At 45.7% G+C, this 112500-nt stretch overlaps 1 protein-coding gene across 3 annotated transcripts; it reads left to right on the top strand.

The window, feature by feature from the left end:
* The first annotated feature begins 25759 nt into the window (after positions 1-25759).
* On the top strand, positions 25760-80636 carry epha7 (eph receptor A7). Of its 3 annotated transcripts, none has more exons than XM_062550892.1 (17): positions 25760-25913; positions 27449-27513; positions 28524-29193; positions 41251-41406; positions 46816-47151; positions 67212-67336; positions 68405-68573; positions 69080-69188; positions 70167-70222; positions 72093-72206; positions 72653-72838; positions 72965-73026; positions 73167-73376; positions 73701-73850; positions 75542-75735; positions 76523-76678; positions 77021-80636. In XM_062550892.1, exons 1-17 carry the CDS (start codon positions 25820-25822, stop codon positions 77133-77135), a joined length of 2967 nt encoding a protein of 988 aa, XP_062406876.1. In that variant the 5' UTR covers positions 25760-25819; the 3' UTR covers positions 77136-80636. The 3 variants fall into 3 exon arrangements, with proteins under 3 accessions (XP_062406876.1, XP_062406874.1, XP_062406875.1); XM_062550890.1 differs by having other exon boundaries at positions 73635-73850; XM_062550891.1 differs by having other exon boundaries at positions 72081-72206.
* The last annotated feature ends 31864 nt before the right edge of the window (positions 80637-112500 follow it).

Genomic DNA, 112500 nt, shown 5'->3' with positions numbered 1-112500 from the left:
TGATCTGACCACGCTGTCTGCACGCAGGCTGAGGAGGCCCCGTCCCTGGGCTCTGTTTACGTTGGGGAGTGTGCGGAGGGATCTCCGTGCCACAGTGCATCAGAGTCTCAGGACGTTTCATGGGACTGGACACTCCGCTGATGCGCCCATCCTGTCATGAGGAGCCGCGCTGGACTCACGTGCAATGTGATCTGGGTGACCCATGTACAGCAGCACCGCTCTCCTCTCATGACCCACCAGGGTAACAGGTTCACACAGAGGTCCACACTTTTCTTTTTCTCCTCTCTGTCTCTCTCTCTCTGTCTCTCTTTCTCCCTATCTACGTATCTATCTATCTATCTATCTACTGTATCTATCTATCTATCTATCTATTCATTTACATTTATTTGCTTTTATCGAAAGCAACTTACAGCAAGAGTATAGCATTCAATAATATCTATCTATCTATCTATCTCTCTATCTATCTATTTTCATATCTCTCCATCTCATTTTCAGTATCTTCCCCTAATGTGCGATGTGATTGAAGTGTAGATTAATTCTGATTTGGTTAGCGCTCATTACTGGTGAGGATTCATCAGATTCTCTGGGCCGCTCCACTTAGCACATTCACTGAAGTGCAACAGCTGGCATTCATACTAATTCCAAACAGTCTAGATTATGGCATTCAGCCTAATTAGGCCTGTTTCAAGTGTCACTAGTCCTCCATATCTACATTTTTCCTTCATTCATACATATGAGACAATGAACCCAGAGATAGGCAAGTAGGACATCCAGGACTAAAAAAAAGAGTTGCAGACAGACTTGAAAGTTCTGCTGTCTGTGTCTTTACTCCTTAGGGCATGTTCAAAGACATACAGACCATTTTCGTAAGAGCGACTTCAACAAAAACAACAAACAACTTCAGAAGATGTGTTTCAGATCTTTCATATGTAAGTCTCACATGATTTTAGTACATTACATAAATTACACCAGACATAAAAGACAGAAGAGTCAGGGGTGTCAAAAGAAGTGTGTAATGCTTTGTTTTCAAACAAACAAGCATGAAAAGGATTGGCTTGGAGGTGGTAATGGAGCCAGCCTAGCTTGCCTTTATCACGTGTGCTTGTTTCACACAAGAGAACAAACACAATTTACAAAACAACCACACGAGGAGCAACCCCACTGCCTGAGCCACGACACAGCACACAATCCTCCTCAATTGGCCATCACTCCCCAGTCCCCACGCACAAAGAGTCTTGGAAAGAAAAATGTTTACATTCTTCTCTCCAGATGGAGCTCTACATTGCAGCAGGAAGAAGAGCTCTTCTCCTTATAAAAGGCTGCTAGTGTGCATATGTGAAAATGTGTGTAGGTGTAGGTGTGTGGGGGCGTGGGGGGGGTTGAAAATCAACAACTGGGAGGCATTTTCTAACAAGCCAGGTAATCTGAAACAGTAGCGTGCAAAAAACAGGAGGGAAAAAAAAGCGGAATGTTAAAAAATAGAGGAGAAATCAATGCCGTGGTTCCACCTGATTATGGAGTGAAGCAGACCATCAACGCAGCCCAGAGTCTCTCTCTGTCAGCTCGGCTGCCACATTAATCATCTGGGGCTTTGCCAAGCCAAATATGAGAAAACAAATGCCATCAAATGAGAGTATTTGAGCCAGCTGAGCGCCGTTTCCCTCTCCGTGAGTATGGGAGACATGCTAAGGCTGGATTACACGCCATGTGTAAGGTTAGATCGGCCTCTGGAGCCTCAAGCCTCCTAATTTGCTTAATGCTTGTGGTTTCCTGGGATGTTATTAATCAATATAAGTTATAATGAGACATGATGCCTGTTGAGATTTTACACTGGGGCTCTGGCCGCAAAGCCAGAAGAATAGTTTGTATTGTGTTACACAGGGATAAAGCCTGTATCCCAATGCAACCACTCCTTTTGTAGCTTTTTTTTGTAGGTTTCCCAAATTTGGACTACTTTCAGAGACTATATTTATTTTCAGACCTGGCTGACTCACTGTTTATGCAAGCGCATCAATAAACGGGGATGTACTTATGTATTGATCGTTGTTAGCAGTCGGCACTGGCTCGCTTGTTATTCACAGTGTGCAAACAGCCCTCTGCATACAGAAGAGCTGCGTTAGTGTTTACTTGATGATGTCTGTGAAAACACCCTGAAGTATGGCACCTGGGGTTCAAGGAGATTTGGTTACATTTGGAGCTGATGTGACGCTTTGTCCAGGCCTTTGTTTTGAAGGGTACATGTGCACTCCGACAGGGAGGGAGGCAGGACCTCAGATATCTCCGAGAGGTTCAAAGGGAGAGAGCCTTTAATGTCAGCATCACAGCTGTGTTTACCCAAATGCCATTGAAGGAGGACCAGTGATGTGTGTGATGGGGTGGTGGTGGTGGTGGTGTGGGGGGGTTGCATGGCGACAGCGACAAGATGATGTAATGATTCTAGGTGATGACCTCAGTAGATGAATGTTTTATTTTGGTCTCTGTGTGTGGGGGGCAGTACTTCAGAAGTGAGTGTGTTTTTATTGGACAGAATGGGCTGTTTTTAAACAAATTATGTGAGATGTGAGCAATAGCAATACACCATGCAAAAGCGTCTGGATCTTTTCAAACTCCTTCTATTTTCAGCATGGACTTTTACAGCTTGAAATGTGTTGTTCCTAAAGTCAGAAATCCCCTAAAGCCCATCTGAACAATTTACTAAACAATTATTTTTCTTTTCACAGTTAGCTGTTGTGAGGACCTAATAATACCGATGTAGTGTTCTCTTCAGGAACTCTTAGCGCAGTTAAAGATCGCACTGGGAGAGATAGAAGCGGATAATGACATATTCCATCAAATATTTAATACGCGTATGAATGTCTGAGGGGATTTCATCTCGGGGGACACAAGGGGCCTGTTTTCAGCGTCATGACAGTGGCCTTGTTGGAGTCAGAGCAGCACAGCGCAGCACAGCGCAGCACAATGGGACTCGACGGGGAAAAGCTGAAGAGCAAACTCTGGAGGGTCGGGAGGATTCAATATCCCGAAGAATGCGTGGGAATGTGGAGCGCCAGCCAGGGAAAGAGAGCCCCGGTCCCACAACACACTGGTGCGCCGTCGCAAAAGGAAAAGGCAGTTAACCCATGAACCAGTCAGCAAGAGAAATCACCTCTTCCAGTAATATCCACTCCGCTTCGCTGTATATGTCTGAAACGTGTGCGAAATTTGTGCAGATAGCTGCAGAATTGCCGCGCCAACAACAGCAACTCGTGCCAAAACACATACGGAAATGTTTTTATAGCTAGCACCATTAATGCAACTAATCTAAATAGTAGCTAATGAATCATTATCAGCATGGTTATACAGCCCATTGGCCTATCTGATGAAGATGTGGAGGAGATAAATCGTTTCCTTCTCGATGTACTGTTATCAGTTGAGTCATAAACATGTAAATATAGCACATTGGCGAAATGGGCAGTGAAAATCCAGCCCACACCAGCAGTTCCTTCCAGCTCGGTATCAACCCAGGCACTGCTAATGAAGCCCAAAAGCAGACAAATGCTTAATCTGGGCTATCTTCTGCCCATTCCAGTGTGGAGGGTGTCTGTCCGTGTGCTAAACTGGCCTTGCTCCAGCTTCCCCAAACCTCCCTGTGATACTGATAAGAGGTATTATCCCTCCCCCTCCTTCAACAAAGCCACCCTGCCCCCTCCACCCCCCTGCCCCCTCCGGCCAGCCCTCCACCCTCCACCCTGCCCCTGCCCCTGCCCCTGGCCGTCTATTAATCGCTCACGGTTCCACCGGAGCAGACTTTCATCCTCCTAGTCGCCCAAAACACACAATCTCACACACATGCATGCACACACATCTACACACACACAGACACACGCAGGACCACACACACATACACACACACACAGGCACACACACACATACACGCACGCACACACACACACACACACACACACACACACACACACACACACACACACACACACACACACACACACACACACACACACACACACACACACACACACACACACACACACACACACACACACACACACACACACACACACACACACACACACAGAAGCCCTTTCCCATCCTTAACACTAATCTCACTCTCACTTGAGCACCCTCCCCCACCTGGCCAGCCACTGTGTCAGGGCTTTACACTCTTTCCTGGTGACAGCCTTCTCCAAATGGCTCCTTGATAGCCAGACATCTTTGTGGCCAAAAGCGTCCCCCACACACGTCGCACAGCGCTCTTCCTCTATGTTTGGCCGTCGGGCCGCAGTCATCTGTCTCTCTCTGATTTCTCTAATGGTGCGACTCCAGAGCGTCCTCTCAGGAGAAGCGCTCGGTGCCGTCGAGGGCCAGCCGTGTATTTTTAGATGCTCCAGAATAGCAGCCCATGAGTGGGGATAGTCCCCAGCTCACACATGCACGTCACGTCAGTCACATCAGGCCAATTTGTGGCTTCCAAGAGTAATCAAATCAACAGTAAAGGTAAAAAGATATTTACAGTAAAAAGAGGTACGGAAAACACTGTATGAGATGCAGTATCAGTGCAGTGTAATGTGTGTGTAGCTCATACTGACAACACACTCTTCATGACTGGATGTTATGCAAACGCTTCCCTGTTTGTGTAAATCTATAGTTTTGTATTATCTTCACTCTGTAAGTCCTTACCTTATAGCTACAATGACCAATTACTATGCCTACAACTACAATAATAAACAACAATTCATTGTTTAATACAATAATACATTATACATTTTTAAATGAAAGGGGTTGACTAATTTCAATTATACATTATATTAAAAAACAAACAAACAAAAAAAAACATACGGCACACATTTTATCTCTTGAAGTGAACTGAATTCAATTTTAAACGGAATCAAGTAATGACACTCCTAACAAAGACGTCAACAGTTGACAGGCAGACAAAGCCAAGAGGAGAAGAAAAGCCTGAGAGAGCAAACAGCAGCTCTGACCCAGTGGCACCACTGACCATGCTCTGAGGTCAGCGGCTGACCTGTCCTGATATTGCTATCTAATCAGCACACACAGCGCAAACAGATTTGGCAAAGCGGGCAAATAATCAGTAGTCTCATTGTCCAGTGCTCCCAGTCAGAGCCCCTGTCTGATATTCCTGGCTCCATTTGGGACGGCATATTTCTCTGTGGTTCCACTGAGCATTCTCTCTCTCTCTCTCTCTCTCTCTCTCTCTCTCTCTCTCTGTATGGCGTGCACTGGGGAATGCTGCACCCTTACAGGGTGGAATGCTACCTTCATGGCATGTCTAGAAGTAGAAAGGGCAAGAAGTCAGACACACCAGGGGGCTTCCAAGAATAATTTGGAGGGAAGGTTACATTTCACTTAAGAGACTTGGAAAGGAGAGGGGCTCAGAATGCACAGGGTCTAACAATCAATTTAATGGACCTGGATTTGTAGCTATTAACAAACACTAAAACTTAAACAGCAGCGCTTAAATCAATCAACAAAATACACCGAAATGTTGCCATTTGGGACTTGTCATCAAATAGAGCTATCGCAAGACTATAGCTCACAATTTCCTCCAGGATTAATGTATCTATCTCTATATTTATTTCCTGTGATTACAATGACCATGCCACATGTCTGGGAACAGAATTTGAGGAAACTATGAAGGAGCTGCATATAAACTCTGTGTTGGGCGGTGTCCCTGTCTATGGTCAAGACTGAGACACAATCCATCAGTTTGTCTCTTTAAAGTCTAGCTTTTCTCAGAGCGTTCTCTTCGGTAGGAACCTGTCCCTCCAGCCTATCAAGTTGAACATTAATTGTCTGACTGGGGAAGATTGCCTATCGGGCAGAAATCAAACACTCAGGACACTCCCTTCACAGACAACACAAAATAGGCCTTTATCTGCAGCCTTTCTCCCCTCTGAACGACTGAGGCAGCTATACCTCCACCAGAGAGGATGAGTAGACATTGCAGCATGGTGTACAAGAGGTCATGAAATATATTTAACTGAATCTGTCATGCAGTGAGGAGTAGTATATCCGTAGAAATCTCCAGTGACAGCAGCCTCTAATGAACATTTCAGCAAATACTGCTGCCATGGATTTATTTAACAAAGAGTCCCACTCTGACATGACCAATTTTCCGAGGAAAAAAAGGTTTAATTTGCACCCAAATCTATCTCATAATGAGCACCTAACTAGATAATTACAGTTAATCGTGCTCTCGTTGCAAGGGGACAAATCGGTTTAACAACATCCCTCACAGTGACGGAGAACCTTTGGAACAACCTCTGTGCTGAATGAGCCATGCTAATTGGCCGCGGCAGGCTGGGAGAGGGGACAGTTGTGCCACTGGGCCACGGCCCCCCACCCCCGCACGCGCGGCACTGACCTCACTTGTCACTGGGCTGATAGTGTGTCCGGAGTTGGTTTCGTGACTGACCCTGGAGGTAATCGGCTTTGCCGTGCTTTGCACATAATTGATGTGGACAGAAAGATGACAGTTGGTTTGCAGAGGCAGTCTGTGTCTGCTTTGGGGCGCATGAATCCACACATGGGGTAAAGAAACAAGCGGATTGACGGATCGTTTTCCGTCTCTGTTGAGCAGCACCCCGTGACGTGGTATTTCGCCCCTGCTGCATGACTTCACGCGTGATACCAACCACAGAATGCTAATTCATCATCACCACCCATCACAGAGTAATCAGCATTTGGCAATTAGCTTCAAAACTCATGTCAACATGTAGTTCCTCCTCTTTATATCAGAATGATGCATTCTTCCCTTTAATTTGCTTGTTTTGTTGTGTCAAACTCCATATTCTCGTGAATTCTGTGCAACTGTGACAGAATTGTTTTTGTCAAGGTGTTGCCGAGAGATATCCTGGAAGTACCCAGAAACTTACCACAGCGCAAGAAAAGTGAGGGATTTGTATTGATTGGAAAAGAACTGTGCGGCAGAAATAACAGAGAAAACATTTATAGGACAGGCAGGAAAGCGTCCTCGTGAGCAAATCAATCTCACCCACACTGGGAGCCCATGTGAAGCAGTCAGGACCAATTCCACTCCCCACTCTTCCACATCACTGCCGTCCTGTTTACCGCCACTGCTAATTGGCTGACCAATGGCAAGAGAAATTAGCCTGGACCTTTTCCCCCATTATTTGTGAGAAAATATAATTTGCCACTCTCTCTGTAAACGGCCCCCTCACACTCTCAGCAGTTTTCCAGGATCTGTCTATTTTTCATTCCATTCCATTTTTTTTTTTAATCTTTTTAAAAACTGTGTTGTGTTGTCTTGTTTAAAAAGGACGGTATGTGGATATTTCAGAGGAAACATATCATGCTCCGTCCCACAGAAGGTCATGCGGAGACACGTCAGCCTCTCAAGGGCGATGATGCAGATGGGAGAAGTGACTGGCACGGCTCGGCGGATTTGGTGTCGGGGGCTGCATGCGGGCGCCAGGGCCAGGACATATGCTTTATAGATCTGAAATGGCTGCTCAGTGGGAACGAGTCGGAGGTTGCCTCTGCAGGTCCTGCGGGAGCAGCGAGCAGTGGGAGGGACAGCAGAAATGGCTGCACGGGAGATCAAGAGTATCTGGTGTGAAACATGAACGTGCCTCCTAGAGTAAACTGAGATTTTCATGTTTCCTGCAGGTCTGGATGACACATACACACACACACACATGCACACACACACACACACACACAAACACACACGTTCCCCCCTCCCAGCTACGCTCAATCACAGAAGGACAGGAGGAAAGGAAAGTGGAAAAATTCCCCTCTCTGTGAACACCGTCAAAGCTGTCAAAGTAGACAGAGAGCCAAGACAAAAGACTGTTTGGAGGTGCTTCCGTCATTGCCACAGCAACAGATTTGAACCATCTGACATCCCTCCTGTGCTGTGAATTCCATCTTTTACATACAGTAGCCTATTAACGTGTGTCTGGAAGTAGTGTCTGTAGTATTACAGCAGACAAAGAGAACATTCCAAATCATTCAACGCCTAGGCAAGCATAACTTACATATTAGTGTATGACCTAAGTTACATAATCGTCAAGTCCACGTTTGAGCTGTATCTATACCTGTCTATCTATAGAACTATCTATTTGAGACGGCCCCAGTTACCACCAATAGCTTCTAGAGTAAGCAATGCTCATCTTCAGAAACAGTCTTCTAATGCCATTCTTAATATACAACTCGCCTCTAATGCTTCTACAGCAAAAAAATATTTGGAGATGACTCTCCATACCCCAAACACACACACAAAAAACCCAGAACACACACACACACAAACACACACACACACACACACACACACACACACACACACACACACACACACACACACACACACGTCAGTGTATGAGCTGTACTTTACCTCTGTTGGCCTCTTCTCTCCTCCTCCTCCTCCTCCTGCTCCTGGTGGCGTGTCAGGGTGTGCGGGGCGTGCAGTGCAGTGCAGTGGTGACCCTCTGTGGTGTCACTGGCTCTGGGGGACTGGAGCGCTGCCAGGGGTGTCTCTCTCTGACAGGCCCAACAGATGCCCCGCACTAACAAACAGCACAGTGTGCTGCAGCCTCCCGCCTAGCGCTGGCCTCCGTCAGCCTCCACCGCAGGAAGCCCTCAAACCTGCAGCTGGAGCTGCGCCTCCCTCCCTCCCTCCACCCGCACACACGCACGCCTAGCACAGCAGCAGCAGCAGCAGCACGGCGGAGGAGACGGTGACGGAGAGGGAGAGGGGCAGCCACCACGCGCACACGCACACACGCACACACGCTGCAGCGGACGCACGCAAACACAGGGCCAGCTCACGCACATACAAGCAGTCCTTCATGTGCACACGCGCACGCGCACGCAAGCGCATACTCGTACACACACACACACACGCAGAGACAGGATCCTTATTCACACCAGGGTCTGGCCTCCAAGTGAAACATTCATAGAGTAGATTATTGATACATTTTGAAAAAAAAAGAAAGGCAATTCTTAACCATTATAAAATCACAGGTACCATTATGTATAGAAAATAATCACTTTCACATGTAATGTTAAATATGCTATGCTAAGCTATGCTATGCTATGTTATGTTATGGGTCTATACTTTATGCATTTCATTATTTTTTGGAATATAATTCAATTTGAAGCAGTTATTTACTTATTTAACTAAGCACATGTTTATGTTTTAGAAATACAAATACATAAACTATAACCATAAATAAATTGACAGAGTAAATAAATAAATAATGTGAATACAAATTTAAATGATGTGTGAATGTACTTCCTAATGTAGATTCAATTAAAATGTGCACCAATAAACAGGCATTCAAATAGTGTGTGCACACACCAGTTTGAAGATGCTTAATCTTTTCTCAGACTTGAGCACACACTTACAATTCAATGCAACTCCCTAAACATTCTCCCACCCCCACCACACACACACACAAATGAAATTGCATGTGAAAAATTGCATAAATTGATCACCTGATTGCAGATATGAAGAATAAGTTGTTTTGAGGGCTGAGTTCGGCCAAAGTGCACAGTCGTGCCATGGGCTTGAGAATAAGACACAAACACACATTTAATTAATCTAGCATGAATATTTCAAAGTAACATCCCTTTAAAGCAAGATGATTATTTAGTATCTGGCATTCTGGATAAATTATGAAGCGAAACAGGCGCTGCTTGCATGCATTTTAATTACTCTTCTACTGCGGGGGAAATAAAAATGACTTTTCATCTGCTGCCAAGTGGTCTACCACCTACAGTAGCTGTACAAGTCGACTGAAATGACGAGTGCTTCTTCAACTCGGCAATGAATTGCAGATTGACGCTGGGAATGCAAAATGCCTCCTGGCAGCTACTGGTTTACCCTGAGAGTGATTATCTGTGGTTTGACGCATTATGCTACATTTTAATGGAGGTTCCCTTAGTAAACAGCGCATGGACCCTCAGATCACCCTTGTGTCTGCCTTGTGTACATGGTGCCGATGGGACTCGTGTGGTTGGGATTTTCGGTATGTTCAAAGACGGATAATTACAGATGGCCCACATTCCCTGTTTTTCCTGTCCTGGGGAAGATATTATGCTGCAGACTTCGGAGCTGGCACTTTATATTACTGGTGAATGGCATTAAGCTTGGAGACAACATCATCTATCCATCTACCACATTTGTGCACTGGAAATGTACCAGGCATCCTGGTCATAGAGGCAAATATTTGGCGAAGTGAACTGTCTGTCACATTTAGATCCTGAGATAAGGCTGTACAGTAGGATACACATCCATGTGAGTGAAATCAAACTCAGCTTTGATGACATTTGGAATATCACAACCACCCCAAATGCCTCCTGAAGTCTGGCCTTGAAGTGTTGCAGTCTAACGAGTTTGGTGAGAAGTGTAGGGCACTTGTGAAGTTGAGGGGAGTGGGACACACAGTACAGAGGAGACTTGTCAGTGTTTGTTTTTGACACACTTCTAGTCAAATTCAACGAGTTGTCTCCACACTGTGAACTCTTTGGACACCGTGCCAAAGGCACATCTGGAGCCACTACACGAGGACTGGCGTCTGCATCACAGCCTCTAGGAGAGGAAGTTAAGCTGGCCACGCGCACTTGCTTGGGCGGAAACAAACATGTTTGGAATGCTCATTTTTTTATTGTTCCCTGGAATACTAAATGTTTTTGATTATGCCCTTGTCCTCTTTCTATTAAACATATTTCCATTAGTATTTGCTTTCAAACAGAACGGTGCACTATTTAAGGATCCTAAGGATGGCAACTGTAACACTAATATTGTGTTGTGTACTGGTATTAAACACATCCATGGCTCAACATGTCAAATCAGCTGAAGACTTATTCAGTTGTGAAACAAGTATTAAAAGTATTTCCATGAGTAAATTAGTATGTCAGTGGAGTGATAACATTTTCTTGGTCTTCTTTTCTTCATAAGCTCCTTTTAATTTCTTGTCTTTTTCACAATAAGCTATTTCATGTCATCCCCCACGCCCAGAGGGCCTTTAAGCTTTTGCTTAAACATGCCCCATACAATGTCAGTGATTTGCAGGACAATTGCCCTAGCAGACAAGTGAAAAGGTCAGGCTGGGACTACTTGTCTTGTCCGCTGGTCTTAAGCTGCAGCACAAGCCCTCCAAACTCTTTGAGAGCATTGCCTCTATCAGCAGTCCTCTGCCAACAGCTGCTTCTAAAGCTGCCCGGTTCATTCGGTCATGCCTCGTTAAATTGAGCTGTACAAATGTCCAGGTGTCTGTCATTTGTTGGGCTTTCACTCTTCTGCGGTGATTTTTGCCTTTTTGCTTTAGTTTCGCAGTGATTCGTTGACTGATCCACAAATGATTTTAGCACAGTTCGTGGAATTTGTGGAATTTCCTGCAATCATTTTGGCAAATAATGTTCTCAACCCTTCTGAATTCATGCTGAAAGAATTGAGCAAGCTAATGTATCATCTCCTGCAGGCATAAATATAGTTCCTCGGTCCCTTGGGGGTTGACCATACGTTTGACTATCCACTGGTCGTGCCCACTCTCAGTCTCCGTCTCCTCTCCAGTGCAGCTGCAGGAGTGACCCTTACAGGAACATGTCCCTACAGTATTGATTTGCTGCGCTAGCTTGTGTGTGATGCTGCCACAAACTTTCTGACAGGGTTCTCCGGTGTGTTATCTCTGGCTTCTGAGGGAGTCTGCCGCAGCGCTCGGCGGGGGCTATTTCGGCTCCGCACGTCCTGAGTGGAGAGAGCCTGGGTGGGGGGACGACCTGCGGGGCTACAGATGAGATTACAGATACGCTCGTTCAGAAGTTGCAGAACTTTTAGAAGCACACATAGTCCCCCCTTTGAGGCGCTAGCGTCCTGCTGTCTCTCTCTTCGCGGTTCTTTCTCTCCCCTCCGCACTGATGTATTGTATGGCAGGCAGGCTGGAAAGAGTTCTGCAGTGATTTGGCTGTCCAGCCGGCCCTGGAAAGTCACGGCGAGGCCTTGACCAGCAGCTGAGGCGCGCGGGGCGGGCGGAGAATGCTAAAAGCTGCAGTGGACTCAGGAAGCAGGAGTCAGCAGCGCTCCGTGACAATCGCTGGCCTCGGGCTTGACGTGCTGTCTGCTCGGGTGACACAGCGGCTCTCCAGCCCTTCCTGCTCCAGACAGGGCAGATCCAGCCCCTGACAGCCGGGGTCTGTGGAGAGAGCCCTGATCCAGGCGCCAGGCTGACCCCGCTGCCCTTGTGCATGTTGTTTACCTTGAGAAGCTGGCACGTCGACAAAAAAAAAAAAAAAAAAAAAGCCCAGGTCTGCCCTCCCCAGTGGACGAGGAGACAGAAAATCTGGAATTGACAACACCGGGGTTCAAAACACTTCAGCGGATCCTCCACAACCCTGTGGGGCTGCCAAAATCCTCCTGGCTCTGTCCTGCCCAGCCGACCGCGGGGTCAAGGAAGACATGTTCACAAGACTAAATGAGCACTCACACAGCCTGGCTCAGAGTACTGGAGAGTAATCACGGCATTTTGAAATGTTTAATGAGGAGGAGGCCATGCGCAATAACATGCACATTGACCCATCTGTCTATCTATCTACAGTATCTATCTATCTATCTATCTATCTATCTGTCTGTCTATCTATCTATCTATCTATCTATCTATCTATCTATCTATCTATCTATCTATCTATCTATCTGTCTGTCTGTCTGTCTGTCTGTCTGTCTGTCTGACTGTCTGTCTGTCTGCCCGTACAAGAATAAAAAGAATATAAATCTTCTTGCATATTAAATACTATATTATAGCATTATATAGTATAGAATATGCAAAGATGCATCTATATGGCACACTGTAGGTATGACCCTGCTAGTTGGACATTCTAGCCCATTCACAGTGGTGAAATACCATGTTACAGTTACCTTCAGAAAAGCTGTGTTCTTCTTGAGTGTTATTCCGTGGGTAATTAATGCAGAATTATTCAATGGAAGCATAATTATGCAAAGTCTCTTAAATGACAGCCAAATCTTCTCCTTTGCATTCATTGTTTTGCAAATGTTGGTAATGATTCCTTTATCTGGCACTTGTTCAGCAGCACCTGTCTAGTATAATGAAAATGAACTTTGACATGGGATTTTGACAGTTGCCAACAATGTAATCATAGATGCTTTTCAGCACTGGGTAATAGCAGTGAATATGCAACTTCTCCGTGTGCACATTTTTACATTCTGTTTCAATCCAAACCACCATGCATAGGAATGGGACTTTTTACACATTACTGTAATTAAAGCATAATGTATTGCTGTGCCTAGGCGACAATAAAGTTTGACAGCTAAAGAACATGAAACTGTGAACATATCTTTTCAAGTGTGCCTACATCCACATACTGCTTTTTAATTGCCCCTGAAAACTGATCTACCAGGACAGCACTTAGTACACATAGTTGGTCATATAAGATAATGATCATGTAAGAAATGGGGTCTAATGTTTCCTCATATATCTGTGTTATAAAGTCAAAAAGCTCAATTGGTCATGATTCCGATGCCATTTAATTAAGATGACTCAGCTTCACGACTCTATATGAATTGTTTTGTTTCTAAACTCTACAAAGGACTTGATGATTAAAGAAAAATATTATTTTGCAATAAAGACTGAAATAATGTTTCCGTTTTATTTTTTCACTTTTTAATGACTGAATTTGAAACACCCAGGTCTGAGCACACCACAGTTCACGAGTGAAATGATCTAACTAAAAGAGGGAAATCTGATCATCCCACAGGGCAAAACTGTAGCGTAAGTGAAGTACCATCACCTATGGTCTAAACCAGAGCTCCCAGGGGCTCTAAGTCAATAACCTATTACATGGATTAAAATAAGCCTCCCTTTACCTCTCTGTTCAGCGCTGGCCAACAAATAGTTTCTGATTTTTATTCATTGGCTTCTATCTGCAGGAGATAGTTGGTAAAGAATGTGTCAGACTCTATCTACCATCAGACATAGAGTCTGCCCTGAATAAGAGGCTCTTGTCTTTCCATATAACACTGAGGTTCCTTGCTAACAGAAAGGGTAACAAAAAAAAACCCTATCCTATTTTGCAGGTCATCTTAAGCAGTTAGGAGAGGAAAGGAAAGAAAGACAATAAGTGTCAGAAAATCCCTGCTCCATCAAAGGCTGTGGTGTGACAAATACTTTGCCGTTATGAGCTGCCTTTTTAAAGCATGGCTTTCATCTGTGACCAATCCCTGGAGTTACATCAGAGATGCCCTTTAGATTGTGTCTTACCTTCACTGGGAGTCCTCCAGTATTGGCCATTTAACACAGTTCAACTGAGTCAGCATGAGGCAACACAGGTGGCATGTCTCTGGTCCTTGCTGTTATTTGAAGATTAGCTGTGGCTCTCTTAGCTTGAGCTGTGCTGCATGGTGCAAGTCCCCACACCTAGATCACAGCCACCACAACATAAGTCCTTTTAGGCCCCTATATAACATAGAAATACCACAGGCTTTACACTTTGAGATAAAATGACATGGAGCCTACCCAGATGACAAGAGTGGATTGAGCCGGTGTGTAGGCCTAAATTGCGGCAGTCATTCACGGTGTACTATTCAACGCAAACTTTAGCTTGTAACAGAAAAGGAGCTTTAGTTTAGTTTAGCATGACAGTAAAATAAATTGACAGAAAACGACCATAAATAAATTGACAGAAAAATACCCTTTTGGCTGAATTTTCTTTATCCTTGTCTTCGTGCCGGATCTCTGTAACAAAGATAGTTATCAGTCACATGAAATAATTGCATTCTTCTTTACTGGAGACAGCTAGAACTTCGTGTCACCATGTGATTTGTTAAGCACAGGCATGCATCACAAAGTTAGACAACATAGAGTATATGTATTTTTGGTTCAAGGGACTTGGGTATCAAAAGGAGCAGGTCCACTGGCCAACACGGAATATTCTTCCATTTAAGGCTCGTAAAAGCCTCTTCATCTGGTTTGGGGAAAAGCAGTGATGGTCTTGGGACAGGGCCAGTAGTGTGTCTGAAATAGCCATCACAAGTGCTGACAGGACTTTCCTCCACGTAGAGCGGACATATGGATCAGAATTTGCATTGATTGATGAACAACGACTCTGAACACATGAACATTGTCCAAAGATACAATGTGAAACGGAATATTATCCCTGGCAGAAGGCATAAGCTGATGAATGCAGGTTCATGATAAGTTAGTCACAGAAAAGTTCAAATATTTCCCTACTTTGCCCAAGAATGTTAGCAAACCAAAAGTGCTCATTTGAATGCAAGCATGGGTGGGCCTGTACAAAGATTGCCTGTTTCATGTGGCAGCAAAATGTACTTTGACACAAAAATTGTGCGCACGACTGTGGGAACATGGAGTAAAACAGTAGGAACAGAGCAGTCTGCTGGGAGAGCAGAGGCAAACAGCCAAATGGGAGTTTCGTGGTGGGAAGATAAACGCAAAGAAATAAACAGCAGCATTCACTGGAGTTATTTCTACCTGCAAGGCAGACTGAATACAGGGTGAGTGCTCCCCCCCCCCATGCAAAACAGCTCCAGCATGGCTCAGGCCCAGAGAAGCAGGGAGCAGGTGCTGGCCTCGCTGGGGCTGAGAGCCATATGGGTCAGTGCAAATATTCGGACCCTCCAAGATATGTCTGATTGCACCCATGTATGCTCAAGTGTGCACCTCAAGTGTCTGCCACCACACCCACCCGTGCGCCCTGTTAAATCATACAAAATAACACAGGCTAGATCTCTGCTCTCCATCGATCCGTAATTGCATGTCTGCCACTGCAGCTGCTGCATGCACGCAAGTGATAAACGTGTTTGCATTTAAACGGTTCCAGTACATATGCAGGCTATAAAAAGACCTTTGCCATGAGGTATGGAAGATAATACTAGGAGCCATTCTAATCCTTATTATTCATATTATTCACAGTAGTTATGTCACAAATGAGAGCCAACAATGGATGCTGTTTTTCAAACCCAAATGGTGAGGCTGAATAAATTGCTCAAATTAGAGAAAATGAGTCCATATATTAATTCTGTGCACAACTGGAAACTCATTGAAATGTGAGGGAAAGTATCATTTCTGCCAGCTGTCTCCAATAAAAAAGAATGCAATCATCTCATGTGACTGCTAATTATCTTGTGCATTATTTTTTGTATTGGTTCTCCAGTATTGGTCATGGCTTGTGGTCATGGTTACCTACCACATAGGAAACCAACACGGGCTTTTAGTCACATCTCCATAGAAAAGCAGAGACGCCACCGAGGCCCAGAACACTTTCAGACAAACTACCTTCATTGGCTGTAAACTTCGCCCGAGGCAGTGTTGACACAGTGTGCAGCTTTCCATGTGATATTACTTCCAGCCTACTGAAGGAAGGAAATGATTGGAAAGGTCATCTGGGTATGGTCACTCAGCATCTCATTGACACCACTGTGCACCACGCCGCACCTTCCTCCCAGCTGAGCCATATCCACAGCATACATCCTGCATTCTCTAGCCCTCATTTTCTCTGTGTTCCTCTCTCTCCCTCTGCACACTCTACAGTTGCTCTCATCATATGCGGGGCTGCAACACAACCTAATTACACTGCCGCTAGCACAACTATTTTACTATACGTTACCCTTCACGTATAGAATGACTAATAAGTAAGTCTATAAGAGTAGACGCAAAGGTACGCTTCATTAATTGCACAGTTGCACATAGATCTGTGCGCTGTTCAATGACATTTAACAGCAGTTAGCAATCAGCCCTAATGCTGTATCAATCATGATTCATTTGGGCTCATTTGCTGTGAATAATATCCAGGGAGCTACCACTGCGTAGGACAGAAATGTATTCTCAGTGTAAGCCTCCACTGTTACTATTGTGTTACGACGGGTTTCTCAGCAGCTGCCATTCCCCCCCAGGGCAACAGACTTCACACTGCTACAGCAAGCAGCTCTGACTCCTCACACAAGTTCCTTTCAGTGCGGCTCTGTGCTGTGTGCTCGGTGCGCTTCACCTGTAATCATAGGGAATGTATACCTAAGGCAGATTAAATGATCATGACCTACTTTTTTGAGGCAAATGAAAGGAAAAGTCTGAAGTGGGAGGACTAATCACTGAGCGTTCTGAAACATTGATATTTTGAATTATGGTGTGCGTCTCAGGTTGACACGGGCTATGTGCTGGGGGTGAAGTCTACGTCTGCTATTGCCAAGACGGAGAGAAGAATAATAGAATGGAAAAGCTATCTGAGTGTGTGATTGCAAGGCGTCATGGGTAAGAGATACAAAAGCTGGACGCACCCTTTGACAGCTTGCGCTCCACTCTTTCAAGCACTGTGACAGGTGAAGAAAAGAGAGAATGTGGAAACAGATAGCTATCAGGATTTGCGAGATGAGAGACGATAACAAATCCAAATATGAGGGATGAAAAAAAATGAAACCCCAGAGGGTACTGCACATGTTTTTCCCTGTCATGAATGAATAGACTTAAACACCCAGACACAAAAGAGGAAAATAAGTATCACATTCTTTAGAGGAATCTAAATATAATGGATGCTATATGTGTTACTAAATAACATTCAACTGTAGTACATACAAATATTGGCTTTTATGTATGTCTACAGTATATAGAAGAGGATTAACTCAAGTTTATATCAAAAAGCATCTAGCAGCAGTTATCAGGTCTGAGGTTTGTGTGAAGATAAAATGCTGACATGCTATGGGAGGAAGGCACGTTTTGGGACCATTTAAGATCTTCTGGTCTTGATATCCAAATGTTAGCTTATGTTTAACATCACTTAATGTTAAAGATAGAATTTAAGATCTTCTGGTCTTGATATATGTTATCTTATGTTTGACATCACTTAGGGTGTAGTCACAGACTAAACACTCACATGTCAGGGATTTTTCCTGTTGAACATCTGAATGATTTCACATCACAATGGGATATCCTATTAAATAATGAGATGTCCAAAAAGTACCCAATATTTTTTCATGTGCCTGGATTTACTTGTCTATTCACAAAAGAAAATAGGTAAATACTGGGCTTAAATATATCCATGTGCCATCAATTTACCGACAGACACAATGGCATAAAACTATTTAAACTGGGCTTAAAAGAAGATATTCTTTGGAGGGAAATGAGATCTAATAACTGTCATTACGTGTCACTCAAATGCCACGGCTCTGACAGAAAGAACATTATCCTCTGGCCTCAGAGACTGAGCTGTCCTGTGAGCATAGACTGTGTTTGCAGGGCAAAGTTGATGAGCTGTGAAAATGACTTATTATGATTTCAGATGCTGTATCTGTGATGTCAAGGGGAACCGGATTTCAATTTAAAGGCAAAAATATAACTTAGCACCCATTTAGACACAAAATGTGCTCTTGGAATGCCTTTGTTACACTCCGGCCGACATGAAAGGGTGCTCTTGGAATGAGGAATAATTGCTAATCTTGTTTCTCAATAAAGCTGAGTTTCCTAATCCTCTGATGTGGAGCTATCTGTGGGAATTAAACGTGTTTCTTTTCCTTCGCTTTGTGTCTCAGAGTGTCAGTGTAGATTTCAGATGTTGAATCGCTCTTTTAAGAAGATGTAAAGCACAATTGTTTCTTGATTTAATTATCTGATAGCATTGTGAGAGGTGTGCCTTTCCAATTAAATTCATGCATCAGACCCTGTCTTGTCAATCTTGACCAAAACCCCTCTACTTTTTTCCCCCTCTTTTCAGCCAGATTCGGTGTCACAGGGTTCAGCCGATATACATCATTCTCTGTGTCTTCTGCTTTCCATTTCAAGCAGGCCCTGGAAAAAAGCACTTGCTGACCTCTGTCTGTCATTGAGCATTGTGTTAGACACTGTCTCTACAGCCTACATGCCATTACCGTGTAGGATAATGCAGAGCAATTGCTTGTACAGCTATGTCACCTATGTAAATGGAACTTGCTGCAGGTATAATTCCTTATCAATTATTAAATCATGCAGGATGTCGCTTGCTTTGCATCTTTTATGTTTATGCCTGAAACGCAGAAGAACACTGAGTGCAGGCTCACACACAGCCTGGAGGAACTCCAATGATCTGTTGAGTTATTCGCTCCGCACGCTGCGCACTCTTTACCTACTGTCTCCAGCCACCAGATATGAGCATACTGTTGGCTCACCCTGTCTATCAGATGATAATTGGACAAGTTTAACAATTACACATAGTTTAAATAAAGTTTATCCTTGTTTGTTATTGTCGGCTTATTTGTGTTTGCTGTGTGTTATAAAGCCTCATGTAGTGGCCACTGCAACACTGCGGCTAGTGAGCGAGCATGAGGAATGTGGACATGGTGTTGTGGCGTGCATGTGACTGGGGTTTTGTATGGCTGTCAGTGGAGAGATGCTGAGTCCTCGTGTGATAAGCAGCGACATCAGAGATAGTGCGGGCAGAGCGGAGGCGGGCGAGAGCTCGAGTGGACGGAAGAGGCCCGGCGAGGGACGGAGTGATAGACGGGGCGGGCAGCGCCAGGGGAGACGGACGGGGCACAGCTCGGCTACGGCTGGTTGGAGGGTACGGCGAGAACAGAGCGGTGGTGAGCGGCACTGCCCCGCTTCAAAGCCAAGAGCCAGTCAGCACTTTTACCTCCTCCTCTACCCCAACAAAGACTTAACTGACTCCCGAGATGAAACGGACCGGAGGAACTAGGGCATGTGTGTGCCGATCCCTTTAAAGCTTACATAATCCTCCTTTCTTTCCCTCAAGGAAAAATTAACTAAATCTGAAGTCAAAAGTCCATGAGGGGGCTTTAATGGCGGCAATGAGGAGAAACTTTGGAGGGAGGCACTGGCATCTCATTAATGTCTGAGCAGGTTAGCGCCCAGCGTTAAAGGATTTCTGCCTCTCTCTCGCTCTTGTTTTTCTGTCTTTATTTCAACATGAAAAAGATGCAACTACAAAACGAGCTGTTAGTTTTCACTCTCTCTCTCTCTCTCTCTCTCTCTCTCTCTCCTCAGTCAGTAGCTCGCCTCTTTTCTGTGGAAAAGGATGAAGTCCAAATGTGGGAAGGGAATTCTAGATGGACAATTGATGTCTTAATGATGCCAGGTTCTTCAGACAGCCACTCACTAATTATCTGACAACTCTTCAGCTGTTTCTGGGGAGGATGAAATCATTTGAAGCACTGAGACTTGCAAGATAAAGCAGTCCAGTCAGCCATGTTATTTTCCAAGTGAAAAAAAAAGATGTTCTTGAATAAACCATCAAGGCTTTTACAGAAGTAAAATAACTTTTCTCTCTTTTTGAGTATAAGCAAAAAGCTCAACCACAACATAAGAAGTTTACTGTAAAATAGGGATCTATGATGTGGCTTGTACTGTAGATCAACTCCTGACTAGGGCAGAGAGAGGCAGATTCAGATGTCAGAATAATGTGGCGTAGTCAAATTCAAGATCAATTTAGCCCTCACTGGGATTCCACTCAAAACATTGAGCAATGCAATCTACATAGTGACACTAGCATATTGAGGTCTCTTGTTGCCTTTTCATCAGTGTTTGTTAATGGCGGGGATCCTACGAGCCAGAGGCGTCAGGGGCCTAATGGCCTGTTGTTTGCTTTTATCACCTCAGATGCTTTGGTGCATGCCATTACTGTATGTGTGTGTGTGTGTGTGAGCCCCGATGTCAACTCATTTGGGCCCAGCTTTATGCCATTAGCTTGCTGATTGAACAAAAATCGCTGAGGGTTAGTATATCACCATTAGTTGTGTTACTGTGAAATTAAAAAATCAATATGTTTCATATTCCCTATAGCCTGGGGCAAAGCAAATTCACCTTAATATTTCTTCCCAATAATGGCTGTTATGATGAAAAAAAATGTTGACATGATATAAACGTGTTGATCTATTTCCCAAAGGCTGCCCATTCTAACGGACGTGAGCGATTTAGTGGCACTGTGTGAATGGCAATAAACAGACATAAGGCTTGGCTAGTCAACTCATGCCTGAAATGAGAGAGGAGACCAAACTCGGCTGCATACTCTAACATGATAAAGAAACACCTCTGTTGTGTAAAAAGGGAAATGCAAATTAGAATAGGTCAATAAGTCATTTTGGGAGTTGGCAAGTTGGTAGGAAAGTGAGAGCAGCTTTCCTCCAGAATGCAATTCTGTCAGGCAGAGGACGGCTCTCCCTGGGACCAGTCTTGGAAGCAGACTGCAGCACAAGCTGTGGATCAACAAATTAAATGCTGTCAGCATTTTGAAGCAGGCTGCTTGAGCAACAGTGAAATCAGTTACTCCTTTACCAGACCCCCATCAGAGTCACATGGGCTTTAGAATGAGCATGCTTTCTATGATTTTAACATGGACGTTCTTCAGACAGCATACTCGACACCCCCCAACTAAACACGCACGCACGCACGCACGCACGCACGCACGCACGCACGCACGCACGCACGCACGCACGCACGCACACACACACACACACACACACACATACACACACTCACTGTCTTGACTTGGCTGATTTATAGGGAATGGCTGAGTAATGTAACACTGTTACTGCATTTGGAACGTGAAATGGTGTTCAGGCCTGCAGCACCTGAGATGAGAGTCTTTATAGGCGCTATGGTGAACCCCATCACCCTCCTCTCTGGCAGCACAGCACAGCACAAACACACGGCAGCAGCAGAATGCTGGACTGTGAATAACCTGCTGGGGTCTTAACATGGACCCTGATCTGAAGTTAACCTCCATTTTAAAATTGGCATCGCAATGATGCATTTGCATCCAAATAAGTGAGTTCTTTTTGGTGGTATGAAAATAAAAGCTAATATTTCAAAATTAGTAATTGGGGAGTTCGTAGCTGCACAGTGCCCATTTGAAGGGCCATCGGAGGCTATTAATTTAAGTCAGTCTCAGTAATTCAGGGCTGTTATTAGTGAGCTGTTGGCTCACAGTGGGCCTATAAGAAGTCTTTGTCAGTAAATTTCCTTTTAACTGTTGCTACCCTCGACTGCATTTATCAGTAGCAGAGAAACCTCTTTTGCTTTGTTGTGGTCTGCAGTAATACTGAAAGTGACAGTCCTCAGTGTACCATTATTACAGCCAAATTTGTATTCTGACTTGGTGGTGCAATATTTACAGTGCGTAGTTCCTCTTTTTTTTGTAGAACTATGCAGAATGCACCCGTTTCCAGCTTTTGCGTCTTCAAACAAATTGGCTGTGTAACATGCCATGCCTTGAGTCTTTCAAAGTGGCACTGTAATGTTCCAAGCCAAGCAGGAAGGACTCTCTGGAGAGGCTGTCAGACGCCACAGAGATGTGCCTATGGCAAGCTCAAGCGCTCCGAACCTGGCCGCATGGGGCATATCTGTGGACTCTAACTCCATAAGCTCTGGGTCCCCCTGGAAGTCTGGACATCTTAATCTGTCACTCCTGGAGTCTATGAGTCCCGGAGGGATGATCAGAAGATGAATGTGCGGGGACTGGCTCAGTCATCAAAGCAGCCTTCCCAGGGCCCTGCGACGCGCCCAACAACTGCTCTCCAAACAGCACTTAAGAGCCCTCTTGCCATCTAATTAAAATGAGGAATGCGGGACAGAATAAAGGAAAATAAAAAAGAAATTGCTTAATGAAATACAACCACGGCTGCATTCATTTTCGTACATGTTGTACTTTTGAGAGACAACTGTAGATTTTCTGCAATACGTTGCACAAACAACACACATATTCTCTGATATGGTAAAATGATATGTAGTTTGTTTTTCTACCATTTAAAGCAACTGAAAGAAAAAGCCGCTGCCTTCTTGTGCGTTAATGCAAATGCATCCGTCACTGTGTGTATGATATTGGCTCCACTGGCGCCTTGTCTGCCTTGCTTTAGATGCCATTAGTCAGTGGTGTCTATGATTTGTAACTCTGACTGCTGTTCCTCTTGTAATTAACTTAAAAGATAAAAAACAAAATTATTCCACATGCCACTTTGACAATTAGTCAAGCTAAACAGCCTGCTGTTCTTTCTAACAGATTACCTTGCTTGGATCCATTATGCAGAAAATGAAACATTTTTTACATGGTTTTTGTAGGACAAATACCCAAAGGAAGGGCTCCCTTACCAAATTAGAGAAGTGTTTCTTGAATAATTCCTGCTCTCTGAATTGCATAATTAATAGTTTCTCTGAATGTTTTCTCACTTCAACAAAACCTGAAAATTGAAATATGGCTGATAGGTCCTTCATTCAATCAAGCCAATGATGTGTTAGAAAATCTCCCTGGTTGAAGCGACTAATTGGATAACACATTAACATTTTTATGCCTTTGCCTTTTTCTAACCTCTCACTCACGTCTTTCAGAGTAAGTCTGACTGAGGGCAAGGATATGAACCCCATAGCTATTTGGGCACTAGGGAAATGGGGTGGTATGATTACTGTGCTTTGCATTTCTTAAAAACCTCATCCAGACACACACCAACTGGGGCCACAACTGTGATTATAGCAACAAACCACTGTCAGGTGCAAATGGGTGTGATCTGCCCCACAACAAGCCCTGTGAATGTCTGTGAATTTCGCAACACTTTGTATTTCCTATGGGGCTGGCTTCCCATATTACTGCGCTATAAAAAGCATTCACATTTGCCTGCGAGCACAACCAAACCTACATCGCCGACGGCTTCTGGCTTCTCTCTGCTGGTCGCTATTAAATCTGTGGGTGGTGTTTTCCTCCGGGGCCTCACAAGCTCCAGCCCGCCCCCACCCAGCTTGGGTGCAGCCATCAGGCAGGGGCCTGCTGTTCTCAGGGTGTCCCTCCTCCATCTTAGTCGCTCCGGCTGGGCTGTTGTGGAACAGGACACTGACACGTTCACAGACTTATGGATTCCCATTCCACTTTACAGTGTTTTAGAGGTTCCTGTGAGAAAAAAAGAGAGGGATGAGAGACAAAGTTAGAGAGAGGGAGAGAGGGAGGGGGAGAGAGTGAGAGAGAGAGAGAGAGAGAGTTATGCAGTCCTGAAGGGATATAACCTACAAACAGAAATGCATGTCACTGCCTGCTGATTGTGAGGATTTTAATATGGCACAAGCGTATAAAATGTGCTCTGTGTTATAAATAGTGCAGCTTTCGCTCGTTTTCTCAGTTGTTAAGTAGAACAAGGCATGTATGTATTTGTAACGTCTCCCTTACAAGTGGTTAAAGTCAGCAGTTAGCCTATACATCATCACTCTAGTGCACATATACAGTCAAACGTTTCTAGGACAAAGCTAAACAGCTGTGACGTAAAACTAGTTTTCCGTGTAAACGTAGCTACTGGAACTATCAGTCTTGGGGATATCATTTAGATATCTCAGTCACCATGTGTACAGTACAGGATGTGTGTGATAGGGACACGGTCTGTGCCACAGCGCTTCATTATTCTCTGTGAATTACTAGAAGTGGCATGCATTTCATTTCAAACTGAAAGATTATTTAGCAGCCTTCCTCTGAACCGAGAGTGTGCTGCAGGCTGTACCCATTAGATCAGCAACTAGTCATTTAGCGCACCTGGTACTAGTGCTGATTGACACTACAACTCAAGTGAACAAATGCACTTTAATATGTGTTTAATTACAAATGGGTCATAATGCAACAATAGAGTATCGAGGGGAAAGTGAATTGCCAACCATTAGCATAATAAACAGGAAAAAGGAAAACATTAGGTAAATAAACCTTGAAGTGAGTCCTTGTCTGCTTGGCACCAGTTGTGATGTACATTGTTTATTTTTTTATCAATATTTGTGCACCATAATTGCATCTGTTTTACTTGCTCTAGGAGATCAATTAGTGACCTGCAACAAGTGCAATATATGAGGAGGTAATGACTTTCCTTTCATGCTTTAATTTATCAGCGATTTGCCAAGTCATCTGAGCGAAAATTAACGTAGGCCTTTTTAATTGTGTTTTGTGTTTGTCTTGATACTTTAATGCTGCTTTAAAACCCCAGCAGTTCATTCTATGGCGTGAGTCTCTCAGGCATCAACAAGACGTAATGAATCAACTCATCAGCCCAGACTCAGTGGGGCTCTGTCTATCCTAAGGTGACCTTGGACATACAGCACTTGCTGTCTGAGGAGAGTAAGCAGGCTATTAGAAACTTTCTGCATCTCATTGTGGATAATAGGTGTACTAACCAACATACAAGAAAAAAATGACACATAAATGCCGTTGACTTGTGTTACCAATTGCTATTGACTGAACAGACCTATCTGCCAAAGGTTAAAAAGCATACATAAGAACTTTTCAACCTATAGAGCCACCCGACTTCATCCTGAAAACACATATTTCTAAACACATTCATCGAGAAAAATATTACAAACCTTTGCATGTTATATTTCTCTGATGTCAAAAACACAATCGGTGTAACAAACACTCCTTTAAGGTGCTTCATTTGGAGAAATGATTCATGCATGAGACATAATGGCAGCCTAAGATGTGTGATTCAAAAAGACGGCAATATTAGATTCTACATACATCACCTATCACTGGTTCAAAATGATATAGCTTTGCCACAGGGGGGTTACCCAGCACAGTAAAGTCATATTTAAGGCACACTTTCCTCTCAGCTGGCCTCTTCATTTGAAACCCCGCCCCTGAAAGAATCTCATTGGTCGAAGGCACAGCGTCTCTAGCGTACCTGACGTGGACTTTCCCCTTGTCTGTTTTGTTGACTGGCACCAGAGAGCCCAGTCCCCGCCTACAGCTGCCGCTGCTATTTGACTGAGGAACGATTATTTTGTTCACACAGAGCTGGTGGAGCGTCGTCAATGGGAAGAGAACGCGGCGGTGGAAAAGCGCATTATATCTTTTAACTTCCAGTGGCACGATGGTTTCGACTTCAGTTCTGTGTTTGTGGACTATATTTTGCCTTCATTTATGTTGTTATGTGAACACTGGAATAGCACAGAATTCGAGAGAAGGTAAGAGTTAAAGTTTCCTGCTCTTGCATCCTATGTTCGCATCCCGAAAAAGAATCAGTTGTGCCGAGCAGTGAAGCTCCAACTACGATCGCATTTGCCGTTGACAGAGGCACCTAATATAAAAATGAGCTAATTTAAACAATAATTTTACAATTATAGTATGAAAATAACATATTACATTATGGAGAGAGACATTAAGGTTTTGGGGGATTTCTCGACGCGCACTTGACTGCTTATGAATCCTGTCTGTTTTTATCATAGCCATTATGGATTCGCTCAAAATTAATCTTACAGGACCGGGACGACTTGTAAATCCATTGTTCAACTTTTCCTGTGAAGAACAGCGTTTAGGCTTGTCGTTCGATTAAGTAATCTCGTATATTAGATATTTTGTAATCAGACATAAAAGAGAAGTAGCCTGCCCTACGCTTGAAGATTGTCCTTCACTAGTTGTCATGACGGTCCTAGGGTCCTAAAATACATCGGGAAATGTTCATCAAAATGTAGCCTGAGCTCTTCTTTGCCCCAACCACAGCCTATAGATGTCACGGTTTCTAAAAGAAACTCAGTTTAGTTTGAAGTCGACACAACTAAAGGCGACGGGCGTATAGCTGCATGTAGGCTAGTAGACATAACTTCAAATGACAGTCCCCAAAATTATCAAACTTTGTTGATGGAGTGACAATTGTTAAATGCACCAAAATGCACACAGCCAATTTGGCCAATTCGATGAACCCAGCTTAGGCCATTACAACTGCTATCATGATCAACCAAAAATCAAAACACTAAACAGCCCGATAACAATGAACGTGCGCTGCATATGCCGATACCCGATTTACTGAAGCCTTTTAGGTTAGTGATTTTTGTACACTAGGCTAGAGTCGAGAGCGGCGTCATGGAATGATATTTGCTAGCATGAGTTGTGACAAACTCTCATAATTTCTAATATAGTAGCTACCGATGAATAATTTCGGTATGAGCATATTTCACTGCGTAAAGGTTGAAGCATTTTTACCATGGGGTGTTCTGAGACGGCACGAAATTGCCCATGCCTGCATTTAGTTATCGCAACGCGTTCTGCAGTGTTGTTTATGACATTCATCTTGAATGAACAGGGTGAAAGATTTTGCGTTAGGCTATAAAGGGGGATGTCTAGATAACTCAAACCACGATTTCGGACACCCATGATACAATGAAATTAAGGTGAAACAGAAGGTGAAGCACGACATTGGCCTTTACGCACGACAAGACTGAGCCATATTTGCAACGTTAAGAGTGATTTGACCTTCCATAATTAACTCATATGATACAACAAGCTACGGTGAGCTAAGTTTTTATTTGAGAACAGGTGCCAACTGCCAACGCACGGGACACGGCATGATGTGGACTGTAGATTAAATGCTGACACGCTTACGTGTTTCAGTTTTTAGGATATATTGAGCCATATTTTGTTCCCCTCTACCTATTTCACATGGACATTGTGTTAACTCTTAACCAAAATATTTAATGGTATTCACCTTCATTCTCACCGGCAGTGATCCTACTGGATTCTAAGGCGCAACAAACAGAACTGGAATGGATTTCCTCTCCGTCGAGTGGGGTAAGTGAACTGCCTCTGAAAGTTCATCCGCTACCATGCAGGCCCTCGCTGTTGCTCACTTCTCTTCTTATTTTGCTATTATTACGGGCAGCGTGCAAGGACACGGCATATTTATGGAGGTTACAATTGCATGACAAACCTGAGGTCGTGGTGGGAACCTTATGACTCATTCCACAACAACTCATTTATCCGGAAGGCAAAGGAATGAAAATAAGTTGGTCTCAGTAGGCTACCCAACGTAGCATAAAACGTTACGAGAAAATGTGAATGGGCCACTGCCTTCTGAAATTAAACATCACCAACCAAGAGACATTTTAATCCCTGTGCTGTGACTTTAATGCAGTTGCAATGATATGGTACACTGTATAGCTCGACGACTTAGGCTATATATCAACCTTACTTTTTTCATTCCTAAAATCGCAATACCATACAGTATTCCATACCAAAAATACCATATTATAACAAATAGCCCTCTACTATTTAGCGTTTTCGTCAGAGCCCATTTTCCGAAGATCAGCCTGATCATAAGCCCCTCTTGGTGAACTTAGTGACTTTAATTTAAATAGGTATATTTAATTGATCTTAATACACACTATATGTACCCTCTAATAAACTCTAGATTTATGCTCTGGATTTCTTTCTTTCTTTCTTTCTTTCTTTCTTTCTTTCTTTCTTTCTTTCCCTCCCATAGTTCTAAGGTAGTTTACAATTGATTTATTCAATACTTCATGCATTTGAAGTTGCCATGATTATTCCCCAGTGATCAACATATAGAGGAGAGGAGAAGAGAAGTCTTACGGAAGCCCTCCCAGCACTCTCTAGTCCACACTGATATGCCAGTGTAATTACTCATGCATGTGTTGGGATTCTGTTGCTTGCCTCCTCCACCTCTTTGTTTATTAACCCTACATCCACATCCACTGCTTTCCAGACACCATGCAGTCAGGTTGTAGGTGACAAAGGCCCATTCTCTATTGTGTTGATTGCAATGCTTGTTTTTGTCGTTCCAGTGGGAGGAGATCAGTGGGTTGGATGAAAACTACACGCCCATACGTACTTACCAAGTGTGCCAGGTCATGGAGCCAAATCAGAATAACTGGCTTCGGACTAACTGGATAGAGAAAGGGGATGCTCAGAGGATTTTTGTAGAACTGAAGTTCACCTTGAGGGATTGTAATAGCCTACCAGGTGTGGTGGGGACTTGCAAGGAGACATTCAACTTGTACTATCAGGAAACTGACACAGAGGTTGGGAGGAACATACGTGAGAGTCACTATGTGAAAATCGACACTATCGCCGCAGATGAAAGCTTCACCCAGGGGGACCTCGGTGAAAGGAAGATGAAGCTGAATACTGAAGTGCGTATAATTGGCCCCCTGACTCGACGAGGGTTTTACCTGGCCTTTCAGGACGTGGGGGCCTGCATCGCCCTGGTCTCAGTCAAAGTGTACTACAAAAAGTGTTGGTCCATCATTGAGAATTTGGCGACTTTTCCGGACACGGTGACTGGATCGGAGTTCTCGTCCCTGGTCGAGGTGGAGGGTATGTGTGTGAGTGATGCAGAGGAGGAGACCGACAACTCTCCCAAAATGCACTGCAGTGCAGAAGGAGAGTGGCTGGTGCCCATTGGGAAATGTATATGCAAAGCGGGATTTCACCAGAAGGGCGACGCATGTGAACGTGAGTACTGTTATATTCATCTTTATTCAAACCTCACCAGACTTTTTAAAAGACATACTGAGTAGCGTGTTAGGAGGACATGGTATAGAAGGGCACGCAACCTTTAAATGTGTCTACCAAAAGTGCATTGAAAATAGCACAGCACTAAATTATGTATTTTTATTCATAAAGTATGTATGTATGTTGATGTACAGTCTTAGATTTGTCATGCGATGCCCCAAGCAATTTGCTTCAGCAATTAACTTCAAAATATAATTTATTTTTTTATGATCCTTGCTGTTACTATTTTCTGTGGAAATACAACGTGAAAAAACAACAACTGGGTTGTTCAATAAGTTAACTGAGAAGTCTGAAAAAAAAAAAAAAATCCTCAGCATAATAATTGAAAGCCATTTTAATTGTTTGATTTGCTGTCTTTTAATTTATAGCTGAAGCCGTGTTGACACAGGGATTAAATGATAACTTGCACTTCAGTTTAGCTCGATGTTCTTCACCGAGAGTCCTCTCCCCTCCTTCTGGCGTTGGGCCAAGGCAATCACTTGCAAAATACACAGGTCTGGAGGAAGTCCAGCCAATCTCTCAGTATCCCTTTGCCCCTCCGAAACGACCCTGACACAGAGAGAAAACAAATAGCCACCATACTGTGGCATTTAGGCCCGGGGATATTTATGAAGGGTTCTAACAGGAAACGCAATTAAAGTCGCTGTGGATACATGCTCGCTGGTGTTTTTGCCATACAAAAAAGGTGGCCAGGTCTTCCGTAGCAAGTACGGCTAAGGCCCAGAAGGGTGCTGCTAGCTGTATAGAATTTCAATCGCCGGCCTAAGACACTGACACATTATAGCAGTCATAGTAGACTGAGAAATCGCGACGTGTTCATGGAGTGAAAATGTGTGTTGTTGTCCTCATATATTTTTTTAGAGGGGGGTAAAAGTAGAAGCCGTTCCCCACACGGCCACTCACAGTCATTTTGCAGTACATCACTCAGTATAATTTCCAGTGATGTATTGCTGTTATGCCATACACAGTACTGTGTCATTTAGTTTCCATGTGAAGGATGGCTCAAGGATCTCATTATGTTGTCCAAAAGTGAAGCTGCGCTATTGTGCTGGTAGAATGGGTTGTTCACCAAAAGGTGGTAAAAGTCTTTCAGAGTTGTTCAGCTGGATTAGAATACTTCTCTGTAGTGTTGTTTGTGTAGTCATAAAGCCTAAAATAGTTTCAGTATTTCTGAACACCGTGTATCTATCACATCAGTAGATATATTTAGTCGAACGTCACTAAATTGGAAATGTAGAACTGACGTACTGAGTGCACTCAATGCATTTCTGATGTAATTGCGACATTCTGAATGCATTCTGTGTGATCTGCTAAATTAAACCAAAACGTTAGCCCTGCCTATAAATGGTAAGTTTATCCCATCTATCAGGTTATTGCGACTCCACAAAAATAGCCTTGGTGTGTCATCCAAGGACATTAGAACATGTCCTAGTTCCCGACCCAACATTATCCTTTTATAACTTTTGCACATTTTACCAATGGCCTGAGCATTACGAGAAGTGGTTTATCCAACTAATGTGAAATTTATCCAGCAGCTAGCTTTTAGCCCCTCTCAGCGGATAGATGTTTTGGATGCTAAATGGTCTGGTCAGTGTTTCCCACAAGAACTGCCATCCTTCCTCCGGTATTTTATTGCTGCGCTGTGAAGTGAACAGACGCCCGCAGCAGACAGTGTCCATTTAATATGGGCGACAGGCCTGTCCTTGTGAGTGACCAGAATGTGTTGTGTGCAGTAGCGTCCTCCTGCAGGACACCTCCTGCCCTCTCTGACATGGTTGGCAGTCCTTCCCTCGCACCTCCTCATTGTTCCTCTTCTGTACACCCCCCCCCCCCCCTAACACACACACACACACACACACACACACACACTCCATCACTCCCCCACCCAGCAGCACACCATGGTGTAAAATGCCAGGCATGAAATATTAAGTGCTGAGTGAAAGAAATACATAAGCGAGTTGGGCTGTCACTCTCGTCATGTGAAGAGAGCGGCGGGTGGAGGCGGGCCCGTGCCGCTCTGCCGAGGCCTCCTCCAATAAGGGCCTGCTCATTCATCACCATCCACACACACAGGGACAGCGCAGCTCTCAGTCCCGGGGGCTTGCTCCGATTCCCCGCTCGGTGTCTTTTTTAAACTCTCATTTGGTGCTAGGTGGCTGGAGTCAGTGTCTGGAGTCAGCCGGGCTCCATTCCCCCCCAAGTGGAAGAGTTAAGAGTGGAGAGCTCTGAAAAAGGCCATTTGATGTGTCTTGCAGCATTCGCAAAGTTTATTTTCACAGAGCTGAGTGGTGTAAAAATAGTGCCCATTCATTCTCAGGTCACCAGTGGCCACTCACAGGCATAAAGCCACTGTGTCGGACGAGGGCGAAAAAGAGCCCTTGTGGACAGACATTGGTTCCTTTGTCAGCCCAACATTTTCGACTATCACAGGAATGCGTTCGGCGCAATTTTAGCTCGCCTTATAACCGATTGGTGACCCAGCTCACTTGTGTGTGTGAGAGGCCTGAAACATCTCAGCTATGCTGGTCCGGCTTCTCAACAGGCAACAGGCTAACAAGTGCATTAATTTGAGGATATAGCATCCTGCAGACACTAAACACCATCCATCTACCCAGGTGTCAAGGAGTCAGACAGAAGTTAGTCAGATTGTGATTGATGACAGGGACTGCAGGAGAGGGGGGCCTGTGGAGGTTAGCCCACAATAAAGCCAAGGTGGCTGGAAGCAGCAGGCAGCCAAGACCAGCTCCAGGCACAGGCAAGGCCACACTTTGCATTTCAAATGAAGCCAAGAGTCAGGGGTCCCTCATAGCCACTGACACAGGATTGATTGATAAGGTGTGAATTTGGGGTTTCAAACAGTCGTCCATTACAACTGTAAGTAGACTTAATTATGCAAATATGGAGAAGGCAGGCCATTCCCCATGGGGACTCAACTGGACTCCCAAATCAGTCAAGATTGAAATAATTTGTTGATGGATGATGAGGGTTTTGTCCCTGTCTTGTCAAAGTTCAGTGAATGGCTGCATTCTTTGAGGATCCAGGGACTTTCCCTTGGTTTTGTTTGAGCTGGCAGGTAGCATTGTGATGGGCACAGATGCGCCTTTGTGTCTTCTCTCCCCAAAGCAAATAGAATTGACAGACTGCACAGGCCTGATTATGGATCGCTTAAAAATGAAAGTTGCTATAGATTGTCCTTGTCATTGCACCTCAGAAAGGAGAACGATTGAAATCTCAGTGGACATTTTTTATCTTCAGAATATGTTATTTTATTTTACATTGCAAGTGCTGTGATGTAGCCTATGTGTTCCTCTTGATGTCTGACAAGAATAGACATGACATTCTCACACCAATATGCACACAGAGCACAATGCAGAAGCACCAAGGATCCAATTTAATTACTGAGGAATATGTGCTTGTTTTCTCCTTGAGGAGCAAGTGACTGGAATGAAACAAAAGCATTTCATGCTACAGAGCCTCACTAAGCATTTTTTAAGCCCCCCACCCCCCGCCTATGTGTGTGTGTGAAGGAGAGAGAGTGAGTGTGTGTGAGTGTGTGAGAGAGAGAGAGTCGAGGGCAGTGTGTGTGTGTGTGTGTGTTGCCTCTTAGCTCTGGATGTAAGAGGGGGTAAAAAGTGTGAGGTTATGTAATAAGATATTGATTTTCCTCTTAAAGGAAGATTGAAGTGCAGAGCCACCCTTTTCGCCGAGTCTCGGAGGAGAGCGACTGACAACAGAGGCCTCCCAGCGCGCGCGGGGCTCCTGAGCTAAGGTGTTAAGACCCCCGGCCCAGTCACATATCACTTTCCCCCAGACGCCGGAGGGAAGGCGCACTAAACGGTGCGGCGCCGGCCTCCTCTGACACCGTGTTCGCCTGTCCGATCACATCCCTCCCAACAGACGGGCGGCAAGCAATTACAAAAAAAGACATCTGTGCCAAGGTTTAGATAGCTAAGGAGAGAGAGCCCAGTAGCGTTGGAGGTATGGAACTCAGGGATCGATGGAGACGTCTGAACCTGTTAGTGCAAGTGAGAATGAGGGCTGCACAGTGGCAGTAGGGGGGGGGGCTTTGTTGTGTAGGCAAAAGGGGGCTGGAGAGGTGACTCCTCAGGCAAGCAAGGGTCAACTGCCGCGCTCATCCATCTTCCTCTGTGGCAGTGTCCTGTCAGTGGGGCTGCTCATGTTACTAAGCACAAGAGGCAGCTCTCATTGTGCGCAGCGGCTTGTTTGCAGCCATGTGTAAATGAAGTTAATATTCACTGACCTCATGCGCTGGCCATGCCGGACCTCCGTGTCACCCAGGACAAAACTGCTATTTGAGACAAAAGGAGAGAAAAATCCTTTCTTTCTTTATTTCTTTCTTTTTTTTGTTCTTCACATCAACAATTTATTTCACACTCCCTGCCCACATCTGGGTGTGCTGAGATGTTCACTCCCATTGTCCCTATTGATTAGAAATATCGCGTTTGCCGCTGATTCGGCTTGGCAGGTTGGATTGATACACATTTGAAATGATAAATGTTTTTGGAATGATTTCTCTCCCTTTTGGGATCAGCGGGGGCCGTGGCGTAATAGGACAATAATATGCCTGGTGCCGCGTGCCTAATGAATGCTGGAAGGAAGAGTGTCTGCTCCTTCAGGGCCACTTTCAGACTCCATGCGTCCACAAAACAATTAACTCTTTTATTATGCGCTCATGCGAATCCAGGTGAGTTACCTCACTTTGCCCATACGTGTAGAAGAGAAAAGAAGAATTTTTCTTGTCAATAGTAAATAGCAGTAAATATTTGTAGAGTGTCGGCGCAAAGGCTGGTATTTGTTCAGCCATTTCACGACTGAAAAAGCAGGCTCAGGCTTCAGAAAAGAAGGATCAGTGATTATCTCCCCATCATGTTGGGACTGTCGAGGACATAGCCAGATATCTAGCAAGTGTTATAGTCTTAGTTGCCAAGGAGATATCTCATTTTTGCTCTTCTCCCTGGGATGGAAGAAAAACTGTGTGTTGTAATGTATATTTACACAAGATGAACGCTTGTTACAATGAAAAGCTTGTTTATTATAGCTCTCCAAATCACAATTTAAACCATTCTGTGTCCCTTATGTTCTCCAGAGGAAGGAACTCTGCTTGAGTCAGCTAATGAGAAGCAGAGGAACCGCTCTTTCTCTCATAACAAGGGATTAAACCAGTACAAGCCTGCTGCAGACAAACACCAGCTACTTTGTACAGAGATAGTCTGGGGTTGAATTTTTTGGGTTATTAGCTAGCTACTTATTGATATAGCTGGAGAGCATGTCTGTTCCAAGCACAAGAACTGAGAATAGCGAAAGCAGTTCTTCACTTCACATAGGCTTTCTCTCTCTCTTTTCTTTGCTTTTCCCCAAATTTTGAAATGTCACAACCTCCCAGCTCCAAGACTAATAAGATTCCTCTCACCCCATGGAGGTAAGATTAGCATTCATTGAAACTGGCTTTTAGACAGGAGTGGGGAGATGTCTGCCGTCTTTGGAAGTGGACCCCACGGCTGTGGAGGTCGCGCTGAGGGGACGGCTTGTGCCTTTCCCAGCCCCACGCGGCCTGACGGATGGCCCGAGCGCGCGTCCAAGGGGAGCGGTGATGGACAGTGTCCGGCGGGGGCCCGGAGCTGGCCCTGACACCGTCCCTCTGCTCTGTCACCCCCTGCCACACCGCCGAGGGCTGAGACAGACAGACAGGCAGGCAGGCAGACGGGCAGGACAGAGAGAGAGACACACACACACACACACACACACACACACACAGAGGCAGGAGGTGGGGTGGGCGCAGCCCCGTGATAATGCTGTCCTGCTGACTGGGGCCGTTTTCACCACTGATTAGTTGCGGTCATCAGAGGCCTCTGGGCCGGGCAGACCTCTGGGCCCTGTGGCTTTCATCTGGCCGATAGCTGATCCCCCTTTCTCCTTTAATGCTTTTCATCCGAGCGTCTGAATGGGCTCCGCCACGTCGTCCGTTTAGGAGCGCCTCCTCACTTCAGGCCTCTTCTCATCTCCCCCTCGTGCCTACCAGTTCTGCGTGCACAGTGAATTAGAAGACAGACAATTAGACAAGGACATCTTCCATGTCAGGGAGAATCTGTTGGCAAAGCACTGCATTATGAATGATAGTTGTTTTTGGAAAGCGGATGTGCTGTATTTTCATCGACGAGAAGGCCAGTTGTCTTCGCAGGCATAACATTATGGACTGGAAATTGATTTAATGTTAAGCACGACCTTTGCTTTCTACTGAAGAATCTTTGTTAACAAATGATTATGATAGCTTGGGGGAAATGCTACAGATGCTGAGGGTCTATATTTCTGTAGTAGCCGTGAGTAGCGCTGTTCTCAGATCCATTCGTATTACGCATCTAAACACATTTGTAGTATAATGTGTCTCCAACCACAGCTTGGGAATGAGTTTAGCTAGCTTATTAAGTTAGTTTCAAAGCGTTGAAGTATAATTAGTGCTTGCTTTAAATCTAAGACATGAAAAATGAGGATGGAGTGCAGAGGGTCTGCCTTGGTAGTCACTGAGGGTAGGTAAGAGTGTCAGAATATAATGTGTTGGGTAGTAATTTGTGCAGTAATTGCATTGCATACATTATGGCTATTATGAACATAGTGCTACAACAGTCACATTAGCACAAAGGCAGGAGACATTTTTTTTTTACCATTTTTTCTCTTTTCAAAAAAGAGAAAGCGTGAATGGAAAAATAAAGCCTCCCAGGCTTTGTGTGTTGTGTGTGATAGTAGACATATTGTCGGTGTGGAGCCAGGTCTGCTGAAGGCTGTGTCCAGGTTTGGTGGATGTGAAGAGGGCTTCTCTGAGGCTCAGTCAGCGGGGTGACCCACTGTGTCCTTTAGCACTATGTAAGGGAATGCTAATCTGCCCTTTGTTTCGGGCAGAAATCTACTTATCTCCCCCCCTAGCACAGGTATTGCACATGAATGGCCCAGTTGTCTCCATATGCCAAGCCAGTCCTGAGTCACCCAGCTCTGTTGCCCTAATCCATCGGGCAATGTGTGAATTAGGAAGAGCGAGATCATTTGGAACCATTTAATCTGACTTTCGGCCTCTTTTTTCATGTCTTCTAATCCGTGACTTTTTCCCTCTTTTCCCCCTATGATTTTTGCACTGTGCAACACTGTATTCATTGCCCAGAGTATGGGAGGCAGCGTTGGAAAAAAGGCTCGTCTGGCGTGTAGGGCTTAGGTGTTGGAGCCCTATCCATTCCACTGTGTGCTGCCTTCCAGCGAGGTTTCAATTCACTCCTTTCCTTTGTATGGTCCGCCACCATTTCCTGGGCAGGCGCCTTGCCCTCTTAAAGTGGGGGATTAAAATGTCTAGGGATGAATAGTTGCAGAGATTTTCCTTTTATAAATGTCAGAAAAAGAATTCACAAGGATGAGTTCTTTTTTTTTTTTTTTTTCACTCGGCTGCTTTGAGATGTGTTCCCTCAAGATAAAAGTTGGAGAAGCACCTGTTGCTCTGCGTCCAAATATGGTCTCAAGATAGAGCAGAGTAGAAAGATAGTGTTTCAGAGATAATAAGCATCATGTAAACAGCCAGCCTAGTGTCACGCACTCACTTCCAGCAGGTCAAACGCTAAATAAGAAAATGCTATGACTGAATAGTAAGGCCTTTTTTTAGAATATAATTATGGATGAATTTATGGATTCAGAATTACAGTAATTCGACCGTAATGAAATGGACCTCAGATGTGATTTGCCTGAGTGAATCCAGCCAGACAACAACACGCTGAGGTGAAAACAAGCACAAGGAGGGGAAAGCCAGCTGAAATGGGGAAGACACTGAAAGGGAAAACAGGACAAGCGTCCCATTTTTACACGCCCTCCTCTCCGGCTGATATTTATAAAGACATTTCCGTATCGACTTTGTGGCGGCGGAGAATGTTTTGAAAAGGCACGACGGCATTTTGAAATAAGAAAATAAACAGTTTCCTTTATCGCGTTTGACCCGCTCCACCTGGCATTCATCAGTGGCGGGGCCCGGCGTGTCGGGCCTGTCGGCTACTCCCCCCCCCACCCAGCCTCCTTTATCACTCTAATGGGCTGCTATCTGCCGGCCGGCCGAACACTCTCTACTCTCTCTCTCTCTCTCTCCCTCTCTCTCTCCCTCTCTCTCACTCTCTCTCCGCTGTGTCTGTGGGCTGCGTGGCGAGCGCGGTGGCGGCGCATTCTTTCCAGCTCCGTGCGGCGGCGCGGGCGGATTTAACACATAATCAGGCCGGATGGCCGGGGCCTGTGGGAGGTCTGGCCATGACAGGACGCATCAGCACCATCATGGGGGACGGACTTCTGAAGGCCATCTTCTGTGGCAGGAGGGGGTATGAGTAGTGAGTGTGTGTGAACGCTGCCTCGCTTTCACTCACTCTCCCCCTCTTTGTGTGTGTGTGTGTGTGTGTGTGTGTGTGTGTGTGTGTGTTTGCTCTCACCTCCATCTTGCTTGGTGCAGGATCATTAAGCCAAGTGCCCCCATCCCCATTAGGGGCCTTTCTAAAGTGAGCTGAGGCAGATGTTGGGGAAACTCAATCTCAGGCAGCCGCTGCTCAAGTGCCCTGTGTCCGTCCACTGTGGTGGGCAGGAGATTAGGAGGGCCGCCCTGGCCATATCTAAGGGCTACTGCTGCTGCCGCCGCTGCTGCTGCTGCCGCTCGAGTGCTAGTGTGTTGCATTCTATGTTTTATTGAAAGCTAAAGCCATCGCACTTCTGTAATCGTGCCACCAGCCAGGAGGCATTGTGTGAAATGCGATCTGTCAATCAAGAGGCGAGATTATCTGGAGATGGAAAAAAAGAAATACAGTTCAAGTGCAGTGGCGTCACTTCCAGACTTTGGAAATAATTATTAAGGGCTGTGGCCACAGGAAATGATATGTCAAACTGCCACTAAATGCCACTTCGTGTTGAGGAGCTCATCCATCGCTCAAGCTATTTCTCCGCGCTCCTTGCTATGTCCCCTATCCTGTGTGTCATTCAGTAGCCAAGCATCACAAGCTCTTGGACGCAATTCAATAATGTTAAGGCCCGCGGGGCTAAAAAAGAGAGGGAGGGGAAAAAAATGTAGACTAGGATCTTAAACAAATAGACCATTTCATTCGGTACACTTCTGTGTGTCTGTGCGCAGACAGCACCTCTTTTGCGTGATCCGTGGTCTCTCCCGATGTCAATTGTGATTTAGACGTTTAGACTGGTGGAAGGCGAAAGCGTATTCCTCACTGGGCTCCAAGGCCTTTCCGGTTCTATCGGGGGCAGTGTTTAAAAATGCTGACTGTGGATTGTTTTCCCCTCTCGCTGAAAGAGAATGCCTGACCGCTGGAAGGCTCCTGTTGCCTGCTAAGGAGACCGGCGGAATGTCAGACCCTTTTCATTTTTTCCCCTACCGCCCTCCTCTCTCTCTCTCTCTCTCTCTCTTAAATCTCTGCAATGAAGTGCACTAACTAGCTGACTAATTTCTTTGTCATAAATCTGTCCGACCTTAATAGTGCTTCCTGGCAACAAGGCTGTTGGTAGACTAGCAACCAGATCTCTGTATGTAGTCAAAATAGTGTTGAGATGTCCACATGTCTTAGCCTTTGGTCTTTATTGTGACGTGAATGTTGAGAAACCTGTGTACTAATGATGAGACCATTGTCTGAGCCCCTGGGTCTCCACACAGATCATGCCTTGTTTACAAGCCTGTTAATGCAAGTCAGTACCTTGTCTGACTAATGCCCCCTTGATTGCATTGACTATAAACTGCTGACGACCATAGAAGCGCGTAATAATTGCATGAGCTATTACATCTAGGTCTCTCAGAAAAAAAGGCAGGCCATCATTAACTGCAGTCGGAGACATTAATATGTTAGCAAGACGGCGAGCGCCAAACCCAGGAACTGAGCTAGCCAAGAGCAGCCCTGCGTCTGGGAGAAGAATGCTTTGCTCTGGGAGCCATGTTTGTGTATGTCACTCACGGTGCACTCAGAAGGGGGCGGGGCCAAAAGGAGGGCGCAGACACAGTTCCCTCATGTCACAAAGACTCTTGATTATAGGCCTAATTTATTGCTCGGGTGCTTACACAAACATCTCTGCTATTCAGACACATTGATAAACACTGTCAAAGCACCACAAAAATAGTTTTGAAAAAACATACGCTTACACGCACAGACGTCGGGAGAGGCGGGTGGGGTGTGTTGACTTTTTGCAACTCCCCATGTTCTGACTGTGCCCATGCTAATCTTGGCATATTAGCGTGTGGGCAGCACGGTGCTGGTGGCGGAGGGAGCGGTCTAAGCCCGGGGCTCAGTGCAGATCAGGCTCCACACAGGAGCTCAGACACCCAGAGGCCAGCCGACTCACCAGCTTATCAGAATGTTTTACTGGCCACAAGCCTGCCCCAGAGACACGGAGCACAACCATGCAAACCATACAAGCCTGTTGTAAAAGAAACCAGTGAAAGTTGTATAGGACAATACTGGACTGCAGTACGGCTTGTGAGGTTTTGCATGTATCAATAAACGTGCCGGAGGATGCACTGTTAAAACTGCACATCGTGTTCAAATAAAGCCGGTTATCCCTCTCCTAGCGAGGTGCTATGAATTAAACATGTTTAGGTTCTTCTCCTGGGCCAGAAATCCTGTTCTCAGTTACCTCATAGGTAAAGAAATACTGGAGATAAAAATCATGTGTTTTTTTCCCCTCGCCTCCGACCCTGTGCTGAAAAAGCTCTTATTTCATGGAGGCAGTGGGCTGAGATGAATAGGCAGTGACAGGGCTTTCATGTTGTTGAAATGGGGATACCTTGTCCCATAGTCTCCTCATCTCACTCTGGAGGTGTTAAAATGTGGAGGTCCGGACTCCTCTATCCTCTCTATTTTAGACTTGTCACATACATTTGCAGGAGGATTTTGAGCCCCTGAAAGAATAATGAAACGTAGATCTGAACCGGCGCGCTCTGAGAGTGAAAATCGATACATTTTGCACAAATTACTCATGAAAAATGCATTCTCACATAACATGATAGTTTTTATAAGCCGCCATCTAAAGTTCTATGGATTGCGTGCCCATTTTTCGGGCAGAATATAAAAAGAATGTGGCCCAGTTTCTTTCTAAACTGGGATTTGCACAAACAGCTGGTCTGCGTGGATTAGCTTTCTTTAAGTGTTGAGACTAAAAGGGCTAAACCCAAAATAGATTTCTCTGTCTGTTCACTGGCACAACATAAATGGGGATTATAATTCATTCACTTTTTGAATCACTTTGCCTGGTGTGCTCTGCCTGATGTCATTTATTCCAAATCGGTTTGCAGATATAAAGTTAAATTTGATACCCCTAAATGACCTTATGTTTCTCAGATGTGGTTTACAGCTGAATGGATGTTTTTCTCTCTCTCTCTGTTATCTGCAACAGGAGATATAAATCACAGATTAAACGCAGGCACAAATGACACAATTCATCGCTGGCTCTCCCTGCTACCAGCTCAATTTGTTTCCTTTGAAGCCTGACATATGTGAATGTCATTTGTTGCTTAATTGAAGATGAGACTCCAGAATGCTCCATTCAGTTGTGTGTAACCTTGTGTCCACCGCGTGCTGCTGTGCGGTTGAGAGTGGGAATGGGAGCGCAGCTCCGCTCGTCCACCCCACACCCGCTCTCTGACCGGTGCTGCCGATGAGGGCAGTTGGCTGATATGTGATTTGGATTTGAAGTAGATTTGTTAAGTATGCATATGACGCCTGAGGGCCCAGTTGATCCAAACACCAGCTGTTCCCGTCATGTGAACACAACCAAAATGCTCCTTTTCACCCTGCCCTCTTTTTTATGTGAACTGAAGTGTGAACAAGGCTCTCTCTCTCTCTCTCCCTCCCTCCCTCTCTCTCGTTCTGTTGCTCCCCCTCATCTTTCACTCTTCCCCTCCCCTTGGCTGCCCTCTGTCCTCTCTCTCTCTCTCTCCCTCTCTCTCTCTCTCTCTCTCTCTCCCTCTCTCTCCAGCGTGCGGGCGTGGATTCTACAAGTCTTCCTCCCAGGACCTGCAGTGTTCGCGCTGCCCGGCGCACAGCTACAACGACAGGGAGGGCTCGTGGCGCTGCGACTGCGAGGACGGCTACTACCGGGCGCTGTCTGACCCGCCGTCTGTGGCCTGCACCCGTAAGTAGCCCCGCTGACCACACACCAGTCCAGGCCAGCAGCAGCAGCCGTCTGGCTTAGACACACATGCTAAGTCATGCCCCCCCAAACACACACACACACAGACACACACACACACACACACACACACACACACACACACACACACACACACACACACACACACACACTCCAACCAACCCCTTGCCCCTCCCCGTCCTTGTTCACTTTTTTGCACACACACACACACACACACACACACACACACACGCATGCACGCACACACGCACATACGCACACACACACACACACACACACACACACACACACACACACACACACACACACACACACACACACACACACACACACACACACACACACACACACGCACGCAGGCACACAGTCCAGACCCCCACTGCCCCAGCTCAAAATACTTACTCTGGTCTTTCCAAAGCTCCAAATGTGTTCTCCATGCGCGGGCTGAGCGTGAGCGTGAGCGTGAGCGGGGCTTGGCCTCCCAACATGTCTTTATGATTATGTTCATAGGCCTGCGCTGCCTTCTGCCCGCCCCTCATATGCCAGCTAATGATCAGAGCAGTAATTTGCAGTTTCCTATCCGCCAAAAAAAAAAGATGCAATTATAGGCAGGAGAAGCAACGCAGGCAGCTTCTGGAGCTGGGCCTGTCGTCGTGAGTGTGGCAATTATGGAGCAGGCGCTGATGAGTTGTTTACACAGGCCAAAGGATCCATTTTGAAGGGTGGGGTCACTTGCTCCCGAAAATCCCTGCTCCCAAACATGTTCGTTCAAGACATTCAGGCAACCCGGAGCTGTGTGTGTGAGCCTCCCCAGGAGCTATTGACTGGTCTCCCAGCTAGAGTGAGGAATGTCGGATTTCAGGACAATGAAATCGGGCGTCAAGCTGAAAGCAACACATTGTAGGCAGTGGCAAAGACGTGGCTGTTAAGGGTTTTGGGTTCGTCTCTGACAGGCTGATTTATCATGTGTACATTAGTCAAGAATTTCCTCCCTCCCTCTCTCTCTCTCTCTCTCTCTCTCTCTCTCCCTCTCTCTCTCTCTCTCTCCCTTTCTCTCTTTCTCTCTTTGTCTTTGTCTCTCTCTCCCTCTTGCTCTGTGTGTGTGTGTGTGTGTCTCACTCGCTCTGTCTGCGAGTCTTCCTGGCTCCCTGTTCATTCCGTGACTGAATCAAAGAGGAGAACACACCAAACGCAATTTCAGCTAATTGTTGCCCGGTGCTCCCACAATCTGCAAACAGTAGAAAACAAAAGGGCCACATTCACCAAGGAACCACTTGGATCATTTTGTGAATGATGGATCCATTACTTTTCCCAGCACCATGATACTGCGGTTTCAGTGACTAGGGATGAAAATACTCACTTAACTGCCCCACAATTGCGTCTCGTGTTGTCCAAGGAGAAACACCCATGCGAGAGCAACTTTTTTCTCTCTCTTTTTGCTGTGGCTTGCAAACGTTGTTGTGTGCGTTTTATTGTTTGGATAAAATTAAAGGGCAACACTTTGGCTTCCCTTAGATGTTTTAAAACTGAACAAACAAACTACTGTGTTTATAATTGTATAACCTTTAGAATACTGCTGAGATTGAAAACATCCTCTCTTGCTATTAGTCTGCTATGTTTTGCGCGTCTTAATTATATGCAAGAATTATAGTGTCAGCGCGGAAACTTTGGGATGGAGGTTTTTTTTTTTGTCATGGCCTAGTGTAATATAAAATGGAATGTAAATTAGAAGTGTGTATAGATTTATAGGCTAGCCTGATGGCACTTATGTTTTTCCGCTCTGCTTTTTTTTTGAAGGCATAGCTTAAGACAATTTGTTGATAGAGGAGCTGGTGAGAGTGCTTGTGCTGTCGGTGGCCATGTGAGATAATGAACACTCACTGGCCTGCACACCTCTCCTGGGCGCCGCGCATGATGGCCGTCGCTGACAGCTTTTGTAGTCCGCATCAATCACGCAACAGCTGGGAGCAGCTCTGCCATGAGCAGGGTTTCAAAAGGGCAGTTGGGACTCCTCCTCCACACCATCACCACACACACACACACACATACACACACTCACACACACACCCTCCTCACGCACACACCATCTCGCCACTTCAACAAGTTGACATCTCTCAAAGCCAGGATCCTGACAGCCGTTGCTAGGGGACAGAGAAAGATGGTGTGTGTGTGTGTGTGTGTGTGTGTGTGTGTGTTGGGGGGTGGGGGGGGGGTATGTGCCCTCATCCACCCCGTCTGTGTGTCCTCTCTGCACTGTCACACGACAACGCTCGTACCATCTCCACAAATCAGGGCAGAGGTTATAGGTCAGCGAGTATGTTTGCAGATTAAGGATTACTACATGACCGATGGAAATGCCATTCAAGGTAAGCCCATTCCCCTAAAGGTCTCCAATTAGCGACTTGATTTGGAGAGTGCAGCCCAGGCACGAGAAGGCCCCTCAAAGACGATAAGCGCAAGAGTCGACTTGTTAAGCTGTAGATTACAGCCGCCCTGAAACGCAATGGTGGACTAGCAATACAATCTGCAAGGTGACCTAATTAAGAGTGGCGAGCGCAGCACTCTCCATGTAGTTCAGTTGTCAGATAGCGTTCACATTGCTGCCTTGCCCATTGTGCTCACAAGTCATGCGGCAGTGACTAGGAGAAGTGGCAGACAGAGAGGGAGAGAGAGAGAGAGAGAGAAAGAGAGAGGGAGAGAGAGACAGAGAGAGAGAGGGAGAGAGAGAGAGCAGTAGCAGATTCCTTGAGGAAGTGAAGCAGGAATCCATTAAGGACATGCCGTAGTACTTAGGTTTGGGCGTGGGCAGTCAATGACACTTTTTCATTGGCAAAATCACAGGTTCACCCAGACGTCTGTAGATGGGGAATTAGCTTTACAACTGCATGCAAAAGGAGGCGCAGAAATGTGTGCAGCACACACACACACACACACACACACACACACACACACACACACACACACTCTCTTTCTCCCACAAACACACATTCACAAGACCCACAGGAACACTCTCGAACGCATTCACAAATACGGGGCCAGACACACCTCCTCTCCCAACACAGCTGGCCTGAAAGTAGACAGTGTGTGATTGAGACATCTCAGCCTGAGTGGGCCGGGAAGCTAATCCGTGAAATGAAACTTCAGTGGGAGGTGGCTGAGGTGGGGCGGGAGGAACAGGGAGAGATAAGACAGACCGAGAGAGAGAGGGAGGGAGAGAGAGAGAGAGAGGAAGAGGGAGAGAGAGAGAGAGAGAGAGAGAGAGAGAGAGAGAGAGAGAGAGAGAGAGAGAGAGAGAGAGAGAGAGAGTGAGAGAGAGAGAGAGAGGGAGATAAAGAGAGGGATATAGAGAGAGGGACAGAGAGGTGTGGGCTCTCCAGCTGCTAGCAGATACAGGCAGCCCAGGATCCACTAGAGGAGCCAGTACAGCAGGAAGCAGGGCCATGTCAGCCGATAAAGATATGGGTGGATGGAAAGAGAGAGGGAGCATGAGTGTGCGACACACACACAGAGAGAGAAAGAGAGAGAGACAGAGAGAGAGGCTAAAAATCATGCATGATTTTTCTCTCTTAGTTATTTATTCATTTATGCTATTATTTTTGAAGTGCAATCATTGTATTACGATAAAGGACATGAACATTTCACTTCAGCTCTTTCATATTTTGAGTTTATTTCTTTTTTCTTTTTTTTTATTATTATTCCAAGGCAGCACAAAGCTAAATTAATTTACGCTTCCTTATTAAATTTGTTCTAATGCTCATTATCATATGATGACAATGGCTTTTATTTTCCCTGTGACTGAGGACAGAGAGGCAGCCTTGATCTGTGCCACTCGAGATCAACATGAGAGCACTGGAGCACGAGGAGCTATAGTGCTGCTCCCTCTAATGTCACCATGGAAATATAAACAATTTACACATGGCTGTGAAGATAGATGTGTTAGGCACAAGAGAGGGTGAATGGAAGAGAATGTGTGTGTGTGTGTGTGTGTGTGTGTGTGTGTGTGTGTGTGTGTGTGTGTGTGTGTGTGTGTGTGTGTGTGTGTGTGTGTGTGCGTGAGAGAGAGAGAGAGAGAGAGAGAGAGAGAGAGAGAGAGAGAGAGAGAGAGCTTTGTAGTAGGGAGGAGGAGCTGATTAGGTCGGGGAGGTAAAGTGGGGTTTGTGGTCAGAGACGCTGCACCTTTCCTCTTCACCTGCCACAGGTGGCTCTTTCATGTGCTCTGCTCGAGTCCACTCCCGCCTCCCCGCTGAATATGGATGACCCCAGCTCCACCATTAGCCTAATGAGAGGAACAGCGCTGAGAAGCTCAAGTGCCATATTAACCATTCAGACCCCTGGGATGTTTTCTGATTTTGTTCATCTCCCATTTTAGCTTATGCATATGCATCCTCTTTTTTTAAGTAAATGTGTCACGTTTAATTGCTTAGATATTTTTACGCAGCTCAGTAGTGGAAAGAAAAGGTAAATTAAAACGACAATTTGAATCACTTTCCATTGTCTTGTTTGAAAAACGAAATGTATTTCTAACAGAACAGCCGTAAAGACTATAGTGCTTTAATGCATGTGACATTAAAAGGGTAATAAATAGGCACTCAAAAAATCATTATGAAAACATCTGGGTCATAAAAAGGAGGTCTGGGTGTTGTATTCTAATCATGGCCGTGCAGAAATCACTCCTTAATTAGATGAGCTGGTTCCTATGGCATTTGCAGGGGTGGAGGGTAGGTGTTACGAGAGAGGAGAGAGTGTCTAGGTCCTAGTGCACTCGTATGTCTGGGAAATATGTGGCGTTGTGCCTAAGCGCTCCTTTTTTTGCGATGCTGCTATTGTAGGGCGATAACTTGCTTTTAATCGGACTCGTAAATTCTTGGGTGAGTCAGAACCACGGTCTGCCCATTTCTCAAAAACGTAAACTTTTAACTGTCTTGTCTCCGCCGCTCATTACAATGGAAACTTATCATTTCACCAGCCAGACAATTATTCTTTTTTTTTTTTCTCAATGGCTTTTGAATGTGCCAGGAAGGCCTGTGATAAGTCTGTCTTTTTTCCCCCCTCTATATCTTTTTTCCACTTCCTAGCAGAACTCAAAGGGCCCAGTCACGGCCGCGAGATTCCCATGATGTTTTACGGCCTTTTCTGCGCTGACCTTGGCAGCGCTCGCGTTTGACTCCCCGGCATTCCGGAATATTCTCCCTCCGTATCTAGGTTAGGGAGTAATTGCGTGTCTGTGTTTCCGCTGCAGGCACGGCGCGGTGCGGTGCTGGCTTGTGTCCCATGGCCCTTTTTAAAGGAACCGTAGATCCAGTCGCTGAACCCCATCGGTTGTCAGTCACACAGGCGCGGCAGGTTACTTACCGCTGGTCTCATTGTCCCGCTCTCTCTCTCTGGCGACAGGGCCGCCGTCGGCGCCGCAGAACCTGGTCTACAACATCAACCAGACCACCGTCAGCCTGGAGTGGAGCCCGCCGGCCGACTCGGGCGGCCGCAACGACGTCACCTACCGGATTATCTGCCGGCGCTGCAGCTGGGAGCCGGAGGAGTGCGCGGCGTGCAGCGGGAGCGTGGGCTACTCGCCGCAGCAGGCGGGACTAACGGACACCTACGCCACCGTCAGCGAGCTGCTGGCGCACGCCAACTACACCTTCGAGGTGGAGGCCGTCAACGGCGTGTCCGAGCTCAGCCGCACCCAGAGGCTGTTCGCCGCCGTCAGCATCACCACCAGCCAAGCAGGTAGGAGGGGAGTGGGGGCGGGGCGGGGTGGGGTGGAGTGGGGTGGGGTGGGTGGAGGTTGGGTGGGTGGAGGTTGGTCGGTGCTGTGAAGAGTTTTGTAATTGGTCCTTTGAGCTGTTTTTGTTGTTTCACTCTCATGTTTCTCTTAATGATGGACTCCTTTATTTATTCGGCACAACTCTCTGATGGTGTCTGCTCTGCTGAAGCGCTGCTGAGAGAGCTGTTTTTTCTAAAGAGGCACTCATTTCCATCAGGCGCAGAGCTCGCTCTCACTGATTTCTATGTGTTCCTTGGCTTGAGGCTACGTGCTTTGAAAGCACTGCATGAATTACTTGGTGGGATAATTTGACAAATTATTTGGCAGCGCCTTTATAGCTATTCATAATTTGCAGTTGGATATTTTTTTTAATGCAGTGGCTGGCTCTCCTGTGTCCCTTGTGTAAGGAGCAAGATTGGTGCTGAAGCAACCATCTCTGAGAAATGATAGTCACCTGTCCTCAGCATCAATTCACAAACGACAGACCGACATGTCCCTGGATGGCTCCCTCAATGTGTGGGAAATATATTACAGATCCTCAAAGTCAGATATATCAAGTATGGAGCGAATAATTGTAGATGGAGTAGCCTTATCTCCCCGCCAGCAAACAGTGCGGTGAGCATTGCTCCCAGTCCCACCATGGGAGCCCATGCGTATCGCTCACTCTCCAGGGAGCTCCCCCCATAATTGAAATGTTGTATCCTTGGCAGCACTCTGCTGCAGAAGGCAAAGTAGACCTTTTCTTTTAATGAACCATTTCTATGGAGCCACTAAACAAGATCTCTCTTTCATGCTCAAGCATCCATGAAATGCGATTTGCCTTAAAGTGCATACTGACTATGATCATTAATAGAGGGTGGCCCTCTACCCACGGCCTGCGCGCCATGTCGACAGCATGCTTTATACTGTCAAATAAAGCCTTTACAGCCACGGGAGACAAACAGCGCTCTCGTGTTTGGAAATATGTGTCCATTATTGTGGCTAACTGCTGTAGCTCGGCCCCCTTAGGACACCGACGCTCGCTCGCACACTTCATCATGCTTGTAGAAAACAGGGGGAATGGCGGATATAAACATTCCCGGCTTCTCGGAATTGGTGTGTCTGTCAGTCTCTTCCTCAATCTGCCGTCGGGTCAGAGGCGGAGAGAAGGGATAATTGTAGGCAGGGAGCAGCCAGAATGTAGGATGAACTGCCGTGGATGATGTATGTTCAGTGACACGACGTATGACAGAGACACACTGGATCGTGCTAAGGGTTGCTTTGGCAAGGACGAAAGGACACATCATAGGAAGGAGACAGAGAGAAGAAGGAGGGGGGTTGGTACCACAATATGTTCTTATTGGAAATGATAATTCACTCTGCTGTTCTGGGAACAGCACCCAAAGGGAGCTTGCTGCGTCAGTTGCCGTGTTTCACTGAAGATCAGTCCACTGAGAATTGTATTTTTGACGTAAAGGTAGACACTAAGCATTAAGAACATATACAGTATGCTCATGTTTTAGCAGTGTAACATGTTATAAGACTACAGCTAACTGTGTTAACAGCAGAAAGGCCTTGTAGCAGTGTAGCATATTTTAGCAGTGTAACATGTTATAAGACTACCGCTAACTGTGTTAACAGCAGAAAGGCCTTGTAGCCTCAGAGTCCAGATTCTGGTGTGGAAGTAGTAGTCCTCATTAGTGCAAGAGCACATGTTTAAATGTATTCCCTCTAAAACACTGTGCTGCATTCATTAACCTTTTAAGGCCTGAAGAAACAGTCTGGAGGAAGCGCTAGTATGGAGAGAGCGTCAGAGATCTGTCTCCTCACCGCATGTGGGGTACAGAGGGTGTTGATGGTGTGTGTGTCGTAGGGGAGTGTAGGTGTGTGTGTGTGTGTGTGTGTGTGTGTGTGTGTGTGTGTGTGTGGGTGTGAGTGAGTGTGTGTGTGTGGCATTGGGTGGGTGGGTGTTGTCTGGGGAGGTGTGTCGGCCGTGTGCTGCATGAGTGCAGCTGGTTGTGCATCTGATGAGGAATTCACACCTCACCTAATTACACAGATGGAAGTGTCCTGGGTGAGGCGAGTAGCGGGAAAGGTGCTGAGTACTTATTGTTCCCTGAAACCTAATTACGGCTCAACTCTGGCTTAAATGAGTTTAAATGGTGATGCTTTTTACAATGGCAGGATCATCATCTCATATGTGTGTGTGTGTGTGTGTGTGTGTGTGTGTATGTGTGTGTGTTTGTCTGTGTCTTCTCTCCACGTCCATCTCCCGTGATGATTGTGAGTGTGTGTGATGGCGGCGGATATGACATGGGAAGTTTGGCGGAGTGCATTTCAATCAGCGCTCCTTTGTCACTCGCCCGACTCGACAGTGCTGCTCCGGACACCGCGCTATTGTTCGCGCTCGCGCGCCGCCCGCTTGTAAACAAGGCACTTTGTTCTTTCAAAGGGCCCGTGAGTGGGAATTTCTTATGGAGGAACTATTAATATTTATTCAAGGGCGCATTTGCTTTTTTCCCAGCCAAAATACCCTCGGTGGAGCGGAGAGAGCAGAAATAGGATTGGCCTCAGCTGCTCACGGCAGGCTCAGGCGCTCCGTGTCGGGCGGGCGGAGGCTGTTCAGGTGCAGAAACAGCACGCGGCGAGAGCCACGTAATAAAGAGGGCGGATGAGTTGCCGTGGAAATTGATTTTAATGCCAAATGCACATGTCGTGCGAAGGCTATGTACAGGCGCTGCACTCAGTCCGGGCTTTGCCGACTCAGAGCAGTATTTTTTTGGCAGAAAAAGCCCTGGTGCGGTGATCAGGGAGTTCAAGTGTGTGATTTGTAATCCACTTTGCGAAAGGCCTCATTTATATCTGAAATGCATTATGGGGAATGTATTATTTATATATATTTCAAGCTAATTTTTCTAAAACGGCAACTTGAACCTCCTTCTGCTCCTTTGCCAGCTGTGCTGTAGGCCTGGAAGGGAACGCTACCTTTCATCTGCACTGTCACACGACAGATCAAACTCAAGTTCATTCTTAACTATTTATAGCTGAATCTTCATTCATTTTCTATCGCACTTTCTGCTTAAAAGGAGAGCCGCATGGGTGAGGATATTCAGCCATAGAGGAGGAAACTAGGTGTTCCCGTGGCGGCTACCTTTTTTAGTTGATGGAAAAAAAGAGAATTAGCACGCATGAATGTAGACTAAGTATTTCACTTTGATGTGGAAAGCCTGTGTGCACCTTGCTGTGCGTGAGAAACAAATAACATTGAAAGCACCTTGCTCTCGACAGTCTGTCATAGCTGCTATTGTCTGCCCTTTTTTTCTCTCCAGTCATTTGCATTAAGGATGCACCAGGGTGGATTTTCTGGTCTGATAACAATGAAAGAAGTTTCCACTGTTATGCTCCATTGATGTGTGCTAAGCTCAGATACTAAATATATATTTTTTTTTTCACTGTAAAAGCCAACGCAATACTTCTCCAATGGCTTGTGTTCCCCTTGGTCTTAAGAGAGATTTATGGGCTGTTTTTGAAGTCGTCAAAGTCCGCCAATGCCCCACACCCTTCATTTGTCATTGGCCTGATTTACAGCTGCTCAGAGATGCAGACTAGTCAGAGCGCAGAGCATGACTGGTATGCGTAGTGAGATCAAGTTCAACATTGTTTTCCACGCTGGACAACTGGAAACTCTGAGTGTTTTTAAAGGTGTTTTGCTTAAGGATTTATGACAATAGTGTGATACATTTGAGGGACAGGGGGACTGTAGATGCCTGGTGTGATTTTCAAGTAAAAAAAAAAACCCTCCCTCTGTAGAGTGTCTCTTTGTGTGTGTGTGTGTGTGTGTGTGTGTGTGTGTGTGTGTGTGTGTGTGTGTGTGTGCGTGTGTGTGTGGTCTTACATTACTTGACTCTATTCTTCCTCTCTTTTCTCTCCCTCTCCTTTTTAAACGTCACCCAACACAGCAGCTGTAATTTGATGATAGCTGGCCCAAACAGTGATATTCCGCAGGCGCCGTCGAGCGGCGGTGGTCTCACCAGGCGCAGGCTTTCAGCACTTAACCTGTAGCTTTCTCGCAAATGCCTCCCGATTTGTCTGTCACACAATCCGTCAGCAATGAATAATTTTCATGGAAGGTGCACTTTAATTACTTTCCCATTTAAATGGCATTATCGTGCCCTATCTAGGTAATTAATCTCCCCAAGTATCCTGTTTCAGCCCTTTATTGCTGGCAGACGTGGCCCCCAAATCCCCCTGAATCTGGTGTGCTTGAGCGAGCAGCACCTCACAGTAGCTCCTGTTCCCTCTTTCCCCTTGACTCGGTCAGCGGCGCGGCGAGTGGACAGGCTGCGGAGGCCCTCGCGGAGGAAGCCGGGGGCCTTAAGGGCGTCACGCTCCCTTGTCCACGCGGCGGTCAGTACAGCGCGGCCAGCTCGGTCCGCCTCGGCGCGGGACACGGGAGTCTGGAGGCCTGTTAACGACAGATTTGTCACCCGCCAATGAATGCCGCCGGAAAATATGGCACAGTTTTTATCCTCCTTCCCGTTAATATGTCTGTTAATTCTGCTGAAAAGGATATGGGTTTCTTTGACCGTTTTATTTTATTTATTTATTTCACAGACCATCTGTGTGTGTGTGTGCGTGTGTGTGTGTGTGTGTGTCTGTATGCCTGTGTGTATCTGTGTGTATGTGTGAGAGAGACAAGGGTGTGTGTGTGTGTATGATGGAGGGCTTGCCTTTGGTGTTTGTTGTTCAGAGTGTGATTAAGTTTGTGTGTTTGTGGGACATGTTAGCATGACTCTCATTTGATACACACTTGTGAAAGCTGTAACTTTTATGATTAGGCCGCCTGTGCCTCTGCTGGGAGTCTGTCGGAGTTGAAAGACAATTGTGCCTCTGATTCGGTTTCATCTCTCAGCCTGCCGCTCTGCTCTCCTGATGAGGACAAGCACCCGCACTCAATTATTTACACGCCTGTGAAGCAGCAACCAAGTTCCCAAAGTTTTCCACGGCTAAATCCATTGTTACAGACAGCACAAAAAAATATATATAAATAAAATAAAGTGCTGAAATGGAGATGTGGTCCTTTGAGGGGAGGCTTACCTCATGTACCCAATCTCCCGTACACGCTGTAGAGCTTTGATTCTCTGAGATTTAAAGTAGAGGCTCAAATTCACCATTATGTAATCAATAACCACCCACCATTACATATTGCTGAATGTGGAAGAAGCCGTGGACCGTGTAGGCGTCCCCAAGATGTTAAGAAATATTATGCGGAATGGAAAAGAATTAATTTGAGCTCGGCGGATCATTGTCCGTGGTGTTTGAGTGACAGGCGCTAATTGGAGGAGTCTGTGTGGGTGATCCAGGTGAGAGGCATGATAAATAACAGCATGGGAACCCAGGAACAATGTGCCGGTAATGAAAATATACCTGATGGCCAGCCTGCCTTTGTCCAGTGTCCATTAGAAATGAATGAAAAAGAATGATTGTGGGGGTGATAAAGTGCTATTTTCAGCCCACTATTATATTGTTGTATTTCACCCTGCTATTTTCACATTGATTACTTCGTTTTTAAAGAGGATATTTGGTAGACAATCATTAGTCCTCCTGTGCTCTCATACAAAGGAAGGTTTTTTTTCTAAAATAATATTCGCAAACTTGTCCATTGTGGAATGTATTGTTTAGTGATATTTTTGGTTGGTGATTTGTGTTTTCAGACAGTCTGTCTCGAGAGACTATTGTAAAGCTCACATGAGCTCTGAGCTGTCTGACCATGGTATGAGCTGTCTGACCATGGTATGCAGAGCCTGCCCTCTTTTACTGCCCTTGTGTGACTGATGGCACAGTAAACCTGTCTACCAATCCGTCTGTCTCTCCTGCCCTCTTTCTTTTCTCCCACCTCTCTCTCTCTCTCTCGCTCTCTCCCCCCCTCCATCCCTTCCAGTGCATACGTTGAGTGACGGGTCCCACGCTTAAGACTGAACCTGCAGCAGATTGTCACCGCTGCACAAACGTGTTTCATTTCCTGTCAGGGGGAAAGTCACCCTGAGTAATAAGGCCCATACGCTGGAGCATGTCATAGGGAGCTGATAGTGGCGGAGACCCCATGAACACACACTGGTCAGCCATAACTCTACTCCCATGGCGCGGGTGGCAGGCTATGTGAGAGGACTGTTTTCTGCTGTGGTATGTGGGGAGATCTTGTAACCCAGTATGTTTTACTTGCTGTGACAGGTAGAAATGTAACTGCCAGGACCCGGGCAGCAGCGCCAGCAGTCTAATGTTAGAGATATTTGATATCTCGCCACAGTCTATTTCAGCTTGTCACAATATCTCCAGTGTACAATACTGTATGTCTATGCTGCTCATATACAACGGCACTCTTCTCAGATTGCTGTATTTGATGCAGCCCAGTAAAGCCATAGCTCCAAAACAGCTTAGACTAATAGACTTATTTTGCACCAAAAAAAAATTAATCCAATTTTGTTAGGAATTTGTGTGTTTTGGTTCTGAACTCGTGTTTTAGCGTCTTGTGTAATGCGCTACTTTTTTTTTTTTTTTTTTTGTCACGCGAAAGGAAATGAGGGGCATGATGGGAAAAAGTGATTCTTTTCATTCGCTCATTGTCTCATCAACATACTGTCTCCTGTGGTGAGGAGAACTAATTATGTCTTCAACCCCCCTGGTTCCCCCTCCCTCTCCTTCCTCACATCAGCACACATAGAAATAATCAGGAGTTCCAGTCACGACCGGCTGTGCCAGGGGGGGAGCACCAGAGGAACCCAGACAGAGGAAAAAAAATGGCCTCACTCGGAGCCTCAGTGGTTATTGCTAACCTCTCAACCCCTGGAAGGTGTTGCGTCAAAACGCCTTAGCCTCGGCCTCAAGTTGTCGCGTGCACCTGCTAGTTTTCCTCAGCGTCGGCCGTTCGCCTCGCGCGCTGACAGCGTCCCGGCGCTAATGCCTTTTTATCAAAGCCCGGGGAATATAGGACTGCCATCTGGTACCTTGCTTTTCATGGCACTGTGTAAAACAACAGTAAAAAGATTATGGCGTCCACAGAGGGTGTGTGAGAATTCACTTGTGAGCAGATGGAAGCCACATCTGGCCTGAGAATGTTGGTTAGGGCTGTGGAGGAGGCTGAGAGTGGAGGGAGAGGAATGGCTGTGTGCTTTGTAAAGTCCCTGGCTTCCGCATCTCCAGTTCCCTGCTGATCCATCAGGGCCTTGGTACGGTGAAGTCATTAGTGGATTGAAAGGCTTTTGTTAATTCCCAGGCCAGTTGGGCCCTTTTTCTGTGTTTGCATTGAGCTTTCAAAAGTATGTTTCTTGTGTACGTGTGTGAGATGGGACTTTCATCAGGACAAATGCAAGAGTGAAGAATTTAATTGGATGACCAACCTTGTACCTGTCTTTTAGTGCAAACAGTCTGGAGTGGGCTGTTTAAAGGATGTTTTCGTTTGTGTGATTCATTCTTTCAAAAGTCCATTCTAAAGCCTATTTTCCTCTGACAGGGACAACTCATCTGAAAGAATAACTCAAATAAGCCAAATCATTGATCTCCGCGCAATCTGTAGAGAAAATCACACTCGACAATAGCAAACACCTTCAATTCAACAATAAGAAAAACACAGACGAGAGAGAATAAAACATCACCAAATTCTTCATTTTGCAATAAATTCTTTACAGAGAAAAGGGCAACAAAACAACAGTCAAGAATGTAGCACCTGTATTTCAACAATAAGAGAAAAGCAAAGCAAAGAGAGAATAAAACATCACCAAGTTCTCTATTTTGCAATAAATTCTTTACAGAAAAAGGGCAACAAAACTTTGACCAAACATTGAAAACACCAAGTGCTATGTCTACAGTTGAGACAGTGGTTTACAGACATGTTTTCCTGTAATGACTAGATGCTGGGTTGCTCTTCACCAAATGTGTTTTGTTTTTTTTTTGCTCTGCAAGTGTCTCACAGGATATACCATATGATCCTCTTACTTACACACAATGTCAGTGTTTCATTTCCAAACATACAGTGAAATTCAAATGAAGCTTCGAAGGCTACACATCCTTCGAGAAGACGGTAATTAAATGTTTTGAGTTTGCCGTGAGTTGCCCTGCTGTCATGCTATCCTATCTTGGACAGCCGCGTGCCACAAGTGTTGTCATATTCAGTGCAGCAGCGAAGGCACCTCTTGACAAATGCTCCGCTCCTAGACTGTGGGCTGTGGTGTGGACACTCTGTCTGAAGTAAATCACGGGGCTGTGCACTGCTGCAGGCTCCTCTGCTGTCCCTCCACAACATGTGAAGTGGCAGATAGATCCTCGAGCTGTGTCGGCAGATACATCATCTGCCATTGTTTTAGAACATTTTTTACATTGGGAGATAATCTGTCTTTCCGTTTGTCAATAGCTGTTAGCTTGACAGAATGGACGCGTTGGGGATAACAGTGCAGTAATGGGGAGAAAGGGCCACTATTCTGCCTGATGGGAGTCCATGATGAATATTGACAGAGCCATCAGCACATGAGCGTGGGCAGCTCTGGCTGCATGGCTGGTAACAGGTGTCAGGGTGCAGGCCAATCAGTGGGTCTGTATCAGGTGCTACTTTTGTAACCTCTAGCTAACAGAGAGCATGTCTGTAAATTGTCTCCATGTAAATTGAATGAAAGTTCCTGTATTTCCATAATAATACGGCAACATGCTCCAATTAAGTGAAAGCCAGTAGCCCTGGATGCTCTAAGGAAGGCTGCTCAGTGACACAAAGAGAGGCGAGCGCGGCTGTCTGCCAGTGTGTATTGGCTAATTGGTAAAGGGGGGGTGAGGGAGAAACCGCAACGCCCTGAAAGCAAACGATTGTCCAGCCCTCCCACTTAGTGTTAAGCCTCTGCCCTAATGTCTCAAGGAGCAAAACACGCCAATTACTGTAGTGCTAAATCACACGGCTCCTTAGAGCCAACAACACCTGGCTAGTTCCACATGACCTGGCTCTGCACTCTGTCCATAGGCTGAGGTGGCAGATACTGTATGTGTATACTCACTGTACTGTATGCAGGAAGATGGCTAGCGCCAGCCCTGCCTCTCATCTTGGATGCGTATTGTGCCTGGCAGACATGTGAGAGTGGGCTGCGGATTTGAATGGCTGTTCCTCACTTTAATGGTGAGGATTTAAGGCGATTGAACCTACAAGACAAAGAGCAGGATGGAGGGGCTTTTGTAAATGGCTCTGTTTGATTAATGGCAATTGTGTAGGAGCCGAGCATTTTAAGAGACAACACAATTAAGAGTGCTTCAAGAAATTGACTACTGATTAGTTCCATGTGGAGGCTGTAGGTTTTATTTGACTGGGAGCATATATTTACTTAAGTGATGGACCTGCCGTCCTGCTCTTTTTCCTTCCTACACTATGCTCACATATGAGTAAAAACAGGTTTGATGAGTTAGTGGACATATAATACCTGTCTTCTTTGAATTAAAGAAAGAGAAGGAAAAACAGAGAGAAGACTTCATTTTTGTGTGCCTGGCTGAGCTCCAAACTTTAATCAGGCCCAACTTCAAAGAGTCTGCCAGGCTTTCTGTTTGGCTCTTACGTTTCAATACTTTCCATTCGCTCTGCCTCTTTCATGCTTTCAGAGGGAGAGTGATTCGTCTACTCGGCCTGGCTGAGTTTTATTGGACCATTCCTTGGGTTTGTCATTATCAGGAACTTCCAATAACCCAGCAACAAAGCCATACAAAAATGTTGCTTTGATCCTGAATTAGAAAACGTTACCCAGGTAATAGAGCAATTACAAAAAATGTGCCTTCGGTGATTACTTAATGGCGCATCGTTTGCGACCAAATCCGTATTTATTTCACACACATTTGTCTGTTCTTTCTGTAGTGCTTTGCAATCAAACACAATTAAAGTAATTGGCCTGACCTTTGGTGACAGTCTGTGTTTATGGGCTAATAGTCGTGCGCGGTACATGGGACACACAGCTGTTTCTTCCTCTGCTGCTCCTATCAGTGTGCTCTCTATGGAGACACAGGCCTGACGGATCTGATGCTCTTCTGCTGCAAATAAAGAGCAAACTTCTGAAGTGATCACACATCTCCTCATCTCTGCGCTATTTGAACCATGTCTTCCTCACTTTAATTAATTCAAATGAATGATCAATGAACCATGGAATCAGAGAAATGTGATCAGCTGTTTATTTCACCCAGTTATAATGTAGCAAGTCATCTCTGTTGTTCCCATCATTACTCAGAAATCTATCTATAAATATCTGAAAATGCTCCAGCTTAATATTTACTTTTTATGATTGGTACAAGGATATCTGTGTAAAATGAATGCATTAATATGTGAAATGCAATATTACATTGTGGATTATAGCAATCTGTAAACATGGTACATGGTTGTGAGAAGTTAATCCTTATTTAAAACTCCATATTGATGAATGAGATCAACAGAGGAATCATAAAAACCTGGAAACAGAGCGGCTGGGGCCTACAGAGAATTGTATAGCACCTGTGTCTATACTAACTGGGCCAAACTACTATGTCATTAAAGTCATTGTAGAGCAGACCTGAAAGGGCACTGTATTTAGAGCAATACACATACAGTACTTCCTCCTGCTCAGAGCTCTCTCCATATCTCCCAACCCCCATCACACGGAACAGCGTTCCGGTTGTTGTCATTTACCAAAACAACAGGAAAGCGGATTAGGCAGTCCCATGTCAGGGAGCGCGGCTAGCCTCTTGATTTGATCTGCGCCATGTTATCCTGATCACGCTTCACTTATAGGCAGATTGGGAAAAGAGACTCCTCACACCAGTCAATCAGAGCCACAGGGGACTTACATGCGGAAAGGTTGGCAGATGTGTTGTGTGTGTGCGTGTGTGTGTGTGTGTATATGTGTGTCTGAGTGTGTGTGTGTGTCTGTGTGTCTGTGAGTATGTGTGTGCGTGTGTGTGTGTGTGTGTGTGTGTGTGTGTGTGTGTGTGTATGTGTGTGTGCTTGTGTGCTTGTGTGTGTGTATGAGGGGAGTCAAAGGACACAGAGAGCCTCTCCTTTGTGTCCCCCAGTGAAAGTCTGGGTTGTGTGGAGTTTGGCCCTGGTGACCTGAGAGAGGCCATTGTTTTAGCCGCTGGCCCATCACTCAGTGCAGCTCAGGTTGCACACATTTGAAATCACCAACTGATTCCTGGGCGGGGTGGAAAAAAAGCTCCCAGCATAATCAGCCTTTTCACATGGCATTCAGCTCTCCCCAGCTCTGGGCTGGGAACGGAGGAGTCCGATGAGCCTGATGCATGGCACAGAGCTTTCAGCACACACACGTAACAATAAATCCTCATTACGGGGAGGGAAGGGGAGGGGTGGGGGGGCAAGCTGGCTGTGATCGGCAATGAAGTGTGGAAATCAGCTCGGTTGCCTTCAAGACAGAAAAGATCCCAACAAGAGCTAGAGTCTTTCATCCGGCGATAAAGAAAGCCCTTTCAGGGTGATACATTTGTGGACCTGTAAAAACAGCAGTGTTGCATTACTCATGTGAGACTGTCCCAACCTGCAGAGATGAGGCACAGAGACTTCTCGCTTAGCGTGGCGTTTTAGCGGCTCGTTGTTGCTCATGTCAGTGTAGGAAGGTGTGGAAAGTACCTTCTGCGCGAGCTCCGGCCTGGTCTCCTGCGCTGATGGTGGGTTCCATGTCCCTCTCATTTGAGTTGGAGCTGTAATGAAGACGTCAAGTCTCCGTGAGACAGATGAATGATTGGCCGGCTTACTGATGGTGACAGATGCAACAAAACAAACAAAGCGCTCAAGTGACTCAGGAGGCCTCTTGCGCAAGAGCAGCTGCCGCGGTCTGGCCTCCGCGGAGCAGCGTTACGTCTGCAGTGTCTGGGAGCAGCCTTACTCATCAGCAGGGCTGCTAGCACTTGCAACAACCTGGGGAGTGCCTCAGAGTGGATCACTCACACACACACACACACACACACACACACACACACACAGACATGAGTTTGTTATTATTATTTTAAAAAGCTCCCTCCCTCTCGTCGTGTACAGCTGTGGGGATGCCGCTCGCTCAGACGGGCACGGCTGCCTGTCACGGCGGAATGAGCCGGGCGACGCCCACTCCTCGGGCTCCTGCGTTCCCATGTAAGGTCATGATGAGCGGCGGCGGCGGGAGCCGCGGTGCCTTGGTGAGGTGTGGACGTGCGAGGGGGGTTACCTGAGCCACGGCAGAGCCAGAGGTGCCGTGAGCTGTTTTGTTTGGGGGCGATTCAGGTGTTTCTGGTCGGTCAGGCTTTATTGAGCGGCGCGAGCGTTTGGGAGTGCGGCGATGCGTGGCGCTGAGAGAGACCGCGTGGCGGTGACCTCCCGACGCCCCGCCTCACCTGCGCCACAATGGCCACTCGTTTAAAGTGGGGGGCCGTTGCCACGGGCAACGCGAAACCTGGCCGAGCCAAAAAGAAATAGCATAGGCTTTTTTTTTTTCTCTCTCTCGCGTCGTGTTTTGTTTTGGCTGCCATCTGAGCTGTTTTTCATTTTGTGTTTTGTCTGGTCTGGGCCAAAATTCAAGGGTTTGTTGAACAAGACCAGCTTCGCTCTCCTCTCTCATCTCTGTCCTGCTTTTTGATGCCAATTTCTACCACAATGGAGCATGTCCACGCTTTTGCAGATGTGCCCCCCGTCTGACAAATGATTGCATTGTGCCGGGCCAAATGAGAAATCACCAAACACACATGCAGATCACACACACATGCGCGCACACAAATAAAGGACAGCTATCTTCTAAATGCTTGCTTTTGTCCAACATTATGTTTAATGTGCCTACCGCAGCAAGGTATGCAGCCATAAGCTCTAAGCGTGAATATGTTGTCCTCATCAAAACAAAACACACAGCTGTCCAAACTGATTTGTTTGGCTCCGGGGGTTGCGCTCCTTCGAGGATGAGCAGTGATCCATTCTCCAGCTTTGATTTGCGAGTGCTGATGCATCGAGGGCTCCTCGTTTCACAGCTGAAATCAGCGCTCTCGAGCCGCTCGCGAGAGCGCCGCAAATGATAGGACAGGCTGTAGGGTCTCTGGATAGGGCTCTGCCTCCGTGGAACTTGTCCAAGTTTGTGATTAAAGAGCATATGAGGTTTGATTAATGTGATCATCTCTGTGATGACAGAGGTATTTCAGTAATAAATGGATGTTTAGGATGCCAACCCAGAGTGATCATTTGCTCCCTTGGTTTCTGTGGAGCAGTTTAGCTGTATTAATACAACATTTTAATATCCCCCAGCAGTCCTTTGCCAGACGTATGATTTATTCGCTGCTGATAAAGGAATCAGAGCCTGGGCACGGAGGCCTGCCTCTGGAGGGACACTGCGATAAGTGGCCCTGGATGCCTGAGAAATCCCCAAATAATGGTAGTGTTTGGAGCCTCTGACCTCAGCCCACCCTGGAGTTTAAAGCCTTTTTGTGAATAATCTACCATGGGTGTGTTTGTATGTACTCTATGTGAGTGTGTGCGTGCATGTGTGTGTGTTTGTGTGTGTGTGTATGTGCGTGTGTGAGAGAGAGAGAAAGAAGGAGAGAGAGAGCGAGAGAGAGAGAGACTCCAAAGGCCTAAGGATGTACTTTGACATTTAATAGAAATGAGAAGGTTCAGGTCCTCTTGGCTGGTTAGCGGCTCCTGTGAATAGCTACAGTCACACAGCGGAGGCTTCAGAGCCCTGACACCGCATCCAGACCTTCCTGTTATTAAGATAAAGTCACCGGCTAGGCAAACACACACATGTGTGCTTAGGCCCGCCTTGTATCTGGAAAGACACATCTTGTAGCAGCGCGTAGCAGAAAGGTCACTGAGACGAGCGATAAGCAAAGCCAGGCGCGGGCTAAATTGCAGCGAGCCCCCGGATTTGCATTTCTCATCTGGTTTATGTCTCCTTTAGCTCGGAGTATTCGCTGTGACATTCGACGTGTGGGGAGCTAGTTCAAAATCACCATTCTGAAATGGCTCGGAAGAAAGGGATTGGATCTGGCACCGTTCATTTTTATGACTTCATGCGTTCGCCAGCCCTTTTCCCGTATACAGACACAAATACTCATATGCAATTTGCACTGTAATATCAGTAGATCTCAGGAAATTCTGCAATTAGGTGCGTATACATGGCACCGTCTCCCCTCGAGAGAGCTAATGCTTTGATTAAGTGGGCTCGGACTGAGAACTGACTGAGCAAATCTTGGAGATTTATTTACAAATCCTCCGAGCTTTACCTCAGTTTCTGACCTTGTCATTTGTTCCAGAACGACCTCCCGGAAAAACGCGGCTGTGTTTTGTAGAATTTATATATTTCTCTTCCTCTTGTCGACTTGTGTTTATTGTCGGTGAAATTTTGATTGCTTGTAAAAGTCAACAAAAGCCCATACTTGGCAGCGCTTGAGATTTATTGTATGAGACTGAGCTTTGTCCTTCCCAGTGGGAACGGCGGAGGATTTGTGGCAGATGTAAATGAGCTGTGGGGTATGTTGTTTAAAATGATGATGTTATCACATTTAAAGAGAGCGCAGGTCTCCTGTGCGCCAGCGCTTTCCTGGAAGTAACCTTGCTCGAATAGCCAGTGTGTATACATTAAACGTATATTTACGTACATATATTTTATTGTCTCTTTTATAGCAACTCTTAAAGATACATTGAAGAAAAGGAAGACAAACAGAAACAGAAATGTAATCCGAGTTTTTGTACAGCATGCGCTTTGTTACCTGCAGTGCAGGCACAACAGAAAAGTACACAGTACAATTTCATTTACTTGTATTGATAATATACAATTATGATTCCATACATTCTGGCTAGTGCTGTGCATGCATCCCCCATGAAGACAGTTTAGAGATGGGCCTTTAGTGGGGCGGTGCTGACTCTGTGTGTTTGGATTAAATGATGGTAGGCTCCCAGCCCAACTCCCTAATTTGGATCCTGACACAAAACAGTGGAGTGGGTTTCCTGTGAGTGGAGGCCCCGCTGGTTAAACAATTACGGGCCAGAGATGACCAGTGATTAGTGCCTCTGTTACAGTCCTGAAGACCGTGCCGAGCTGATGACTGAGTTCGCAGCATGGGACCACAGCCCAGGTTAAAAGGAACCGGGTCCGCACGCAGCCGTGCGTACGAGCAGCCATGCGCAATGCTCCCGGCAGCCAGCGTACCATGAAGAGGTGGCCAGCCCCTTCACAATGTCCTTAACCAAATGAACACCAGAAATAAGCGGCTCACACTCAGAGATGAAGGTTTTTTTGACCAGTGTCCACTTTTTTAATCTGCTCATTACAGCAAAACTAACTACCCCTCCAGTAGTGCTGATGGAGGACTAAATACAAAGATACTCCCTAAATGCAGTGCGCCTGTCTCATACCAGGGGCTGCACCGTTAGTTCTAAATAGCACAAGTTTCCAAAGCCTATTAGTATGGGGGAAATGATATATTCCTGTTTTTTAGTGTAATACTCCTGGGGAAACATACAGTATAGGATCGACTTGATGATGAAAACATATTTATTGAAAACAGATGAAAGGACTAAAGCGGCTTTGACGTGAAGATAATGATGTGCGACTGATGCGTCCGTAGCACTGATGGCTTGTCAGTGAGGAACGATTAGATGTGTGTTCATCATCAGCACATCACCCTGAGAGGTGTCAGCTCTCATACGAGCTCAAGACTCGCCTTGAAATCAGCCTTATTATTCAATTCCACTCAAGTGTGGCCTTCACTCTGACCTCTCTGTGCAGTGCGCAGGGGTCACCGGTCCTGTCCTGTCACTCATATCTGCACAAGTTATGGGCTTTAGCTTCTCTTCTCATGCACAAGGACTTTCCTGTGAATTTCTAACAGCAAATGGACAGACACCTCATACATATTTAATGTAGATTAAATCACACTTAACGGTACAAGTAGTTGTGAAGCACTTGCATAAATGAAACCCAGGTATGGGCTCGAGAGTATTTTTCACTTTTTGAAAAGCTGCTTTACTGCAAAGCCTACATCATTCTGCTGAATGAAAGCATTACTTAGAAGTCCAGAACAGATTTTGTCAGCATTGGTCAATTCGAGTGTGTCCCTCCCCTGACTTTAACTGAAGCTGACAAAGCTCTCAGTGGTGGTGGCTTGGGATTTTTTATATATATATATATATATATTTATTTTTTTCTCCTGCCTGGTGTTTGCCTGAGCACAGCGGACAGGAATAGTGGCAGCCGGAGGAGTATGAGCCTTGTCACAGCCATTCTCCCAGTCCCCCTCACATTCATCAAGTAGCGGCCCTATCATCATCGGCGCGCTTTATTTTCTGACTCAGTGCTCCTGTGGCTGCTATGGGGCTCTACGTGGCACCGCGGCTCTTCCAGCGGCTCCCTGCTTTCTGTGCGCTCCCAGTGTGCCGTCCGCCGAGTGATTGAAAATCCCCTCTCTCTCTCTCTCTCTCTCTCTCTCTCTCTCTCTCTCTCTCTCTCTCTCTCTCTCTCACGCGCGCTGCCAGGCCACTCGCTCGCTCGGCTTCCCTTCCCGCTCGGACGGCTCTCCAGCCGGAGCGGGCGTGGAGAAGCGAAAGGATAACAATGAGGGAAGCGCGCGCTAGCATGTGTGTGTGTGTGTGTGTGTGCACCAGGACGGCTCCTCGGGCGCTCTCCCGCGGGCAGTGCCAGCGTTTAACAAGCGCCCGCCTCTCTTCCCTTCCTTGTGTGTGTTTTTTTCCCCTCCTTTATCCCCCCGTACGGAGTCACAATGTCAAATGGAAGCAGAGGAGATTACGTCATGCCTCGTTAGCGTCCGGCCCGCGAGCGCACTGTCGCCGATTCTGATGTTTTCATGGAGATCTGGAAAAGACGTCTGCGCGAGGCCACAGGCTATTAAAAGTTGAGTGTGCAGGCAAAGTGGATCATAAATATCCAAAAATCCGCCTAACGACTGGATGAAATGAAGACAACTCCCTGTGCATGTTGGTCGTCTGACATGTTTCCTGTGCTATACATCAAACACCCGCTATTAATAGCCTTCAAACCATCACTGCCATCCCTTTTCTGGCATTGTCAGTTTTTAAAAACCATATTCAGACTGTAAAGAATAGTCCTTGTAATCTACCTCTTTAGAGTGATTTAAATACAAGTGAGGAGCTATCCCACTTAATATACAGTTAAGCTTCTGACTAATCTTGTGTTTCCACAAGATGGATGGAAGGGAGAAACGGGCACTGAGATTCCAAGCTTGACTTGAGTAGTTTGGTAATTAAAAAATGAGCTTATATCCTCTACTTCACAGGCCACGCAGAAGAGCCCAACTCCGCTTCTATAATGAGCTGACATTTCCCTGCTACATTTTCTGTAGAAACAGGAGCAAGTGGCTGACGGAGAGGAGAGGAGAGGAGAGGATATTAAAAGTCTGTGCTTAATGTATTCCTAATGTATTGGAAAGCAGTGGCATGATAGAGCGAGGGTTCTGAATGAATTAGCTTTACAGAGGAGAGGTGTCGGGGTCACTAATAGGTTGTTTAATATTGCGGAATGATTGCACAAATGCTTCTTTCCCAAACAGTCACTTTAAGACAGGCATAACAATTATACAATTTTCTGCTACACTAAGCCCCTCAGGTATGTTAAAAGTGTCTGAGCGCGAGGTCTGGTCTCCACAATGTTAAGTATGTCATTAGTGGCTGGTCTAGGGTCTTCACTAAATAATCCACAGGGGAGAGACAGGAAGTCGCTGAAATGGGCTGTGACTATGGAGTCCATAATAATCACGAACCCGGGTCATCTTTCTCACCAATTTTAAATTTGAACTTATTCTGGGCTTCCATCCACCTTCTGGTTCAATTATTTTTCTTCTTATGGTCGGCGGCGTATGTCTGCTCATGATGTAGAAGTGCAAATACACCACTGTGATTTGGTGATCTGCCTGAGAGTGGAGGCAGTAAGTGAAGTTGACAGTGAGAAGTGAGAACTAGACCCGCTGACCCCTTGAGAGTATTTGGGTATTTCAAGTATTTGCACATTGTTCCTCATTCCCGGGATGAGTTGTTGGTACCTGGCACTGATAGGGAAGTCTGAGAGAAGGAGCCTGCAGCTCCGAACGGATTCTCTAAACATCCGTGTCCCAGTCCCAAAAACAAGGGGACGTGCGGCTCTGTTGGAGTGTTCACTCTCGCTCTTTCTTCCTTTCTTTCTTTTTCTTTCTTTTCTTTCTCTCTTTCTTTCTTTCTTTCTTTCTTTCTACCCCCGCTCCTGACTCTCTTTCTCACACACACACACACACACACACACACACACACACACACATCATTTCACTCTCTTTGTTTTCTCCGGTTCTCCCTGGCCTTCCCATTCCTCTGTTGTGTGACCAGAAGGTGTGTGGCCTTCGGACAGCCGTCCAAAAGCTCTCCACCAAACTGGCAGCATTGTCAGGTGACAGACAGTAACATGTAGAGACGGCCAATTACTGCCAGCACAAGTCTTTTCATCTGCACCAATGTCACTTTAAATTGCAGATCCTACACCCATTGCCCAAGTCCTTGGTGGGTAATTGACACTTGGTGCATACAATGAATTTGGATAGGCAGTGAAAGCAAGTGCCAGCGCTAAACTGCTCAAAGCTCAGGCATCTTTGGCAGTTGTACACTCAGACGCGAGCGTTGTATAAGATTCAGCTTTTCAAATGGGGAGCTTGTCTCAACAGGAGAAGACAAGCTAGGAGAGAGAAAGAGACGGAGAGAGAGAGAGAAAGAGAGAGGAGGTGGGGGGGGGGATTGTCCAGGGGCGTGCTGCTTAGGATACAGCACTGTACTGTTTTAGTTGGATTACGCGGTAGATGTCAAAACATGGCTGACTGTTGAGGTCTCTGGTGTTTCCTGTCGTATGCATTACTGTCAGGGCCGCGGACGACCACTAATGAGGATTTAATCCAGCCAGAGTCATTAGTGTGGGGTCATCTTAAAAACAAATCTGAGGTCAGCTGGTGTCATGACCGCAGCGCTCAGCTCCGTGCGGGTCATTAAGCATGACATGAAGACATCACCCGTCCATTCAGACGCCAGCGGCCCCAAACCCCACCAGAGAATGGACCCCCCCCCCCCCCCCCTCAGCTCAGCTCAGAGCCCTGCTCTGTGTCTCAACAGATAGCTTTGTAGGGTGTACACACTCTAATGGGGCGCAGCAGACGGCCAACTCTCCTCTCTCCTTGGACTTTTCCGTTGTAATGTTAAACCGGAGATTGTAATATGTAGCTAGAGAATGTGGCCTGTAATTATTTCAGAAGTGGAGAAAAGAGCATGCTATCCTTCCAGTCCTCTCTCTCTCTCTCTCTCTCTCTCTCTCTGAAAGCCTCTGCCAGCATGTTACATAGTGGCTGCGCTCATGAGAGTAAATGGTTTAAAATGGCTGGATCTTCAACAATTAGCTTGTCAAGCCACACCACTCGGCATGCATAACGATAATAGTTTGCGAGGCACAGCGACACAGGTACACGCCGAAGCTAACTTTTCAAATTGCAAACAGATAATTGTCATACAAGGAACTAGTGCGCCGGGGTTGCAGGTCCACATCTTTGTAAAAGGCTTTTCCTGAATGCATCTGTCACGAGGGAGAATAAATGCTCCCTGCTCCACTACCGGCGTCAGAATTAATTTGCCTTAATTGTCATTCATAGCCCACACATTGCAGTTTTACACTGGCTGGGATAATGCTATCTTCCGCTGTTTGCACTGTAATTGAAATTTCCATTATAAGGCGTAAACCCTGAGAGGCAGTCGTGTGAATATTCATCAGATTGTCGGGAGCGGAGGGGATGGGTGGAGTGGGGTGGGGTGGGTGGTGTGGTGGGTGGATGCGGGGGTGGGTGGTGCGCGTTGTTGGGGCTCTGTTTATGGTGGAGTGGCGGCGGGCTCAGTATGGGGCTGATTGGCCCTGCTGACTGCGTGGGGGCGCGGGTGGGTGGTGTGGGTGGTGCGGGCGGTGCAGGTGGCTGGGCAGGGGCGGCTAGCGTGGGGGCTCCCACTGACGAGCGCGCGTCTCTCTCTTTGTGTGTGTTGCCCCAACAGCCCCGTCCCAGGTCAGCGAGGTCATCAAGGAGAGCGTGCAGCAGCGCAGCGTCCAGCTCTCCTGGCTGGAGCCCCAGCAGCCCAACGGAGTCATCACCGAGTACGAGATCAAGTACTACGAGAAGGTGAGTAGCGGCCCTGACATCAATGTTGGAGGAGGCGTGTGTGTGTGTGAAGGAGTGTTTTGGCTTGTACGTGCATGTTTTTGGTGCGTGTGTTTGTGTGCGAAAGCAAGTCTGTTTTTCCAGATCCCCTTCCCCCCCTGCAGGATCTCTTTCTGCTTGTTTTTGCCAACCTGTCACTGTGCAGCCCATGTCAGTTCTCTGGAGAGAGTAAGACTACACCCGCTGCAGAGCGCACACTCCTCGCTCTCTAACTGCAATGCACACTGAGAGAGACTCATAAGATTTTAATTAGTCATTGCTCCTTCACCTCCTCTCCTGCCACGCACACGCACACACACACACACACACACACACATCCACGCCTGCCCACACGCACACCAGGCCTCACCAGTCAGCAGTCAGCATGCTTCTCAAGTACACTCACACCGCCATGGTGCAGCACAGTGCCACCACCGCGCTGTAGAGATGTGAGGATGGTGGGCGAGCGAGGCCCAGAGAGAGAGAGAGAGAGAGAGAGAGAGAGAGAGAGAGAGAGAGAGAGAGAGAGAGAGAGAGAGAGGGGCTGCTGGTGTGCACTTGATATCAAAAGAGCTGCCTCTCCGCTCTGCTCCGCGCGCCCTCTCTGGCTGCTGCCTGCCCTGCGGCCCCCGGGACTCAGTCTACTGTGTCATGTACTGTGGCTGGAGTCCGCCCAGCTGTAAAATTGGAAACGAGCATGACTTCACTGCACAGACGTTTGGGTACGCCATTTGGGTTTCGCCGGACAAATGTCTTACAGATGGAATACACTGTGTTTTTTACGGTGCTTACCTGTGGCAGCAAACAAGTTTAGTGCGGCTGTGTGTGTCTTACTTGTCCTCCGGTTGGCGAGGGGAGATGTCTTGCTCACTGTTTCTTGTTTCTGTTCTTAAGTTGCAACTGAATGAGAGAATCATATTGTTTTTTTTTAAATCGGCTGAAGCGCCATTGATCTAAAACTTTGTTTCTTGCTTAAGGTGAGCCGTTGCAAAAGTTTCTCCCGTGAAAAAAGGTCTGTTTCATATTCTTTCCCTCTTCTCCTTTGAAAAGGATCAGAAGGATCGCATCTACTCCACGGTGAAATCAAAGTCCACGTCGGCTACGGTAAACAACCTGAAGCCGAGCACGGCGTACGTGTTCCAGATCCGGGCGTTCACCGCCGCGGGTTACGGCACCTACGGGCCGCGTCTGGAGGTCACCACCAAAGAGGAGCCAGCAGGTACGATCGGAAGCACACCAGCACCATGAAGAGCATTTCTATTACATTTAATAGTTTCCGATATCATCACTGTTTTATTTAGAGGTGTTCACTTTCGCAGTGTGACACTAGCCTGGATAAACAAATAATGTGAAATCTCAGCAGTATGCAAATTCGAGTGGTCTTTAGCTACCAAAATGATTCTAAATGGGAAACAATTCAACCTGAATGTGTCATTGTTTCAAATGAAGGGCACCGCCATTTCCATGTGGGACTATTAAGCCCACTTTCTGAACCACTAGAACTGCTCAGGCAGGGCTCCCTAAAATAGCAGCAGTCCGTTGGCGCTCCCCTCCCCAGAAGGACGAGAAAGGAGCTATCACGCTCGCATGTTCTTGCCGGATGACTGATTAGCACCCTGTGTACTTTTCTTACATCAAATAATTGGAAGTTTTTGTGTGTGTGTGTGTGTCTCTTTGTGTGTGTGTGTGTGTGTGTGTGTCTCTTTGTGTGTTCCCCGTTCTCAGCCACCATTGTGTCCAGCGAGCAGAACCCGGTGATCATCATCGCGGTGGTGGCCGTGGCGGGGACCATCATCCTGGTGTTCATGGTGTTCGGCTTCATCATTGGGAGAAGGTACGCTCTCGCGGGCCCCATTGACTCTCCGCTGCTGTGAGTCTCTGCTCTGTCAATTAGTCTTTCTGTCAGTCACCGGCCTGCGTAGCCATGGAGTCCACACACACACCCCTCATCTGTGGCATGCTGTGCTAATGGATTGTGATGTGTTCGTCTCCAGCCCTCTCACTGTGCACAAAACACACCATTTTTGCATGACTCTCTTTTTTTTTGTTGCTCTAATGGAGCCATTATCAGGGAAGGGTTTGCTTTGAAAAGAATGCTTTCTTGGTTTCTTCGGTCAGCGTAATGACCCTGCAATGGGATTGCATACTCCAGTGCCAGGTCCAACATGGGCTCTGGCCTTCTGCCCAGTTCTTCATCAGCCATCTCTCATACCTGTCAATCTCCCCGTTTTCATCCTCACTCGGTTTTTTTTCTTCCGTGGACTTCGCCCCATATATCATTTCATTTCATCACTACGTCGGCCATTTTGTCGTGGGAGGCCTAGCATGAAAGATGGAAATGCTGATGCATATGTGTATTGTTTTTGCCCCTTTTGGTGAGCTATTATTGGATGTATTTATCTTATTACCAAGATGCATGGCTATCACTGGTGCCTCACTACTGCAGAGCAATCCATTTTCCAGTGAACTATCAAAGTGCAAACCTTGTGAAATTATTTCATGCCTCGGGGCACAGTTATGACATTAATATACTCCAGAGTGCTGCTACATCTATTTCTTAGCGTGCTGGGTTTGATACGTTTACTATGGGGTCGATCAGATGTAGTCGATAAGGCATAGTCGTACTTGTGTTTTTTCTAAAGGCCCCTCAACAGACAATAGAGCACTGCTGTCAGTACTGCAGCACTTTCTGAAATACTTACTGCATTCCACTGCTGCCATTAAGGCCTGAACTACAAATGACCCTGTGCCATTGCTACATGTTACACCAGTTCATTTCTTTAATGTCCTCTCTCTCTCTCTCTGTTCAAAGGCATTGTGGCTACAGCAAAGCTGACCAGGAAGGGGACGAGGAGCTCTATTTCCAATGTGAGTCATCCAGATTCTCGTGGGCTTACTCTTTCTTCCGCTAGCTCTTCAGAGGCAGCAGCCATTGTAACACATCTAATTGCTTTTGATATGTTATGACTGCCTCATCAAAGCTCTTAAGTCAGTCCAACATCTTTGTGTGTTATTTTAAATGTCAGATTATGGTACAGTGACAAACCACATCCCCGAGCTCCAGAGACATGCAAGTGAATCATGTCCAGAGTGGTGAACATTTCCAGAACAGTAGAAAGGTCACACAAGACTCATTCCACGCAGGCTACATGTTAAGGATGTTACATGATGAGTGTTGTCACTTGAGGAGTTAAGATGTTCTGCAAAGAGCACTACATCCGACTTGTCCTGTTGCAGCAGGGTTCTCAGTCGTCTACAGATGCTTGCTCACACACGCTCACGCTTGTACACAGACAGATACACACCCACACTCACACACACACACACACACACACACACACACACACACACACACACACGCACACACACACACACACACACACACACACACACTGGTAATGATGCCCCAGGAGATCCAGCTGCAGACAGCCTCCCTAGCCCTGCTGTAATGATCAGCACTGTAGGCCAGCTACTGATTCGGAAACAAAGGGTCAGGGTGGCACGCTGCGCGGCTACCAAACCCCGGGCCCGTTCACCACGCTCACACCCAAAGCCGCTAAGCGCCTGCCAGATCGAGCGCAGGATTGTGCAGGTCCTGGCGTTTAAGGAACGAGCCCAACCTAAGACACAAACAAGCCTCGGCGGCGGCGGCGCTTCACAAGGAGTGGCGCTCAGCGATATTAGATGAGGAAACACTGGCCGGCCGACAGAAGCCAGATAGTGTATAAATTCCACGTGTAGACCCAATTTGTCTGCGACAAAAAGGGTGGGGGAGGGCCCCGATAAGATGTCTCCTATCAGATGCGGTGACAGCTGGGATGGACGAAGCAATTATAGGCGCGCGTGGAGGGAAATATCAGCTGCCATCACGCCTTGCTGGAGCACAATGAGGCCGTGTTTATGTTAGTGGATCGGCCAACATACTTCTCAAGGGCCCAGAGGATATTAGTCTGTCGGCTTCACCAGCCCCGTGCGTCGGGCTGATTAGTAATCTAATTACAGGCCCAGTCCGCAGCTCATTTAGCAGTTTTAAAGTGTTGGGTTTTTTTCCCTCTTCTCTGTTCTTGGTTAATGTGATGTAGTTTTTCAGGGCTTGCCTCTGATCAAATAGGTTGTGCTATTAACTCTGACGTGTGATTTATTCCCCAGTGTCACTGCTCTTTATATAGCTCCCTGAAAGAGATTATAATGTTGTAAAGTAGACTTTTCTGGACTTCTGGACGCCTTCGTTTTTATTTATTTTATTTCTCAAGGATACATAGCATGAGAGTAGATTTATAGCCAGGGTCTTTCTTCTCTGTAGTTGGCTGCCTGTAGCCTTGATCATTTCCATTGCCATCACAAGGATAAACATCTTTGACAAAATATGAGCTATATTTGCATTATACAAGAATTGACCATGATTAGTTATTCCATATATTTTGCTGCCATATATGTAGAGTATAGGATAGGTGATTACAGTGTGATCTTGCTGCAGGTAGAGCCTTAGCCCTAATCTGAATGCTCAGCAGGGTTTGGGGTGTTATGTTTAGTATCTTGCTATTGTGGGGGGAAACAAATGGTCTTTGTGCCCATATCAGACAGCCCTTTTGACACATATTCTCTGTCATCAAACTGCTCAGTAATTCCTTCTGACCAGCTGCCCTCTGCAATTGTGCAGCTGTCAGACCCACAGCGGACCGCGTGCATATTTAATCGTAACAGTAATCCTCTTACCCTTCTACAGTTAAATTTCCAGGCACCAAAACATACATCGACCCTGAAACCTACGAGGACCCGAACAGGGCTGTCCATCAATTTGCCAAGGAGCTGGATGCGTCGTGCATTAAGATTGAGCGGGTGATTGGAGCAGGTGAGCCCCGCTGTCTCTGGCTGCGCTGGCGTTTGCATTTAGCCGTCCCCAGCGCTCGTATATCACCCTGACAGCCAAATATTTACACCTTCAATGAGAACACTGTCTCCCTCCTGTTTATTGATAATGTGTGTGCATGCACAAAAATGCTCATTGCCATTAGTATGAGCTCCAGCGCTCCTACAACACTGGTGCAAACAAAGATGTCCCGCGCTGATAAATTGCTGTCACATTGGCTTTAGAAGTGTGCCTGAAGTATAAATCAGTGTGTGTGTGTGTTTGGGGAATGTATAATGCTCGCTCTTGCAGGCATGTTCAGGGTGTTTGTTTGTTTGGATCAGACTTTAGCGTGTCATATTATTCACCCAGCCACAGTCAAAACCGCTCGATTGGAATTGTGCTGAGGCGTTGGGCTGCCCAGAAGTGACCACTGTGCTGTTCTCTAGGGGAGTTTGGAGAGGTGTGCAGCGGGCGGATCAAGCTCCCAGGGAAGCGGGACGCACCAGTGGCCATTAAGACCCTCAAGGTGGGCTACACAGAGAAGCAGAGGCGGGAGTTCCTCTGTGAGGCCAGCATCATGGGCCAGTTTGACCACCCCAATGTGGTTCACTTGGAGGGAGTAGTGACCAGAGGTTAGTAATACCAACGTTATTTACTTTGACTTGCCCTCTGCATGGTGGCAGTGTGTAAGGCAACTCTCCATAGAGGAATTATTATAATGGATAAAATAATTGAATTATTCTTGTTTTGTTTTGCAGGAAAGCCAGTTATGATTGTGATTGAATACATGGAAAATGGCTCATTAGATGCCTTCCTTAGGGTGAGTCCTTCCTACTGCTAGTGCTGTAATGTTGCTGTAATGTATCCATGATGAACACTGTCACATATGCTAATTGACACATGCCTGTTATCCTGACACACTGAGTGCATACGCCAACGTGTCTGCTTTTTCTCGTGCAGAAACATGACGGTCAGTTCACCGTCATCCAGTTGGTGGGCATGCTGAGAGGCATCGCAGCAGGAATGAGATACCTCTCCGATATGGGCTACGTCCATCGAGATCTGGCAGCGCGCAACATCCTTGTCAACAGCAATCTCGTATGTAAAGTGTCTGACTTTGGCCTGTCAAGAGTGATAGACGACGATCCCGAGGCTGTCTACACAACAGCGGTGAGTCAATTACGCCGGCGCGCGCGCCGCAACATCCCCCCCCCTCCCCCACACACACACCCCCACCCCACCCCTGCGCATGATCTCAGAATATCCGAGTAAATGCATGCAAATGAAGGGAGAGGAGGATCAACAAATAGCAGCATGCTTGCCTGCCTCCATTCAATATGCAGAGCATGCCCAGCCTGGTCAATGTTTCTTCTGGACTGATGTTAATGCCCCATGCTGCGTTCTAACTCTTTCTAATTGATGTTTTAGGGGAAGATGCAGGATATAATGAATTTGATCTTTACTCCTGCCACTGACCTGCGTTTTACTGAACAGGGTGGGAAAATACCAGTTCGGTGGACGGCAACGGAGGCCATCCAGTACCGTAAATTCACATCAGCTAGCGATGTGTGGAGTTACGGCATTGTCATGTGGGAGGTCATGTCCTATGGGGAGAGGCCTTATTGGGATATGTCCAATCAAGATGTGAGTAGAAAGCTAACTTCTTCAGAACAAATACCAAAACAAAAATGATATCAATTTATGTTTTTCAATTTAATTTGACTTAAAAACAAATGAAAAAAATATGGATTGCCATAAAAACATGAGCTATGGAAGCATATAATCCTTCCAAGAAAAGTCTAAGCAATGACTTCATTGTGGGATATTTACATTCAGTCTAAACACAGAATACAGAAATGGCTCTCGTTTACATTGGGTATTTGAACAGGGACTCACACAGCCCCTTAAACCCGTTCTAATGAGCAAAGATACTGTGATTACAATTCCTCATTAGAGGAGGGCCGCCATTTCACAGCTATGGAGTTCAGCTGCTGCCCAGCCCTGTCTCTCTGAATGGACGGACATTGTTCTGTCCCGACTTCAGTTGGGACAGATAAGCTTTGCCGTTCCACTCATCATGCTGATCACAGCACGAGCAAATTGAAATTCCTGCATGGTGCAGACAGCGTTTATGAGTCAAAGTATTTTAATCCACCACTGTTTGAGAGCACTTGCCTTGTGTATACTGCCCAGTTAGGCTCGTTCTTTTGGAAAATTACAGAGGGGCTCAACATACAAACACCCTTTATCTGTGGGACTAAGCCTAATTTATCCGTTTAGCGCGTTGCTACCTGTTGGTCGAGCAGCATCCATCTGATATTAATAAGTTGCGCGACTGGCGTCTCTAAGTGGGATTATATGACATTCTGAGACTCGGCAGACATCACTGTCAGAAATTTTTGTTCACTGTCAGGAGGCTGGCAAGGAGTTCCACTGGGGATGCAAAAGAGGAGAAATATTTACATTTCCCCAACACTTTCACTGTTTTGACACTTCTCTCTCCATAGCTCAGTCTTGTTTGAAAAGACATGACAGGCATTGCAGATGAATATGTGCACAAAATAAACAAACTTGAGCCGTCTGGCTGAGAGACGATTTCTAGACTGCAGAAAAAAAGAGCAGCCTTTATTCCTCATATTTTCCTATCATTAACTATGTATTATTAGGGCACAATATTGACTTTTAACAAAACACACGGCAAGGTTCTTCGGTATTTATAGCAATAAGGCTTAGGAAGTCTATTGTTGCTATTTTTGCGATGACTAAACATATTTCGTCAGTCATTGAGCTGATTATGACTGCAGGCAGAACTTAGTGCAGGTTCTGGAGTGCTGTAGCGGGGTGCTGGAATCATCTAGGGAGAGCTCGGCAAGCCTGCGCTTAATTAACTAGAGGGAGTTCCAGTGCTGTGACAGGTGTGGACAGCTGCTCCGCACATCCACTTCTGCTGCACGCACACACACACACACACACACACACACACACACACACACACACACACACACACACACACACGCTCACACTCACACACACACTCACACACGCGCAAAGAGTGGTGCTGCTTGCGTTAGTCAGCCATTTGAATATTGGAGTTGATCTTCAAGCTTGCCGTCATTTCACTGTAATAAGCTGACAGAGAGCAATCGCATCTAGTACGTTTTGCCCAGAAGTTTGTAATTGGTGAAAACACCAAAGAGTGAGACTGAGAGAGGTGGCTGTTTCCAAAGCGCTTGATTAGAGCATGTGGTGGCTTTGAGAATGGAGGGATCCTGCTGAAATGGACGCTAATTTGGTAGTAATGAGCCCTAACCATCTCTCTGCTTTGGCCCTTGAAGGTTATAAAGGCAATTGAGGAGGGCTATCGCCTGCCCGCACCCATGGACTGCCCTCCAGGCCTACACCAGCTCATGCTTGACTGCTGGCAGAAGGACCGGGCAGATCGACCCAAATTCGATCAGATAGTTGGCATCCTTGATAAAATGATTCGCAATCCTAGTACTTTAAAGACTCCAATGGGGACATGTACGAGGTAAGAATGATTCTCCTCTTCTAATGTCTTTGTTAGTGCTAGATTCTTCATTTGAATGAAGGGGGCTGTGATTTTTATGGGGTGCAGCCCTAAACAAGGCTTCTGGTTTTTACTCCTGCGTGTGTGTGTGTGTGTGTGCGTGTGTGTGTGTGTGTGTGTGTGTATGTGTGTGTGTGTGTGTGTGTTTTCCAGTTATTTGTATGTAACTTCATTAGAGAACAATCCAAAGCATCCAGCGGCTGATTTATCTCCTGAGGTTTAAAGATGAGAGATAAATGCCAGAGAATCAATAATGGCAAAGCTGCTTCCATGGCGTTATGGTCAATAGCAGGGCTTTTAAATCAATCCTTGTAATGAGTCCCCGAGACTTTTAAGTTCTGTGGGAACCCTGAGCCCTGCAGTGACATTTTTCAGATGAAATCTATTTACAGTCGAAACATTTTTCCCTCATGTGAGATTAAGGACATAAGAGAAGAATGGATTTCAAAACGGAAGGCTCACTGCCTTTGTCAGACGGAGATGGTTCCTTTATTTATTTAACTAGACTCAGTTAGAGAGGGGAAAAAAATCACATTTCACCTACAAATTAAATTAGATGTCAATTTTCTCACTTAATAAGACCCAGTAGCTTCCTGTCACAATTTGTGCTGAAGCTCTCCTGGGCGTCTGGTGCTAATCAGTGTATTTGGTTTCCTGTTTAGCTGCGCTCATTTGAGGATTTTTTTATTATTATTATCATTGTTTGCTGATGTGACATTAACAATGGCTCTGTCTGCTTCCTGCACAGACCCATCAGTCCCCTCTTAGATCAGAGCACACCAGACTTCACCACTTTCCGCTCGGTGGGAGACTGGTTGGAAGCCATCAAGATGGAGAGATACAAAGACAACTTCACAGCTGCTGGCTACAGCTCCCTGGAATCAGTGGCGAGGATGACGATCGAGTAAGTGGATGTTTTGTAGCTGCCCTTTTAAATCCAACCGTATCCCCACAGCAAAGTCTGCCACCATTAAACGCGTGGTTAACTTTCAGATAGCTGTCGAGAGGAATTTCATCACCGGCCATTTCTCCCCCCACCCCCGCCCCCTCTCCGACACGGAGGACAGGGCCGCTTTTTTAGTCTTCAGCACTTTAGTCCATGAGCATGCATGCCACTTAGTTCAGTCCTAGTCCCAGGCCTCTCTCTCCTCATTAATGAAATATCGGCGCTATATAAATCCTGGCGCTGCTGGCGTCACGGTGCGGCCGTTGTGATTTATGAGCGTGTGTGTGTTTCCTCCTCCAGGGATGTGATGAGCCTGGGGATCACTCTAGTGGGCCATCAGAAGAAGATCATGAGCAGCATACAGACCATGAGGGCCCAGATGCTGCACCTCCACGGCACCGGCATCCAGGTGTGAGCGAGGACGCCCCCAGCCCAGCGGCCAGCGCACCCTCCCAGGGGCCCGTGGGGAGCGCAGGGGAGGGCGTCGGGAGACCCCCGGAGCCCATGCTCTCACTCAGGCACCACCGAGGATAATCAATAAAGACAAAACGTCGTGCTTTTTTTCTGTCGTCGTATTCGTCGTCGCTCTTGTTCCGGATCTTCGGAATGAACACAAAAAAAAAAACATTCCTTTGTACTTTGGCAAAGGATTTGCTCCCCCCCCCCCCCCCCCCCCCCCTCGCTAAAGAGCAGGAGGGAGCCGAAGGGAGGACGCCCAGATGGAGGGAGAGAGAGACAGAGCGAGCGAGCGAGCGAGAGACACACCGTGGACATGGACACGTGCAAGGCTCAGAGGAACATGGAGGAGTTTTATCAAGAGGAGGCAGAGCTTCTGAAGACGAGTTTGATGCGTTTTTATCTTGTTTCTTTATGAATGGTTTATTTGTGCGAACATCAATACAGACTTTTACTTAAACTATGACTTTATGGTAAAAGAAAATACACAACACACAAAAAAGGACAAAGAAAAAAAGAGTGGTTTAATGAATATCTTCTTAAGTCTGTTTGTTTTGATATGCTAGCCACTCTGATCTAGTGTGGTGGTAATGGTACATTTTCATTTGGTTTCTTATCTAGTTTTCCATTTTCCTTTGGCTTGATAACAGGGTAAGAGTTCCCTCATGGGAAGGAGGATTCAGTGATACTATGAAATGACCAGTGTGTCATGTGTCATACTCTTAACAGTTGAAGTATTTGTTGTGAATAGTTTCCCCCCACGGCGTTAGTTCAAATACTGCAATTCGTAACTCACTTTAGTTGAAACTTTACACAGTGGTTGTGATGGCTGCGTTTGACACACATGGTCCTATTTTGAAGTAGCACAGTCTTGGGCTGTGTTTGTGTAACCCCCGGAGTTCTTACAATAGCAATGTAAAGCTTGTGTGACTGTGAAAGCCCCATGTCCAAGTAGCAATATTCATCTTTATGTTTACCACCTTATTATTCCATCATATGGAGTACACAGTACCTTTCTTTCAGTTTTTCACTTAGAGAAATGAGATAGTTTTCAAAAATAGCACTAATGGTTTTTATTTCGTTTTTTTTTTTATTTGTGTTTGTTTTAGTTAAATATTTGGCCACTATTACCTGAAAGCAAAAAAGGTCTTTGCCATGTATTACATTTGTGATTCTTTGAATCAGTGAATCAGTGAAAATGTTGAAGTAGTAACTGCCTTAATGTTCTAGTACATTTACAAAATGTTTCAACTATTGTCGGTGTTGGAGTGGCTGAAGTATTTCTCGAAATGGGCTGAATTTCTTCTTTTCGCATAGCTGATGGTTTCCCAGTTTTGACGCTTTCGTCCTGAACTTGAGCAAATTGAGTCAAGTATAACGACGCTTTCAGTTTGAGGTGTGTTAGGAACGAGCTTGAGCAGGATAGAGGATGACCAAACAGCAATAACTTTCCCCAGCCAGGAACGAGCCTCCTCTGCTTCAGTCAGGTGCTATGGTTTTTACTAACATACTCAAGTGCTTGGGAGTCACCAGTGGGAGCTGCATTTCAGAGAACCTCTACCGAATGCAAGGGTGCCTAGAGGAAGTGAGCGGCTCTCCAACATAAGCAAATATTTGTTAGCAAGACGAGAAACAGCGCTCTAATTACCGTATATTATTCTGTGAGTGAGATGGCATGCCTTGATGCTAACCCAACCCCAAGGGTATCTTAAGTGACTGCTGTGCTTGCTTGCTGTTTGAGAATATTTTCACCCCTTAAATTAAGGATTTTTAATTGTCTGAGGAGGATGATAACATGACAAAATGGTGATGTGTTGTGCGATGTCAGCTAATCAACAGGAGAGCCACCACTGATCCGTTGACGGTTTACCTCTGTCTGTCCAGGCCTTTGTGCAATGTAATAACGCTAACAGTACCTCTCTGGTATGTGTCTTTTGAAATTCTTTTTGTTTCTTTTTTTTGTTGTTGCTCATCAATGGATAACAGGCTTTGAAATTGTGTGCTGTCAACAGTTTTTGGTGCCATCACAGTCTATTGTTTGTACAACAAATGAATGTTACGCTGAATTTAGTGATCAGCATTGTGGTCTCTTGATGAATGGGTCAGCCATTTCCTTACATCCAGTGAAGTTTAGTCACCTCCCGACGAGTGCTTCAGTTCAGAGCGTTTGGAAGCTCCACACAGGTCTGTGTGTCCACAGTATTATTTAGAGAGTCACGTAAGGGAGATACTCATCGGCCCCCCCCCCCCCCTCTAACTGACTGAAGCTGCAGGCTGTTGTGTTGACACTTTGATATGGTGGACGAGCTGTACAGCAGCTCTCTTGAAACAGCAGCTTGTCATTCCCCTCCACGCCCCGTTGGCCACCGCGTCCACTCCAAAGGGACCGTCCCCTCCCTCCCTCGCGCGCGCACGCGGGTCCCCTCCGCCCCGGAGCCAGAGCGTGGCCGGCCCTCGGCCCAACGTTACAGAGCCGCGCGCCGCCCATACCGCAGACCTCAGCAGTTGGGGCTCTGCCAGCGCATTGAATTGAACACTGGCGCAAAGGCATTCAGTCAGCACAAAGCCCAGTGGTCCACCAGTCAGTCACGTCACTCTCCCCTGCAGCCCCCCCTCCCCACCACAGTGTACGGATCCGTTACAGCCTGCCCCACTGGGTCCCCCGACCACGGGCACGGGCACTAGGCCCTTCCCCTCCGTATGGATTTGGGTTCCTGTAGAGACAGCAATTTTGGGCCAAATTGAGATTAAAAGCCAGATTCAATCAGTCCACCTCCCAGGACATCGTGACCCTTCAATGACAGACACACGGCCATGTTGTTCTCAAACCTGCTTTCTTAACTCACACTGGCAGCGTGGTGGAAATCAGGAACTGCTCATCAGGACAGAAAGAAATGTGTCTACAATGGAGGGGTTGTCTTTTGGAGGATGGCCATGGTGTTTTTGTTTTTTTTTTGTAAGGAAAAGTGTTGAAAAGCCCTTTACGGAAAGAGACTAATGATTCCAAAGAGTTCAGCACTGTTGATTGTGTGAGGAAGACCACAGAGATCAGAGGGAAACTTTGTATATGTTCGAATTGTAAAACTTGTACATTTTATTTATAATGTTGTTTTTTACACACATTACTCTGTAGTGAGCTCTGAATACATTGAAAATGCACTATATTTTTCTATCTCACTCACAGATTATTATTGTCACTGTTTCAGTTGTACATAATTTCTCATTTAGGACCAAAGACAGATGATAGGTTTTCCATTTAGATTTTTATTTTGTTTTATTTTGTCTTTTAGTTTGATGTACAGTGATGCGGATTGTCGATTTATTATTTATTTTTCTGTGATGAAAGTATTGAGAGTATTCACTGGTCAAATGTATTTTCTCCAACTGCAGAATTGTAAAATCATTTACCTAGACAATTTCTTGTTACATAGACATTTCTTTTTGCTTTGTAATCTTTGTAATAGACTGTACATATATTTTTGGAAAATATAATACAATCTATAGAAAGATTCTGCTCTTGTGATGTTTGTCTCATAAATCGCAATAGACTGTGTGCCTTAGCTCTACAGTTGATGATACTGGAGATGTTGTTTTTGTTCCACTGTTAAGGTCAAATAAGTTTAAGGTTTGTATATTTACAGGAAGGGTTAGTGACAAAGTTCCCGTCACAGGCCTAGATCAAAGATTATATTGTGCACTCTCTTTCTCTCCCCCGATCTCTCTCTGCCTCCCTCTCTCTTTCTCTCCGTCCCTACCTCGCTCCCTCTCTCTGAGTGTGGGCATATGATTTCTCTTGCGGTGGGCAGGCATGGGATGTGCCATTAAAAAGACATTAGTGATGTTCCAAAGTAATAATGCTAAAAAGAAGCACCTAATTGAATACCATCCCCTGGGATTTAAACAAAGCAAACTTAATGGATTCGTAAAGATTACATCTCCGCAGATATTTCAATATTTATTTTATGAAGACCGGTAGAACCTCAACATCACAATGTCTTACAGGCAGATGGAATGAATCCAGAAGGACAGGCCCCACTCTCCCCTGAAAGTGTCGACTTGTTTAAACACGAAGCTAACAAAGAGCAGCAGAGAGGAGAAAAAACCTTCAGACCGCCGCAGATTCATACTTTGATATGAGCCCTAAATGTTTCTACAGACAAAACATCTTCTAACCAAGTCTTCTGAGAGCTTAAGACAAAGACTTAATATCACATTAGGCAGGCCAAATGCACCCAGCAAGAGAGATGGAAAAGAGATAAAGGATCAAATAAAATCACTATATGCGATAAAAAAGACAAATTATTAATATTCAACAATAGCACAGCTCTTTGCTTGACTCTCTGAAAGTTACCCATCTGCGCCTTTAATAATAAAAAAAACCCTCCAAAGAGTTCGCCCGGGAGCTTCCAGGAAGCTGTTGAAATTGACTGGAAAAATGCTTGGCTTCATAAAGTCCGGCCTCCTCTCAGCTGAATTAAAGGACCATGACCCCGGGTTTAGATAACAGGGGCTCACATTCCACCTCCCATTATGGCCAGTCTTTTGGGAAGTCTGCCGTGTAAGTCAGGCAAATAGTGCTCAACCTGCAGCACAACCCCCCCCCCCCCCCCCACACACACACACACGCACACACACCTCCACCCACCCAGCCAGCACCACTAGGCCGAGGAGGGAGGGCGGAGAGAGGGAAGACGGAGGGAGGAGAGAGGGGGGAAGAAAAATAGAAGTGGTGGAGGGCTCATTGGGATCAAAGCCAAGGGCAGATTGGTAATCTGCACACATGAGGAGAGGGGCGCCACAGCAAAGGTGCGTGTGACTGACGGGCAGTAAATCACAGCTAACCTGAGAAGAGGAATTGACTTGGCTGCGGGATATTTATCACGTCTAATTCTGTTGTTGTTGATGAGGGTTGTGGTGCAGGGGAATGGTTTGTGTGTGTGTTTGTGTGTGTGTGTGTGTGCGTGCGTGGGTGTGTGCACGTGCCTGTGCGTGGTTGTTTGCACACGGCTGTGCGTGCATGTGTCTGTGTGTGTGCTTGCGTGTGTGTGTGTGTTTGCATGTATAAATGTATTGTGGGAGCAGGAAAAAGCTTTTTTTTTACATAAATTCGTAAAAATGTGTTTTATTCTGTCTAGTTATTATAATTTATATATATTATATATTGATGACTCTTGCCTAACACATGATACACAAGCACAAAAAGTGAACAGTGTGGAAACATATTTGCAGCTCTACTGTATAGGCTATATGTTATACGTATTCGACCTTAAAGCAAGCAAAGAATGCATCACCAGTGTTGATACTGCATGTTGAATCCAGAACGCTCCAACATATTGAGTAGCGTAGGTTCTCTCCTTATGAAAAGAACCAAGGAAGTAACTTACAGCACAGTCAGTATGGGCAGTGTAGATGTGTGCACTGTATGCTATTGTGTAGTGTACTACTTTAGTGCATGCTGATGCTGATGATGTTTGATTTTGCAGTCTTCTCAGCTTTAAAGAAGTTTGACATAGATTCCACCATGAACTCAAAAAGTGCCATAGAAAGCTCTTGAAAACATATTTGTTATGTTTTATGCATTTGCTGCACATAAGTTGTTTACGTAATAGTCCTGGGAATACTGTTGCCAGTAATTGGTCCTGCACACAAAGGCTTCAGATTTGTAAGTGTAGCTTCCATGCCCTTTACCGAAGTAATGAAAACAGAACCGTTTCTTAGGGGTGAACTTCAAACCTTCTCAAAATAATAATCATCAGGTCATTTCAGTGCAATGAGAAAATACATTTATTCCACAATTTGAAGCCAAGCTGATTGAAACAGTTTGCTCAAGGCAGATCACTGGATAATAGACACCTACGTTTATGATGCAAATCGAATGCCTCTGCTCTAGAGCGCCAGTTGCCACTCTACTTTTATTTCCCACCGCTTCATCGTTCCCCTTTAGATGAGAAGCAGAGCCGAGACTCAGGTCAGGTGCATTATATTGTTTATTAAAAGTGTCTCCGATGCTCTTACTGCATAGTCCACCTGCGGCTATTCCGGTCCTAATGCCTTCACTGCCTTGGATCCACACCAATTCTTTTTTATGGCCTGGCCTGTGGCACCTTGCAGCATTAAGCATTTAGGGGCTGGTAAAATATGTCCTCCTGCCCCATAGACGACCATGCCCTGGGCCAATGATCAATTTCACAGGCTGGCAAATGCCTCTTTGGAAAATGCTGATGGATTTGGCAGATATGATGGTTTGGTCAAAGAAATGGTGGACAGAAATGAGTTATGGTGTGTGTGGCATTGGCTGGCCAGTCACTGAGCTTCCTCATGTTGCATGGGAAGCGCTTTCTTCAGTCATGCAGAGGCTGCCATGGTGATGGCACATAAAAGGCCACTGGCCATAAAGCGGTTGGAATTGTTGGAAAGGAGGAGATATTCCGGTTAGTGATTTAAGAATAGGCTAGTCATTTAAGAATAGGCCTTACTGGAGATTCTGGGTTTTATGCACGATTTAGTAAATTGTATACATGGGGGAATTAGGATCAGACTCTGATTACACCAGTGGTTGATGTTAGTAATGATAAACAGACACTAAAAGGACCTGGACAACTTCCTCAGAGAACTCCACTGAAAGAGGAATTTCGTAAATGGAGCATATTTTGGGGGGGAAACGCGCACACAGTAGAGAGTTTTTTTTGGTCTTTTTCTCATGAGACATGAGAGAGAAACTTAAAATAGGCATCTTTTAAATGCGACGTGACCTGTGCTATCCAGGGCACAGAAGGCTCCAGTAGCTGTGTGGGTCTCCGTGCAGTGGGGAGGTCAGTGTGAGGGCTAAGTATGCATCTCCTCTGCCAGTGTCATTGGCTGGCAATGCGAGGCACGAGGAGGAGGCCAAATGGGAGAATAGTCCATTGTAGCTTGTGCTCAGGGAGAGATGTGAGCCTGCTTTGTGACATTACTATCTGGCCATCGCACATGAGATGTGTGACATTATTCATGGGAATGAATAGATAGCGCCAGAGGTCTCAGGGGACATGGCATGAGGAACTGGGTAAATAGACCTGATAGACCAGCTTCATCTGGCGCAGGAAAAGACATGCTATTCTCCAAGGTCCATTTTCTTTGACTACTTACCATATCAGCAGACCACGTTGATATGCATGATAGACAAAACACATGCTTTTTTAAATAAAATATGTATGTTGAATCACTTGATGCAATATTTGCATCTGACTGTTTGGCTGCTTCTGCATCTAAATAAATAAAGAAATAAATTGATAAATAAATAAGATTACAAAGTCTATGCCTGTTATGATTGGCAGCATTTCCCAAAGGAGTAAGGAGAGTACTCCGAGTGACCAGATGGTGAAAATCTGGTGTCTGTATGTTTTTTGTGCTGCAGACGGCATTTTTGCTGTTAAAAATAATAATGTGGAAGAATCAGAACAAAAGAAAAGGTGTCTAGCAACGTCCCTGCTTGGACCCCATAATAGTATTTTGCACATGTACCAGAGCCACGCTATCAAATCATCTTGTGATGTTTAATATTGACTGTACAGTATCTCTAAACAAAGCGGGTCTCCACAGTAGGCATGATGCCCTTATCAGGGTAGCCCAGGAGCAGGAGGGGCAGAAGGACACCACCATTAGTGTGTGTGTGTGTGTGCCCGTGTGAGAGGGGGCTGGGCGGGTGGCCCGGTGGACTGGCTGATGGATGAGCGGAGCGGAGGCTAGACAAGCACAGCAGCGGGCGCTGAGTCGATGCCCAGAGCCCATGCGCCGTGGGGGGCTCTAATGGGACCTGTATTGATTGAGGCCTGGTGCCCCCCTGTTGACTCTAATGGGAAATGCAGCTAAACTTAGAACGGATAAAAAAAAAATGAAAGGGATAGGACTAAGGACGGGCATAAAGTTTTAGCCACTGGTCATGTGAAAGACTCCAGACAGCCATGGAAATTGGCAGGTTTTCCGAATCCCGGCCTAGTCCTCCGAATGACACAGTTCCGGGGCTGTTTAGAGTGCAAAGTGAGCTCTTTATCTTCCTCTTCCTCCCAGCACAGCAGAATGTAAAGTAAGCAAGGCTGATATTATCCTACAGCACTCTGACCTCAGCTGTATATGGGCCTCTTTTGGCTGCCTCCATGATGTATGATGAACATTTGCCCTCGCAACCTTGTGCTGTAATCATTAGAAACTAGGTTACCCAACAGTCACCTTTGCCAGTGTGTAGAGATGAGGTCTGGGCATAAGGGTCTCTCTGCTGAACGGGACTCATCATGCCCGAGCTCCTGGAGGACCGACTGCAGCGGGCGCGTGAGAGCCGCAACACACTAGCAGGCCCTCATATGAGTCACGCCCAGGTGCACAGCTGTACACTCCGCTCCTTATACTTGCATTGTGTTCCGGGCCAAGTAGTGATGACTTTCACAAAGGGAACTCCTGCAAGCACTAGAGCGAAGCCGACACAAATATGTTGATTTCAAGTTTTACAGTAAGTCGCGGCTTACACAGCAAATACTGTGCCGTATATTAGCACCGACGTTTGTATTGCGTAAGTGGAACATGGGCTGGAAAGACGGCTAAAAGTTACGTGCAAGGCTTGCTTGGGAAATTACTTCTAATCCACAATTCCAATGTGCCACACAGAGTAACAAAATCTGAGTTCATAATGTAGAAGTAGGACCTGCACTTTTTGTTATGTTGCATTCATCCTGATTGATTTGGATTCCTAACACATGATAGCAACACTTGTGTGTTATTGTCACACTTGAGGGGAAGCTAGTGTCTCTAGTAATAAGAACAAAAACATTCTAATTAAAACCAAGAGCCTCATTATCAGTACACTAGCACAGGACACCAAATGAAACACACCAAGATGGGGGAAAACACCTCCAGAAACCGTTTGATTAGGTTGAACTAACAAAACATGCCTAGGAAATCATGTACGCTAATGAGAAATGCTAAATGGATGCAGCCAAATGTGTCAAGAGATAAAAATGCACACAGCACAGGGCAATAATATATCATAAAATTAGATATCTTCCTCTGAGTCCATCTGAACATCAGTCCAAATATTCAGTTCCGGAATATATCCAGCTTCATCCATTCGAGAAATCTATGTGGTTCCCACAATGTGCGGCTTTCCATGTTTTATGCAGATTTGCTGATTTCTAAATTAGGTTCCTGGCCCTCATTCAAAAGTCATTGTTAATGAGAAATGTAGCTTTCATTTATGATGGTTTGTTCTATTTTAGTGATGATTGCAGCTGTCAGCTGTAGTTCGCATCTGCTGGAGGAGGTGTTGGAGAGTACACACCAAACACAGAAACAGGAGACTTGCATGGGAGTGGAACACTGGCTATCTGGCTTAACCTGGCATTCTGGCATTTCACCACTATTCTAAAGGATTTCAGGATTCAATGTCAAAGAGTGTATAGATAAATTTTACATTATCATATAATTCAAAAGCTCAACATAATTTCAAAGTGCCCTAAGGCACATTCCTATGCATATGTTATAATAACCTTGTGCTCACATCTAGTTCTAGATCTAACTAATTAGCCATTCATTGGCTGCACACTTAAATGCAACAAAACGGCATAATCTATAGTCACAGACTTCTGAATATTAACACTATGCAGTCTCGGCTTCTCTTTAAAGCCTAACATCAAGACTAAGATGCACAGTGGAAAATACTAAGACCACACGCACACACACACACACACACACACACACACACACACACACACACACACACACACACACACACACACACACACACAGCCCATGTGTGATGCAGTCCCAAAATAGGTGTTTGTTGGAAGAGAATGTCTGTCCTCCTCTTGTGATGATGGAGATGGACCAGGCCAGGCAGGTTTACTACTGGCTTCACCATAGCACACTCAGACCAGACCAGGCAGGTTTACTACTGGCCTCACTATAACACTAAGCTCAAGATCTCTCTGGAAAATAAACTGTGAGAGATGTACAGTTACAGTAAATCCTGGTGATCTTTCAAGGTGATCTGTATTTCAGCTGATTCCGAGTGTAGCAGAAAATTCAGATGAAATTCAACTCATTTCCAAGCACTCAGACAGTATCCTAGGGAAAGTGACAGTCATTGTGCTTACTCTGTAAATGCTTATTGTGGAGAGGCACCCACAATTTGGCCATTTGCCATGACAGTAAAAAAAAATATATCCCCCCCTCTGGCTATGCATGAATATACATCGCTTAATTGTGGCTGATTTCAAACATTTAAAGCTGCATCTCCAGTTCATTCTGTGTATATCCGGAGCATGCATATTTTAATGGGTAGATTGTACCATTCTTTTCGATTTCACCCTGAATAAAGAGGAAATATCACCTCCCAAAGCACATCATGCTTTGACTGCAACCATGGCATGTGTCCCAGGCAAAATGAATCCTCTGAAATATATCTGGGGAGATTTGCATACGATTATGTTCCTGCACCCATATGTTCCACCTGTGTTAATTAGTTTATGGTGCGGAGAGGCAAGAGGGAGCTGGATTGTGATGAGCCCGGCGGAAGCACACCAGAATATTCATTCGGCGGGGCTCTGAAGTGACACCCCTTCTTCTCTTGCTGTGTCAAACGAGGAAGCGCAGCACGGACTTGCGATGGCGGACACTGCTGACCCTTTGTCAGAGCCCATATCTGGGGTCACTCCGACGCCAAGATCCAGATCAATTGAATTCATGTTGTTTTGCGCAGACTGAGTTGTCTTGTAGCAGGTCACTCCTCTCACTCAGGCTGTCACCACAGAGTGGCTGTACATCTGCCCCGTCCCCCTCCACGCTCAGGTCATCCAACCCTGTGACTTTTTTTTTTATATTTGTCACAACACTGCGACGCACACACGACAGCTGTGCCGCATGCATGATATGGGCCAAAATCCTGAACTACAGGGAGTTCATAGGAGGGCTTTTCATCATTGTACTAAAATGTCAGTATGCACACGTCAACATCAACAGACAATGAGGTTTGGATGGTGTATTTTTGCATTTTGTATTGATACAGTGTCCATATGGATGCTATGACAACACTGCATGTTCTTAAAATGATGTGACCATATGGCTGAGTGAAGTCCCAGGGTGGAGTGCTTTCCGTACGCAGAGTGAATCAATCAGGCCTGTTGGCGTGTGCCTCCTTGCTCCAGATGCCTGCTGATCAGCATGAAGGGACTGCAGGTACAGCGGGATTCGGCTCCCACATGAGGAGCTGGAAGATGTGCCTGCTCCCTCACACATGTGCACAACACCTCGTGAGTGGAGGGAACTAGCTAAACACTAGTTAGGAGTCAGGAGGAAATATAAAATGGGCCAAAGTTCTTGACACATTAAGGAGAAAAACTATCTTTGAAAATAGGGATTTTTTTTTAACAAACTCACTAACCAGTTGTCTTTGTTGTATGCATGTCGACTGCTTGGCTCAGTTACATCAGAATATTTCAACTGCCTGGTTCCATTTTTGGAGGTATGTCTAAACCTTTCTGCCTGAGAGTTAAAGCATGTCTCAGCATGGCTCAGGAGTAATTGGATTAATTGCTGGAGGTGACTTTGGGAGAAAGGGTGCAGTAAAATGCTAAAGTATTGTGGCATCCTGCTTGTGGCACTCTGGTGTAAACTGATTTATTTAGCAGCTTAATGCTTTAAGTACCCCTTGCCTTATTTTCATTTTCTAGCATTAATCGTCATGCTAGATAACCTGTTTACACTATGTTGATTTGAGCAGCTCTGAGAAGTTCTGTGCTGTTTCATCCAGGGCTATGGTTAAGGAGTGTCTACCGTCCTGACTCAGTGTCCGTCCCTGCCATTTTGGTTTCTGCTGGACCCAGGCAGGCTTTCCTGGATGCAGATGCTCATTGCATTTTAATATGTCATTAGAAACACACCCATAAATCAACCTGTGCACGTGTAATTGGGCTTTGGTGATTTAATGGCCCTCTGGAGGACATCACACCAGCCTCAAGCAACCAGCGAGAACCTTAGAGGGACGGATATTTCTGGGCTGAAATGTCTAAAATGCATATCTTCTTATTTTCAGAGGACATATATCAAATGATGCCATTTACTTGGAGAGCATCCATGAAGTAAGGACACTACAGAAATAGACTGCAGGGAGCCCAACACACTGACCAGACCTCATTCACCCAACGGTCGGCCTCAAATGACAGGCTCGGCCTATATGATTTGCCAGGCCAAACAGAAACTCAAAGGCACTGCAGGAAATTATGGGAGAATGTTTCGGGCCGCACACAATGGATACATATTTGTCTTATGATGTCTACAAGTTGACTTAAGCAAACTTACCATGTGGCAAGCAAGAAAAGCAAAAGGAAGGAAAAAAGCAAATCCTTTGGTAGAATGCAAAGGTTCAAAATACTGTTTTTATAAGCATTAGTAGAGTATGTGTCAGATCAGTGTAAGCCTCCGGTGGAATTGTTTGGGAATGCCAATTGTGTTTAAATATTCCATGCATTTCACACCCCTTGCCAAAGAGACGTGGAAAGAAATGGAAAGATTTGCTATGCACACACTGTAAGCCTGTCAGCCCCAGAACTATGCTAGGTATTGGACTCAGTGGGGGAAAACATAATTATGCAAACAGATACTTCTATTACCCTTGTGAGTCTTGAGATTAGATAGATCCCAAACTGATTACTTTTTGGCAAGGGAAACTTTGACACTTTTGAACATTTCTTCTGATGTCAAATAAACCCTATCAAACATTTTTTGGGGACACGTTTTTTGTCAATTTAATTCAGACTTTTCACAAGTATTTTGGTTCTCCAACATTAGTACGCCATGTGTATTTTTGACTACTGAAAAACCGTGGCAATGTAAGTATTGCATAATTTGTTACACTTTGATGGCTTTAGAGTCTTTTTTTATTTGGTGTGCAGTAGCATTAGTCATCCAGTGATTGTCTGGACTGACTGTTAGAAAACAATCTCGACACTCAGATTAAGACTTGTTATGGGGTTGGTTGCCTCATCTCACAAAATGCCTTTGTTCATACTACTTACTAGAGTTGCTGCAAGGATATCCCATGTGAATTGCCAATTAATGTCTTCACATTTTAGCATGTGAAATAGCCATCAATAGCCAACAAATAGTAGTTAAAGCATTTGAGCAGTAGGCTTCAACCAATAAGTATCCTTCAAAATAGATTTGGAGGATTTTCTTTTTTTAAATATTTCCATAAAAAAAAAACAGTATTATGATATTCATAATTATCAGCAAGACCTTATAAAGCATTCTGATTAAACTAGTCTTTCCCTAAGGCCCTGCTGTTCGAGCTCTGATGATGACAAGGTCTTAATTGCCTGGTGAAAAAAAAAACATTTTGCAGGTAGAGAGCTGTTTCAACACAGAGAGAGTGTTTTCTTCCTCAGTTCCATGAGATTTCAAAACCAGGCCAGGGAGACCGAAAAAAAGACAGACAGACTGAGACAGAGGTAAAGACAGAGAGCTGTGAGAAAGGGAGAGAGATTAGGCTTTAAAATGCGAGTCATTTCAGCGCTATCCCAGAGCAATGTGTCATTGTCAAATGCTTTATCTGTCAGTCGCACTCTTGCCCACAGACAGGCCAGGAACCTGGGGGACATTTCACAGTGGCTCCATTCCACTGCACTCCCCCATCTGCCAGTGGCAGTTGTAGAGTCATCACAACTCTATTAGCTCCACCATGGCAATGAAAGCACATTAACCTGATAGCATGAGCCCCCAGCTCATTACTGTAGCAGGAGCTTAGCAGGTTGGGGGGTGGCCTCAGAGGGGAGGGCTCCGGCCCAGCAACCCCACCCAGGGAGAGGGCCTGTGGGCCACGGGAGGGGTGGAGGGGTGGGGGGGAGCGAGGGGTCACTGGGATAAAAGCATCAAACACTCGGCAGTATTCCGATCACATTCCACTCAGGTTTTTATCCGCGACTAAGCAAATCCCCCCGTCCCTCTCTCCATCCCCACACCTTTAACAATAAGATGTGGAGAATAGTTGACCACTGACAAGGCCCTCTGTCTGGCACAAACACAATCGCATGCACACACACACACACACACAGACACACACACACACACACACACACACACACACACACACACACACACACACACACACACACACACACACACACACACACACACACACACACACACACACACACATTCTTTCCCTCCTGTGGTCACCCTGGCAGACATGGTCATTCATACACAGATAAAGGCTTGGCTGCCTCTCTATTTGAGACTATAATCCCAGACTTGCCTGCAAGGGAAGGCCAATGAGAAGATGGCTGACAGGCCCTATGAATCCAGACAGGCCTGAGATAATTAGTTCCTGGATTTCTCTTATCCCCGGCGTGCTCACATCTCTGTCCTTTGTGAAAGACACATTTTTCTGAGCTCAAATAGTCTTGTGGAGGAGCTGGCCAGCGCCGCTGTTCCCAACGTGAAGGGAGGAAGCTGCTAATGGAGTGGCTGCCGCTGCCCACTGGTAGCTCTCCACCAGATTTTCTGATTATCGAAACTACAAAGGCTCAGCGAGCCATGTTTGTTTAAAATCACTATTATTATTTTACGCTGTGCAAAAAGAATGCTTTCTCCGCGGTGTTTGTGTATTTTTACATTTTCTCGGCGAAAATCAAATTCAGCAACTATTCCTTTTGGCAGAAGCCCAAAGCAGCACGGCATGGTGCGCTGGCAAGAACACAGGCTCCTGAAGTGCAGAGAAAGGGGAGAGGAAAACAGCTCCATCCCCTCGCCGAAGCCTCCCCAGCCCTGGCCGCCCCTGGGCCCTGTGTCCAGACTCGGCTACAGATGGAGCTGCTGGGAGACTAACAGCTCAGGGGGACCTGGGGGACCGGCGCTGCGGTCAGCGTCTCTGTTCTGCCCGCCGGCTTGGCCGCGTGCGGAGCGCTGAAGGGAGGCGGCGGCGGCCGGGCGGAGTGGACGTTGCCGAGTGATTAGCCTGCTGATGGCCGGCGCGGCGAGGCGCGGTGCGGGGAGGGAGAGGACAGGCGTGCGGTCCAGACACTGACGGCCCATCACACCTCTCCAGCACCGCACCGCTCAGCTCAGCTGGACCCCCGTCTGTCATCTGGCCTGACACATTCTGCACGTCACCGGGAGAGTGGCCCGGGTGATGGGTGAGGCAGTCACGGGGTGAGTGTGTGTGTGTGTGTGTGTGTGTGTGTGTGTGTGTGTGTGTGTGCGAGTGTGTGTGTGCGAGTGTGTGTGTGTGTGTGTGTGTGTGTGCGAGTGTGTGTGTGTGTGTGTGTGAGTGTGTGTGTGTGTGTGTGTGTGTGTGTGTGTGTGTGTGTGTGAGTGTGTGTGTGCGAGTGTGTGTGTGCGAGTGTGTGTGTGTGTGTGTGTGTGTGTGCGAGTGTGTGTGTGTGTGCGAGTGTGTGTGTGTGTGTGTGTGTGTGTGTGTGTGTGTTGCGGTGCAGTGGCACCTGTCGTAGAGAAGGCCGTGTGGCTGGCATGGCCCCTGGCTGCCTGAGGAGAGTGCTGCAGAGCTCCCTCTTAGCTCTTAGCTGGTAGCGCCGCTGCTCATCGTGCTGCTCTTAAACTGGGTCAGGCAGCTGCTGCTTCTGCTGCTGTCACTGCCTCAAGATCTCTCTTTCTTCCTGCCTCTCTCTCTCTCTCTCACTCACACACACACACTCTCTCTCTCTCTCTCTCTGGATATATATATATATATACAGTATATGTGTGTGTGGTGTGTGTCTCCGTGGTGTGTGTGTGTGTGTGTGTGTGTATGTGTCCGTGTGTGTGTGTGTGTGTGTGAATGTATGCATGTGGGGGTGCACCGCAAAATTTTGCTGCAGCAAGACCCATTTGAATATGCAATCATAAAGGAATACAGCATAGATCTTTCCCCATCCTACACAGCATAAATAAACTGTATGCATCTGTGTATTGTATGTTGAATTTCTCCCGAGTCCCTCCACGCTTAACGGCTGATAATGACCTCCGCTTGCCTGCATATGTAACAGAGTAATATGTGATTCCACTTGTTATATACTTTGTTACTATTCTTAGCACGAGACCCTACCCTACTTAGGAACTAATGTTCGTCATATTCGTTCCAGTCTGTTATATACATTTTCGGGGTAGGTTGAAAAGATTTGCACTTCTGTTAATTTATATGATATACTGTAATATGAGTCCTTCTAAAGATATATTACTTCATAATTATACATGTATTGTTGTTTGTGTAGATGTTCACAAATTGTTATCATCTTTTGTACTGGTTTTTAATCTTTTATCGGCTGGCGTTTATCTAACATGATTAGCATGTTCGCCGTCGCCGTTATGATCATTTTAAGGCTTATTTTGTTTCCCTTATATAGTGTAATTTCATCAACTTGTGAACGGCTAGTGGCGAAGGTCCTGACTGTTGTCTGTCTTGTTGTCAGGTACACATTTAATTTCATGTTTGTGATATTCGAGCCCAGTCTGTTATATACATTTTCGGGTGTAATTTCATCAACTTGTGAACGGCTAGTGGCGAAGGTCCTGACTGTTGTCTGTCTTGTTGTCAGGGGCAACGAATAAACGGTTGCAGATAGCCAACTATTGTACAACACGACTCGGCATTTATTCCTCAACCAACAACACAACGCAGATCTAAAGAAGAGAGTTTACCACGTTACAACTGGTGCCGTGACCCTCCTTCACTCGTCGCTGGACGGACTACGAGAAGTTTTGTGGCCACCGCCGGCGTAACCTGTCTCCAAGCTCCGACTGAGTGCGAGTGGAGGTAGCCTAGATACTTGGGTTGCTCTTTAGAATTGGTGTGACGTCACTACGCACCGCAGAGCACAGACCTTGATTTTGTTAAGGAAGTTACGTTACTATTTACATTGGTTGTGATAATATTTATATTTTCCCTGAGACTTGTGATTTTATATTGAATCAGATTTATATATAAATGAGATAGTGAATATACTATATATAGCCTATACATTTCTCCCCCCTTTCTTTCTCCATTGGTTTACATCTATTGTTATTATTATTTCACTATTATTATTAATTTTAGAATGGATGGGTTTGACAGGAATGGGTCTAGATACTCTTACCGTGGTAGAGGGCGGGCAGTGCACATGTTTAACCCCATGCCCTCTGTAGGTGGTATTATTAGGAACGGGCCTACTACTTCTACACCCTTTGCAGACTATGGAGAAGACACACAAACACACACTCCCCCACATATTGGCCATAGTGATTTCATGGGCTCTCCTATTCATAACAATGTTACTATGGAACTGATCAGTGATATTGTGAAACAGTTAGGGAGCAGTATTAGTGACAACATTGTCAACTGCCTTGAATCCAGAGGTTTAGGCTCCCCTAGTCCGAGTGTGCCAACGGTCAATTTAAATAACCCCAAATCTGCTGACCTGCCCAGGGTTAATCTTATAGTTAAATCTGAAGTGAAAGAGCCAGTCATATTCAGAGGAGATGGCAAGGAGGGTGTGTCCATACATGAGTGGGAGGAGTATGTTAGAGGCTACCTAAAAAAAAGAGATGTTAACTTAGAAGACCAGGCTGATGAAGTGCTGAGTAGACTACAAGGGAAGGCCCGCGATGTGGTTAGAATTGGACTGAGAAGCAACCCCTTAGTCATCCTTAGTGAAGGCCCAAGACCAATATTTGACATTCTAAAACAGCATTTTGGCGAGACAGTGTCCTCCTGCATGCCCCTGGCTGACTTCTATGCCACTCTTCCTTTTCGCAATGAGCTGTCTTTTGATTACTGGATCCGGCTCAACAAAGCTGTTGACACAACTGAGGAAGCTTTGAAGAGACAGGGTAAAACTCTTGACAACCCAACCCGAGAGGTAACAGTGATGTTCATCCGTCATTGTCCTGATCCTGAACTCGCCCTGGTGTTCAGGTGCAAGCCCTTAGAAGAGTGGACCGCAGGTGAAGTGCAGGTGAGGATTGACGAATTTCAGAGAGAACACAGACTCAAGCAGCGATCTACTTGTAGTGCACCACCCCCTGTTAGGCCCTCAGAAGTGTTGCACTCATACGCCCAGGCTGCAGAACAACCTCTTGCCGTACAGCCAAAACCAGCTAACACACCGACCACAGAAAGTCAGTCTTTAGAACGTGTTATTTCCTTACTGGAACAAGTCCTGGCGCAGGGTTCCCTTCAACACAATGGCCCCCGTAGATTCCATCGGAGGCCACGAGATGCTGACAGATCACATGGCCCTTGTCGAATCTGTGGAGAGGCAAGCCACAGCACAGTTGACCACTGCCGTACCCATCGTCTGTGCTTTGTATGTTATGCACCTGGCCACACAGCTTCAGCATGTACAGTAGCCCCTCAGTCCCACTCACAATCTGCGCAGCCAAACAGCAGTATTCCTCATCTGCAGGAAAACTAGACGGCCCACATGTGGAGGGGACCAGTGGTGGGCCTAAAAGCAAATCCCCAATGTGTGATGATGTTGATTTGAAATCAGTTTACTCTCAGTTTTGTGATTCAGTCGAAGATATGTCCCAAGTAATATATCAAAATACACAGAGACTAAACACCCATGACAATTTATTTTACACTAATGTTTTAGTTCAGGGCACTGTAAACCTTAAAGCTATGGTTGATAGTGGATCCATGGCATGCACTCTGAGTTCACATGCACTTTCCTTGCTTGAGAAAGCCGACATGTTTACACCTGATGCATTATCTCCTACGTCTATCACCTTAGTTGGTTGCGGTGGACTGAAGACAAACCCTGTTGGAGTGTGTGTCCTTCAGATGGAAGTGTTTGACTGCAGCGTCTCAGTTCCAACCCTCATTGTTGATGGACAAAGTGATGACCTTATATTGGGCAGCAATGTGATCAAACATCTAATACATGTGAAGAAAGCATCAGGAGACTGGGAAAAGATGTTGACCTCAGGTCGAAAGGATACAAACGAGGAAAATCTACTGCAGCTCTTGTCATGCGTGGAGAAGTGGAGAGGAGGAGCTATGCCTGAAAAAGTGGGAACTGTTCAGATCAAACACGCTGTCGTGCTTGAACCAATGCATGAACATTTAGTGTGGGGCAGGCTACCCAAGGGCACATGCCTTTCTGCTGGTAGTACAGTCATTGTAGAATCTAGTATGGCACGCACAATGCCGAGGACTGTGTTGGTGGGGAGAATTGTTACACCATTATGGGGGGATGGCTGGGTCCCTGTGAAGGTAATAAATCCCTCATCAAAGTCAGTTACTCTGAGGCGCAACTGCAAGCTTGCAGATGTCTACCCCTGTGTTGCTTTGGAAGATTTTGACTGTGACAGCTCCTACTTCACAGAGAAACAAATTACTGATGTTCAGTGCTGTATAGCCAAGGCTGCTGATCAGTCTACCTGCAGTAGTGTGAAGAGTCTAACTGTAGGCAGCTCCTGCCCTTCGGATGGATCTGGTAGTCCAGTGTTAGAAAGTTTGGGCCTGCAGGATATTGATGTTGACTCTAGTCATTTATCCCCATACTGGAAGGAGAAATTAGTTGATCTGCTGACCAGATATGAGTCAGTTTTCTCACGTCATAAACTAGACTGTGGTAAAGCCGAAGGATTTGTACACCGTATTCACCTCAGTGACACAAAACCCTTCAGACTCCCATATCGTCGGCTCTCTCCTTCACATTATGAGAAGCTGCGCAAGGCATTGGATGAAATGGAGGAATGTGACATCATCAGGAAGTCAACAAGTGAATACGCATCCCCTCTTGTATTAGTATGGAAAAAGAATGGTGATTTAAGGCTTTGCACTGACTTCCGTTGGCTGAACGCACGCACTATCAAAGATGCACATCCACTCCCTCATCAAGCAGACGCTCTAGCCGCTCTTGGGGGAAATGCCTTCTTTTCTACTATGGACCTGACTTCGGGCTACTATAATGTGGAGGTCCATGAACAAGATCGGAGATTCACTGCATTCACCTCGCCCTTTGGGCTGTATGAATATAACAGGCTTCCGCAGGGACTATGCAACAGTCCTGCAACATTCATGAGGATGATGATGTCCGTCTTCGGGGATCAGAACTTCCTGAGCCTCCTGTGTTACCTTGATGATGTCCTTGTCTTTGCTCCCAATGAACAACTTGCTCTACAACGGCTTGAGATGGTCTTTGAGAGACTCAGGACCCATAACTTGAAATTGTCTCAGAGAAAGTGCCATTTCATGAGACGGTCTGTGAAGTTCTTGGGACATATTGTGAGCAGTGATGGGGTCTCCACAGATCCAGAAAAGGTCAAAGCCATAGTTGATATCACCGAGCAAGACCTCATGGAACATGGCTCAGACATCCCTTCCCCATCAAAGGTCAGGTCGTTTCTTGGGATGGTGGTCTTCTATCAACAGTTCATTGAAGGCTGTTCTCGCATCAGCAAACCTCTGTTCAACCTTACCTCAGGCATGAAGAAGCCACGGCATGGTAAAGGCCGAAGGAGGCCAACCATACAAAGACAGTTGACTTCTGTTGATTGGACCCCTGAGTGCAGTGAGTCGTTCAATGTTCTGAAACAGGCATTGCTGGATAGAGTCACGCTGGCACACCCAGACTTCACCAAACCCTTTCTGTTGTCTGTTGATGCATCAAGCAATGGACTGGGAGCTGTGCTCTCACAGGTGGGTGGAGACGAAGAGGTTGCACGACCAATAGCATTCGCCAGCAAATCACTGAACTATGCTCAGTCAAGATATCCTGCACACAGACTGGAGTTCTTGGCACTCAAGTGGGCAGTTTGTGACAAGTTCAGTCACTGGCTGCGGGGCCAATTCTTCACAGTGTGGACTGATAATAACCCACTGACATATATTCTAACAAAGCCGAAGCTGGATGCTTGTGAACAGAGATGGGTGGCGAGGCTTGCTCCATACCACTTCAACATCCAATACATCCCGGGTCCCAAGAATGTGATAGCAGATGCTCTTAGTCGTGAGCCGTTTGTGAAGCCCAGTGTGTTCCACCGACTCACACGAGTGCCATATGGTGCGCTTCTTGAGGAAGCAAGATCCCTCAACCCTGACTGTGTCCAAGATGTGTTCCGTTGGTCTTCTCACCCTTTTGACTATGGCGGGAGTGGTCAACATCCTGGAGCTGGGCCCTCCATGGACGCTGGCGATGAAGGTCAACATCCTGGAGCTGGGCCCTCCATGGACGCTGGCGGTGAAGGTCAACACCCTGGAGCTGGGCCCTCCATGGACACTGGCGGTGAAGGTCATCATACTGGAGCTTGGCCCTCCATGAATGCTGGCGGGAGAGGTCATCATCCTGGAGCTGGGCCCTCCATGACAACTGGCGATGAAGGTCAACATCCTGGAGCTGGGCCCTCCATGGACGCTGGCGGTGAAGGTCATCATACTGGAGCTGGGCCCTCCATGAACGCTGACAGGAGAGGTAATCATACTGGAGCTGGGCCCTCCATGAACGCTGACAGGAGAGGTAATCATACTGGAGCTGGGCCCTCCATGAATGCTGACAGGAGAGGTAATCATCCTGGAGCTGGGCCCTCCATGGACACTGGCAGAGAAGGTCGTCATACTGGAGCTGGGCCCTCCATGGACACTGGCAGAGAAGGTCATCATACTGGAGCTGGGCCCTCCATGGACACTGGCAGAGAAGGTCATCATACTGGAGCTGGGCCCTCCATGGACGCTGGCGGTGAAGGTCATCATACTGGAGCTGGGCTCTCCATGAACGCTGACAGGAGAGGTAATCATCCTGGAGCTGGGCCCTCCATGGACACTGGCAGAGAAGGTCACCATCATGCTGTTTTGCCAGTTTGCCATTCCAGTACTGAACCCTGGACGGATACGGTGGTCACCAACTACATGGCTGTGACTGGATCTCAAGGTTCGTGCATCACACAACAAGAGGTGTCTGCTGTTCTGAGACAATGTCTGTCCCAAGACGACCATGTGTGGCCTCATGCCTACCTACTACCTCAGCTCACTCAGAGCCTACAGCCATGCTCAGAGCCAGGGGTCCATGCTCTACCCAGACAAGAGCTGTTGGAGATGCAGCGTGCTGACGCCTGCCTGGACCGAGTTCTTTACTTTGTTGGGCGGCAACGGAGACCATCTAGGAGAGAGCGAGCACACGAAACAGCAGATGTACTCCGCCTTCTTAGGCACTGGGAGAAACTCATGCTCAAAATGGGAGTGCTGTATCGCGTCTCCAAGAATATTGTCTCCAACAATAAGACCTTTCAATACGTGGTCCCTGATGTTCTGAAGGAGAAAGTGCTCCGCGGAGTCCATGATGAGGCTGGCCACCAAGGTCGCCGGCGCACACTATTCATCGCGAAACAACGCTTCTACTGGCATGGAATGGACAAAGATGTGAAGGACTATGTGCAGTGCTGCAGAAGGTGTGTCATCAGCAAATCACCTGAGCCTGCAGCAAGGGCACCCCTCGAGAATATCATTACGTCTAGACCACTTGAGTTGATCTGCATAGACTTCTGGTCAGCAGAGGATTCATCCAACAAGTCAGTGGATGTGCTCGTGGTAACTGACCATTTCACTAAACTGGCTCAGGCGTATCTGTGCTCTAATCAGTCAGCAGAAGGGGTAGCACGGCAGCTCTGGCATAACTTCTTTTGCATTTATGGATTCCCTGAACGTGTGCACTCCGACCAGGGTGCTAACTTTGAGAGCAGACTGATAGCTGAGATGCTCCATGTTGCAGGTGTTCAAAAGTCGCACACAACCCCATACCATCCTATGGGGAATGGGTGTGTGGAGAGGTTCAACCGGACTCTGGGGAACATGATCCGTGCCTTACCACCGAGAGCCAAGCACAGATGGCCGCAAATGCTGAAGTCTCTCACCTTCTCTTACAATGCAACAGTACACGAGACTACCGGTTATGCGCCATTCCTGTTGATGTTTGGTAGATGTCCCAGGTTGCCAGTCGACATGATGTTTGAGTCGGTCCTTCACGATGTGCAAGTTACCAACTATGACACTTACGTGCAAGCCCTGAGGCGCGATCTGACAGAGGCTATGAAGGTTGCTCAAGAATCGACTGGTAAACAACAGAAAAGGCAAGCAAACTTCTACAATAAGAAGCTGAAAGGTGCTCCTGTGGATGTCGGAGACAGAGTGCTTCTGGCCAACAAGGGTGAGCGAGGAAAGAGGAAGCTGGCTGATCGGTGGGAGAGTCACATCTATGTGGTTACTGAGAAGAATGAGGAGATTCACACATTCAGGATCAAGAACAGTACGACGGGGATCGAAAAAGTGGTCCACCGCAACCTGATACTGCCAGTGAACTTCCTACCTCTAACCAATGGGTCTGAAACTGATATGGCCAGTGAGGGTGATGCATCCTGCACAGATGATGAAGATGTGGAATCTGTGGCTGTCTCAGTACACGACCCTGATGACAGGACTGTGGCATGGGTTTCAAAGCTACCAACTTCCAGTGAAGAGATGTCTGTTCCCCCTGATGATGTCCATTCAATGGACGGAACAATAACAGATCAAGTGGTCAACTGGACTGTTCCCCCCAGTGTAGTTTATGATCCAGCATATGTCACTGTCCCTTCAAATCTTTCCCCATCACACATAGCCACCCAGAGCATTAGTGAAAGGGAGGCATTGGTGTGTGCTGACTCCCCCCATAGTTCTACCCCACCCCTGGTTAGTGATTGTGCACGCACTGCCCAAACTAGATATGGGAGGGTGGTGAGACCTGTTATGAGGTTCATGCAATCTCTGCAACAGAGGGTTTTGATGAATTTATGACCGCCTTTCCATTCATTCACAGTATATATATATACACATTTTTTTATTTTTTTTATTTCCGTGATTAATCTACTGACACATTTTTGGGTAATGGGGAAGCCCTGAGTGTTTTATGCAATACTGTACAAATGTTAAGTTCACTGGCTGTATTTAACATGTAACCGGCATGTTAACCTGAGTGTGGTTGGGGAGGGTTGCAGCCCTCTGTCACCTCCAATCCTTCGCGGGATAGTCTTTGCGACTGGAGAGCTTTGTGTTTCTTTTATCCTACAGTGTTTTCATATTTGTTTTTGTTCCACCATCCTATTTAGTGACATATTGTTGATTGTATGTTGCCCCCCCCCCCCCCCTTCCTGCAAGGTCTGTTATCTGATGACCTGTTGTGTAGTTTTTTTTTATTTTTTTATTTTTATATATACACAAGTGGAAGTCAGTGGGGGAGAGTGTAACAGAGTAATATGTGATTCCACTTGTTATATACTTTGTTACTATTCTTAGCACGAGACCCTACCCTACTTAGGAACTAATGTTCGTCATATTCGTTCCAGTCTGTTATATACATTTTCGGGGTAGGTTGAAAAGATTTGCACTTCTGTTAATTTATATGATATACTGTAATATGAGTCCTTCTAAAGATATATTACTTCATAATTATACATGTATTGTTGTTTGTGTAGATGTTCACAAATTGTTATCATCTTTTGTACTGGTTTTTAATCTTTTATCGGCTGGCGTTTATCTAACATGATTAGCATGTTCGCCGTCGCCATTATGATCATTTTAAGGCTTATTTTGTTTCCCTTATATAGTGTAATTTCATCAACTTGTGAACGGCTAGTGGCGAAGGTCCTGACTGTTGTCTGTCTTGTTGTCAGGTACACATTTAATTTCATGTTTGTGATATTCGAGCCCAGTCTGTTATATACATTTTCGGGTGTAATTTCATCAACTTGTGAACGGCTAGTGGCGAAGGTCCTGACTGTTGTCTGTCTTGTTGTCAGGGGCAACGAATAAACGGTTGCAGATAGCCAACTATTGTACAACACGACTCGGCATTTATTCCTCAACCAACAACACAACGCAGATCTAAAGAAGAGAGTTTACCACGTTACACATATAAATCAGATTACTCTGCTCCCTTGGGAGGATTTGCATGGGTCTTCTACACCCAAGGTCCTCGCTGCAGACACCATGCATTATACAAATAAAACACATTCATGCAGCATCTCGGTAAAAATAAAACCTCTTTAGTATGATATGTAATAGGATTCTCCTTTACTTGCATGTATGAATTGATCAGAATCCCAGGACTGCAGTGCTAGGTGGGGTGGGCCCTGCTGTTGCTAATAAGGATGTGAACATGCCTGGCTACACCTTAAGTGCATTGCATATCTACATGTCCTCACTGTTACTCATTACAAACACATTAGGCAAATGCAGTTAACGGCATCATGTAAAATAATAGTCTGATAATAGTATGCATGAGGCTCCACCATTTTCACTAATGTCATCGCCATCCTATTTACAGCACCAGTAGGAAAACCAAAGCTGGAACTGAGCATGGAAATGGGATTCTGCCATATGTTCAACATCACTAACTGAAATCATAAGCCTCTGTTGTGCAGGTGCTGATCCTTGCGCAGAACTTAAAAGGTTTGGAATCAGAAAAGCGTGTGATTCAATTTTTTATGCTGTTTAAATATCACAAAACCAAAAATTCTTGTGCGTTTGCCCGTGGTCATTTCTCTTTGAGGGAGGGTTTCGATTGGAACCTCTCAGGCAAACAGCTCATGGCATTTCATTGACAAGCCCAACGTTGTGCAATGATATCTATGCTATTCCTTTGGGGCGACACACACACAGGAGCCCCATGGAAAAAAAAGTGTGTACTGGAGTGTGAGGGATCTTCTTTGTGTGCAGCGAGGAGCTACGTAGATACTCCAGCAGGATACGCTCTCTCTGGGGAGCCTGGCTTTTTGCTTCATACTCGTGCAATTAAAGCCGCCTGGCCTAATTATCACCATACCCACAAAGCACTTCCTCTGAAGATGGATCCTTTTCATTTTGCCCTCAAGTATCCCATATCGATAAAAAAAAAAACCCTCCAAACAAACAGGAAGTAAGGGGAAATGGACGCCAAACATAATGCCAGTTTTAAAAGCGAAAAATGTAGAATGCAGATTTCAGCCATTGTCTGAGCAGCACACAGTGGTAAGATAAGTGAAATCCATTCAGGTTTTTGTCCGGCAGCATCTGGTATTAAAAATCACTCAAGCGGCTTCTGATGTAAGTTGAGTTACTTACAAATGACACCTGTTTGGGTTTGATTGATATGTAAATTGCTGATACTGAGTCGCGAACACAGCGGAGGCTCCTCTTAGCTGCCCTGGACTGTGTTTTTCTCATGACCCGAGGGACAAAGAGGCCTGGAACCCATTTACTCAGTCTGACCACAATAACCTTGAACAAACAACTCGAAAAAGAAAAGCAAAGTGATTCTGCCAAACTGATGGTGTTCAAGCATTTAGGACATTTGAATCTGAATGGAAGTTTAATGACCCCCTCTCTCCCCTCTGTCAAGTGCTGCAGGCATTTAATCCATGTTTTGTTGCCTTTGTAATTCGACTTTCACTAAAAATTCCCTGAGATCCATGTAATTGCTGCCCATAATTAAGTTTGTTGTTATGTGATAGCATAACTGCGTCCGAGCAGAACTGGGAGCAAAGCGGTGTGTTGTGTTTGCAAGTAGGATGACAGTGATTCCGAGCCGCAAAGACAACAAGTGTGGCGTCTATTTAAACATTTGGTGGATTGAAATGAAAGGTGACACAAGGAGGAAAGGGGAACGTGCCTCAGCTGCCTTGTATGAGGCGCCTGTAATTAACTTCAGTGTGACGGAATCGCAATTAACACACCACTGTGTTTATGACAGATCTGCTAACACTCACGCACCGCTTCATTTTAGCGGTGCGGCGGTTGGGAAGAGCCAAAGGAGTTTACCTGTCTGCTGCACGATCAGGTGCACCTCCTCCTGTCTGTTCTGGGCCTCTCGGCGTGGCAGCCCGCACTCCTCCCCCGTCAGGGTTATTTGCACACGCTCAAGTGAAATCTCACGCCGACAGTGGCAGCTTAGCCTCCAGGCAGGGAATGTGTGGTTTCCAGCTACAAATAAAGCTGTGGGGGAAAAGTAGGCAAGAGTAGGGCTCCCCATTCCAGAGCAAAAAAACAAAAACAACCAAATATCTACCCTGGCTGGAAAGTCCTTGAGACTCACTCCTCACAAAACAGGCCGATATGTTTATGTGTTTTCCCCTCCGGCAGGAAACAATGATGCAATGATTTGTGGAGTTAAGACATATGGAGGCAAGACGTAGTGGGAGCTTTATCAGACTAGATTCAGATTGCCAAGTGTCCAGTCCATGATATATTGACTTATAACCAGCTTCCCACCTCTTTAAGGTCATATCCAGCTCCATGATTAGATCATACATTATTCACAATACACATTTAGCAGCTCACCGATTCACCATTAATTTACTCTCTTGCAACTAAGTTGTGAAAATAGAATAAGTTTAGTCGCAAACGCCGGTCAAAATATTCAAAGATAATATATGAAATGAAAAATATAATTTAAAATAAGTGGAGACACAGTAGAAGGCATTGAAGCTTTGAGCGGGAGATATCTCATGGACTCTCTCAGTAGCCATACACAATATACACCAACTGTATCATCCCATGACCTCACTTTCAGTTCAACTTTGAAGTGCCACAAGATTCTCTGTCTCTGTCAGATTTGGTTCAGGTCCCTGGAGAGCTGATATTTTTATTGTATGCCTCCCCTGACTGTGATATTAATCCTAATTAGGGAGTACTTATGTCCCCATTGACTGGTCTGTGCTGACTAGCGGCCTGGAGGACATTTCTCTTGCTCAATGTGCTGAAAGCCCTTCAGCCCAATTATGTCTACAGGGAACATCTCCCACACGGAGAGGAGACTCAGAGGACCTGACCAAGGGAAGAAAAGGAGCTCCTTAAATATAGTCAAAGGTTCCCTCACCAGGCGCTGAACAGCCCCTTGCAGCTCCACTATACATTCTCCATTGTGAAGCCAGGGAAAATATTGTACAAATCACATTTCCAAAATGAAAACATATGTATTCTGTGAAGTATTCATGTATTTGAGTAAGCAGATGAAATGTATTCTAAATGCCATCCTCAGGTTTTTTTGGTCTTTCCTTTTGAATCACCACGCTGATTCATCTGCTCTTCCACTGTTTCATTTCAGCGAGGCATCACTGCAGACACACAGATTGGATGTGAGTCAGGAGGAAAGCACTCGGAAGCCTTCGATTCGCTCTGCAACATGGTAATTAGACGCATTGCTTTAACATTATTTTCTCAAAAGAACTCAAGTATCTGCAGTCGCTGCAGTCCAATGTCATTTATCTACGCTGGAGCATCATGTGCAGTAAATAGAGCAGAGACAGACATGGAATGTTCTTAGGCAGCTCTTAGTGTCACACACCCTCATCACAAAGCCATTCAACTCAACCGCCATGTCACTGATACGGTTTCAAGTCTGAGATGTCTTTTTCTGAAGAAAAAAAGCACCATATTAGGGTTGAATATATTATTCTTAATCTTAGAATAATAGTAACAGTAGCTTCAGCATGTAAGAAACGTTTAAGGACCTGTGTATAATGGCGATGAAGGTTACTGGCAAACTGTTTGAGATGTGATGACTGAATTTTATTTCAAGCCAATGTGTGACTGATATGCATGGCTTACTTTAGTAATTGTCTTGGTGCACTGGACCTGAAGACAGATACGGCAATTTTTGAAGGCCACTAATGTATGCACTAAAATGGCTTTCAAAGTGAATTATCACTTGAAGCTTTTCTGTGGTTATGTTCTGGACCCCTGAGATCACAACATCATAACCTGGCACTATAGGAGCAGTACAAAGCCAATAATAAGGCCTTGACAAGCCTCCCTAGCCCCTCCACGTACACAACGCCATTTCACTTTCACATGTTAAGCAGAGCATGTGTTTTCAAACAAATAATGACAGAGCTTAACATTCTCAAATAAATCAATGAAAATAGTCCTATTACCAAATATAGGACTAGATCTACTTTTTACACTTACATTTTTCATATGCAAATCATTAGATTCATAGCGTGTGCAAACTAGAGACAATTCACTGGACCAGTAAATAATAAAGAGGAGAAGGATACACAGATCAACGAAGAATGGGTTACAGACTTGCAAGGATTGCATACACACACACACACACACACACACACACACACACACACACACACACACAATTGTGCAATACACAATATGTAAGATGGGTTGGGGTTAGCATCATGTGAGAGATTATTTTTCAGGTCCATTTTCCCCAAGGACACTATAGTTAAAAGGCACCCAGGGGAAGTGTTGAGACGTTTAAATTGAGATGTAAAAATGCTTCCCCTTCCCCTATCCCTTCCTCCCATCCATATCTATCACATAGACCACACTTCATTTCTTTGCTAAATCCCTCTTTGCAACGTTCATTTTTTAATATGCTGGTCCCTGCTAAAGTCAAGCCAAGCATATTTTAGCATCTCTAATCCTGTTAGCAGTGTATCTTATTTTCAGGACAGTGAATTTTAAAATTTTGATAACTCCTTATTGCCCTCATGGATTAACAGCAAAACTAACAGGATTTAATATAATACTCCCAGTTTAAACTCATTTAAATACCAAGGACAGTTTGGGAAATATGAACATTAAATTCCAATTATGTAATTGTCCATAAAGCCCTGATACTTAACTAATGTTGTACATTTGACTATAATAGATTCATCATGGGTCAGAGAAGGACATTAACTGCAGTCCACTAAAGCCAACTGGGTCGTGTGGTTCTCAGCGCTGGCTGCACTGTTAAGGGTTCTAATGCAGCGTGCTCACGGTCCCAAACATGACCTCTTGTGGTGGCCATGACAGGTCCTAAGCGTGAGAATCGGAGAATATGATATCATTATCTCAGAGACGTAGTGAATGAAAGGAGTTCATTGATGCAATCTGTGATGAAATGCTTTTCACTGGAAAGATATCAGACTTCCCTTTTGCAGTGTTCCCATAACAGGCCTGACACATAGTGACAAGCACCAGGTTTTGTCCGGGCAGGACAGACTCGAGCGTCAGGTTTCCTCCAGACAGAATGGACTTGAGCATCGTCCAGACTCATGCCGTCCAGCTGATGAGGGCCAGGGCCACCCTAGAGTCCTGTAGCATCTGAGACTCTGTCACTGTCACTGAGGATGATGGGAGTGACACGGGACACGGCCCGTAAGGACTGCTGTCTTCCACACACCAACACACAGTCCCCCCCTGACCACACAGACATCACACACCTGGCCATCTGGGAGTTAGGCCACCTACAGCCCTAACGTGAATGATACCGACACAGTAAAGATGCACTACTCACATGAGGCGCTCCGTAACGTACCAGACACGTTTGACCCCTTAGTCCAGTCTATTGCGCTCCATACTGTACCAGACACGTTTGACCCCAGAGTCCAGTCTATTGCGCTCTGTAATTAACTAGACACATTTGACCCCAGAGTCCAGTATATTGCGCTCCATACTGTACCAGGCACGTTTGACCCCAGAGTCCAGTTTGTTTGATTTGAGTGTTTGCTCTGTACTGTGTCTGCTTCAGTTGGACTGGGCATGGTAAGTGTCTAGCACAGCACAGATCTCAAACATGACGTCACGTCAGTGAACTGTTACACACACTACTGGGATAGAAAACATTTCAATTCATCAATCCAGTAATAACAGATTGGTAAAAGGTAAGTGCTAATTTGAGCACTCAAAGGTACGGTTGGGTAGGTTGGGTATAGCTAAGTATGGCTGCACTGACTCACCAGCCATTTAATTCAGTTAAAAAACAAATCATTTTCTGCATTGCCTGAACCAAATCATCAAACCCAAAAAAGTCAGTCTTGAGTTCAAAGTCATCCCAAACACTAGTGGATGTTCAAAGGCTTCCAAAGATGTTAAATGATCCTGAGAGAAATATTGGGACATCAATGAGGCCAGGGCTTCCTCTGATATCAGTGTGGAGGAGGGGAGAATTCCCCCGTCCCTTTGGCTTTCTCAAAGACCAGAATGCTTTTGCTTACATTCACATCTGAAACAGCCAGGATCACTCTGGAGCCTCACATAGAGCCTCACTGCCTTTGATTAAAGAAGATATTGTTTATTTGTATTTAACACTGTCATAATATGCTTTACCACTCAGTTCAACTAAGGGAGAATATTCCATCAGGATAGTGGTGTCGGTGCATGGTCTCCTCCTTTCTTATTCTACAGTAGGCATTTTCAGCATAGTACCACTGCATAATAAACATGGGAACAAGGTCAAGGGCATTATGGTTAAAATGACACATTTGGGGAAAAATAGCCCTGATGTCAATTTGATTCAACTCATGCTTCTGATCCTGTTATGTTTTGAAGATTGCCGAGGATTTTCCCCATCCCTCTGACATTGCACTTCTCAGGTTCCTGAAGATAATACATCTGAAAACACATTTTTTGGGGTACTGATTGCTTCTCAAACTCATGTGTGGCAGTACAGAATGCATTGCATATCAATGATGGGTAGGTGTATTGCTCTGAGATAAGACAGGATCATGTTTTTTAAAAAAGAAACAATAAACAAAGCTGGATCAATGACTAAAAGGAATCAGAGTGACTTTTCGTGGCCAGTGACGGAGTGCTGCATGTGGAATAGTGATGGGCCACGCTGAGAATATGCTGCGAGACATAATGATGCTCTGGGCTTCAGGCCCTGTGGACTGTGGCGTTAATGACCTACTGTAGCGGCTTGGAAATTGCTGTTGGGATTGCCCTGGGACACCAGGCTGTCTCTGTGAGGCCCTGCTTGTCTGGAAAGAGGAGGGAAGATGGCATTTCTCGAAAATTACAGAGACGTTGCTTATGATGTGCTTCATTTACAGCCGAATGAGAGGAAGCACGACCTTTAAGTCACACGAGTGATTAAAGCACATCATCAGAGGAAGTTACTTGCACATTTGCTTCTTTGATTGAAAGGATATGAGTTTTTACAGCAGGGCTTATTCTCTGGTGAATACTGTAGCAGCACAGGGATCCACCTGCCAGCCGCCACTAAATGAATGGAAGATGTTGCCGCACATTGGCCCTTGTACTCCAGAGGCAGCATATCAGCTCCACTATCAGACTAATTTCACAGCTCTATCTCAATGTGACCCAGTTGGAGATGTGGCGTGACCGGAGCCTGAAGTGATCACAGGAAGAAGCGTGCAAAAGGCCAGACTCCTTCAGAACACTGAGGCCCTGCCGCAGCGCCGGCTCCTCAAATATATTCCACTCTGGAGTGCACACTTTGAACCCAGCGCTACTCCAAATAATCTTTGCTTTGGAGTGGTCAACCCAGTGTTCAAAACCCCCGCTGATGGCCCCAGTATATGTGCAGTCTGGCTGAGAGCACGGATGTATGTTTTTACTTGGTTCAAAAATGAATTTCTATGAGTCGGTCAGTTCATGGTGTTTTTCCCATGGCCTCTCCTCAGTGGAGCCTGAAGGGCAATGCCTGAGTAGATGAGTGATCCAAACAAGACGGCTGAGAGAAAGGCAAAGACATTCCACAGGTGCATGCCAAAATGTTTATTGGAATAGTCAAGAGACCAGCATGGAACCTAAGACATAAACAATTCATTCGGCTTTTATAATGCAGCAGTCAAGACAAGTCTACGGACAGTAGGACTTCACATGATTCATCAACACTTTGAGTGGGCTTCCAAAGTTAGGCATTCAGTTAAAGTTTGACGCTTTTACATATATTGTATTTCATATTCAATGAGCGTAGCAGTTCTGTTGGGATTCAATTTGGCTTGAACAGAAAAGTGACAAACACATCACAGAGTATGCTAGACCTTGCATGTCTGGTGTCTGCAAATATTTATTAACATTTTGTTGTATGTCACATGTCTAAATCCATCCAAGAGTAATGCAGTTGGTGCATTCTGAATGTTCCTGATAATAAAAACACTTTTGTTTGTGTCACAATTAAATGTCACCCCTCTGAAGACTGACTGCCTCTTTATTTGAAAACGTGTATATTACCCAGGGGGCAAAACCCCCTATTTTAGGGAAATCAGACATGGGCTGCTGTAAAAGGTTGTCATACAAAAATAAAATCTAGGGTGTCCTAGGATCACAACCTGGGTGGCCAACCCGGTCAATAAGCTGCTGTTTGTGTTTTATCACCCTCTTTATGCCCCATTATAAGTCTATGGACGAATATATTATGGGGTGAATAGGGTAAAAATTTTAACAAATAGATATTCCCACAAAAATTCCTCAGATGATTACTCACTGTAAGATAATACTTTTTTGTATTGCAAGTTTTCTGAAATACTTTATACATTCATGTAGATGAACCATTATCTAATGAAATATGCAAAATGTGCATACATTTATAGCCTTGGACTTGGGGGGCTTAAAGTGCACCTCTATCAACCCAACAAACTTTTTGTGAAAGATCTGGCTATGCTGAATATAAAAATTAATGTCAACATGGGACAATTTTGGGTTACACTAACCTAAAGCTACATGGGTGTTCATTGAGAATCAATGCATTACAATACAATGCAAATACTATAGAGAGATGCATTGTCCAATGTTGTGGAAGAAGGTGAGACTCGTCATAGCACATATTAAATCATATCTACAGGGTGTAAGATCCTAGAAAATATATAGGTTAGGCTCAGCCTAGGCTGTTTCTTACTGTATTTACCCATTAGGTACAGGCCAAACATTGATAATTTGGCTATTGCATACATTTAAGTGTATGATGCCTCATTTACATACTTGTACATGATATTTTTAAAAAAACTTGCAATACAAAAAAGTATTGCCTTAATGTAAATAATCATCTGAGGAATTTTTGTAGGGATATCTATTTGTTAAAATTTTTACCCTATTCACCCCATAATTTATTCATCCATAGACTTATAATGGGGCATAAAAAGGGCGATAACACACAAACAGCAGCTTATTGACCGGGTTGGCCACCCAGGTTGTGATCCTGGGACATCCTAGATTTTATTTTTGCATGACAACCTTTTACAGCAGCCCATGTCTGTAAAACCCCCTTTGCCCCCTGGGTATATAGAGCGACTCTTGTTTCCCTTAAAACAGTTTTTGGAGCTGTGTCAAAAATGTTCTCAGCCATCTAAATTTCACCTGATGAGGGAAGGGAATGTTTGCTGGCTCTTATTTATGTCCCCTCCCATCTACTGAATGCAACTTTAATTTAAGGTTGGCTGAACTGAAGCAAGATCAAATTCATATTTCAAATGTGTTGATGTGCCACGTTGTTGATGGAATAGGGGATTCTCACCAAGGACATATTCAGGGTTGGGTTGTAAAAATGGGAGACAAATATTGGAGTATTCCTGTTGAAACTATTTGTTTAGCATTTGTCACTGATGTGGAGGCCAGTTCATATTAAATTTGCTCACCCAGTGTGAGAACAACAACTGAGGGTTTGTCTACATGCAGACATTTCTGTGCAAATGAAACCTAATCTTGACAGTTGATTGATATATGATTGGGTATGAAGGATTTAGTGACTTTTTGGCCAGAAGGTCTGCCTGATGATAGCAGCTCAAAACATCAGTGGAGGGGTGGGAGGGACCCTGCAGAATGGGACTTGATTTCCTCTCCACATGCATGGATGTACAGATCTGACAGCTGTGTCTGTGGAACACTGATGATCTTGTCTGGCTGCTTGATTATCCTAACCAGCTTTCCCTTGCGTCTGTGCATTAAGAAGTAGTACCAAGATGTGATGTTGAAGAAGATGACTATCGTTCTATTCTATCATTGTCTGATATACTGTTGATAAACTGTCCTGTCTGACGTCAAATCCATTGAGCTACAGACACACTGTTTATAGTTTAGTTCATTCTATTATGTTTACATTATTCTACATTATGTTAAAATGCAGGGCAATACAAGAGCACATTACAAACACAATGCAAACATCCAACATGACAACAACAAGATGCATGAAAAGGTGATCTATTTATTTATAGTATACTGTATATGCAGAGGTTTGTTGAGCAAAACTGGACAACTTTTACTGAACAACTGACATGTGTTTTGTCTGTTTGTCTGTTGGCTGTTTCTATTACAGGATTTCTTGTGAAATTTGTTTCCCTATGCACACTGGTCAAAATGAACACAATTGTGTGCCAAGCCAGTCCCTCGCCTTGTTACCGTAAGTTGCCTCATGTCCCTTCTGTCTTTACGTAATGAGCCAGTGGTCTCTTAGGACGCATATTGAGCTAGTGTCATTATCATGAGATGAAACACATTTACTTTTTTTGTTTAGTTTGCTATCAATGTGATGGCCAGTTGCTAAATTATGAAGTCTGATATCTTATCAAACATTGCATGCTTCATACATAAATGCTTTATAAAGGCTATAAAGATGAAAAGCCCTTTAACA

The sequence above is a fragment of the Sardina pilchardus genome, chromosome 12 (assembly GCF_963854185.1).
Source record: "Sardina pilchardus chromosome 12, fSarPil1.1, whole genome shotgun sequence".
In the NCBI taxonomy this organism is placed as follows: domain Eukaryota; kingdom Metazoa; phylum Chordata; class Actinopteri; order Clupeiformes; family Clupeidae; genus Sardina; species Sardina pilchardus.
The sequence above is the reverse complement of the archived record's forward strand: the minus strand, read 5'-3'. Positions and strand labels throughout refer to the sequence as shown.

Bases quoted from the DNA above. Each gene is read 5' to 3' on its own strand.
- epha7 (XM_062550890.1), top strand. From the start codon at position 25,820: ATGGTTTCGACTTCAGTTCTGTGTTTGTGGACTATATTTTGCCTTCAT. The intron at 27,514-28,523 runs GTAAGTGAACTG...TTGTCGTTCCAG, and splicing joins TTTCCTCTCCGTCGAGTGGG to TGGGAGGAGATCAGTGGGTT. The intron at 72,839-72,964 runs GTTAGTAATACC...TTTGTTTTGCAG, and splicing joins GGAGGGAGTAGTGACCAGAG to GAAAGCCAGTTATGATTGTG.